The sequence below is a fragment of the Pholcus phalangioides genome, unplaced genomic scaffold, assembly GCF_987345545.1.
Source record: "Pholcus phalangioides strain wild (caught in Gottingen) unplaced genomic scaffold, Ppha-v1.0 ptg000008l_1, whole genome shotgun sequence".
Classification (NCBI taxonomy): Eukaryota; Metazoa; Arthropoda; class Arachnida; order Araneae; family Pholcidae; genus Pholcus; species Pholcus phalangioides.
Window position 1 is genome coordinate 10710001 of NW_028301601.1, and position 129726 is coordinate 10839726.

Genomic DNA, 129726 nt, shown 5'->3' on the forward strand with positions numbered 1-129726 from the left:
TTCTACAACATCTGTACACAGTACATCACAATGGAAGGGCTGTCAGGGCTATAGACGACGGATTATCTGCCCAGAGTTACAACTACTAAATACGCTTTCAGCTGTGACAAGCATGCATTTTGCCGCACCGCACCCCCCCAGTAGTTTTAAATAAGTAAGTCGTTAGAGTGAGAATTCAGCGCTTTTTCTTGTCCAGCGCCCCTGAGCAGTCCGGATTGTGTGGGCACGTGCCCAAAAATTTACAGGGCGTAGAATTTGGCTGCTTTTTTGCATTACATGCAAATCTCCCCCCCCCCCCCACGCATCTTCCTTAAAGAAAACTGTACAAGAGCCGCCCCAAAATAGTACTTGCCTAGGGCGCGAGCTTATGAGATGCAGGTCATGGGTTCGGGAGAGGGGTTGTCAAAATCCTAGATCTCGAGGGTTCCTTGTCTCGGACAGAATCTTAAGATATTGCTTTGATAAGAAGTCAAAATGTAACTCAATGCAATCAATGTATTTTCTCATTGTAAACAAAGTATTTGTAACTCGTTTTTCGGTCCCTAAAATTTCGCGGCCCGGTGCGACTGCACCCTTCGCACCTGCCTAAGTCCGGCCCTGATTGTAAGTTTAAGACGAGATAAACTTCACACAGTCTTTGAACTCAAGCATGGCTTTAAACAATAAGCTGAGGCTCTCTTTCACCATTTTTGCGGGTGGAGAAAATTAAACATATACATTCCCTTTGTTCCATTAATTTTTTTTCCAGTGTCAGTAGTAGGGTATGGGTCTGGGTCATATTCGCGACAGGTCAAAATCCCAACAGGGTCGCGGCTAGGGGCGTTGTGGGGCGCTAATCAAGATGATAAATTCCGATCAAATAAAATTTTGAAATTTTAATTTCTTTGTATAAGCTACACTTCGTGGTTTTCTGTCGGTAATTTTATAACGGTGTTCTTTTTCCTCACCGCCCTAAATTTTTCCACCCGGGACAGTTGCCCTACCTATCCAGTTCCGGCCCTACCCTGGGTAAAAGGGTTTTATGTTTTTTGTTTCGGGTTCCACTTGATCGGACACGCCTGCTAACCAATTTGCATTCTGAATGTCGAAATGTTTGACTGGATCTCGTTGTCATGAGGCCCATTCTGCACTTGGGGTCTTCGGGCCATGCCCTGGTGGGCACAGGCATTAAGACGGCTCTGGCCCTCGACTACATGCAGTGCTTACATCGGAAGGCTGATAGTGCAACAACCCTGGGGCCTCACGATGAGTCTATATTTATTTTTTAATTACAATGAATTTCCTAAAGGGAAATTTTGAGTTTTTAGCCTTCGAATAGCATTGAAATGATCAGAAATTGATTGTAGTAGTTATAAAGGTAGGTATTTCCTTGGGGGCTCGTGCTTCCCCCCCCCCCCCGCGTATGTGTCTGATCCCACTATGCGTTAAGAAGGGGGGGGCGAAGCTGACGAAATTTTGCTAACGGGACGGAGGTCTAAAATGTCCAAAAATCGTCTGACGTAATACTTGAATAGGTCCCTATGAAAAGTACACATGGAATTAAAAAAAATATGCATTTTTAAAAATGCTGAAGTTTCCCAAAAAATGGAAAACATGCATAAAAAAGAAAAGAAAAATATGCGTGAAACAGGAAAAAAGAAATAAATTCTATCAAAAGCACTGAACTGGGCCTAACGTAAGAAAAGGAAAACGTACAGTAAAACTAAAAAATGTGCGCAATATATGAAGAACGCATGCATTCACAAGTGCAAAAAATATGCATTTAAAAATGCCTGAAAATATGTATTAAAATGCGCCTAAATAAATGCAGTGCCTAAAAATATGCCCCAAAATGATTGATACTCAATGGTAAAGCATTTTCTTGGAAAAATTGAAGAAATTTGAAGAATGGAAAGTGATAAAAGTAATCTTGCAAACATGTTGTACAATGCAACAATAGAAAAGAAATACATTAATATGAACCAAAGAGCCAAAAAAACTGGTACAGGCAGGCGTATGCAAATAAAGATATATGGAACCAATCAGAGTACGGGGCTGCGGTCGGCAACGCCTATATAACACAACAAGTGTCTGTTGTTAGATCGGTTACTGCTGCTACAATGGCAGGTTATCGAGATTTAAGTGAGTTTGAACGTGGTGTTATAGTCGGCGCACGAGAGATGGGACATAGCATCTCCGAGGTAGCGATGAAATTTGGATTTTCACGTACGACCATTTCACGAGTGTACCGTGAATATCGGGAATCCGGTAAAAAATTAAATCTACGACATCGCTGCGGCCGGAAAAAGATCATGCAAGAACGGGACCAACGACGACTGACGAGAATCATTAAACGTGACAGACGTGCAACCCTTCCGCAAATTGCTGCAGATTTCAATGCTGGGCCATCAACAAGTGTCAGCGTGCGAACCATTCAACGAAACATAATCGATATGGGCTTTCGGAGCCGAAGGCCCACTCGTGTACCCTTGATGAGCACGACACAAAGCTTTCCGCCTCGTCTGGGCCCGACAACACCGACATTGGACTGTTGAGGACTGGAAACACGTTGCCTGGTCTGACGAGTCTCGGTTCCAATTGCTTCGAGCTGATGCACGTCTACGGGTATGGAGACAACCTCGTGAATCCATGGACCCTACATGTCAACAGGGAACTGTTCAAGCTGGTGGAGGCTCTGTGATGGTATGGGGCGTGTGCAGTTGGCGTGGTATGGGACCCCTGATACGTCTAGATACGACTCTGACAAGTGACAGGTACGTAAGCATCCTGTCTGATCACCTGCACCCATTCATTTCATGTTCATTGTGCATTCCGACGGACTTGGACAATTTCAGCAGGACAATGCGACACCCCACACGTCCAGAATTGCTACAAAGTGGCTCCAGGAACACTCGTCTTACTTTAGACACTTCCGCTGGCCACCTAAATCCCCAGACATGAACATTATTGAACATATCTGGGATGCCTTGCAACGTGCTGTTCAGAAGAGATCTCCACCCCCTCTTACTCCTACGGATTTATGGACAGCCCTGCAGGATTCATGGTGTCAATTACCTCTAGCACTACTTCAGAGATTAGTCGAGTCCATGCCACGTCGTGTTGCGGCACATCTGCGTGTTTGTGGGGGCCCTACACGATATTAGGTAAGTGTCACCAGTTTTTTTGGCTCTTCAGTGTAGTTGCACTGAATTCTAAAACTTCATGCTGAAAAATTCTAAAACTGATTTCATGCACTTATTAAGCATGCATCAACTATAAAAAGTGGTAAAATATGCTCTTATGCACTTGCATATAATCCGGGTTCTAGCAATAATATACGGTTCACATAGTAACAATGTCTCTTAATATGGAAATTCAGTAGGTGGACTCCATTCCCTTGAACTCAGACAGGACTTAGAACCAGGGGAATATCTCAAGCAGTGCACACCACTGCGAGAATTCCACATCTCCCTAGATGTGAGCGTCGATCTCCTCCGGAAAACAAGTCATCCACTGGAAAAATGTACTCACCTTCTAAGGCATCACCGCCCGAGGGGTACCGCGATTCCGGGCAACTTGTTCCCCGGTCTGGTCCATTGCTATAAAACCCTGTGTCTCCTCCGCTAGTGTAAAACAAATCGCGTGACAATTAGCTTATAGAACTTCTTGACACTTTACACTAACATCCTTGAGAGTTCTCGACCTGCAATGGCTGACACACGTGGCGTGGTGGCGGTTGTATGTGTTATAGGTGCGAGTGCGTGAATGTGTGAGCGCACGCTTTTCTGTGTGCATGTTTTTATGTGACTAGACCAAATACACGAATTCCACCAAGGTTAAATGAGAGTCTGATCCCAACACACTCGCTGCCTCGTCTTTTATGGGAAATTGCGCCCATTGTTGGTAAATTGGAAAGACAGCTTTCATTGTAAGCACTTAGACAGACGTTCTCCCATATTCTTAATAGTTCATTGTCACTTTTTCTCCTACTCTGTCGACGGGAAATTTATCTTTAGGGAATTTTGGAAATTTCTTGCATTCAATTCTGATGCGAGAAATTGCAAATTCCAGCTGGAACTACTGCATTATTTTCCAAAAAAGAACTAGTATATAAACCAACATCAAAATTATAGAAACGAATTTTTCAATAAAAAAACTCGTCGTGACGGTCTTAGGGCAGTGCGGCCTGTGCACAGGGCGCGAAATAATAGGAGGCGCAGAGAAACAAACCTTGAGAAGTTATATGTGTAGAAGTGAGGCGGTTATACATTAGAGGCAAAAACACTTCCTTCCCAATTCATAGATAATTAAATTCGCTGCCGAACCTTGACCATATGACCCGTATTTTACGGGACTTTGTTTTTCATCAATGCTTCCGAAAAATTTTCTTTTCTAATTTATAAAAATTCATTTAAAAAAAATTAAGAAAGAAATTCAATGGTATTATAAGTTGGTATCAAATACATTCAAAGAATTAAATTAATGACGTAATTTTCAGGGGGTGGGGGTCATGCGCCTGCGCGCTTCCTTCACGAGCCGACCCTGATTCTCATCATTTTTTTTTCACTCTATAAATTCACTATAGAATGTGCTTGCCCTTAAAGAAACTGGCCAGGGGCCCACCAAAGATCCCAGTCTAGGGCCCTGCTGCAGGATGTGGGGGGCCATGGCTACAGGGCAGTGACTCCCAATTAGCAGGGCCGTAAATAGGCTGGGCAACCAGGACACAATCCGAATGGGGGGGGGGGAACAAAAAATGTACACTTATTTTGTATAATTTTTCATTTTCAAATGACACCGAGAAAAAAATGTCTGCCCGGGGCCCCGAGAAGTTACACTACAGCCCTGACAATTAGGGGTGCCTGGATCCCAGGGATCCGTGGCTTTTTTATGGGGTTCCACGGCCTAATTGCACTATTGTAAAAAATTAATGCTTAGACGAAAAAAATAATATACATAATTTACTTAAAAATAAAAGTTTTAACTAAATTTTAGTGCAAAAGCACTGCTGCAACAGTGCACATAGAGCTATTTTTCCGATGTAGCTGGCCAAAAGTACGTTTTTCAAAACTCAGTTTAGGCGGGAAAAATATATTTTCCAAAGAAAAACTACTTCAAAAGTGTTATAATGTGATAAACGAATGTAATATACGATTTACTACACTTTTCCCCGCTAAAAATATTTTTGATCAGCTACATCCAACAAATACCCCTCCCTATGTGCGTTGGTAGTTTGCAGCGGCAACATTGTTATGATTTGACAATTGTACTGGTGGCGACAGCTCTCGAGGCTACGTTTCCGCCCTGGGCCGGTTCGCTCCTCCGTAGAGATCGACTTGGTGGCTACGGGCTTCCCCCGAAGCCACTATATCGACATCGGGCTTTGTTAACACCACCTATTGAACAAATCCTCTGCACGAATCTCGTGACGTCACGGAAGAAGGCCATTTCACCTATTGCCATTGGATATATATAGCAGGCCGACGCGCATACGATATCTTTACGGTATATCCATTTTTTTTTTTTTTTTTTTTTTTTTTTTGCAGTATATCCAATGGCAATAGGAAAAATGTCATTCTTCATTGACGTCACAAGCTTCGTGTGGAGGTCTTGTTCTATAAGTGGTATTGGCTTAGTGCGGACGCCCGATCTACGTAGCACTACTAGGGGGTTAGAAGCACACTACGGTCCTGGGAAGGGGCACGGCCGTCTTAAGAGCATCATGGGGCGCCCCCGGGCCAAGTGGTTTTTCTGAGGCCCTACCTAGTAAATTCTAAAAAATTTTAACTAGGTCTCATTTTCGTGAGGCCCCTCTACTCTTGAGGCTTCCGGGCCGCACCCGGTTGGGCCCATGCGTTAAGACGACATTGAGAAGGGGTTTTTTTTTTCTCTCTGCAGATTTTTTTTCAACCTCAGGGACTTCGGCTTTAATCTCAATGATAACGCACAATTCTTTGAAGTTTGGGCTGAACATCCCTGAGGTTAAAAAGAGAATATGTAAAGTGAAAAGAAGCAACCGCCACATTTGTGCATACAAGGTCTAAAAGGATTATGCATAATCGCCGGTAAAAGTGATAAATGTTGCAAAATTGATCAAACTTACCGAGATGATTGGTGTTTGTGAGATTTCTACAGAGCCGGCTGTTCTAAAAGGGAGAGTTCGATCTATGGTTCTATTATTTCGAATTCGCTCAGCTAATTGTAACTTCCAACTGAAGTTACTGTTAGTTACAACTGTTCTTTCTACATCTCCTTTTAATGGCGACGAAACACCACTCAATCTGTACGGTTCACACACATATACGGTGCACTCAGGGGCGGCTCGAGACAAACCCCCCCCCCCCCCAGACTCTACCTTAGCGGGACCTATTTCTGCCCCCCGAGCTCTCCAATTAAAAAAACTTTTGTTTCAATCGCTTCGTTTTGATGCGTTCAAAGGAACAGCGATATTTTATGTCATAACATGTCGAATTTTTGTTTTTTTTGCGTTTGGCGCTCCTCCTAGAGCGGGCAGAAATCATTTTCCCATTTTTACCTCGGACTTTGACGCCCCTCCAAATTTTTTTTTTTTTTTTTGCCCTTTCACTTCAGGTTTGACGCTCTTCTAGAGCACACCCAGTGCCACCGAGCTGCCCCTGGTTGAACTACTAATGAAGTCTGGCCAGTGATCGGGGGCTCCAAAGTGCATGGGTTTTCTCGTGTGAGCGCATTTTCTTCCCCTCGCGTGACAAGTAGGAACGAGGCCCAAGTACAGGATCCCTATTTAAAATGGTCAGCAAAAAAAAAATAGGTTCCAATTCATTCGTTTTTTTGTTTTTTTTTAAATATTCCTTCAATATTGTTTTTACGAAATACTGTACGGCATTGGTTATTCGATTCTGCGTTTTTAATAGTAAAAGTAATACAAGTCGGGAAGAGAGAGGCATGAATGGCCTCGGGCTCAATATCTTTCCCACATCAGAAGACACCTTCAATTCCTGTAATACTCGTCACAACACAGGCAAACACTTTTGGTCTCGGTGGTAGAGAAATTGTTAGACCGCGAGGGCGATTCCTCCATTATTTTTATTTTTTACTGCACCAAAAAAAAGAGGAAGAAATTGCGTCTCCCCCAAAATCTCCCACAGGAATGAACGAAAAGAGCTCGAGAGAGTATTTTCATCTGATCAAAATCGCTATGTACTGTACGTATATAGGTGCACTACCCGTCGATTCTTTTCTTTTCGAAAAATAACCGTAATATCATATACACTTAAACCTCCAATTTCTTTTCTCCTCTCAGTCATTTTTCATGTATATTTTACAGGTATTTTTTCAAACGCGTATCTTAAAGATATTTTTCTAGTAATGTATGTCTAACGCGTTTCGGCGCATCTTCTCCTTTGACGCCCGGTGCAACTGCACCGGTCGCATTGCCCTAAGACCGCCCCTGGGTGATCGTGTGAATGATCAAATGAGTGGCCATATGAGTCACCAAGTGATTGACCGTATGAGTGGCCAAGTTAGACACCGAGTGATTGACCATACCAATGACCAAGTGAGTGTACAAGTGAGTGATTGACTGTATGAGTGACTGAGTGACTAACCTTATGCTTGAACAAGTGAGTGACAGAGTGATTGTGCGTATGAGTGAACGAGTGATTGTGCGTATGAGTGAACGAGTGATTGTGCGTATGAGTGAACGAGTGATTGTGCGTATGAGTGAACGAGTGATTGTGCGTATGAGTGAATGAGTGATTGTGCGTATGAGTGAACGAGTGATTGACTGTATGAGCGACCAAATGAGTGACCTAGTGATTGCCTATATGTGTGACCAAGTGAGTGACTGAGTGATTGACCGTATAAGCGACCGAGTGACTGAGTGATCGACCGTCTGAATGACGAAGTGAGTCACCGTATGAGTGTCCAAGTGAGTGCTTCAGTGATTGCTCATATGAGTGACGAAGTGACTGACCGAGTGGTTGACCATATGTGTGACCATCATATTATCATTCACATGTTCACTCATACAGTCATTCATATGATTGGCTAAGTGACTAAGTGATTGATCATATGAGTGACTGATCAATAGACCACATGAGTGATTGAACATATGAATGATCTAGTGAGTTACTGAGTGATTGACCATAGGAGGCCGTTCAAGTATTACGTCATCATCGATGGGGGAAGGGGGTTTCCGATTTGCTGACTTTTGATGACAAGGGGGGGGAGGGGGGTTTGGATAATGCTTACGTCATCAACCACCCTTTATGAAAATATGAGTTAGGATTCAGAGCTGGTGACGAAATTTTGCTGACAAGGGGGGAGGGGGTCAAAAATGGCTAAAAATTTGCTTACGTAATACTTGAACGGCCCCATATGAATGACCAAGTGAGTTACTGAGTGATCGACCGTATGAATGACCAAGTGAGTTACTAAGTGATCGACCGTATGAATGACCAAGTGAGTTACTGAGTGATCGACCGTATGAATGACCAAGTGAGTTACTGAGTGATCAACCGTATGAATGACTAAGTGATTGACCGTATGAGTATCCAAGTATGTGATTGTCCGTATGAGTGACCAAGTGACTGACCAAGTGATTGATTACATTAGTGACCCTCATATTATCATAGATATGTTCACTCATACCGTCATTCATACGGTCATTCATATGGTCAGAGAACGAGAAATGTCTTAAGGTAAAGTGTCCAACAGCCTTGATCACTGATAGAGTGACTCAATAGGTCACTCAAGCGCTCATATGGTCTGGTAGGCGAATTGTCAGGGGCGAAATTTCAGTGGCGACATTGTCGGCTGCGAAATGTACCGTGGACGAAACGTGCCGGGGGCGAGATGTTGACGGAACGTCGTAAGTGAAATGTCGGGAGCAGAGTTTCCGTAAACCATCCCGTAAGTGCTAATGCGGTCTTTGTCTCATCAACTGTTCGTCTTAGAGGTATAGCTCCAATTTATTTATTTTTTTCCAAATATGATACCGGCTCTCATTCGCGCCTCAAAGTTCGGAAACTGCAGAAAACGAACTTCAGCCGACCACCACGGTACCTAGAACCTCGATCCTCTAGATGAGAGTCCAGACGATGCCCCCACGATCGCACAGAGGCCCAAAAACCATTGTTGCCCGACAGTTTTTTTGCCCGTTTGGGGCATTTGCCCTGCTCTGCCGAAAATTTAAAGTAGCCTATCGTTCAAGTCGGGTCCCATTTGGTATATATCAGGGGTGGGAAGTGACTAAGTCCATTTCGGAGCAGCTTTGGAGCAGTAAAATTCAGGATTTGGAGCAGTTTTGGAGCAGCAAATTCTGGATTTGGAGCAGCAAAATATGAGATTCGGAGCAGATATTTATAAATTGGAACAGTGAAATTAACAAGAATATTTTCGTTAACCCTCAACCCTTTCCAAAATAAACTGCACTGTATTTTGTTATCAAACATCTTTTCGTCAGCTTGATTTTTGTGTTTTAGGCTTTTGACACCTTGTTTGAAAGAGCGGCTATCATAAAATTTTTTGCACCCGTCTATTTAAGATGATTTTTACTTACTGTGGGCACTATTTGCTGCCTTGAACAGCAGCACTTCAAATGAGCTAAAAAAATTTTATAAGTTTTTAATTTTTTTATACTTGGAAAGAAATTGTTGCAAAATGGGAGAGAATTTCGTAACAATCAACTCGATGTTTGGCGATTCAGCACTCATTATCTGGCGAGATTGGCGATCTGACACTCGCTATTTGGCGAGATTGACGATTTAACGCTCGTTATTTGGCGAGATTGACGATTTAACGCTCGCTATTTGGCGAGATTGATGATTTAACGCTCGTTATTTGGCGACATTGACGATTTAACGCTCGTTATTCGGCAAAACTAGCGATTTAACGCTCGTTATTCGGCAAAATTAGCGATTTAACGCTAGTTATTCGGCAAAGTTTCTAAACTAACATCCGTAATTCGGCGGACATGCGCTTTTTACTCCCGGAATGAAAATTTTTTTCACGAAACATCGGGATTTAACACAATGACAATCGACTACAGTAATTTCTGCTGCTTCCAGTGACGACTTTTTTTTTTTAACGGATACACTCGAATTTGCACTTTAAAGCTGAAAGGCATTGCAAGCCACCTTCAGTTCCACGATCACGGACAATATCGGGGTTTCGCGATGGAAAGCCCAAATTTTTTTGGCGTCCTTTCCGAAATTTCGGGCATACTGAAGCAAAATTCGCTATTTGGCGCAGAAAAATGCGAAAATACGCTATTGGAGCAGGATGGCGCAAGATATTAGTTTTGGCGCAGTGCGGAGCAATTGGCGCAGAGTTCCCACCCCTGTATATATGCAAAATTTGGCGACGATCGATGTAAAATTGTAGATTTGTATAGAGAATACACACACAGACAGAAAAAATCAATTTTATATACAACCTCTGACAATAAAGTTTGGTGAATAGTCGTGTAACATTAACGTAGATGAAATGTTAACGAAAGTTCCCTTACTGTCCTTCGAAATAGTCACCTCCCATTACTATGCACAGCTGAGATCTCCTATGCATGTCCTGGAAACTTTGCAAGAAGTCTTCTTTTGGGATGGAGTTCAAAAGCCTCGTTGGATGTCAGGAATATCGTCAAATCTCTTTCCTTTCAAAGCGAGTTTGAGTCGTGGGAACAGGAAGAAGTCTGGAGGATTGAGATCTGGCGAGTATGGTGGATGTTCAATTTGCACCACCTTCCTTTTTTGTCAGGAACTGTTTGACGATATTGGCTGTGTGAGGGCGAGCATTGCCGTGAACAAGAAACCACGAACCTTGTTGTGCGTACTGAGGTCGTACCCTGCGTAGACGTTTCATGAAACGGGTCAAAATTTCAATGTACCTTGCAGCATTCATCGTCGTTCCCTCAGGTAGAAATTCCTTGTGGATTTTCCTGTTCTCAGTTAAGAACCAACGCACTAAACAAGCACTTTGTAAAACAAGTCTTTCACGGAACACAAACGACGCTCAACTGAACAACGGTGGCGGCAGATGGTCAACACCTGCCGCTACGCATGTGCAGCGTTTTGCTTCGCCACTGTCGCCAGATCGGCCGTTCTGACTTCATTCACCGAACTTTATTGTCAGAGGTTCTATATAGATATCCTTGTAAAAGTACTCATTATCGGAAATGATAAGAATTATTCTCAAGTTATTTATAATAGTCCTTCCACAGAATATTCTCAAGAATATTTGTAATAACATGCACATCATGATAAATAATCTATATAAATAACTTGAGAATAATTCTTATTATTTTACGATAAGAATATTCTTCTGGTAATTCATAATAGTGTGGTCGTTTGGGAGAATATATATATTCCGTCTCCCATCTCTCTTCCCGTCAAGAAGTCAGGGACCCATCCTTGCGTACGTCTGATTCCAATATGCGTTAGGAGGTAGGGGGCAGACCTAACGAAATTTTGCTGACAATGGGGGGGAGGGGGGTTCAGAGTTTTGCTGACGTTTGCTGACGGGGGGGGGTCAAAAATGGCTAAAAAAGCTGCGTACGTAATACTTGAACGGCCACAAAACTCTGCGTTGTCGCCAAACTCGCTGAGTTCATCGCCAACATGGCGCAATTTACAGGGAAATAAGTATTTCGGCTCTAAATAAATTATTTGCCTTGCATAAATATTGTATAAATGCTATTTACATCATTTACGCTCAGAAATTGATGTATTAATCATAAATAAACAGATATTTAACAGAAATATTGTAACAATGAATTATTTACCCCCCCCCCCTTTTTTCATTTATTTATTCATGATTATCATTTTCTGAATTTTCGATTCCCTTCTCCCGCAGAATATTCTCCCAATCTATATTCGGGCTGAGAAGGGGGGAGAGGGGGGACCTCGAAATTATCAAGACGCCTCTGGCCTCGCTATTACTTTCGCAACCGACCCCGAGTCTGGCAAGAGCGACCCTGGTGTGGCCTTAACGTTGTTTATGCCCACATTAATTTATTTGATTTATTTATAATGATCTCCAATCTCTCAGATTAGATGCTGTCGGACATCGCCGATCTAAGAAACTCCGACATCATTAACTTGTTTGAGCCACACTTGATACACGCACACAACACTTTTCGACATGGACCGATTCGTTGGAAATTCCTCAGAAGAACGTTTACGAGGTGCATGTAAGGTGCAGTAGTAGTAGATGTCTGAATGTTCTTGTTATGAAAGTATCGTGTTGAAGGTCTGCCTACTCTCTGCGGAGAGGCTTTTTCAAATGGGTGGACGTCCCGCATTCGCACTTGGAAGTTGGAAAACTACAGAAAACCAACTTCGCCCTAATCCACTGCCACTGACGAGCGTAGGTTCGGTCTTGGGATCGAAACACCATCTGATATGAGAGAAAAATTTTGAAAGATCATAAAAACACAGCAGAAGAAACCATCACCTACGAAGCGAAAAAGAGCAGTTGCAGCGGTGTTAGCCGTTGCAAAGGCAATTTTACCCTTAATAATTTGTCCACCGAATCAAGATATTTACCACAATGCCGTATTACAAAACTAGATCTGCACACAATGGCCGCCCGTAATAACCTCTCAAAATGACCACAGTGCTCACAAAATTGTAAGATTCGTTGAGCGTCTTTCATATTCCCCGATACCTCTCTTGATCGCCTCAGACTAAAATAGCCAAGATGTCGGAATTCGCCTCGTACGACGACTATCTCCGTTCCATCCTGCATGAGCAGGACATCGTCATGCTCGAGGACGAGCAGCAGGCGCTGAAATTAGCGGAACTGAGCCTGTCGAAGTCCAGAAAAATCGTCAGCCGGAACGAGTACGAGAAAGCCAGAAAAGCGGTCGAGGACAAGTTCGCCAACAGACGTCTCTTGTCCCTGAGGAAAAGACCGGTGAGGTGTTCGGTCGACCAGCCCCTCATGAGAGAACTGGCCAACCGAGAGACGGACAACATGGACAACGTGTCGTTTACCATCATCTACCTGCGTGACGTCAATCCCGATGGCCAGCAGGTCTCCGGGTACATCGACTTCGCACACAGGTTGCGTAGCGAACAGCGCAACTGGGACAGCTACTACGCCGGCGAGAAGAGATTCCGGCCGAGGAAGTCTTCCGACCTCAGCCACTACAACTTCTCCACGATGAGAGCCCGCCACAACGAGTCTGCGAACTTCTCGGTCGTCGCCGGTGACGGGTCGGGACTGAGGTTCGTCTGCAAGAGGGATCGGCAGACCATCTTCGTCGATCACGCAGACGTCGGCAAGAACACGTCGCAGACGTCCGTGACTTACGTCAACGATCCCAGTTACGACCGCGTCATCCTGTTCGACCACTTGGTGAAGCAATGAGTCTTCGCGTGAACGTGACTCGGGGCACCCGAGGCTATTACCGCTCAAGATACGCCCCCTATATTCCATATCGATTTGGCCTATAAATCGTTCAATAGGCAGCCAACTCCAGCAAATAAAGAAATAAATTACACACTAGTTCAATAACACTCTTGTATTTATCCACCTCGTATATACAATTTTTACTTGCAATTCGAATTGTTGCACGGCAGCATGACCCCCCCCCCCCCAGAAGGGTGAGGCTGACAGGGCTCCAACTCAGAGGGGCCAGGTTTAATTCTTATATATCTTCTTTTTTTCACATTATAAACTCATAAAGGCGAAGCCCGTGAAAAATCCGATCGAGGGCCCATCAAAGATCCTAGTCAAAGGACACGAGACGATTCCTCTATATACAGTATATTTTTTTTTCTATCTCAATCCATAAATTCTCTGTAGAGGGGACCCGTGAAAAATCCTGGCGTGGGGGCCTGGCTGCAGGATAATCGAAGGAGGGGGCTGCTACTTAAAAAATGAGGGAAATATTTGAAGTAAACCTGCCACTTAAAAACCAGGAATTTTCAAACTTGTCAAGTAGTAGCATGGTATTTACCAGCCCCCCCCCCCCCGATAGGACCATGTGTCAAGACGAATCTAGGACTACCGCTTCCATTCGGGAAAAAAAGTGAGTGAAACAACAGTCAATGCCCCTGATTCCCACTTTTTTAACACCTCTTAAAAAAACTGTTTAGGAGTCATTCAAGTATTACGTCAGTCGATGGGGGGGGAGGGGGGTTTCTTCCCCAGCGCCCGCCGATTTGCTGACTTTGATGACATAAGGAGGGGGGGGGGGTATTTGGATGATGCTTACATCATCAACCACCCGTTTTAAAAATATGAAATATTTTTAATCGCATCTTACTCGGTGCGCCAAGAACGAAAAAAACCTTTCGCTAATTTGTGAGCGCCTGAATTTACATTCTCCCTATTAATAGGTCCTCCTATAGAACCACTCTAGTGATCTCTAAATGTTTCGCGGATCCTTCATGCTCTGGAAATGTCTCCGGGCCGCTTAAGTCCTCGGACAGGCAGGGCCGTCTTAAGAACATCACGCCCCCCCCCGGCTAAGTGGTTTTTCTGAGACCCTACTTGGTAAATTCTAGTAAATTTTAATCAGATCTCAATTTTATGAGGGCCCCGGGCCATGCCCGGGTGGGCATGCGTTAAGACGGCACAGGCCACGGATAACGTGGAAAGATATAGAACCGCACTGGGGCCGCTTAAGTACTCTAAAACTGTGGCACGTGTCAGTCAAGATATCTCTCTAAATGTGCCACGTACCACTTGAGTGTTCTGGAACTGTGTCGCGGGTCACTCAAGTGATCTGTGAATGTGCCCCGGGCCTACGCCAGTGATCCAAAAATGTGCGATCCTGACATATTTTTCTCAACGATCCTGATTTATTTTTATGTTTTAAAAATATTTCTAATTTTTTTTTTAAATTTACAGTTTTTTTATTTTACTCGAGCGGCCGCGGAGCCCTAAGAGAGTGCACACGGAGCACCGGTTGAGAACCGCTGGCTTAGAGGATGGATCGCAATGAATTACTTAGAAATTCTGAGTTCTTAGCTTTCAAATAACATTGAAATTGACAGAAACTGATTATAATCGCATATACACTCGTGTCCATAAATTAAGGATACTTCAGAATCACACGGAAATCGAAATCTAAAGTAAAAATTTCACCTGTAGAATTATCACACACATCTGCAAGAATGATATGCAAATTTCAGGAAGCCACCAGATGATGCCGATAGTACGTCACAATGACGAGAGTGAAAGAGGGGGTATATAAGGAATGGTGGCAAAGAAGTGAAATTGTTCACAAGAGTTCTGTAAGGCGCTCAGTGCCATAAGCGAATAGTTATGACACAGAGGACGCATGTGGATGATTTTTTACGTGGTAGAATTATCGGCTGCCTGGAATGTGGGCGTACTCAGATGGAAGTATCCGAGGAACTTGGAATTGCCCAAAGTGTCATCTCTAGGCTTTGGCAACGATTCCAAGATAACGGAAATGTCAGTAGACGTAACAGTACAGGTCGCCCCCGATCGTCAGCTATCTGCAGCCACGGGTACCACAGTTTCAAGGCAAACCGTGTACAGACGTTTGGGAGATATTGGTCTATATGCTCGCAGGCCTGTCAGATGCAGGCCTGTTCCGCTCACGGCAACTCACTGTCGGCAGCGATTAGCCTGGAGTAGAGAACATGCAATGTGGACATCGTCACAGTGGGCTTGCGTGATGTTTTCCGACGGGTCCAGGTTTAGCTTGCAGTCTGATTCACGTCGGACTTTCATATGGAGAACGCCAGGTACCCGTTACCACCAAGACAACATCATTGGACGACACCGTTACGGTGGTGCAGCATTGCTCGTTTGGGGTGGAATTATACTGGGTTCCAGAACAGATCTGCATGTTCAAACCGGAACCATGAAAGCCCAAATTTATCGGGACATCATTCTGGAACAACATGTACGTTTGTTTAGGGGTGCCATGGGCGCAGAATTTGTGTTTATGGATGACAATGCCCATCCTCACCGAGCAAACATCGTAAACGAATGCCTTGAATCTGAGGATATAACCCGTACGGAATGGCCAGCATTCTCACCTGACTTGAATCCGATAGAGCATGTGTGGGACATGCTTGGCCGACGAGTTGCAGCCCGTCAACCACCTCCTACATGTGTACCGGAACTTCGGAGAGCATTGCTTGCTGAGTGGAGTGACCTTCCCCAAGATCAGATCGATAATTTGATACTCAGCATGCCTAGGCGTTGTACGGACTGTATTTCATCGCATGGGAGACATACAATGTATTAACCATCATACCAACCATGTAATAGTAAGTTTTTGTAAAGGAGATATTTTTTACAATTGCTCCAGGGAGCAAAAATCGTAGTTTTCATGAATGGTATCATACGTACACCATCGTTTTTGCTCTTTATCTTTTGTTTAATAAATGGGCTTTATTAGGCTGACCATATTTCCTCGAGAGAAATACGGGACATTGAGATTCCAATTACGGGAAAATACGGGACATCGCCAATTATCGCCAAAAATGACGCCAAAACCTAGCAAAGTTGCCAAATATTGTTAAAATTACGGTAAAATCACAATGGCGGGAAATGAAACGTTACTGCAAGTTGTGTGGATTAAAATGAATTTCACGAAAAAAACGTTCACCAAGACAAATGTGGGAGATAAATATTCTCATTTATAGTTGTAATTATCATAATATAGTTTATTAGTTGAAAAATAATTTCAATCTTTGACTTCAATAAAGAATAAAAATTCAAGTAAGCGTCGTGTAAAATACGGGAAAAACCGGGACACTTTTGCGAAAAAGTCGGGACGACCAAAAATACAGAAAATACCGGGACTGTCCCGGGAAATACGGGACGTATGGTCACCCTAGGCTTTATGAATAAGTAACGTTTGTTTTGTTTCTGAACCTTTATTTGCCGGAGCTGGCATTATCCTCAATTTATGGACATGAGTGTATATATAAAATGGTATTTTCTTTCTAAATTTTATTTTTTTTCAAGTAATATTTTTTGCATTATATTTTGATCGTCTGCCCCCCTCCCCGCTGCATACATCTCTGATCCCACCAATATGCGTTAGGAGGTGAGGGCGGAGCTAACACTCCCTGTAGATAAGACCCTTATCTATACGAAAAAATCACAATGGCGGGAAATGAGACATTACTGCAAATCGCAGTGGATTGAAATGAATTCCACGAAAAAAAACGTTCACCAAGGCAAATGTAGGAGATTAATATTCTCATTTATAGTTGTAATTATCATAACATAATTTATGAGTTGAAAAATAATTTCAATCTGGCTTCAATAAAGAATAAATATTCAATGGCAAATGGGAAAAACCGGGACATTCTTGCTTAAAAGTCGGGACCACCAAAAAAACAGAAAATACCGGGATTGTCCCGAGAAATACCCAATGGACGTATGGTCATTCTACTCATATGGTAAAGATACCCTGAAATCTGATTCTGCTGAATACGTTAAAAAAACGATTGTCCAAAAAAAATATTAGGAACTTTTTCGAAAATAAAAGACGTATTTTTCGCATACATATGATGCGTATTTCAAATGTTTTCCAACAGAAGCAATTCTGTTAGAAAAACTATACCCTAAGTAATGGTATGATACCTCTTTGGCGGGAAATGCTTGTTTATTTGTAAACAGACCGCGGAGGAATTGAAATCATGAATCATGATGATAATATTGGTTTTCACTGAATACGATTTTACATATTTATAGCTTGTAGTTAATTTTAATACTTTGCATATGAGGTGTGGGAATTTAAAGTATTTGTAGATAAATATGGTCAACGAACTCGAAAGACTTCTCCGCGATAAACGCAAAGCCGAATCAAACAGTAAATGGAAAGAAGCGGCGTCATTGAGCAACTACATCGGCTTAGAGTTATGTAGACTCGGCAAGTACGAGGAGGCTCTAGAGTCCCACAAGGAGGAGCTCGAGTTTTGCAACATGGTGCAGGACGAAATAGGCAAGGCCGTCGCCAATCGACGCATCGGCGAGTGTTACTGGGAGCTCGCGAATCTCAAAGACGCTCTCAAGCACCATAAAATATTCCTCAGCATCGCTATCGAACAGCGAAGCATGGTCGAGGAGCAAAGAGCTTGGGCAACCCTGGGCCGAACTTACTATCTGAAGTACACGAGCGAAGTTGGACAAGGTGCCAGCGGCGATGGTATCAAAAAGACACTCGACAGAGCAGAGCAGTCTTTCTTGAAAGCACTGGAGCTGGCGGAGTGTCTCAAGCAGGAAGTTTCACCGAAGGAGCACGCAGAGATGCGCTCGAGGTTACTTTTGAATATCGGCTTGTTGTACGATCATAGAGGGGATCTACAGAAATGTGCGCAGAGTATACTCCATGCAATCTATCTAACGAAGAAGTTTAATTTGTACGAGGACTTGTCTAGATGTCAATATGCCCTTGGCACTGTTTATGTGAAAGTGAAGAAGTATAATGAAGCCTTGCGGTCGTTCGATGAGTCTATAGCTGCTGCAAAAACTTTGCGAGATAAGCTTCAGATGTGTGAGGGTATGGTATCAAAGGCGGGTGTCTTAATCTGCCTGCAGGATTTTGAAGGCGCCAAAGTGTACTTGATGAAAGCCTATAAGCTCCATTCCCCCAACGCCGCTGATCACAAGAAAACGGAGAAGCACTTGAAGATAGTGATCAATGTCTCCAGTTGTGTTCGGAAGTTGATGGACACGGAGGATTTGGCAGCCCGTAAAGCTCTCCTTGAAAAAATTGGTGATGCATTGGCGTCTTTGGAATGCTATGAGTTAGCGCTTCAGAAATATTTCATGTGTTTGGAGTGCTTCGACAAGATGTCTGCTTCTGAGAAAGATAAAGCACCTATATACTACTCGATTGCCCAGACGTATGCGGACTATGGTAAAGTTGAAGATGCATTAAAATATTTCCGAACTGAATTAAATTGCAACAAAGACAAACTAGATGAGCAAGTTACGACTTTGTGGAAGATCGCTGAAATTCAAGAAGAACAAAGCAATGGTGTGGAAGCCGAGAAGATATATCTGCAGGCTTTGGATCTTTCGCACTCCTTTGGCCAGCGAAAACTTATAAAAAACAGTCTCTACAAATTAAAAAGTTATTACGACTCCACGTCCAAAGCCATTAAAGCCAATGAAATTGAAAATAAATTGTCAGAATACTGTGGTGACGACACAGACAGTAGCGATGTCGAATCTGAACTTGCAGAAAGTGATAAACTCGCAGATGAAATAGACCTTAATGAATTATCAGAATTTACAGATAGCGATGTTGAGAAGGAAATGACTGACCAGAAGCGTCCTAGGAGATTCTCAAAACGATCACCAATCAAGACGAATAACGTCGGCGAAACCCAGTTACACCGAGCTTGTATCTATGGCAGGTTGGAAGACGTCAAGAAATATGTGAGAGATGGTCATCCCATCAATGCACAAGATTACTGTGGTTGGACACCACTCCATGAAGCGTGCAATCACGGATTCTGTGAGATTGTAGAGTATCTTCTAGATAACGGAGCCTGTGTTAATGATCGCGGAGGTGAAAAATGTGAAGGTATCACTCCGCTTCATGATTCTGCATCCTGTGGACACTTTGATGTGATGGAGATACTTCTTTCGAGAGGTGCGTCCGTGACAGTCCTGGATAATCATAAAAAAACCCCTCTCGATGCCCTTAAGCTCTGGTATGAATCTAACAAAAAGTATTTGGACAAAGAAACGGTACATCAGTATAACGAGATGAGTAACAAACTCAAGACACTCATGAAGCAAGCTGGGTTGAGTGTCGATAACTTAGAAGATGATGATTATGAATTGATGTTACCAAATCTTGAAATGAATGACGAAAATATGCAAAACGACAATAAAAGATTGCATTCGCCGAGTTCATCAGACGATGATCGTGTCGAACGTAGGAATCCTCTTTTAAATCCAAATAACGACCATGATTCCGATGATGGCGAAACTGCCAAATCTCAATACAAAGCAGTCATGTTGTCTTTACGAAGGAGTGCTCTGAATGTAGATTCAGGCAAGAAATCCAAGGAATCTAATTCAAAAAAGATTCCGGCGCTATTAAATGAAGATGAAATCGTCAATGACTGGTTAATTAAAGATACCGGGAAAAGAACATTTAAACCAAAAAAGAAGCAGCGGAAGATTCAGCAGCGCAATGTCCGCCGAGACTTTTATCCAATCGATACGTTCATGACGGAAGAAAAAGACAGTGATGATGAAGTTTCATCTCCACCGGCTATGGTTATACCCGATGAAATCGACTTCGATAAAGTTGCTGCGTCTCCTGCTGCCATTGTGAATATGAACGATCGATTGGTACAAAATAATACGTCTAGTGTCAGCACTTCACATAACCAACCGTTTTGTCTCAGAGTTCAGATCTCTGAAAAAATTGTTTTGGTCCCTGTTCTGGACGGTTCGCCCTCAATCGGTTGGCTAGCAGAAGAAGCTGCAAAACGATTCTACAACCTTGTTGGCAATAGACCACATTTGACACTGATGAATGCAGATGGAGCGTTTCTTTCACCTGCCGACTCAGTCAAAGATGTCCTTCAGCGAAATGAATTGGTTATTGCAAACATAGAAAGTTGGGATAAGACATCACCATCAGAACGTTACAAACAGTATTGCAGTCGTAACAGTACGAGTCGCAGTCAGTTCATTTTCGACAAGTTCGTAACTTACGAAACTACCATGGAATTTGATTTGTCGGGCCTGTGTGTTCCGAGTAATCAGGTGACAGCGATTATATCATGCTTGTCGCATTATGACTCGCTCACGAATTTGAACTTCAGTCACGTCGACCTTGACGACAGCCATATGCGAGATCTCATCACTGCAATTCCCACATTCACGTCTCTTCTTTCTCTCGACCTGTCTTGTTGCGGTTTGACTTCAAGCTCTGTGAGGAAATTTTCAGATTCACTGATGAACCAACGATCTTCTCTGCAGAATCTTAAGTATATGAATTTGAGTTATAATGATTTTGGCCCCGAGAGTAGTTCCAGTTTTGGCGATATTCTCGATGTAATACCGTTAGAAATCTTGAATCTTTCTTTCTGCGGCATCGGAGATTCATTTTTTCTTAGCCGCAGGTTAAGAGAGAGCTTGCATTCATTATCAAATATTGTGGAGCTGAACATTACAGGGAACTTATTGCATGAGGTCGGAGTTTCAGAGTTCCTTTCGTGCCTGCCGTATCAGTCTCTCGTGAAATTAAACCTGAGCAACTGTTTTGCCGATAGAGTAGATTTCATACAGTACCTGTGTGATTTTATGTCACATGGTTTGCCAAATCTAACGGAATTGCTTCTGAACGGATGTCATCTGTGCGACGGCGATTTAGAACAGCTTTGTGGATCTGTGCAACATTGTCCGAAACTGAATCTCTGTAGCTTATCTGCGAATCCTGAACTTAGTATCTGTTACATTGTGAAATTTCTGGAAGAGGCAAATAACAGACACGTGCCGTTGAATTCTTTGCATGCGCTTGGGTGTTTCAACTGGGACGATGATTCTATCGACTGTGTCGTTCGATTGATTAATTCAAAAACCATGACTCATATACTGATAGATGAAATACCAGAGTCTTTTGAATACATGGTCCTCGACATGTGGAAAACAATTTGGGGAACGAATGCTGTCTGTGTAAACAGCCTAATCTGCGAGCTCTCTGTGAAATCCATATGTACGTAATGGAATTTTAGATTCCGTTCGGTAACTTATCCCGTCATTTTTTGGCGACAAAAAATTAACGTAGGAGCCAGGTTTTTGCCCACTAAAAACTCTTATGGCGATGGAAAGTTCAGTTAGTCTTTTTGCAGCGGAAAATGAATATAGAAGCTGCTAAATAAAATTAAGGCGAGAGCCATTCCGCAAGTGGGGGTTGTGCCATATTTGGCAATTATTTTGTCACCAATTTGATAACCTTGGTGCTTCAAAGATTTTTCATTAGCGATAATGTTCTATTTTTCTTAATGTCACACAGGCGTCGTTATTATCTCCACCGTCTTAGATTTCGTCATTTTTTTTATACACAAGCATTCTTTAGTCAGATGAAAACACTTCCGCTTTTGACAGAATTCAGCGTAATACCTGCCAAAGCAATTGTAGTTTCTTTCCCCAAATGTGGCGCTAGCATAGCTGCCAAGTCTCAGAAATTTCTACTCTATTTCCCGGACTTCCAAAAAATTCTTAACTTATATCATCCCGAATTTTGACCGTGATTGTTAAAAATCTGTACTGGGGGGAGGGGAGTATGTTTCCAAAGAATTTACTTGGGAAAAGACTGTTGCTTTTGTTTTTTTTTATCCCTTAAATGGCATCACAATTATGTAAATTGTAGCCGTTGCATCTCTAATCACAAAAAAAAATTTGTGGGGGGGGGGGAAGACAATTTGCCCTGTTGACATCCAAAATTGACTGCAATCATTAATCATAACAATCATTAAAAGATGACTTATATCTGTGTGTGTGCGCTTTGACCGTACATCCCGTTTCAAGCCTGATAGGTTTTTTGTTGGCAAGATTTGGTTTAAGAGTAGCAATGCAGGTAATCAATTAGAGACTTGTCGTTAATCAGTGATGGCTTGCATGATGTCACATTTTTGAATTGGGGAAAAAATCCATACAATTTTGGTTAATGAAATATCCATCTTTAAAAATCCCTTTATATTCTTTGTGTCAAATTTTGATCTACACGAAAATCTCCTTAATTCTCCCAAAGTCTAACATGGTTTCGAATGGCGATCACACCAAGAAATTTGGTTGCCGTAATTGAAACACAAAATCGTAATGTAATGGGTCAGTGTGTGTGTGAATCCTGCGGCCAATATTTTATTCCTTAGTTCCAGAATTTCTATCTTGCTAAAAATTTCTTTTTGATGTTGAAGTTTTTTTGAGCAAAAAACTCTAGATCGTTAAGGGGCAAAAATCTTGTTCCAATTGTAAATTGCCAAATTTAACACAACCCTTCTTACGGAATCTTAGCCCCAGCCCCAACAAATATAGTCAACGCTCGATATAATGACCCTCCCCTTCATCCCATCAAAAATAGACAGTATAATGGGAGGGTTTGTTATATCAAAAGTAAGACTATGTATGATTGATGTTCTATGAAAACATTTGGGACTTGTCTTGGGGATTCATTATAACGAACAGACTGTATTTGGCTATTTATTCTTCACTTGTGTGCAGCTCAGGGGGTGGATCTAGAGCTCGCTGTTGGGAGGGGTAATTTTACAAATCGCTAAAAATTTAGTCTGAGCATCGGGTGACCATATGCCCTACATTTTGTCCCATATTTTTCCCCTCCATACACACTTTTTGAAAAAAAGTCCAGTTTCTTTAGTCAAAGTTTCCTTGTTGCAATATTATCACATAGAAGTTCCGAAAATTTCATAAATTATTGCATTTCGCTCAATAGATCCACCCCTGGTGCAACTTAGATAGCATAAGAGTTAGATATCAGTACACTTGGCCGACTGAGAAATACGATAAGTAGAGAGCACACATATATAATTTATTGAAATTATTTAGCGAATTAACACTTGGTAGACACAGGAGCACAGTTGTACCAAGACCATAAAGCTGATTATGATCACGAATAGGTTTTTCTTTGCAAAAAAAAACTTTTATTCAAACGAATGCTCTCATTGAAACCTCATTCTAATGCTGATAATGACGAAACTTATGATTCGCAATATTCCGAAGAAACCAAAAAGAATATATACATCGGTCAATACATTGTCCTGTGGAAAAATAAAAAGTTGCAAATGATGATCAAATTATGTAACGAACAAGAAATCATGTTTGAATTTGAAGTTTTTAATTAATTGTATACATTGTATAAGTAAATTGCATGAAAATTCTTATTGAAACAGTGTTAATTTATAAAAGAGTACTTATGTTTTTCTCTTTCTATTGATTGCATGATTCAAACATTTGCGGCAACTATTTCAACACATTACATCGGTGCCAATTTAAAGACTTGAAAAATCTAGTTTATCCTGTGATGACGCATTCCGCATCAAAGAAAACATGTCAAATAAATAAAAGGGAAAAACTGAGGACTTTTTTTTATAAAATTTCAATGGATGACCATATATAAATCCAGTTTTTCCAGGACACATTTTTCCGTCCTGATTTTTTTAGCAATAATTACCCATTTTGCTTGCTTTAATCATCATATTTGGTGACAATTAGTTTTTTCTTACTTGAAATCCTGATTTCCTGATATTTTTCCTAAGAAAATGGGGTCAGTCTGATATTGCAAGGACTGGAACAGAGTTCTTTAGGGATTTTCCATTCAAACAAAGCTCAATTTGAGGACTTTTAGGAATTTTTCTATGAAGATACAAATCGGAAGAATTAGATTTCTGACCGGAAGATTTTAATAAGGCTAAAAAATCTGAAGCACTGGCACCTATGACATTATCACGGAATGGCAGTAATGGGACTGATGATTGGTGGACTTGCTGAGGCAAATCGAAACCGATATAGAGGTACTATTTTGTTTATCAAATCTAAAATTGCATAGCGACTACATGACTCGAGCAAATGTTTCAATTGGACTGATAGTTGAAGAAAACTGGTTTGAACCATGTTTAATGGCTGGAGATCATTCGAAAAACTACGAGGGGTTCTCCCACAATTTTGTGAGATAAAATAGATTAACCTCTTCCGTCCTCAAGGTCATTTTGAATGTTGCTTTTTTCAATGTTTATTTTTAACTGTGAAACTGCCTAAAATTAGTTCCTACTTATGCTTTGAAGTGGTTGTTTTATAAGTTAAAATATCTACTAAACTATTCTGGGGAATCGTTTGGAAGTGGATTAGATGAACCATGAATTTGGCAAGGCACGTACAGGTGATGAAAGTTTGAGAACCACTGGGTTAATGGAAAGCATAACCCCTGCTTCAGAGAGAGTTTGTTATGTCAATGGTAATCTGTGTTGTTGTTATATCACAGGGCTTGAATCCTAGGTCAACATGGTGACTAAAAAATCTGTGTTGGCACCTAACATTTTCCTTTATGTACTTGCTGAATTGAGATCCAAGTGTGATGCAAAATTTTCGGAGTGCACAATGTCTCTTCCAACATTGGAAGGGGAGGTCAATAAGCCCTGGAAGAGTCCGAAAAAATCTCATCGTTTAGGATTTTTTCTTGGGGGGTGGGGGGGGGGAATATACTTTGGTCCAAAAAAAAATGTCTGGTACCTAAGTCTTTTTTTTGTGATTTTTCAAACCCTGTTGTATCGTTATATTGAAATGTTTTTAACATACAGAAATGATGGAGAGAGATCAGCAGGGCTTCCACTCAAAAAATTAAAAAGAGTAGGACGAGGGGAGGGTACCTCCCTTAGACAACATAATCAGTATAGGGGTCATTCAAATATTGTCAGCATCGGGGGGGGGTTTCGGATTTGCTGACTTTTGATGATGGGGGGGGGGAGAGGGGTTTGAATGTTGCTTATGTCATCAACCACCTCTTTTTGAAGATATGAAATATTCTAAGCTACTGACGAAATTTTGCTGATGGGAGGGGGGGTCAAAAATGGCTGAAAATCTGCTTACGTAATACTTGAATGGCCCCATAATAAAAAAATCCCTGAACAAAAAGAAAAAACATTTGTTTTTTCATGGTACTATTTCAGTATCCTGAAAGACTGACACGAGCCAAAGCAAAATGACAGAAATGATTTGGTTACAAATTTTTGGTCAAATTATGGTATATTAGCAACCGTATGTTGAATGGCTTTGTGCAATGGATGGCAGAAGGAATCAACTGATAGTTTGTAAATGACATACCACCAGATGGCGACATACATATATGCAGAGAAATATGTCCTTTCCTTTTTTAATATGTTCTATGTTTCCATAGCTTAGAGGTAGAGCACTCATCTGGCATATGAGAAACTGTAATGTTTTGTCATAACTGGGATAAAAAAAATAAGCATCTTGAGCAAACACAAGAGTCCAGAACTTATCATAATTAACTTTTATTACTGAATTTAATATTATTTAAACTTATAGAAATCTTAGAAATTTTTAATTTCACCATAAGTCTCGTTTCCTCGATATGACAGTGTCGGTCTTCAATCCATGAAGAATCAGTCTTTCAAAGTGTTCATCAACCACCTTTGAACTACACCACAGACTTCCTTTACTTTGTGGACCTTAGAAGATGACTGAGCAGTCAAAGTTGAATTTAAGAACATCAATGACGGAGAACCAGACTCCCCAAGTGGAGTTGGAGTATAACAGATGAAGCTACATGATGAAGTGAAGTTAAGAAGAAATGCGAAGCAGTCATCTCACTATCACCTTATGTAGGGTTGGCGGCTGCTGTCGAAGCAAACAATCAGCACCTATCTCTCCCCATTTGCATGATATCGATTATTCTGGTGCAGTCATATGGCAGAAGCAGTGACGAGGCCATGTCATTTTACCACAAACAATGATGAGGCAGGCGTATCCGATAACTTGATCGACCCCAGACGATGTGACTCAGTGTGGCGCGCAGTGGTAAAATGCTCATCTTCCACTATGAAGGTTACCACCAAGGTCCATGGGTTGGAATCTGGGCATAGAACGTCAGAAGCTAGTTCTTTACCTACCAAGTCTGGGCTGACCACCGATGGATGGAGCCTTTATTTCCCACCCAACTCCACTCATTGGAAATTGCTGTATGGCAATATATGACCAGAGTTGGTGTGCGGGAAAGTAGGCGATGTGACTCGACTTTTCAGGTGAAACTATTACTTTTAAAAATAAAAAAATTAATTAGCACCTATTTAAATGGGTAGTCCCTCTCAACACACCGCAGGTTCGTACAGTTACAAGAATAGGGTTCCCTGTGGAGGCAAGAGATGAATTTTCTTTCCTGAATCACCATCTCCAGATATATAACCAGTCTTCTGAAAATCTTGTATGAAAAAATTGTATTAAAAAGGTAGAAGACATTATTCTATACATATATGTTGCCATCTGGTAGCTTTGATGACATTTATGAGCTATTAGTTAATTGCTGTCACTGTCAACTGCACGGAGCCTGTATATGCTCCAAGAGAAGAGGGAAGTATGTTTCCATAGCTTAGAGGTAGAGCACTCGTCCAGCATACAAGAGACCAGGGTTTGAGTTCCCATGGAGGCAGAGATAAATTTTTTTTCCTAAATCATTTCCAGATATATATAGTCATTCTTCCAAAAACATTTCGTATTGAAAAGGAGAAGAGGACATTTTTCTCTACAAAAATACAAAATATGTAATCAAAGAGTTTTGTTGGCAATTCATTAATACTGAAATAAAAATGATTCAAGATAGGATTCTTGTCATGAGAGCGCAATTTAAGAGGGACTTGCAAAACTATGGCTATTCTTTGAAAATGACCATCCTGCATTTGAAAGTCGTGTTGAAATTATGAATGCAACCCTATTTGTTTCTCCTCATTAAAACAAAAATACTTGGAAAAATTTACGTGGCAGAATATCTTACTTTAGAAAAATGCATCAATTGTAATATATCAGAACCATTCCTGATACAGAGCCTCGAATCCTCATAATCGCACCCTAGAAATGGGAGAAATTCACATTTTTTTTAAATTATTAAATTTAACACTGCTCACACACTCATTATCAAAATGGAAAAAATTTGAGGTCATTAATAATTTTTTGATGTGAATATGTCTTTCTAGTCGTCTGATAATACTGAGAGTATTCGCAAAAAGTTGCGTGACAAAATTCTTTAAACCAGGGTTGGGTTTTTTATGTCAAAAAATTTTTTTTGGCAACAAATTTCAACGACCTGTATTATGAGACAATGTTGTAACGTTGTTCAGGATGATCTGAATCTTGAAGTAGATAAATCTAAAAAAAAAAAACATTTTAACCCCTTCACAAACTACACTGCTCAAAACAATTAGGGGAGCAAGCAAACAAGTGAAGAAAACCGTGCGAGACAGCCACGTATTGGCATACAATGGATAGTACACGCGTATCAATGCGCAATACAGAAAAAAAGACACAAAAAAATTTGGAATTAAGCTTTAATTCTTTGAAAATATGGAAAAAACATTAAAAGATTATTTAGGGCAACAATTTGGTTGCATGTAAACGATAAAAAAAAGTACTGTTTAGACATGATGCATGAGTTTTAATAGGGCGTGTGGTCTCCTCGAACAGCTAAGACTGCTGCACACCTGTTTGCCATGGATGCGATGAGGTTATCGATCAGACTTTGGGGAATACTGTTCCACTCCTCAAGAAGTGCAATCTGCAAGTCTCGGACAGTAACAGGCGGCCTTGGTCGCGCAGACATGCTCGATTGGATTCAGGTCAGGAGAGCACGCTGGCCATTCCATATGCTGTATTGTTTCAGCTTCAAGCATGTTCTCCACCAGACGAGCTCTATGCGGTCGGGCATTATCATCCTGGAAAACAGAGGAATCTCCAATGGCTCCAGCGTAAGGGATGACATGAGGTCACAGTATCTCGTCTGCATACCTTCGGGCCGTCAAAGTGCCATTCCGAATGATATGCAGGTCCGTACGTCCGCCTATGCTGATTCCACCCCATACCATCCAACCAGCTCGTCTGTATTATGACCTTTCACGAACGAATGCGGGGCTATTTCGAGTGCCCCTGTCCCTCCATACCAGAACACGTAGGGTGTCACACTCCAGACTGAATCGGAACTCGTCTGTAAACAGCACTTGGCTCCAATCATGTTGCTCCCAATCTCAATGTTCAGCAGCCCATCTTCTTCGGGCCGCACGGTGGCGTGGGGTCAACGGAATGCAGACCATTGGCCTACGTGCATAGAGCCCTCCCTCATGAAGCCGATTACGTACTGTTTGGCTGGACACCCTTCGTCCTGTTGCCAAGAGCAACCGTCTTTGCAGTTGCGTATCATTTTCTGTTCTGTTTCGACGGGCTGTTAACCGTATATACCGGTCATCAGTTGCTGGAGTGGCGCGTGGCCGACCTTGCCCTGGTCGACGTCTAACATTTCCTGTTTCTTGGAATCGATTCCACAGCCTTGCAACAACACTTCTGGCGACTCCAACAGCGTCCGCGACACTACGTTGTGTTTGCCCGGATTCCAGTCTGCCTATAACACACCATGCCATGGATTCCGGTAAATCACGTTGTTGAGACATCCTCAAGTCACCTTGTCTCAAAAAAAATACTGCACAATCGAATTTCACAGTTACGGCGGTAAAACAGACATTTCTGCAACAAACCGATTTCTGCCCTTATCTCCTTTTTCTGGTTTTTGACGTCATGAACTTTGATTTGCATATGAAGTTTTCTTCTTCCGTTTCCTGCTAGGCTTTAAATTATGGATGATTCATTTTATATTACTTATCGGTATACATCTTCGCGTAATTTTGTTAAAACCATGTGCTCTCCTAATTGTTTTGAGCAGTGTACTACTAAACCACACATGTACCTTGTCCATATTCCTCTGCGGAACTTGTAACGAATTGGTAACTTCACAAATGGGCTTTTGGCAAAAAATGTGAATGATCTATATTATGAGACAATATTGTAATGTCACCCAGGATGATCTGAATCTTGAAGTATCGGCATAAATGTCAAAGCCATTTTGAGCCCTTCACAAACTGACATGACAAGCATCAAAAACTGGCTTAGACTAAGTCGAAAACCTAAATTAATGCATTTCGATAACGTTTTGAACATAATAGGTACATAACTTGATGAAGAACTTATCTTTCTGCATATTGCAATGTTTTATTTTTAAACATTAATTTATTACAGTAATTAAAACAAAATAATTATAATTTGCAATTTTTCAACATAAGAGTCTAGAACATATAAAATATAATTTTATGGTTTATTTATCTAAACTACTCATTATCTGTGTTCAATTTGCTAAGCGGGATAGAGCTGCTTATTCAAAATATGTATGACAAGTCATCAGAGTTAGGTTTTTGACTTCAGAAACTAAATGAGTATTAAAACAGTCAAAAACTTATTGTCAACATTGTAAAATATTTTTTTAAACGAATAGATATGTTAAATAACAAAATACTTACTTTTATGTAGATTAAAGTGTTTTATATTCTGAATTATAATCACAGAAAAAATATCTATTTTGATATTTTAAATTTTCTGATCTGCCCAAAATTTCATTCCATATAAAAATTCTCACACAGCATCTGTTAATACACTAATTAAACACATTTATTCTCACCTAAAAGTTTCTTAGCTTAGAGTGTATAAATTCACAGAGTTTTAAAAAGTATTTTCAACCAAAGCAGAGCTGACGGGACTTGATACCCAAACCATTTGTTTTACACGTTTAAATACAGCTTCAATTGGAAAACCATTGCATTATAAATGCTAGTAAATATACCATATCATGATGCAAAAGTAAGAATAACTAAGTTTTGAGTTACAAGAGTTTCTTAAGCATCATATACAAGCTAGCGTTGCCAAATTAAATGACATTTTAGTCCTACAATTTAGTATTTTGATCACTAGATATATTTCAATGCTATGCACAATAAAAGTATTGTTTTAAGAATCAGTGATTATCTAGATAATTTAATAATAACAGAAACCAACAATTACATATATGATGTAATAAACTTTTTTTAAACGCTTATCTGTTGTAAAAAGAATACAGCAGATAGTTTATATCAATGCACATAAGCAGTTGAAGAAATTTTGGAAGGTCAAGAATCATCTTGAATCAGAGAATGTCAAATCATACCATAGTTTTCCTTTCAGTGTTTATGCTATGCTTTATTGAAATTGTATGTTTTATAAGAAAAAAAAGCATTTCGTGCAAAATAATTCTGAAGAGAGTAGAAAATTATTTTACAATCATATTAAATATTTATTCTTTGCATAACATAATCACTTCAAACGTTACATGCAATTAATGTGTGTTTCCAATGAGAATTTTTATATTGAAAAGCAGTATTTGAGGTGACAGTTTAAACAGTCAAAAACCTGCCAACCCTGCTTTAAATGCTCATATCTATCCAATACAGGTCAAAAGTAATGGTATCGTTAGATGCACATTTCAAAGGTGCAGTCAATGGGAGAGAGATACACTGTATAACTCTGGTTTCAATATTCCTTCCCGTATAAGCACCAGGCCTGCTCCCCGATTCATAACAAATTGTTTTCCGCTACTATATCATGAGTAGTTCACAATGAAAATAGATGACATTGGTATTGTTTGTTAGCTATTCCAAAGAAAAAGCTTATGATAGCCTACCACATGATTCAAGGCACCAAAACACATATTCACATCAAGATGTATGGCCGTGTTCATGACCCAGCTACCCCAATTTTTTTTTCATACTAATGTCATCACTTTCCTATAATTTGCTGCCCCCTTTGCCCTTCTGTAGTAAAAACCTGCAATGGTTTCCAACCCTTGTGTAAGGGAAATGTTTTTCATTGAGGCTGAGGGTGCAGATTTCAAAACTTTGTGTGGGAAAACTGCTACTTTATTAACTGTAACATAGTTTGTAACAAAATCTGTTTGTTGTTTCCATGCAAGGATGCCACCATCGGCACCAGGTTGGTGACCAATCCCAGAAGGGATAGAACCCGGTCCTAGTCTGACAGGCTGGTGACCCGGTTATTTATTTACTATTTTTTTGTCATGCTTGTACCCTTCAATTCAACCACACCACATAAAACATTTAAAAAAAATCGTGAATCCTTCAAAGACACTATATTTTATGGTTACTAAGATTTCTCATCAGAGATATTATAAAAATAAGATTTTGGTGAACAATTCACTCACGGATTTCATGTATCTCGGACCATTGATTGACCATCAATATTTCATAACTGTACCAAAACCAAGAGAGATATCTCACATAGCTGAAGAAACGATTCATTGCTCTGAAAACCATTAAAGAACAAAACAAATTTGATATCAATGCATTTTTACTACTAAACTTAGTGATGTTCAGATTTTATGAATCTGATAAATGTGGATATGCTGATAGGATAGAGTATTCTAGAGATAGAAGTGGTCTATTTATAGAAGATATTATAGAAGTGGTTGTTTATATAGAAATGGATGTTGAGATGTATATTATGCAGGATATCTCTGTAGTTAAATTTTTCCTACTCTAAGCTGTCTAAATTTATCAGTAAGCACTGGGAATGTGTAAATGAAAGGATGGGGGGGGGGGGGAGTTGTGGGAAGATTTTTTTTCTAAAACTCACCACTAGAGGGCATTTCCTTATGTTAATTGCAGTGCACATGCTAATTTTTGCAAACATGTTTGGTCACAACCATTAGCTGTAGCAGGGTATCAAAAAATTTTCGGCCGAATTATTTTCATCCATTCATGAGTATGATAATGAGTCGAGCCGCTGTGGTGGTCGAGTGGTTATAGTGACGGACTCGCGATGCGAGGATCCGGGTTCGAACCCCACAGTGGTGGTCGGCTGAAGTTGGTTTTCTGTGGTTCCCAACTTCAAGGCGCAAATGCGAGCCGATCTGCCCGTTAAAAAGTCTCGCCACAGAGAGCAACAACGATAAATCATTCAATCATAACACTTCACTCATAGTTAGAAAAACTGGTGGCAGATGGCAGCACTACACATAACAAGCTTTACAGAGAAACAAAAAAAACTTCACTTCAGGTTTCACTACACGTACACGCACATTCCCGCATGTACCGATTCGTTGGGGGTTCCGCAGGGGTATGGGGGGGGGTTGTGGTGTAGCAGTAGTAGGTAGGGCCTCCAAAAAAAAAATGGCTTGGGGATCCACGATGTTCTTAAGTCAGCCACCTCATTGGGCAATTTGCCTGTTGTGGCGTTGTATTTGTATTTGTATAATGGATTGTGCTTTACTAGTGTCTTTTACGAACACTATGCTTCTGTGCAAAAAGCATTGCAGAGATTATGGATTGAAATTGCTTTATAACTTCTCCCCATTTCTTCATTAAGATATTTGCAAACCTTCATAGCTTTCTGATGAACATTTAAGGTTCTAGACAGCTAAGAACTTTAAGCGCCCAAAGTTTTAGAAGTAGATGAGGATGAACTTTAAAAAAAAATGAATGTATTTTTGGAATATTAGGAGAGAAAATGTGTGTGTGTGTGCGCACGAAACTCCTGTGGTAAGACAGTTTTGTTACTGTAGTTTCCTGTGCATAAAACACCGCAGCTTATAATCTCTAGATGCCAACTTTGCTATTTTGAGCAAAAATATCATAGTATAGTCAGTCTGCAGTGATGTATAATCCACATGTGAAAATTTCAATCATCAAATAAATCCTAAAAAATGGAAGCTCTTGTTTGTCACATTTTTGTGGAAAAAAATATATTACTTGCTGCCATTTATAAATTTCTCAACAAAATTATTTCTATTCCAACCTCTCAGTAAAAAACAATCTGCAGATAAGAGACAGCTGTGTGTAATCCACACCAGGAGATTTAGATTTGTTTTAACTTATGAAGCCATAATCCACAGATTATAAGCAGGGAAATATCACACTGCATTTATCACCCCTGATCATAGATGAAAGTTTCTAGTTTATATGCCAAATCCTTTACACCTGATCTTAAGACATGTGCTTATAAAAAACTTAAAATCACGTGAATAGATTTATACCTAACTCGAGTGAAAAAACCGCCTAACATCATCAACGGGAAAGAAATCAAGGCTGCGATAGCTACTGCAGTGCTCATGGTACCACAAAGACAAGCGATCATATGTCCTATGTGAAAACAAGACATCAAATACTCAAATATCTCACTCGAGGTAGTTAACTGAACTGATGCAACAAGCCATGAAAATGAGTAAAACTAAAACCTACCAAAAGAATAAGAAATATTCGTGACCAGGCACATGACTCCTAAAGATATGCAAAAAGCTCCAGCATTTGGCCGCAGGCCTGGAAAAACAAACTTCTGTAAAATGCTAATTTCTAAAACACATGCTTTATTTTTTATGATTTCTCAATCACATAGCTTTGCAAGAGCATAACTTCACTTATTCCCTAACACAGTGTTTCTCAAAGTGTGCATCACAGCTCCTGGGGGCATTGTGGGAAACTGGCAACATTAATTTGTGTCTTTTTGGTTTATAAAGAACCCTTTTTAGACTATTCTGGAGAGTTGCAGATACATATTAGCTAGAACAAGGGAGCTGCGAGGGAAACAGAAGATTGAAAACCACTGCCCTGATTCATTTTCATGGTTCCTGATAGGAGCAGCCCTGCTGTGTCATAGCATATCTCTAGAAAGCATAGTAAGTCTCTTGAAATTAATTCTTTGTTGAATCAATGTTAAAACAGCTGAATTGTGTTTACCTTTTGTACCTCCAGTCATCGGCGATTAGTGGCAATGATCATGTGTACGCACTGGGGCCAATCTGTCCCATGTTGCCAGATTCTTGAGATTTTTCATCTTAAAATGTTATGTAAATTTGTTATTCCTTGAGTATTAAAATTGGATATGTAAATTTCTCATCACTGTGATGATTGGTGCTGGTGATTTAGCTGGGGCAGGTTTGTCTTTATACAGTCTATGCTTGTTATAAGGACCCCACGTTATAGCGACTGTTTCATTACAACCACCAGTAGGATAAGTCACAAATTTTTTTACATAATGAATAACCTATATGTTTTTCCATAATATAAATGCCTTCTAGTGTAACATTCATTTTCAATGGGGCGATGGCTATACTGTTTTATGCTGTAATCAAACTGCTTTTCAAGAAAACTTTTTTTTTTTTTTTGATTTTATGCCAAGGTGAATTCAGAAAGCAGAGGTCTGGTCTCCGCTGGGACTCAAACCCAGGCCTTCTTGCATTCCGGGCAAACTACAGTGCATGAAATAAGGACGGCAGGGTCGTGTCTAGTGGGGGTGTGGATGGTAGCATGCTTAAAATTAGGAAATCATTATTTTTTACTAAATAAACTTGATGGTTGCAACTGATCATTTGATCATTTTTGTCACACCACAGTCATTTTCTGCACATGAAGATTAATTAAACGGGGATTTGTCATTTATTGCAGCATCCGAAAATGGCAGCATTTAACTTTTTTTTTTCATTAACAGACTCTTTCTAATCCTCCACATATCAGACCAAACCAAAGTGTGCACAATTACAGAAATTGCTGGATTACTGGAAGTTAGTTGATAACGTCCATTTAAATAACAAACTTTTTCACATAGACATGATATGACAAGTTTACTTCTATATTCAGAGAAACCCTGCAAAAAATGCCAGATTACTGGACAGGCCAGATTAGCACATGGCTGGATTATCGAGAGTCTATTATATCTGGTTGAAAGGTTGGTGTGCTCACCCCTCAATGGGGGGAATTCTTGCAACAGCAATGTGTTTTGTGGTCATATTATCACTATTTTTGTTGTAGCTCTGTAACAGAAAAGATTTAGACAAGGATAAATCAAGTATCGAACCCGCAACACCTCTGAACATCCTTTTGGTACAGAAGTTGAGTATTTTATCGACCTGGGCTACCATGCCCCTTTGTTTCATCACATTCAAAATAAAATTTATTATAATGTGGGGGAAGATACAAAAGCCTCACCTGAAGTCCAGTACACTATCACTGTAAAAAGAATTGGAACAATCAGGAGTACCTGAAACTGTAAAAAAAATTATTATTAAGGTTAAATGACAAATGCATACATTAAAATCTAGGATTCTTAACCAAGGGTACACTGACTCCCCTTGGCTGTTGGCTTATATATAGGTTAGTTTTTGATGAAAAGAAATTTAACCTCCAGTGTATTAACAACGCCTCCTACAGCAGGAGTGCACAACTTCTCTGGCCCATGCCCCACCAGTCTAGAACGTGGACTTATCCGGCTCACAAAAGCAGGACCATCTTAGCCGCCCGTGATGCTGCTAAGATGGTCATGGCTGCATCATCATGCTAGACAAATTTCTTATACAGATCACAGGGATCTCTTGAGAAATCAAAAATTATTTTATTATTGAAAAAAGAAAATCATGAAAATTTAATTTCCCTACCAAGTGATATGAGCAAATAGCAACATCGTAGTACCAGATATGCTCCCACATCCTAGCGCAAGGCCCCTAGGTTGGAATTTCCTTCGCTCCCTCCCCCCCCCCTCCCAAATGAAAATTTTCACAGGGCCTATAGTGAATTTATAGCATGGAAAAACAAAAAATTACAGTAATTATTCCGGGTCCAAGGCTGGAGCCCTGTCAGCCCCACCCTTTTGGGGGGGAGGGGGCATGGTATCAGCACATACCTGTACAAAAATGTAACCAATAATTATAGCAAAGAGTGAAGCACAATAAAAAAAAACATAAAATTTAATGTAATGTGAACTTATATCAGAATAATTTGGCAACGCCCTTACCAGTATGAATATTCTGGATAAGAGAAAATTGCCTAGACGGTAAAGCTTGTCATCATGTTCCCTCCACATTACTGGTAGAAAGGAACTAAAGACCTACAAATACAAATATGATTCAGGAACAATGAAGTGATACCTGGCAAATAACCTAATTCATATTTTTGATTCAAATGAAAAAAGGGAAATGCGATCAACAGATATAGTCCTCCAACCACGATATGAGACTTGGCTACATCACTTCAGACGATTTATTTATTTTACAAATGCAAACACAGAAGCCACAATAGACAAATTGCCCAACAAGTTGGCTGAAAAAAAAAAGATGCCCATATAAAAAATATAGATGTCAAATATACCCAAATCTGTGACCCTCATTGCCCGAGATAATAACACCATTCGACTCATAAGTAAAAAGTGGATTGTTCGAACCAGAATGAGCAGCAATGCACTTATCCACACTGAAGGTCATGCTCCATTCATTATTAGCCTGTGCTGCAATCATATCCAAGTTTGTCTGAAGCATCTCCATATCGCCTGGATTCTCAAATGCCCCCCATTAGCTTCATGCCATCTGTGAATTTGCTAACAATCACATCCTGATCACATACCCTGATCGAGTTTATCAATAAAAAGTAAAAAAAAAGAATGGGCCTAAAGACACTTAATTGAGGGACTCCACTTTTCACACTTGAAAGAAACCCGCGAAAACCCTCATCAAGTAAACACTTTTATATACAATGCTTACTATCACAGCAGGCAAAATATTTTGATAAGTCATGTTGACCAGCATGAGAAATATGATGCTGTTGATATTGGTCACTTGATCCTGACTGAGTAAATTATCAGCACGGATGACATATCCTGAGAATACTATCGCCAGCATGAGAGCAGAAAACTGGAAGAAAACAACAAAAAATTACTATTGTCAAATGATAATTACAAAAAATTTACTTTTTTCCACTGTTTTAACAGTCCAAAGTATAGATATGGCCGCCACAAGCGCGGAACTGGCGGTGCCTGGGACAATACTCATTGTTTTGCTTTTTCACATTTTTTTTTTACTTTCTTCACACTATAAATTAACTATAGAAGGGCTCAGGAAATGTCTGACCGAGGGAAAAGATCGCAGCTTAGGGGCCCTGCTCCAGGATGTGGGGCTATGAGAGATACTAATCATTTCAAAAAGATTTTGAACGTGAGGAAAAGAAAGAGTATCATTTAATTCATTTTTTATTTTAAAATCTGTCCTACATGCTGAAAATAATATTTTCACAAATAACAATGAGAAAAAAGTATATATTATTTTCATAAGAGAAAATTTCGAAGATATAAGTGAACCTATTGTTTCAAGATGTAGTGCGAGTACACACAAAATTTTGCTTAACTGATTTTTTAAAAATCAGTGCTCATTCTTACTAACCCATACAGACGTGAAAAACTAGTTATTAAAATTAGAAGTTCGTAAATGGGAGAGACATTTGAAGGAATAATACAATAATATCTTTGCTAAAGAAGATCGTTTTCCAGAATCACGTTTGTTAGTCAAAACGAGATTTCCCATAGGTTTTTATGGCCAAACGTTCAATTTGTTCCACGTACTGCCCAAAAAATTTAAAGTTTCTTAAAACACCAAGGGGTGACATGCAAAGACAAAAACTGACTGAATTCAGCTTCAAAATTAGATACATGAAAATTTATAGGAAGATACTGAAGATCTTTTTATTTCACATTGTGTAAACTAACACCAGCTTTAATCTACTAGCGAGTTCATAGGTGTCCACATCCCATTTTTCATTTATGGTTTGGTTAGCTCATTTCGTGTGCATTTCTCATGCATCCATATCAACTAAAATCTTTGTTAGCCAGGACAGAAAACCATGAAAAAGAATCTTTGTTAGCCAAAAAACTTGTAAGCGGAGGCATTCGTTAGCCAAGGTATGACTGTATACTTATTTATTTACAATAAACCCCAGAAGGCATGAAAGGCACTTACACTTGGAAAGTAATAATAATATAAAATAATAATGAATATATAATAAAAAAATTCAAAAGTAATAGTCAGAAGGGAAAGTACTTGGCATATGGAGCCAGGTTGAAATTCTCAATAGCGGAAAAGCAAATCTTGCATAGGAGACGCATACAAGTTCTGATGGCATAGTCTCGCCACATGGCATCTGTATCCATGGAAAAAAGCAGTCTCTTCTGGCCATTGGTATTCTTATTTGGAAGCGATGTCTCCCTCGTTTCACTCTTCTGTCTATGATCTCAAAGAAAGGTTCTCCCGATCGTAGATAAACCATTTGGTGGACTAGTTTGTAGCACATCTTCAGATCTGTAGCAATTCTACGCCATTCTAGTGAGTGCAAACCCAGAAGACGAAGCCTCTCGCAATAAAACCAGCCGCTAATGCCAGCTATTCGTTTGGTAAAGGACCTCTGTGAGTTTTCAAGGAGCTTTAGGTCCTTAAACTGCTTCACTTACACGATTTTGTTGAGAAATTTGGATGATATCTATTTGACAAATGGGCAAAAAATATGGTAACCTCATCTTAACCTAACTGCATGTTAGAGAAAGGTAAAAAGGTTGAAGGATGGGGGGAAGGAAAGGAAAACAGTATAATACATAAGTGAAGATAAGAGAATGTAGTTATATGAAGTAGATTTCTCTTTTCACCTCCTCACCCAACCAGTTCTCTTGCTCGTATACAAGTAACCACTTTGCTTACAAGGTATTGGTAGATGATCTCTATTTGACGAATGGGCGATAAATATGGTAAGCTTGTCCTAACATAACTGCATGTTAGAAAAAGGGGAAGTGAAGGGAAAAAAGGAAAGGAAGTAAAAAAATGTATGGGAAACAGTATAATAGATAAGAACAGATAATATAGAGACAAAAGAGTGGATATACAAAGTAGATTTCTCTTTTTGCCCGCACCCTAGCTGCTTCGCTCTTATACGTATATAGTAGAAGGATACATCATATGTGGGGGGAAAACCACTATAGAAATAAAAGGAAGGTAAAAAGAACAACTTCTTAGGGTTACAACAAAGCTTGACGGTGGTAAGAGGGGAAAGAAAACCAAGAGAGTTTATTTGACTTTATTCCAAAGGCGTTTGGACGCAATACTATGTCCTTGATTATAAAGTGGTTAATTTGTTGTCATAAACTGTCATATTATGTCATTTGTTATCCGAGTAGGAATAGTGACTGTTTAAAAAAACACAAGAGCAAGCAACTAACAAGCTTTATCAGCGTATTAGCAATTCTCTGTAATTCTAGGAACCTGAAAATTTAGGCAAATCAGCAAAATCCTAGAAATGTAACCAAGCATGTCTGAAAATCCTGTTACAATCCATACTTGTGGATATAACTCTAGAGTTGGGCGAACGTATGCACATCACACTTATGGCATACCGTGCACAAAATGTATGGAATTCTGTTAGCTTTGCAGACTATGCCATGATAATGATCAGTAATATTGTTTGTTACCAGAAGATTCGTTTACAAAGAACATGCAGTTTATAAATTGGAGGTTTGTAAAATTGTGAGTGTTGACTACATAATATTTTGTAATATAAAATAGCAGCATCTGACAGAATAATATTAAAATTTAAACACACACCAGTCCTTGTGCCAAATTGATACTTGTCAGCAGTGGCTCACGCACCATAGTCCTATAGGACATAGATAAAAGAATCCATATCTCGTCCTTACATGGAAGGTATTTCCTAAAACATATAAAAAATTTAGAGAGTAATTAACTTCAGATCATTGTCCAAATTCCGATAAGGAGTGAAAATACTCCTTCAGATTTTTAGGAGTTATTTGTCAATGATTAAAAAATAACCCATTCAAAAATACCCCTTAAAATTTTAGAAAGGAGCGAAATCTATCTTCAAAATCTTTTTTTTTCTTTTTGGATAACACTGATTCAGATATTATGGTGAAAATCTTACATAATGATCAGGGCCGGTCTTAGGAATTTTGCGGCCCTCCAAAAAAACATTTTGCATTCGCTCCTAACTTCTAAATTTTTAGACTTACGAACAACGGGAGAAATCACTGTTTTAATTAATCTTGAAAGGGGGAAAAATTTTTCAAGAAGAACTCATTTTATTACACTTATTTTTTCATTCCATTATTTCAGGAACGCGTTGATGGTTGAGATCATAATCAAACACGATATATTGAGAGGAAATTGCGTTTTAATTAATTTAACGAAATTTATAAATGACTAATAAGAACGTGGTCCACCTGCTTACACTTCATCGTGGATCGAATCATATTGAACAGACATACATTTCTGACATACTTTTAAAGTGTTTTATCATCTTTATCAAAGATATGTTACAATTCGATAACTTTGGTCATTTTTCGAATCGTTTATTGTTGTGTGTTTGCTCAACTAATGTAAATAATAGTAGTAAAGGAATAAAATACTGTTATTCAGAAAAATAAAGTGTATTCCGTTTAACGTTCCCACTTGGTAACTGAGTAAGTCTTATTTTCGTAATTCTAACTTTTACTAATACTTTAAATTTCCCGTTTAGTGGTTTTCCACTTACAATGTTTTTTTTATGACGAGTTTTTGAAAAACGCTTTAAATGGGATTCATTATATATATATATGAGCACTCCGATGTTATTACTTTTTTAAAACCAAGAGTTTCTTGCCACAAATAATATCCAAGATTGTAATCTCAATATTTGATTATTCAAACTTGAAATTCAGAAAGACGCCCTCGTATAGGTTGTCGAATATTGCAACTAGCATTGCTTATTAGCAATGCTAGCTGCAATCAATCTACACCATGTAGCCTAGATCCTAAATTTTCAGAACTTTGTGCTCTTAAATGTTTTTATGCATGAGCTCTCTGTTCATGAAACAAAATATCTCTAATGTCGGTACTGTACTAAATGAGTTATTAGATTGAGAAAAAAAATTAGAACCTTAGAAACCTTTTTTTCCAAAGTTCTGTTCTAAACATTGTAAAAATTTAGAATTCATACATTGTATATCCGTCTTCCGAAATATGAGAGAATGAGTCTCAAATGGTTGTGTTAGGAAAATTCGAAAAAGTTTTCTAGCCTCCCTAGCAGGGCCGTAACCAGACTGGGGCAACCGAGGTACTGTCAGGGTCGTCTTAAGAGCATCATAGGCCCCACCTCAGAAATTCTCGAAAAATTTAACAACTACTCATCTTTCTGAGGCACCCAGGGGGGTCCATGTGTTGAGACGGTACTCTGCACTGCCGAATAGTGGGGGAGACTCCAAAAAATTTACATGTTTTTTGCTTAATAGAGAACCTTTTCAAGAAGGGCTCCAAGGAGAGGTCTGCCCCGGAAAGGCACACTACGGTCATGCTCCCTAGGACATCATGACACTTCCCAGGAAGGTTTGCAATTAACACTACGCAAGACAGTCGTAGTTGCCCACTCCGGGGCAATCGTCATCTAGAAATGTCTATGCCACAAACTACTATGGCTAATGGAAGCACTACCGGATGAAACTTCACAATGTGCGCACTATTGGTACCTTCCAACCAGATGGTAACTCCATATGACTGATGGCCCGTGTTTAGGGCCAGGCATCATCTTAAAATTCTGGTCTAGTAACTCCAACGAGAGGGGAGGTTGTCATGGGAAAAAAATCACTAGATTTCTTTTGTGGTGTTCCTTTTGTTTGATGCCCTAAGCATGTTTTTTTTTTTCTTGGTTGATGTAGCCCTATTATATCTTTAATGGCAGAAAGAAAGGCCACTTTTTTCAGGGGTAAAGAATGTGACCCCCTGCATACTCTTTTCCTGTTTGAAATAAGCTAATGCCATACCTAATAGCACTAAAAATGATATTATAGGAGCTTCTAACTGAAAGCCTCCTTTCACAATCAACAATAGTTTAATGGGGGAAAAATTAAATTTTAATAAAAAATTTAAAACATCTGCTGAGAGAGAAAAGGGTTTCTTTTGGAAAAAATTACGGCCCCTGAAATTTTGCGGCCCAGTGCGACCGCACCCCCCTAAGTCCGGCCCTGATAATGATACTCAAGGGACCAGAGCAATACATCATTTTCAAGGAGTTATCGCTATAAATGGAATAAATTAATACCTTGAAAATTGCATCTAGACCAGAGAGTATTATTATAATGTAGGTGATTAGAGTTATAGAAAGTACCGTTATATAGCATTTTCACTTTAATATGGAATTAGCTATATGAAGAGTGTAGGCATGTAAGCAGCTAGTGCTATTGTTGTCATAAACTGTCATATTATGTCATTTGCTATCTGAGTATGAATGCAGACTGTTTAATAAAAACACAAGAGTAAGCAACTAACAAACTTTATCAGCATATTGACAATTCTCTAATTCCAGGAACGTGAAAATTTAGTCAAATCAGCATCATAGAAAATGTAACCAAGTATTTCGTAAAATCCTATCACAATCCTCTCCATTCATTTGGTGTTTGGGGGAAGTAGAGGCACCAACATGAAGAAAACATTGAGGGGACTGATAGTTGCTAGTCTTCCTGTATATATAGGATTAAAGCCTCTACACAGGAGAGGGAGGGGTGCATTGCATTGTATATTTGTTACTGCCAAAGCCTAAAGTTGGCCAGTTCGCCAAATCATCTGCCCAGTTGATCTGGCCAATGTCAGAATTTTGGGCTTAGGCCAGCCCCTATATATGGATCACTAAGATATCTGTATTCAGGTTCTTCTGATCGTTAGGTTTGTCTTAGCTAACCATAGTGATTATGGTTAGCTATGGCTAATTATAAATGGTCATAATTATCACAAAAAATTTGTCAGTGTAGCAATGACCCTGAATCATCGGGATCTATGTATGGGCTCAGCAAGAGCCAGAATTTTGGACATTGGCCAGATCAACTTTGGGTTTTGGCAGTAACATATTCATTAACTATTTGGGAGCTCTCAGCCCAGGGCCATAACAAAACAGGTGCACCCGGGCCTACTTGAAAGGGGGAAGGGCCTAAATTCAAATTCTTCACAGGGTAAAGGAATGGCTAGCTCTGGCTCAGTCTCCTCAAAAAATTCAGGGGGTGGACTGACATATCTTAACCCCATCCCCTACAAGTTCTGATGCCTCTGGGAATAAAGATACAAACACAGTGCATGGTTTCTGATTCTGCGAGTTGGCGCCATTGCAGATTGGTTAAAAAACCTAAAATTCAAGTTTTTAACCAATCGGCAACACTGCTGACTAGCAGAATCTGAAACCAGTGTGCACTATGTTCATACCCTTAGAGGCCATAAATACAGGCCTGGCTCCTACCTGAAATTCTTATAAACCCTTAAATACATACTTTATATGTATCAAATTATATTTAGCAAAAGGTCATTTAGACATTCAAAATTACTGCAGCCAATTTGCAGATAAATCAGCAAATTCAGCAAAACTCTGAGCATGGATTATAATTCCTTTTTCATGAATGTGAGAAACGTATAAAAACTGAAGTATAAAACTTACTGTAAAAAAAAGTACTGTAGTTTTGAAACTGAATACAAACTATAAACTTACTTCCCAATGAAATCTGCCTCTATTATATTCTTTATACTTGGGAAGTTTTGAAGAACTTGTTGCTTCACGTTATTCAATAAATACTGTTGAGCATATTTTGATCTGTCATATTTTTCACGTATAATCTACATGGAAAAGACAAAATTATTGCATTGATTAATGTGATTCACTCACTGATCAAGCAATACACTTTGTCGCCTTGCGTTAATGCTTGTGCAGAAACTGAGACAGAGTGGGAGAATGTCAATATCAAATACAACACCACAACAGGCAAAATGCCCAGCGATATTATAAAGAATTGTAATAGTTTCGAAAATAGAAACATGGACTATTAACTTATTTATTGATTTTTGTTGAATTATTACTTTTACTGATTTACTGCTGTTTTTTATTGGTTTATTACTGATTTTATGCATGTGATTGGGTTTTATTTGACACAGTTTACATTGATTATAGTGGATCCCACTTATAGTTTTTTCAAAAAACTATCATGAAAAAATGTTGTAAGCTGGAGAACGCTTTGAATGAAAAATCTTCATGAGACTTAGTTGGAGTTGGGACCATGAAAATATTCTAAGATCGGCTGTATTAGCTGGTACTCACTGGGGAGGTGCACGATTGCATCTACCCATGTATGAAAACTTGTACTTGCGACCTGTGATGGCCAGGGATGCCATTTTCATATTTCAATAAATCTCTACTTCACCAAACACCAACTCTGGCCATATCGCTATATTGCAATTTACTGCCATTAGTGAGATGGGTTGGAAGTGAAGGCACTGTCTATCGGTGGTCGCCTCGAGTTTGTCAGGGAAAATATCTTATCTATATCCTCCCTTGGGTTCGAACCCGGGACCCTGACAACAACCTTCACGATGGTAGACAAGCATCTTACCACCATGCCATTAGGACACTCAATAAATCGCTGGAGGCACCAAAATTCCCATAGAACATCCACAATGTGCTGAAATGACCTTGTGTGATATAGCCTGAGTGGCTCTCGGTCAAGTAATACAGTTCCACCAATTGAATATTTATATCACTGATTCACAATTTTGATACATGATGGATGATAATTATAAATTAACATAATAAGCTCAGATCACTTTAAATGCATATGCTAGATCACAGTTTCTTAACTGCCAGGCCATAACATCATTCAAATCAGGCTGTAAATGATTCAACGTTTAATTTTTCCCTCTTTATTTCCCATTAGTAGTGTGTATGACCACTACTTCACCACATACCAACCATGGCAGCATCGCTGTGTGCAATTTACTGCCATTCACAAGTTGGGTTGGAAATGAAGGTGTCATCTATCGGTGATTGCCTCAAGCTTGTTAGGAAAATATTTTATCTATATTCTTCCCCTGGTTCAAACCTGGGACTGGACACCATCCTTCAAGGTGGTAGACAAGCATCTAATCACCATGCCACTCGAGCACTTGGTGTGTATGACCGGACCTTCCACTTACAAAAAGAAATTAACCAGATCTCTGGCTTCCAAAGGTTAAGAATCACACAATGTGCTAGAAATCAAATAGATAACTTTGAAGAAATTATGTCTCTTTTCAAAATTCTTTTTTTTTTTTTAATTTTTCAGACGTTGATATCCCAAATCAGAATGTTTTTCATTTTTCTGCAATAAGGTCTTGGCTAACTGAAAATGTTCTGTAGTTAAAATTCCTATAACAGCGTTTCTGATATAGAAAGAGTTCTTTTTTCCCTCTTTTCTTAAAATTTGTCACAAAACTGTTCTGCAATGTACGTCCTAATTTTTTTGTATATTCCGTTTTGAGAGTGTTTATGGATCTCTATGGCTAGTAAAATAAAGATTAATTTTAAAAAATTGTATCACTATATCTGCCTTGAGGACACTACTACGCCTCATAAACATTCCTCTGATAAATTTCTAATGAATTAGTGCTTACAAGAAAGCGTTTTGTGTGTATTATGTGTGGGTCTAATGTATTTATGATATCAGAGTTATGCATATTTCGTGTTTGATAAGTGCTGTTTTTATAAGTATAGTGTGAAGATCTGCTTCTTCTAAGTGGAGATGCTTTTTTAAATGGGAGACAGAGAAATGGTTGAAGGAATCATATTTGATCTGTGACCAGTATAACAATTATACTGGTACTTGATAGTTATCAATGATGATGTGAGGTGCAGTTGCAAACCAAATACCTGGTTGAATTTTTTAACTCCTGCTTAATAACCCAGAGAGAGAACAGTGTGTTCACAATATATATTGTATGCCCATATTGAGTTGGCCTCTGACCTTGAAGCACGAACGGAGGGTTGATTTTCCAAGGAGGGGAAATGGGAGTGGGGACTCATTAAAATAAAGATGCCAACGGAAAATACCAACCTGCTCCTTTTTCCTGCGACTTTTTTACCAAAAGATAAATGGAATTGCCCATCATGACGTTTCGTGACATAGCCAGAGGCCAACTCAGTGTGGGTATACAATATATATGCATTTATCTGATTTGGTTGAAATTTCTTAACTTTCAATACACAATCCATTTTTCAATCATAAAAAAAATATAAGTGATAGCTCACTCACAAATAATGAAATAAACTTACATTCAACTCCTGATTGCCTGGGCGCCTTTTCTTACTGACAACTTTTAAATAATGATTTGCAGGGTTATGATAGTCCGGACAAGGATATCCTATGCTAAAGAAAAATAATTAGGTTATCATTTCCAAAAAAGAAAATCGAATTAAAATCATGATTCCTATACAATGATTTTGATGTATCATTTGAAATGATCAAAAACTCATCTATACCTTGACTAGACAGAATAATATTTCTGTGAATAACGTTTTAATATAAATAATTTTAAATTTTATTCATTTGAACCATACACATAGCCATGTACAGTCAGACCCTGATTCAAGGAACCAGTTAAATCTGAAATTTTAACTAAAAATTTCAGAGGCAATCATCATATTAAAGGCAAATTAAAGGCAATCATCATATCAGGGCCGAGATTAACACAAATATAAGCACAGAAACTTCTAAAAAAAATTAATTTGTTAATGTCAATGTCCAACTGTATTTAGAGCGTCTCTGGATATTTTTTCTAACAAGTAATATGGCTAAATGCGTGAGATTATTTATAATCTGAATCAGAACGTCTTTCTAATAAATTAATGCACATCCCATTATAATATATTTTCACCAATATTATATTGAAATAATATTTTGTTTAAGACACACTTTCATATGATAACTACAATCACAAACACACCTGCTGAAGAAGTTGAGAGCATCAGTAGTATTACCCATAAATAGGGTGCACCCTGAAGCTAGCACCATAACATTATCAAACAACGCAAATGCAGCAGACGAAGAATACTCTATTGTGCAGATAACAGCCCATCTTTTTTTCGAAGCAAGTTTTTTCAGGACATTGATTGCATTTTCCGCTTCTGGTGGACTCAGATATACAGTTGGATTTTCACATAGTATAACTCTTTTGGGAAGAAGCAACTAAAAATTAAAGAAAAGTGCAATTATAAGCATTTTATTTTTAAAATATGTGAAATATGCACCAATAAAGTATCTCCAATTTGTATCAGTGGTTTACATTCAGGAAGTTATGGTAACTAAATATTATTAATAGCGGTTGTTGTCAAGAGCAACCTGTGTAGCGATTGCAAGCTTCTTTCGATCAGAAAGCGCTATTCCCTTTAATCTACCTCGAATACCAATAACTGCATTCTTGCAATCAGTCAAGTCTGCCTGAAAGGATAACAAAGTTTTTAACTAGTAAAACTCACAATCATGTTTTTACTTATCAAGAAATTAAGGATGTCAATATACTATTTTTTTTTCCATTTTTACTGTTGTTAAGGAATGCAACATACAATATAATAAATATTTTGCTGATATAGTCAAAATGTATATACCTCGGAATTGTCGCGGGTTCTGTTTTCGTGGCCATGATTACTTTTAGGAATACTCAAATTAAATGTAAATGATAATTGAATGATGATGTGTCATATGATTTTCAAATGAAATGTTACTGCCAGACATGATACACAGATTCCTTAAGAAACTTTGAGTTTATTCATGATATTTAAACTATCATGTTACATCAATCATACTAATTTGATTAACACACTACTAATAAATGAGCATTTACTATCAAATCAAAAGATACTGGTACTCTCAAAACAACATGATTTAAAGTCACTTATCCATCTTGCTCCATTGAAGCTTGGCCCTTTCCCATTCCGGAAGAGAGTTCAAAATGTGACTACCCCATGGAAAAGCTTCAGTCTCTGTCTACAGAAGAGCCTTGTGTGTTTTTGCACCAAGTCGGTGAAGACTCCTGCTATTGGTTGCAGGCAATCGCCTGATCTCTATTAAGGTTTTCATTGGCTCAGAGGCACGTCTGTCTCAGGTAACAAGAGAAACTTGTGACTGTGTTGCGTAACAAGTATTTATTCAATACACGAGTGCGTCTTGGAATTCCCTGGCGAGAGAAAGGTGAACACACATGTTGCTTCATGTATTTATGTGTGATTCATGGTTTCCCTGTGGGGGAGGGAGAGAGAAGTGTTGGTTGCACTCACGACAAAATGCTCCCAGAAATCGAATGAAGTCTTATTTAGAAGACCAGAAGTATACAGTTCTTTAATGCAGATTTATGTTTTTTGCAAGTTGTTGAAAATTTGAGTCATATAGGACTTTGATTAAAACTACTTTGAGATATTAAAAACTTGAATTACACGAGTTTGATTGTAACTAAGGCGAGAGATTACAGGAAATTAGGGGCATTCTTGTCACTTGTGGTCATTTTAGGCACACAAGGATTAACTTTAACAGGACAGACAGGTCATAGAAGATTCAGAATGACGCATATACAATGCTGCTCTCATCTATTAATGAACACTTAGAATTATTCTATAGTAAGTGCCAAAAAAAAAAAAATCCAAACACCATTTTTCACATTAAAGCAGTGTTTCTCAAAGTGTGCATCATCGACATTATTCAGGGGCGTCATTGTGTGTGAGCTGCAGATATTCCTTGCTGTATCTATTAATGTTTAGAAATGACTGAACTAGTCTGGAGAGCCCCGAAGAAACCATGAATTGGGCAAGGAAGCCATGGGTGGCAAAAGTTTAAAACCACTGCGTTAAAGTGTGAAATGAGCAATGCTAAGGGCTGCAAAAACAGTTTTTGCAACTTCCCAAGCATTTTTGCTCTTAGCACTTACAACATTTACCCTTCAATTGTTTACTTACCTCAGCAATAATGGAGTCGACATATTGCCTTTTATCAGCTTTTTTGATAGAATGGTCCATAGCAAATAATGCCTTGAAATAAAATAAAAAATACTATTATTTATGGTATTTATCTCAAGAATATTCATGACATATCTACGATAATCCATCAACATGAAGAAAACAACTTATAGTTTAATTTACACACATCTGGTTATAACACTGTCAGGCAATTGCTGCTACCATTTGGATGGTCTTTGTTTTCCTTCTGTGGTGAAAGAGATAATAATAGTTTGAAAGTTATGAAAGTTGCTGTCACAGAGTTTTAGTTCTTGATGGAGCATGGTTGTCTTTGGACCCTATTATATTAGTGGATGTGTTCGTTTTTACTTCATGTGATGGTGGACAACACATTTTGACTGTTACTTGGTCATATAGAATGTACCAAACAATCTTGAGATCAAAAACCCGATTCTAAAAAAAAAGATGGTAATGACATATCAGAGCCAAGTATTAGTTGCTCACCAAGGGCGTAGCGAGCGGGGGGGGGGGGGAGACTTGGGGTCTGCCCCCCCCTGAAATGTGAGAAAATTACCAAAAAAAGGAAAAAAGATGGCCAAATCTATTATTCTATCACTTTGGTCCCCCCCCCCCTCCGAACTAAATTCCTGGCTATGCCCCCACTGCTCACCATCATCACATTTTCACTGTTTTTGACTTTTGGAAATGTTTTATTATAGACACAAAATACAAATCCTCTATCTGCGAATAATAATCTGTGAGATGAAGAGCATACTCCTTCTTTTTTTTTTACGGAATTACACAAGGCTTTCACAGCAGTCTATTCAGTTTTACGATTTCAGTTATCACAGTAGGCACTATCCCTTTCACACGCTGGTGTCACAAATGTGTTTTTTTACAACCCTGGCTTGGACACAGTATTATGTCCTTGATTATAAAGTGGTTAAATACGTTAGTTGGAACAAGTGACTTAGAATACTTGAATTACCTCTTCCCAAGTAATTTATGTGTATTCAATGTAATGCATTTCACCCTCCTTTGGGACATACAACCTTCAATCTTGTATGGACCTAGTACCGAACAGCAGACAACAACCATATCTCTGTTCTAACGTTTTACTTATTTTGGCACCTCTGAGTAACAGTGTGATATTTTCATAAAGCATTAAAAGTTTACAATTTTACAATACTGTGGGAATTACAATGTAATTCCCACTAAATTAGGGTTTTAAAAATCCTTGTTTCCATTACTGGATTCTGTGTTTTGTCCCGATTTTCCATAATGAATTCCGGGATATCTCTCGGTTTCTCAGGTACCTCATCTGGCCACCCTATGCCAAAGTCTTCTCAAAAGTTCCACACATTAATTTTTTTTAAACATGATAATCTAGTTGTTTTTGCTGATTTACTTGTATCACCGCAAGCATCAAAAACATGGGAAAAGTTGTAACATTCAGAAGAAGTAAAAAGTATAGCAAACCTGATACATCAAATGTTCTTTTACAGTTAATGTCCCATAAAAATCATCTCTAGATGGTAAATAAGAGAAGCAATTTCCCATCAAGTCGCTTATCGGTTCACCATTAATTAGCCGATTTCCTGTGACACACACTTTTTTATCGAATTTCTCTCCATGAAGACACTGCAGAAGAATGGAGACTGATTGATGATCTCCTAATATACCCAATAACTGCCCACTAGTTGCAGATCCAGACACTGTAATGATAATAAAAGTGGTATAAATAAAACATTAAACTCTGTAGTATTCCAAAACATTATGAAACATTACTCATTTAGAGAACGAAACATTAGTGCCAAAGTTCAAATTTAAAAAATTCCATAAGGCAGAGATTTAAACTATAAAAGTTCGATAAAAGTCCTTTTATAACACTTGAAATATTCTACCAATAACATCATCGCTTTTGCATTTTCTAGAATGTAACCAATAATCTCATTGATGGCATTTTTCAAGTTTTATAAAAGTACTTTTATGAAACTTTCATAGTGTAATCCCAGACTAATAGAGTTCTTACTCTGTTTTATGAACTTGAATAATTAAATGGGAATAAACGTCAATAGAAGTGGTATAATAGTTTAGGACCATGGGACTAGTTCATAAAATCTAGTGGCGACTATACATGATATTCAAGCTTGACTGCCAAAATGATTGCCACTATGTGATCATACCTGCATCACAAGGATTCAAGTTTGAATCTCACTGATGACATGGTAGAAGTTCGCTGAAGTTGATTTCCTGCAATTTCCCAACTTTAAGGCATGGCATGAATGTGAGTCAGGTAGGAAGCCTCCGAAAAATCATTTGGCCCCCCGCACCCATGCATGGGGCAGAGATATGGAGATACGGGCCATAGGTGGAGATAGACTTGAAAATCTAGTGGGAGGGGCATGATGATGATGTCAATTCATATTAGATCAGTCGATTTTCCTTTAGACACTGGGGGCATTGTCTCCCCATGCCCCCATATCTCCACCCATGGGGAGGGGGATCATGCGGGGAATGCCTTCCCCAATGACAGAGCCAGCTGTTCTAATGCATATATATATGAACTGGTATCATCAACATGCCCCCCAGCCCTTCGTGTCCATCTCCACCTATGGACCCATGATGCTCTTAAGACAGCCTTGCTTTAGAGGAATATTCCTCAAGTGTATGTAGGTTTTGAAGTAGCTCAGTGAAACATTCATAACAGACACTCCCCAAGATAAATACATCCGTTAATAAATACTTTTGGGGATTATAGAACAGGGCTTCAATGCATTTTGCTATAAGCGGACAAAAAATTTGTTCCCTTCATATCCATTAACAGGTTCGACTGTAATAGTCAAAATGAATGAGATTTAAAAAAATCTGAATGTGAAATCATGAAAAAATTGGCTGTGACTTGTGTTGCAGAAATATTCTATATAAATTAATTTTCTTCTCAATGTTTCCCTAACACTAGTACTTGAGAAAGCATGAAGACAAAATGGTACTGCCGACATCCCTTCCATTCTAAAATTGATGCTGGCCTCGAAAATCTCATCAATTACAATATAATTATAAGTGTTAATGATGTAACAATGGAAAGATTGTGGGGTGGGTAGTAGGTATGTCTGGCAGCACAGAAACTGGACAAGAAGGATGACCAATCCGCTCTTTGCTTTCTTTTAATAGATGAGAACAGCACTTACGGCCCTTCACACAGGGCTGTCTTACAGGCATCATGGGCCAAGTGATTTTTCTGAGGCCCTACTTGGAAAATTCTCAAAAAATTAAACTACTTCTCGTTTTTCTGAGGCCCCTCTTTTCTTAACACCTGGGTGGGCCCATGCATTAAGACGCATGGCAATGCCCTGCCTTCGCATTCACTATTTACTTACCATCTACGAGATAATTTTCCACAACAGCTGGAGTCTGTGCACCAGTAGAATTACGCCGTGGCTTATCTTTTTCAATGAGGCAGCATATATTGTGCCAGGAAAATATGATTTCTTTCACATTATATATATCTTCAAAAAGATTCAATTCATTTGGTTTGTTTGCATCATCACTTGAGGTAACCACCATTTTTTCACGTTCCTCGTCTTTGTTATCAGCTGGCATATTGATCTCGCAATCACATCTTTAGCACTGAACCGATTCAAAAGGGTTACAGTGATTTTCTCTAAAGGCATGGGAAAAAAAATTATGACCATCATTAAATGATAGCATAAACATATATATCAAACACAGTAGAACCTTGTTAAGACAAAGTGATTCAAAGGAACGCAGATTTTGTATTGCTGAGAAAACAGCAATTTGATTATATTCAATGACAAAGATATTTAATTTGTGTGAAGCGAGTTTGTCTTAGCAAGATTCAACTGAATATTCATTTTTATAATTCTATCTAACGATAGACCAATAAAGTGTTTTCTCCTGTTTACAAAAATATCGCCTCCAACATTTCATACCCGGTATATTTCGCCTGCCCTGACCGTGTGAGTGACAAAAAGGGTGAGCAAGCATCCATATGAGTGGCCATATTAGTGGTCACAAGTAGGCAAATTACCAATTGAAGGGGTGAGTGACCATATGAGAGACCAAGTGAGTGTGGTCACAAATACGATCACTCACACAAATACAATCATTCATATTGGAATTCACTTAACCAGAAAGTCACTCAGACTCACTCATATAGTGATTTGCCCAATCACTTGGTCACTCAAACAATCAGTCACTTACTTGGTTACTTCCACAATCAGGGTAGGCAAAATATCAGGAGAAACATTTCCTGGGCTAAAATGTACCAATGGGCAAAATTTCCTGATCCTGTTTTCTCCACAGCCATTTCTCTCAGCTATTCTGTGAGTACTTCAACATTAAATTGATCATAGTAAGCATACATCATGAACATGAAAAAAATCCAACTTATATATTCTTCCCATATGCATATGGTCACAACACGAGGAAATAGCCATTAGGAATAATAAGCAATTTAAAATATTGTATTTTCAAAGCAGAAGCTTTTATTTCAAACAATTCTACACATCATTAATTATTAACGCAATGTAACTAACATATGATAAACGTTTATCTCCTCGAGAACAATCAAAATGTTTTTTATTACAAATTAATAAAATTATAACAACACATAGATCTAAATTTCAAAGTAACAATGATCCCAAGAAGGAAATGAGACGGAAAATTGAAATCACAGGCATTGTGGAGATCCTTCGATAAGAATTTCCCATGTTTACTCTTCCGTTTAAATACAATTCAAACTGTTTTTAAATAATCCCGCCTCTAAAATTTCTAAGGATAGGAATAAGGATGCCTGTGTAACGGCTAGCACCGCAACACCGGTGCCTCTTCTTATCGTAGTTAACTTCTTTTGCTGTGCCACTTCATTAGCAGTGCTTTGGCGTCATTCAGAATTTTTTCCTTGTCAGATGGTCTTCTTATGTTTAGACCGAGTCTAAAAGCAACACGTCATCTACATCTGGAGACTCGTTTGAGCCGGGTTTTCCTAGGAATAAGTTTGGTGCGCAGCGTGAACCGAATCAGACTGTTTCGCGCCGACAGAAACGTGTTACATAATCACGCTACGCGTTTCTGTTTTCCCAGCGAGGCGCATCAGATCGGGGCGGCTATATAAAGTATATGGCTTTGGCATCAGCTACTCTATCGTCTGCATGCTCTGGTTTGAAGGGAAGGAAAAGAAAACACACAAGAGTGAAGAGAATATCGGCAAAACCACGGCGCACGACGCATTTGACTCCTCCAGAAGCAGTCGGCCAATCACGCCCGACGTAAAGCGCTGTCGTCAGGCGTATTGCGCTCTGTAGGAAAACAGTTATGCTGATTTCCTTATTGGTGAGTGGACGGCGTGTCGCGCTGGGCGAATCACGTTGCGCGCGGAACAGGAAACCTGCTCCTAAGAAAACCCGGCTTTAGGTACATTTGGCAGCGTGCCAATTCCGGACAGTGTAATAGGATGTGTTCTATGGTTTCCTCGTTCATCCTGCAGAGAGGGTATGTAGCGTCAACTTAGTTCACATTTGACATGTTCACAGTCAACTTAGCAAGACGGTGGTTTGTCTCCAGTGAGCGAGTTCGAGCTTTGAAGAAGAGTGTTGATGGAAGAGATCCATCATACGCGCGCTCCCAGGCTAACTTCCTGCAATAGTAGTTCAATAATGATTTCTTTAGTACTTCTTGCCTCCACAATTCCTGGGCCTTCTTGTGAATGATGTATTCTATATAATCACTCGACATTGCCATTTTTGTAATACTAACTTTTATTATCAACATACACCTGAGAAATATTTTTTGAGCGACAAAAGAATTTTAATAAATTTAATAGTGAAAAAAACAGTTAAATAATCGAGAAAGTTTGTTTTATAATACATATTTTGATTTTTAAATGAAATAATATATTTATATTTATTTAGAAGTTGAGTGGTGGCATCATTTTCTGAACCGATTTTTTTATTAATTGTGCTTGTGGCTTTCTTTTTACTTCATTCTTGCTCCCGCCGTTGCTCGAGATGGATCCAGCTCCAGGGTGAAAGTCGATGTCAGGTATAAACCGATTTTAGTGTTTTGATCACAATATTATTTCCTCGTGTTATAAAAGTTTTAATATTCAATCCATAAAGTTAACAAACTATTCTAGATTAAATTAGACATCGTGAACAAACGATTCTTCCAATTACTTTTCCGATGTATTGAGATTGGTCTTGCTTGTTTGAAACCACGAGGCTTGATACCATAGTAAATATGCATCGCGGGTTATTAATATTTAAGTATAAATCGGTGCAAGCGCTATTGGAAGTGTTGAAGAATATATATTTAATTATATTGTATATTTCAAAGGTACTAGATCGGTTGAATCGTCAAGATTAATAGCCTACAGTCAAGTGTTTGATCGTTAGTAGGTTCTGTGCATGTGATGAAAGCTTCAGTTTTTGATTTTCAATGAGAAAAGTAACTCTCTCTTACTGATGCACAGATTGATCCTTTACAGGCTTGTTGGTGCCATATTAATCTCAACAAGAAAATTCTTTTAATGATTCTTAAAATTCTTTTATCAATGAATGGTTTTCTTAAAAGCAATGATTAAAAGTCACACACTGAATTCAATTTTTGTAGTTTTTCACAATAATCGCTTGCATACTATTCATTTGAGATGACTTTTTTGTTCTTTTATTGAATGTAATTCTCACAATCAAAAACGCTAACTCATTCTTGGTCCAGATTGGGGGGGGGGTTATTTGTAAAGAGTGAGGAAGAAAATGAAAGGCCTCCAAAAAGGGTAGAAACCTACAAAACGAATGTAAGTTGCATAGAAGGCTGAGGATAAAAAATAGAATAATCAAAACAGATGCTGTATATTCCAGATATTGGGGACTTTTTCACTGCCAAACACGGCCGGACTAGTCACTGAAGTCGAACGCTATGGTTGCTGGAAAAAAAAATTATCAGCATAGAAAATAAAAGCAAACTTTTTTTTATATTAAACTCCTAAGTACAAAAAAAAAAATTAAACCCGGATTAAGGAAGGAAGGAAGGCAGGCATGATGAAAATTAAGGTCTGCATCCAGGGGTGGGAACTGTGCCAATTATGCTGCACTGCACGAAAATTAACATTGCGCCATCCTGTTCCAATAGTTTATTTTTCTGAAGCAAATTGTTTCAGTATGCCAGGGATTTTGGAAAGGACCACGAAAATTTTTGTTCCTGCTTTCTGCGAAACAATTCTTTCCGAGAAGAGAGTTTTAGGAGCAGGTGCAAATATAATCCAGATTGCCAAAGCCACTGTAAGTCTAAGTGCTCTCGGCTGTTCTGCCGTTCCAGAATGTTTCTTGGTAGCTCTTTTCTGTTTCTTTCTAGAAGTTTCCATTACCCATGCATTATAGATGGCGCGTAAAACGTAGTCGGATAACAGCGTTTTTGTTTGTGCAATTGCATCATTTCGGTTCCACTTTCCAAAGCAGCATTGTCTCGGAGTATTATAAAAGGTATTTTTCCGATAATTTCTTTTTATAATTTTTTTGTAATTACATTTTTGTGATTTCTCACCTATTTTATCATGCCTTCTGTCTTCAGCATTGTCAAAAAGTACCACGATTTTATTTCAAACAACCTGGATTTTAAATTTTCTAATGGTAGGTCAACCTTGGGTAATGAGGGAGTAGGTAACTGTTTTCTGCCGAAATAGCCCCTTTTTTCTGCAATTTTTTAGATGTTGGACTCCTGAAGTCTCAAATGCTTTGCCCAACATGAGGCAGGGCGTAAGAAAAATCTTTTCCTTGTGGTTTGGTTCTAAAGGTGCCGAGCCCAGAAATCGATTTGGCATGGATCGTGGTTTGGTGTGCAGCAAGTTAAATCTGAGATTCTGCTGCTGACATACTTGATGGTGCTAGAAGAAAGCACTACTAGGATAGTGCAGGAATTTTTTTCCAAACACCTTAGCCAACTAGCGACAATTAATGAACGAAATTATATTATGTGAGGTCGTCGATCGACGAATCTAAATTTGGTAAGAAAAAATGTCATAAGAGTGGAAGGTCAATGGGTTTTAGGTAGAGAGGATTTGGGGAACAGCTTCGGTATAAGGGACAGGTTAATTTTTGGCGACTCCTTCTTTCCTGCGCCAAACATGTCCGATGACCCGATCGAAGGCCGTCAGACACATTACGGGTGATGAAAAAAATCGCCAGGAGGAAAAAAAATGAAAACCAACAAGCACATAATTACTAAATATAATTAAAACATAAGGCATCCGACAAATAAACAGCCCTTCTTGTTTTTAAAAAAAATAAAACTCGTTAAAAATAAATCAAGGTTTGAATAAAGCCCTGGCATTGTTTAAATGGAATTCCGTTGTAATAATAAATCATAAATTGGTCGGTTTAAATAAAATATGGGCACTGTTTAAAGGGTGAAAAGAACAATACAACCTGACCAGATGACGAAAATGTAATCCAAACACAAATGACAAAATGGCTGTACGGCTGTTTGAGATGTGCTACAACAACTAACTCCACCTAGCAGAATTTTTCAGAACAGGTTTTGAATAGCATAGAACATTCTGGAATGACAACCCAGCAGAACAATTAACCAGAGTGCGCCGCCGATTTATGGTAGAAAAATCTATTAACGGCTTTCCAAATTCAAAACACGGCTATGTGATGTCATTTGGAAATAAAGATGAGCGAATGCAGCGGCAAACCCTTTTGGAAACATTAGTGGCACTTGTATGACTGATAATGAAAAAGAATGTGGACAACCCAGCGCCATTATGTTGGCAACTTATCGTTGGGAAAAAGTTGCTAGCTTGTGTCCTTTATACCCCTTGAACTTATTATTACATAAAAGGAGATGCCATTTGAATAGCTCGTGTTACTAGGTGTACCTGGAAAGATCTAGAAAAATTACAGCAACCTGGTACTATTTATTCCCACCTTGGCGATCTGGATTATATTGAATCTGTGTTCTAATGATGTTTGGTATCAGTGTAACAACCTTTTAAGTCTCTTTTCTGTGATATGAAAGGATCGTTATAACAAGCATCACTGGTTATTTCCTCTAGTTCTTTGTATTGTAATATAGTTGAATCCCATTGTAATGAATTTCACAAGACCATAAATATCACTTTATAATGTCAAAATTTTGTTGTGAAATAATTCCAGATTTTAATTCTTTTTTATAAACTTATCTGATCGATTCGAAAAATTGAAAGTGATTTTTGCTTTAACAGTACTTGTTAAATGGGAATTTACTGTATATGCATTTCATTGTATTGGATGCACAAAAAGGTTTGAAATCGTACTAGTCATCCAGTTACAGAACTGGTAAGTGACGAGATTTTTTACAGAAAGTGAAAAAAAACCTTTTTAAAGAATGTTTTTTGAGCTGACACTTATAATGTTAGTTATGTTTTTAAAATTTCAGTCTGTTTGAAACACTACTAACATTTTTGACGTCAAAAAAATCGGGTTGGCGTTTAAGTTTTACAACTGGATGACCCAATCAAAAAAATGTGTTTTTTTTTTTTTTTGCGATCCTCAGAAAACCCTGAAATCCCAGTTCATTCCCTCATCAGATCTTTCTATATCATCCCTCTTGGATTTCGGTGGGTGACATTGTTCATTTTGCTTGTAACAATTGAAACACAGCTGCAGGGGTGGGAACTCTGCGCCGCACTGCGCCAAAACTAATATCTTGCGCCATCCTGCTCCAATAGCGTATTTTCTTATTTTTCTGCGCCAAATAGCGAATTTTGCTTCAGTATGCCCGGAATTTCGGAAAGGACGAAAAAATTTTTTTGCTCCTGCTTGCTACGAAACGATTCTTTCTGAGAAGAGATTGTTTTATTCCACTATGCCTAAACTATTGCCTTAAATTATCGGGCTTTCCTACGTGAAACCCCGATATTGTCCGTGATCGTCGAACTGAAGATAATTTGCAATGTCTTTCAGCGTCAAAGTGCAAATGCGAGTGTTTCCGTTTAAAAAAAAAATCGCCACTGGAAGCAGCAGAAATTACTGTAGTCGATCGTCATTGTGTTAAATCCCGATGTTTCGTGAAAAAAAATTTCATTCCGGGAGTAAAAAGCGCATGTCCGCCGAATTACGAATGTTAGTTTAGAAACTTTGGCGAATAACGAGCGTTAAATCGTCAATATCGCCAAATAACGAGTGTCGGATAGCCAATCTCGTCAGATAATGAGTGCTGAATCGCCAAACATCGTGTTGATTCTTCCGAAATTCAATTCCATTTTGCAACAAAATCTTTCTTAGTATAAAAAAATTGAAAACTTATAAAAATGTTTTAGCTCATTTGAATTGCTGCTGTTCAAGGCAGCAAATAGTGCCCTCAGTAAGCAAAAATCATCTTAAATAGACAGGTGCAAAAAATTTTATGACAGCCGCTCTTTCAAACAAGGTTTCAAAAGCCTAAAACACCAAAAACAAAAATCAAGCTGACGAAAAAATGTTTGATATCAAAAGACAGTGCAGTTTTATTTTGAAAAGGGTTGAGGGTTAACGAAAATATTCTTGTTAATTTCACTGTTCTAATTTATTAATATCTGCTCCGAATCCCATATTTTGCTGCTCCAAAGTGGACTTAGTCACTTCCCACCCCTGCTGCTGGTAACAATATAAATAATACAATGGCTTCAAATTAACAATATAAATAATACAATGGCTTCAAATTGGCAGTATCGAAAAAAATATTACAATGATTTTTTTTTTAAATCCATTCCTAATAAATTTTATTTTTGCGTTCATAGTAATATTGATTTGTATGATGACTATCTCATCTGAATTAGTGATTTATCTTTAACCTTTGAGATTGCATTTAGGAATAAATATTTCATATTTGTAAATTTTGGCAATTGCATAAACTTTGAATGAATTAATGAATTGTGGAATTTGGCTGTTATTTGTAAATAAGCATGTGATGAAAATGAATGTTAAGATGAAAAAATGATTTTATCTTGAACTCTCTCACTGATGCTTTTCTCCCAAGTTTTTAATCTGGGAGAATCAAACTTTTTCAATCTGGTATTCATGTGGATGGAGATTTGATGTGCACACAATTATATTTGTCAGTTATAAGGTTTTGTTCTATATCTCATTTAATGGTTCTTTCATTAACAGGTTATTTATAAGTGATGTAGAACTATAATTATTGAGGCATGGCACACAGAAATTCTGTACATGATGGGAGAAATGCTTAAAGGGCAAGGTAAATAACATCTTTTTAACATTGGATTTCTTTTGTGTATAAAATTTTAACACGGTAAAGCATTAATTATCCAAATACTAATCGGCCAAAACATTGGTTAAATGGCAAATTAAAAATTTGGGCTCCATATAGAAGTTCCGTTAGTGTTTTTAGTGAAGCGGAATTTTGTAATTATGTGAATAAACGTCAAAAGAAATGGTATAATAGTTTAGGACCACAGGACCAGTTTATAAAATCTAGTGGCGACTGTACATGATAGTCAAGCTTGACTGTCGAAATGATTAGCCTAGTTAGGGAAATTTAAATAAATTGTTAATGAGTTCTGTCATTTAAAACATGGCGATACAAAATATATGAAGTTTTGTGTTTTAATATTACTGTTTCGCATTCTTATGACACTGAAAAATCAGTTATTTAAATATTCGGCCACCCCAATTGTTTCAGATAATTAATGCTTTATTGTAAATGAAGATTAACTGTATATGTATTAAACTTGATTTTATTGTACAATCGTTGACAATGGCTATTAACCGAAATTTAAAATTTTACATTTGTTATTTTTCACTCGAGGCAAGAGTCATCCATCTGCAGATTTAGCTTTTGGATGCTAGTGCACTCGTATATGAATCCAAGGAGAACAGTACTGGCATGAGTTTATTGATTGCTGGCCATCTATCCTTGTACAAATTTTTGATCACTTTGTACATTTTTATTTTATATAAAACTATAGCTATAACACCTGGTGCTGTTTTCTTTGTATACTGGCAGTATAAAAGGCATACAGACCTGCCGACTTTCCAGATTTTGCATTCTTCCTCCTGCTTTCCAAATGTGTTTAAAATTTCTTTTTGGCAGAAAATTGGATTTTACGTGAACTTTTACGTTGTCATGGCGTCAATCACTGCCATCATTGTTACGGAAATCACTTATATAGGACAGCTGTGGTCATTTCTATTGAGCAGTTGTAAAGTGTTGGTGACTGCATTAAGTAACTGGCCAAGACGTGACTTTGTTTACGTAGCGTTTATAGATAAGTTCATATGCCCAAGATTATCAATCACTGATAGCATCTACGAAAGGAACTTTTATGAACAGTATATAGATGAGATTCCTCTATTCTGCATAGACTGACAGAATTATATTCTGCTCGGGGGCAATACAGAACCTGTCTGGGGAGGTGAGAATAGAATTTTTTTTCGAAAATTTTCTTTGAGTCTGGGTGCTAAAGGGTACCTCCTCAGAGAATCTGAGTTGCAAAAGTTGGCACGTCTGCATACATGTCATTTCACACTGAGCAGATGTGGGTCTCGAAAATGTTTTAACTATTGGTGCATGGGCAGAGCTTTTTAGACAGTGTAGAATGTGCTACAACTTGGAAGTGTTTCTGGTTCTTAAAACAATTATGATGAAAAGGAGTTTTTTTGCGTGGTAGTCATTCCCTGGTGGGTGTGACTCTCCTGCAGGGGTGGGAACTCTGTGCCAAAACTAATATCTTGCGCTATCCTGCTCCAATAACATATTTTCACATTTTTCTGCACCAAATAACGAATTTCGCTTTAGTATGCCCGGAATATCGGAAAGGACTGTAAAAAATTTTTGTTCTTGCTAGCCACGAAATGTTTCTTTATGAGAAGAGTGTTTTATTCCACTATACTTAAACTATCTGCCCCTGATCGGGCTTTCCATCGCGAAACCCTGATATTGTCCGTGATAGTGGAACTGAAGATGGTTTGCAATGCCTTTCAGCTTTAAAGTGCAAATTTTAGGGTTTCCGTTTAAAAAAAAAGTCGCTGGAAGCAGCAGAAATTACCGTAGTCGATTGCAGGGGTGGGAACTCTGCGCCGCACTGCGCCAAAACTAATATATTGCGCCATCCTGCTCCAATAGCGTATTTTCGCATTTTTCTGTGCCAAATAGCGAATTTTGCTTCAGTATGTCTGGAATTTCGGAAAGGACGCCAAAAAAATTTTGTTCCTGCTAGCCACGAAACGTCTCTTTACGAGAGAGAAAAGTGTTTTATTCCACTATACTTAAACTATCGCCCCCTGATCGGGCTTTCCATCGCGAAACCCCGATATTGTCCGTGATCGTGGAACTCAAGATGGCTTGCAATGCCTTTTCAGCTTTAAAGTGCAAATTCGAGTGTTTCCGTTTAAAAAAAAAAGTCGTCACTGGAAGCAGCAGAAATTACTGTAGTCGATTGTCATTGTGTTAAATCCCGATGTTTCGTGAAAAAAATTTTCATTCCGGGAGTAAAAAGCGCATGTCCGCTGAATTACGGATGTTAGTTTAGAAACTTTGCCGAATAACGACCGTTAAATCGCTAATTTTGCCGAATAACGACCGTTAAATCGCTAATGTTGCCGGGTAACGAGCGTTAAATCGTCAATCTCGCCAAATAGCGAGTGACAGATCGCCAATCTCGCCAGATAATGAGTGCTGAATCGCCAAACATCGAGTTGATTGTTCCGAAATTCTCTCCCATTTTGCAACAATTTCTTTCCAAGTATAAAAAAATTGAAAACTTAAAAGAATTTTATAGCTCATTTAAAGTGCTGCTGTTCAAGGCAGCAAATAGTGCCCACAGTAAGCAAAAATCATCTTAAATAGACAGGTGCAAAATATTTTATGATAGCCGCTCTTTCAAACAAGGTGTCAAAAGCCTAAAACACAAAAATCAAGCTGACGAAAAGATGTTTGATAACAAAATACAGTGCAGTTTATTTTGAAAAGGGTTGAGGGTTAACGAAAATATTCTTGTTAATTTCACTGTTCCAATTTATAAATATCTGCTCCGAATCTCGTATTTTGCTGCTCCAAAACTGCTCCAAATCCTGAATTTTGCTGCTCCGAAATGGACTTAGTCACTTCCCACCCCTGCGATTGTCATTGTGTTAAATCCCGATGTTTTGTGAAAAAATTTTCATTCCGGAAGTGAAAAGCGTATGCCCGCCGAATTACAATGTCAGTTTAGAAGCTTTGTTGAATAACGAGCGTTAAATCGTCAATGTTGCCAAATAACGAGCGTTAAATCGTCAATGTTGCCAAATAACGAGCGTTAAATCGCCAATGTTGCCAAATAACGAGCGTTAAATCGCCAATGTTGCCAAATAACGAGTATTGACTCACCGATGTTGTCGAATAAGGAGTGTTAAGTCGTCAATGTCTCCAAATAATGAGTGTCAGATCGCCAATCTCGCCAGATAATGAGTGCTGAATCGCCAAACATAAAGTTGATTCTTCCGAAATTCTCTCCCATTTTACAACAATTTCTTTCCAAGTATAAAAAAATTAAAAACATAAAAATTTTTTAGCTAATTTGAAGTGCTGCTGTTCAAGGCAGCAAATACTGCCCTCAGTAAGCAAAAATAATCTTAAATATCTCAATATATACCTCTGCAAAAAATTTTATGACAGTCGCTCTTTCAAACAAGGTGTCAAAAGCCTAAAACACCAAAAACGAAAATCATGCTGATGAAAAGATGTTTGGTAACAAAAGACAGTGTAGCTTTATTTTGAAAAGAGTTGAGGGTTAACGAGAATATTCTTGTTAATTTCACTGTTCCAATTTATAAATATCTGCTCCGAATCCCATATTTTGCTGCTCCGAAATAGACTTAGTCACTTCCCACCCCTGCTCCTGTCACACCTATTTTTATTGAATTCTGGTTAATTTGGAACTTTTTGGAAAAACTATTTCTGTTCAAAATTAGGTCATTTTTGAATTTTACATGAAGTAATTTCTGAAAGTTTAAATTTTTAAGTAAAAGGCTTTTTAGAAAATTTCAATTTCCTTAAACATTTATAAAAATAAAGACTTAAAACCTCAGCTTTTTTGAAAACGTGCTATAAATGTAACATTCATTTCTTCGAATCCATTACAAACTTGTCTTTCCAATTGGTCAATGTTTCTTTATTTTCATTATGATTCAGCACATCGGATATTAAATTTTGTCAGCTAGGTCCGGTCATTAAATGCCATCTTTCTTCGTGGTCCTTAGATGCGCCTTACCAGTATGATCAAAATGATGAGCTTATGTTTGTTCACACTAAAAGTCTTGTGTGATAAGAGAAGGTTACCTGAATCCCACATTTTTTTGTTTATACATATTTCTATTAAAATGGGTATTTTTTTAAATAGGTGTTTCTTATCTCGTAAATAACTTCTACATACAAATTTTAAATAACCTAGTTTCCACGAAACACATATCCTTTGCACCAGGAGAGGTTTATATGTACTTGAAAATTTTCATGTACATCTCCTATGACCAAATAAGTTCTAGACAAGCTGACAGCAGATGATGTAATAAATACTGTTGGGTAGTTACCTACAGTTCCTGAATTGGCATGAAAAATTTTGAAACTGATTGATCCATATGGTCCTAGGAAACACACTTATGTCTTAGAACCTGAATGTGTGGCGCGTAGTCGTAATCTCGGCACAAAATTGCTCCAGTTTACGGTATGTAACACCAAACCCTGCTGTTGCCACAGTGGTGGTTGGCTGAAGTTGGTTTTCTGTGGTTTCCAACGTCGAGGTACAAATGCAAGCTGATCTCTCGCCATTATAAAATGCCGCAGAGAACAACAGGTCTACAATAGTAAAATCTTCAAACATTACACTTCCATAGGTGCCGATGCTTCAGATTTTTCAAAAGCCTTATTAAAATCTAGTTTTAAGTCATTCTTCTGATTTTTTTGTATCTTCATAGAAAAATCCTTAAGTCCTCATTGTGTTTTGTTTGAATGGAAAATCCCTAAGGGAAATACTTTTCCAGTTCTTTCAATTTCGGGCTGACCCAGTTTCTCAGGAAAAATATGGGACTCGCTGACCACTTTTATTATTCCCGGGTCCCTATCGACATAGAGGATTAGCATTGGTGGCTAAAATTATTTGAGAGGCTTGTATTATATATTATTTATATTAAGCTTTGTTCTTATCATGAAATTGACAAGTGGCATATTCAAATAATTTTTCAATTTTATCTTGGTAATAAATGGGTGCGGGATCATATTGAATAGTCATTTACAGTTGATTACTTGCATTGGAAGTGATCTTGAGTATTTTAATTAAAATTAAGTCGTGTAAACATGTCTTTGGATTCTAATTTGTCATGTGTATAGGATGACAGTAGATAGGGACAAATGATCCTTGTGTGATTATACATATTTTTGTCTGATACACTGGCATTAGAATTTCTTTATTCGTGTAAAACTATTTTGAAAACTTGGTTTTTATATTTCGTAATAATTCAAGCTTATAGGAAAAATTTATTTCTAAACTAGTTGTCTTGATAATGTGGTTTTAAATGGATTGCATTGGCTGCTATTCTGTATTTGTTCCTGCTGAATGCTTGGGCATTTAGCCGAATATCTGTTAATCTAAGTACGACAAACAAAAAAACAATTATAATTTTTCACATAAATTTAGAAATATACCGACTAGGATATGTCTGAATTCCTGGGATGAAACTGAAAATTGAATCCTACTGTAATAAGGTGGAAGAGACATGAATTGCATGAGTTTGCTGGAGAGCGTACTAACAAGTTGAGCCACCGAAACGGAGCAAAAGAACATAAAATGCAATATTAATATTTTTCGGTATGTTGGCAATAAAATCTTAGTGTTAGTTTTTTAATATTAAAATGATAGATTGTATAATAAAAATTCAATATCAAATGTTTGATTCAATTAAACGTTGCATTTTAAGAATTTATGTTTGGCTAAATAACTTTTGTCCCATCCCTAGTTCTAAGTGTGAGGATTTTTATTTTTCGTCAGTTTTTGCCAATGATGATTGATAAAGTTGGGAATCTCGCTGAAATGAAGTGATGAGCCTATAAAATTTTCTGATGGCATTTTTGAATTTTAGCTTTGTGAATTGCCAATGACTGAAATAAAATGGGCTATAGGTATTTGTAGATCAGTCTGTGAAAGGATTATCAATTTGAATAGTTTAGAAATTATAATATAATAATATTTTAGAATATTTTGATGCATATTAAATATCTTTTGATTCTTATATTCACGGAATTAGTCAGAGATCAGAAAAGTGTATAACTAATGCTCATGTTTCATTAAAAATAAGAATTTGGCTGAATATAAATGTTCACTTTCCCAACTGTTGCCAAATATTTTAACATTTAACAATTATAAGTTATCAAATATTCTGACAAAGAAAAAGTCGTCATTATCTTAACGTGTATGATCAAGAATTACTGTTCATAAACAGCATATTGGTCATGAATCACGTGGCAGTATGTTATCAGGATGAAAAACTTCATGTTCTTACTTGTTTGTGCAGTTAATTGTAATTTTTGATATTGATCCTGGATACTGTTCGAAGTATTGGTTTTTAAATTAATGTGCTGTTACGTATCTATTTTAAAAAATTTTTGGGTCATTTGATTTTTAAACATGACTTGCGAGGCAAGAGTCATTTGTTTATCTTTGAAATGATATTTAGATGCTTAATGTCTCGAACAGAAATTGTTAGTTCATATGCATTGGTATGTTCAATATTGCATACTGATCACCAGTACTTGCACATGTCTTGTTTTATTGAATAGTTATCTTGGGCCAGGATTACACTAGAAAAGTTTTCTAAAAGATCTTTCTTAAAACGTGATAAATTCAAGCAAAACATGGATCGGTTACATTCGAGCAAATGCAACTGGTGGATCTTATTGGTTGAATTTTTCACGTTTTATCAAAGAATTTTATAAAACTTTTCATAGTGTAATCTTGGTTTTAGGCTGAGTTTTCTATAAAAATGTACCTGTAGGATTATTAATTGGTTTTTGTGAGCTACTTTGTAAAAGATCTTTTATCAAATACTTTCCTGCATTATGTTGTCAAAAATATTTCACTTTTGGTGTATAAATAAAATAAGCATTCACAATTTTATAGATAAGGCTTGTTCAAAGTTTTAACAATGGTCTTTTTTATAATTTGACATCTTTTTAAAAAATATATTGGATTTTTTTATATTTTCAACATTTGCATGATTTTTAAATATTCAGCCATTATGGAAAGCACTGTAAATGATGACAAAGGTAGGGACAAATGAATACAATGATTTATTACATGGTCTGATGACAGATTGCTTTCTATGAATAAACTGGGTTTTTCTTTTTACAACTACAGTATTTATATTTTCAGAGATGGATGCCGATATCAAGATTTAAGCATGTGATGAAATCTTAAATAAAATGATTTGTGATTTTTAATTTCTTGAACTCTCTTTCTGATGCTTATTAGATCTTGGTATTGGTTATCCCTTATACTGATATGTAATTTGTAAAATTCTGATTCTTCAGTTCTGATTATGTGTATATAAACTGGGGTGGTTGGTCTGACAGCTATTTGAATTAAAATTCTGATCTTGGTGTTTGACCAAAAAAAACTTGGCTTATTTGTTAGGTTATTGGCTATTTGGTATTGAAGTTAACCAACATGTTTTGTCTTAATTGCAGATGGCACAACAGAAAGTTCTTCCTCAAAGCAAGGAGGCTCTGCTGAAGTCTTACAACAAGAGATTGAAGGATGACATCCGGTCTATGATGGATAATTTTACTGAGATTGTGAAATTAGCAAGGCCTTCTTACGATGAGGATTCGGCTAGTCAGTATCGTCCGCTGATGACCATTCAGGACCATTGTGAGATGCACGTTCGTGCTGCTAATATTGTAAGTTAAAGATTTTGTTTTATGACCTTAGAAAGGTTAAACTTATTTAAGCAAGTAACCAACATTTTTGTTTTTTAAAGTATATTATGTTTATATTATAGAAATAAACATGCTGTAGTTTGTTGTATAGGTAGGTCGCTTGTTATTTGTTTTCTATAAAATTTCTACATAATGTTTTAAATTGTGAATAAGATTGACTGCTTTGTGACGTTAGTCTCCTTATGTCTTAATTGTGCATTTTCTTTAGCTTGTTAATCTGTGGTCTTATTTCATAATTTTTGTTAGGACTAGTTATTAAATAACATGAATACTTCAAATATTTTGCTGACATTGATTCCAATGATGACTATCTTATCTATATGATTGGTGATTATTCATTTCTAATAACCCAGGCGATTGCACTGAGGAATCAATTTACATTTGTTCATAACTTAAATTGGGTAAGGCTGACATTTTCATGGGTTTTTAATTTATCAAATGGTAAAGTTTGCTCCATGAAAGTAAAGCATACAATAAAAATGTGTTGTAAATGAAATTTAATGTCGCCTGCAAAATTGAAAACATTCCATTCCTTGTATTCCTTAAGATTTTATTAAAGAAATTTACATGAAGGCACTATAATAACAATTTGTATGTAGCAAATTAGTGGCGATTTATTAGAGATAGTTATTGGAGGTTCAAGGTGTTGACAAAACACTACTTCAAAAGTACTTGGTCTCCAATATGAAAAAGGTTTGAAAAGGTTCTGGCTATTTTTCCTTGCACCCTGTACGCACAGCAGGACATCGATGCCTTTTTGTGAGGTTGATTGATTTGTACTGCCCAGATCGGGACAGATGTATGCAATCTTCTCTGAACGACATACGCTTATTGTATTTATGTGCCGATCCCATCTTTTTTCCCCTCCCTTTCTTTTAGGTATTTTTCATTCTTCTTTGGTAAATATTGTATCTCTGCTCAGGAGAGCTGTATTCATCAATTGAAATTGATGTTTAGAATGGTCACGGCATAAACTTAATAATAATTGAATTTATAATGCAATTAGTAATATTTTATTTCAAGCATTTTTCATAAAATTAAAGCAATGAAGCACTACTAACAAAGATACTTTTTTTTCAATACTTTTATAACGATTTGTTTAGGTTTACTGGCAATAAAATCAATAAAAATAAACATTATGATCAAGCACATTGTCTCAAAAAATGCTTGGACGCAGATTCACAATTTTGCCGCTCTTTATTCATTCTAGTCTAATTTTTTTACCATTGATTTGTCGCCCTTGGCTACAGCTCACTTTTCCACCCTCTCCCCATGCATCTCTCTCTCTCTCTCTCCAAAGTAGTTTTGGTAGCACAGGAGGTAGGCAACGAGTAGACATCCAACCATCGATCATTGCATTGGGGGTCTGTATCGGGGGGGGGGGGGGGGTTGAAGGTTACTTACATCATCAACCACCCTTTTTAGAAAATATGAAATATTCTAAGCTGCTAATTAAATTTTGCTGACAAGGCGGGAGGGGTCAAAAATGGCTAAAAATATGCTGACGTAATACTTGCTACAATGCTAAGGGGCCCATTCATTTTGCTAAAGCTTTTCCTCCCATTTTCACTTTTTGCGAAAGGAATTTTTTATCCAGCTTAAACCCTGGCCTGTTCTGGTCACCAGACCCGTCTGCTAGTTGTGGCCCTGCTGACGTACACTCGCAAGTATATACTCTGGGTCACTCTTGTTGCTCATTGACCTGGTCCCTGTTTTAGACTTACATGCTCTAGGTCTTTCTTTCGATCGCTTACTTGGTCCTTGCTCTGAGATGCACGTTCGTGCTGCTAATATTGTAAGTTGAAGATTTTGTTCTATGACCTTTTTATAGAAAGGTTAAACTTATTTAAACAAGCAACCAACATTTTTGTTTTTCAAAAGTATTATGCTTATATTATAGAAATAAACAGGCAAGAAATAAACATGCTGTAGTTTGTTGTATAGGTTGCTTGTTATGTTTATTATTTTCTATAAAATTTTTACGTAATGTTTTAAATTGACTGCTTTGTGACATTACACCTTATTATGTCTTAATTGTGCATTTTCTTTAGCTTGTTAATCTGTTGGTTTCATAATTTTTGGTAGGACTAGTAATTTAATGACATGAATACTTCAAATATTTTTCTGACATTGATTCCAATGATTATCTTATCTATATGATTGGTGATTATTCATTTCTAATAACCCACGCGATTGTACTGAGGAATCTATTTACATTTGTTCATAACTTAAATTGGGTAAGGCTGACATTTTCATGGGTTTTTAATTTATCAAATGGTAAAGTTTGCTCCATGAAAGTAAAGCATACAATAAAAATATGTTGTAAATGAAATTTAATGTCGCCTGCAAAATTGAAAGCATTCCATTCCTTGTATTCCTTAAGATCTTATTGAGGAAATTTACATGAAGGCGCTATAGTAGCAAATTACAGTGGTGATATATTGCAGAGATAATATCATTACCTTTTGTAGAATTGACATCAGATGTTACATTGAATTGATTCTAATGATGGCTGTTTTTTCCATATGATATATGATTACATCCAATAAGCCCGTAATTTTTCTGAAGAATCGATTCATATTTTTTAGTTTTAAAGGGAACTGGCTAATAATTTGATTCAACGATTGAGAATAAATAATCTGATGCCTGAACACAAGACAAATTAAAGCATTAAAAAACATTGATATTTAGATGCCTAGATAATTCATTTTGAACAGTGGTGGCAATCAGGAAAAACTTGAAATTCGTGAATTACAAATTCTTTTTTAAATTTATGCATTTGAAACTTGACGCCAATTGAATCTTTGGCTCTCAAAACATTCGGCCGGGAACAAACTTGTTTTAAAGAAAAGTTAGTCAATGGAATTTTTTTCAGTTATAAACCTTTCCAGAAGTATGTGAAATAGGATATAGTTCCTAGTGAGCTGGAAAGTTATGTAAATATTAGAGGGATTATTTTAAAACTTTTAATACTGACAGTGGAGAGGTGTAACTTTTATATTGTCTCAAATTTACACTGTTTTTCAACAATTATGTATTTATTGAAAATGTTAATTGTAATGAATATCAAATTGATTCTAATGATGGCTGTTTTTTCCACATGATTAGTGATTATAAAAAGCCCATACTAATTCTGAAGAATCAATTGTGTAGAGCAAATCTTGCAGATAAATTAATTTATTGAACATTGGGAAATATTAAATTTGTGCATGTGAGTGTGGTCGTCATATTTTTTTCCATTTGCTATAAAGTTTAGACGTGTATGTGGTTATATTTGAATTAATGATCAGATACCTCTGATCAAATGCTGAGAGTTACTGGGCCTCCGCCAATACCTTGTAGAGCAGAAGGCCTGACCCCGAGGTTCGTGACGGCATCTAATTCCGTCCTAGAATAGTCTTCCCTGTAAGATCGTTTCCCAGCAGCACCACACACTGTAACGGCGGCGTGTGTTACAAACTTTTCACGTAATGTGTACTTTATTGAAAGGAGGAAAAAAGAACGAATGAACAAATGTTTTGCTCCTTCCAGAAAATTTCAATGGAAACTATGGATTAGATATAGATTGAGAATCATGCATTCATATATTAATTCATAACATTCAAGTAGTAAAAATCCATTTCGAAAAGTTTTTTCTTCAATATATGTCACCAGTTTCTTTGCATAAAATTGTTTTATTTATAACTTCTCTTAAAAATTCATTTTTATTCGGAGATTCTTTAGAAATAAGTCAGAAAAAAAATATACCAAGAATACGTAGATTAATTTTGAGGTTTGTTATGAAGCAAAGTGTGATCTATGTTCAAGATTATAAATATCATCAGGTTCATATTTTATTTATTCTATTCTTTATTTATAAAATTCTATCCAATGTTTTTCACTACACACGTGGAATTACACGAGAAATAAAACTTGCTAGAATTGAAAAACAATCTTTAATTGAACATTTGCATTAAACATGAATTCAACATCATTTTTCAGTCAATGTCATTATATAGAACATAACTAACTACAGGAGTTGTCACGACAAACCCCTTTAACCACATTTCGTATGATTATGAAACTTTCATCTTCACACATAACCATCACACATAAACACATTTCTTTTTCAGTACTTAGATACTCTTTCCACTCTGAGCATTCAAGTTTTTTCATGAAAGCATGTGAGCAATACATATATATTCAGAACTTGATGCCAATTTTCTGTGAAGGACTAAAATCATACCACTGTCATTTATGTATAATTTTTTTTAAAAAGAAAAGGGTGTAAAATGTACCAGTAATGAGACACTTATTTTAAAGATTAAAAATAAAAAATGAATTTAAGGTGAATTTGAAATTTTGAGCCGATAATGATGGATAAATGTTTGACTGATATTGAAAAGTAATTGAGTAAATATTATTTCAAGTTTGGGAGCTAGTTAATTTAATGTTAAGTGGCCCATTACTTATACATTTACCGAACTTGATCAAAACACACAAGTTTCCTCTTTGCACATTTTTCATTCTTAATTTCCCACTTTTTTTTGTCACAATCATTTTTATTCATACAGATTTTTGAGTAAACTATTAGATGAAATCCATAAAATTTTTTGAGCAATATCAGCTTTCCTGTGACCACTACAACATTCATATACATTTCCTAAACTTTCAAACTCTTCCAAGGTGGTAAAAGCTGTGTTTACAAGAACTTCTATGCTTACTCTGATTATTATATATCATTTATTACTATATATGGTATGATTATTACTGTGATTACTTTGATAAATTCAGCGGTATCAGTAAAATGAGGGATATTTCTGTCTGGACCCAATATATTTAAAGCCTCGCAAACAAACTAATTGAAGACTTGGTACAAGTTTGATGTTTTGTCTCTCTAAATTAAAAGGTCAGATTTTCATGTTAGCCCTCTTGCATATGAGACAACATTTGCAGAGTCTGTCACAGTTGTTTCAATGATGCAAAAGATGATGTACAAAAATTGTCAACTGAAACAAAGTTCAGGTAAAAATAGCACTTGCCATCATTTTTTTGATTCAACCAGTTATTTCTGATATTTTTAACAAATACACACTATAACAAAAAAATAATGGTCTCGATGGACACTGAGGCTGGGGATACATAAATTCTTATGTGGCTTTGTGAACAAGCTCATTGCTTTTCTATTGATAGCATTGTTATCAGTGACAACACCAATAACTGTGAAACCAATATTTTCTAAACCTAAAATAACTTAGGATAACATTACGTAACAATACATGATTTATCTTGAACACTGGTAAAATATGCGCAACTTCTTTAAAAGGGGATATTAGGCTGGAAACTATATAAACACAAAAACACTCTTCCCAGCTTCTGTGTTGAAGGCCATGCCAACAACAGAACCTCCCTTATAATCAAAATAAGGTTTTATGTAAATTTTGCCAACAAGAAAAATAATTTTATCTGCATCAGAAATATAATTTTCTCTGGCTTTTATGTACATCAAGAAATTTTGACTTGCCTCCTCGGTTGGTGAAATTGGTAGTCGCTGACTAATTTTCCTCAAAGTTGATGGATGAGGCGGTATCATTTTATTGCTAGATCTTATAAATTTGTACACTTGTGGCGAAATTGAATGTAACAGAGTAGCAAATATATGATGTCATTAGAGTATTTCAAGTTGTTTTTTGCACAACGATCAATCTTAATTTGTTAGTCCATAAAAATTTATCAGCAATTCATTTTCACCAGTCTTCAAAGAAGATAGAGCATCATTGAAATCTATTTTAGAGGAATTTTTTCCTCACACATAAGATTCATACTTTTAAGTGTGTCTAATATATCAATTAAGTGATTGAAATTTGTGAACTTATATGGGAGAGTAAATTTTGAAATTTTTTTCAATGCAATACTTTTTAGATAAACAGAAATATTAAGATTACTTACAACCACTGAATGCTGTGGGTATGGTTGTATATCCAAATGATAAACAAAATTTGTCACTGATTCGACACTTCATAAAAATTGTCAAGACCAAATGTTTCAACACATCACTGCAGATCTTCCATACTGCTGATTTGTCTCTGTTGAGAAAGTGTTGCTGCATCAGTCACTTTCCTCAAGGGCTGTTTTTAAGCGTTCATTCTTTCGGTGTTTTTTGTAGTTTGGAGATAACCTTCGTTCAATAGGAAGTGTCGTAGAAGTTGAGGGATATCCTTCAAAGAGGCATGGCGCAGCGTTCTTTCTTCTCTTAATTTTCAACGGAGCTGTTAAAGTATTCCCACTATTTCTGTCAAAGGCCGAAGATTCTGTTAACAAATCCGTGGCCAGAAAATGCAGTTCACATACCTAGACATAAAATAAGCATAATCAGATTGATGGCTATTGGTAATAACATGAAATTAATTTAGTCTATGACCATTACTTGTTCTCCATAAGAGATGGGACAAATCTGTTGCTAAATTATATAATATACTATTATAACTAGTTGAATACTAGTTCATAAATTATATGGTGCATTACTAGTTAGGAGTAAATAATTTACATTTTCTTGATTGGATATGAAATTGTAATTAATTAAAAACAAAAATCATTCGGTAATATTAATGTACTATGATGTATCAAATTTTGTCAGTATCATGGCAATATCTCCCAATTACCAATAATTTCATTTTTTAATTAAAAACACTAATTTCATTTACAATTGTGATGAATTTTAAGGAAATTAATATTCAGCCACGAAATATTTGATATCTGGCCAAAACATCTCTTCTTGATATCGGAGTTGGTTTTTTTGCATTCCGTTGTTTTTTTTCTTTAATTTTTCTTAAAGAATAAAACAATATAATGTTACGAAATGAGCATTTACACTACTGCGATCATTTGGTACGAAGTCCTTTCTTTGGATGGAATTCAACCACTTCTTCACATTTCGGAAAATAAAATAGATACTTTTGGGTCAGACATATTTCTATATAAAAATATCTAATCGACGACCGCGTGCCTTCGTTAATGGCGATTTCTTGGGAGAAGCAAAGCGTGGATCGGGGGAGAATGCCGAGAAGAAATTCTTTCGCGTTTAAGCTGAAGTGTGTTGACGTCACAGCATCGAAAATATTGTGGGCGAAGGCCTTCTGCTCTAGAAGGTATTGCCTCAGCACCCCCAACATAAGCTATTTAACACCAAGAATTAGAAAAATCTGCCGAGATGCAACTGAGCGGAATATCCTGCAACACTGCATTAGCGCATAAAATGTATTGTCCAATCGCTAACGTAAGTGCATGCGAATATGCAAATGTGATGTAAGAGGGAATATAGTAAAATTCCTACAGCTATAACCATAGAAGTGATTTTGCTTTTGTCATGACTCAAATCAACTTCAAATATTAATTTTTTAAAATGAATACCGTAATACAGAGAAAATATATATGAATACTAATATATATTTTCGAGTACATGTGTGATATATACTCTGAATACTTTATCAGTGATTACACCTGTAGGGCGAATGCATTTGGTATGGGCCTGCAGCCCATAAATGGCTTCATCTCTTCCCAAACCTCTTTCGGGCTCGGTTGCCTTGCTCTTCCGGCCATTACCCGGACTGAAAATACCCATCAGACTGTTTTCACCACAACTGAAAACATGGCAATATTATTTCACCAAGCAGGATTAAAGCCATAGCAGACAAGGCACTAATCCAGTTGAGGCAGGCAAGCACAGCGAAAATAAACTTTCTGAGGTGTCACAGTTGGCGACTTCCTGAAGGGGTCTCAACTGTATTCCACTCAACTGCTTTTAGTGTTTTTTTCAAGGGCCCAGATTATTGCCAGGTCCTGGGCCCATGCAAATTATAGTGCAGCGGCATCTCTGAAATGTTGTGAAGGTTATGTCTGTATATCATTCATGTTACTATGTCTGAGGATCTTCAGTTAATTTTTGTTTATTGTGGAATTACAATGATGATCAAACTTCTTTCCCCAACTGAAAGTTATGAAGTCACTGTAGTACTCTGAGTAATTCCTCTATAAACATCAGGCCATGGAATATTTTTCAAATAAACTAATCCCTGAATAGGGAATGCAGACCTGCCAACTCTCCCGATTTAGGTGGGAGACTCAGGATTTTTCATCCTTCCTCCCGCTCTCCGGAGTTAAAATTTCTCCGGATTTTGGTAGAAAGTTAGATTTTACGCGAGCTTTCACGTTGTCATTGATTGCATCAATAATTACTGTCGTCATTAGGGGAAACACCCAGCGGACAGCTGTAAAAAAAGTCTGACCATATTTAAGCAACTGGCAAAGATGCAACTTTGTTTTCGTAGCATTAATTGGCAATCATTTATCAGGGGCATGACCTTCGTTGCTGAAATTCCTGTATAATCGTTATTGTATTCCGTTAACAGCCGCACGGTAAACACGTTTTTTCGCCTGCAGCTTTGTAATTGGAATTTTTTAAATCGTTTCTTCGGATTTAAACATCTTCAGAAAGAAAATATAAAACTTTAAGCTATATACAGCTAAATATAAAGCTTTTTAAGAATTCATATTCATTCCAAGATTATCAATCACTGATAGCATCCACGGAAAGAAACATATATTGTAGATTTATAAACAGTATGTAGATGTGATTTCTCTATTCTGCATGGAAAGACTGGCATGGGATTATATTATTTTCAGGGGCAATGCAGAACCTGGGGGGGTGTAACTTTTCTTAATTTATTAAAAAAAAATTTTAATGAACTTTTTGACAGTCTGAGTGTCGGTGGGGGTACCCCTCTCGGGAGAATCTCTGGATTTCAAAAGTTGGCATGTCTGGGAATGCTTGATTTATAAAATGAAGGTATTTGAATGTGTTCAAGACAGTTACAAAGTAATTTACTATCATTTGCAATTTATTATTGATTGGTCTTGCCAGAAGTGTGCCTAATGGTCTGGGTGTGTTTTATGCAAGAATTTTGTTACTGCAATCTATGCAAATATCTGTAGTTCAGTGGCAAAACTTGTGTGATCGTAGTCGGATCATTTTTAATAATCGAAGCAAATGATGGTTTCAATTGATAATGCGGTTTTCTTTTTTAAAACTATTGAACTTTAACACTTTTAAACTGTTGAAAGCAAAATCATGTGTATGGGTCTTTTTGGTTTGATGCTTATTGCAGCAAGTTCAAATATATTCCATTATTAATATCTAGTGGCAAAGGTTTTATTCTTATCTGAATTTTGTTTCTGTATCCCTAGGTCCGTGCCGGTGAATCACTGATGAAGTTGATATCTGATATCAAGCAGTATCTTATATTGAACGATTTCCCGTCTGTGAATGAAGCAATTTCACAGAAGACCAAGCTGTGCCAGGCTATCCAGGATAGCATCGATAAGAAACTGGCTGCTCTGAGAGACGATATAGCCACAGAGCTGTATGATCTCGAAGAAGAGTATTATTCTTCCATATATAAACTGAAGCCTATGTTTGACGATGATAATGTGATGGAAGAATAGTTTTGTACAAATTTCATGTAAATAGTTTGTAAATACACACATTTCTCGCATTTGTGTAGCTTCGTCAATATTTTTAACTCTTGAGTGCTAATGTTTCTAGTCTGTGGAAGCCTTTTTTTTTTTTTAAGTACTATTAAAATCTTCCAGTGTGAAACCAGTCTGAAGGGTTTTTTGTATGCCAAAGGTAAGCAAAATTGCCAAAAAATTGGCAGAAAATGAAGCAGCATTGAGATTTAAATGGATTCTGTGGGGGGGAAGGAGAGAAACGTTAACATGACAGTATTTAGTCATAATTATTAATTCATAGGATTTGGAAAATATTTAATTCAGGGCACCCACTCGTCCTACTCTTTGGTTTTTATTTTTTTACCAAATCCTATCTACAAAATTTGTAATAGGTTTTAATTGAGCAGGGAATCGGATATACTACCAAATGGTATGAATGTTATAGATTGCAATTAATGATCCTGCCACAAAGCAGAAATTGTAGTTTCAAGGTTATTTTGGGGCGTATATGGACCATTTGGTTTATTAATTTTCCATTTGCTTAGTTTGAGGATACAATAAGTAGAGTAGTGATTTAAAAAAAACTTGGGTCTGGAGATGGAAAAAATAATTTTGTAATTACTTTTTCGTGGTCTCTCTTGGATAGTAACTAGCAATCATCATTCAAAATTATTGTGCACATTTTGTGTACAAGTCAAACGCTTTGTAATGCAAACAGTTTGCATTGCAAAGCAGTTGGATACATAGACCTATTGCAGTTATTGGTGATGCTACCAATAGCATTCCATTGTCTTCTGTATTCTTAGGGCATGCACAGAGGCATAAACAATGTATACAATACTCAGCAAAGAAATAGGAATGAGAAAGTGCTTCATTTTTGAAAAACAATTGCACTGGTATTTGAATTGTAAACAGATCCCTTTAATAAAAAGGATGGTAATGCATTCGTTTACGACAGATGGTGCCATTATCATAGCTGCCAAGTCTCCCGAATTTTTCGGGAATCTCCCGAATTTTTACGAAAATCACAAAAATCCCTAATCGTCCATAAACATTCCCTAATTCATTAAAAAAAATCCCCGCTTATGAAAACAATCCCTAAGAAATTTCTTGTGGGGCATCAAGCCTCTTTTTTTTCCCTTTCGAAATGACGTCACACGTCGTAAATGGGGAAATTCCCTTTTTAAGGAAGTTTTACAAACCCTCTGATGGTAACAAGGAAGTTGCTTGTCTTATCCTGCAGGGAAATGGCTTAGCAGCCAATAGTCCTGGATAATAATTGAAGATTATAGTGACGCGTATATGGTCAAAATTTCTTTTGTTGAAGCTACGTACGTACGATATAACAAAGCATGAATACTGATGAACAAAAACATATTTAATCAATTTTAAAGATACTTATTCCGATGAATTTTCTTTCATCAAACGTTCCAGAAGAGGGCCGACTTTTCCTTTTTGTACAAGTTGTGTTACGGACATAAACATCGGTCATGGAAAGACTGCCATCATCACTCGTGAAATGAAAAAAAAAACCATCAAGCAAGCGTTACAAAAAGTCAGTGTTCTTCAAAAATTGACGGTGTTTTCCTTCATCTTCCGATGATTTTGGGGTCATTCGCGCAGAATGTTTGTTCACAGCGTTTCTGATTGAACACAATATTTATTTTTATATTATTGAAGTTTTGGCCTCCAATTTCACTTGTTTTTTGCGTAGGAATTTTATTCCCAAGGGTTTAACTTCCATGTCTGTAAAATCCCTATTTTAATTTGACTTCAGTTTTTGAGTAGGGATTTTATTCCCTACGCTAACTTTTATGTTTGGAAAATCCCTATTTTATTTGGAAAAATCCCTATTGTATTTATTAGGGAGTGGTTTTAGCATAAAATACGGGTTTACGCGAAAATCTCCCGAATTTTCATTTTCAAAAGTTGGCAGCTATGCATTATACCAACAAAGCGCAGCAATTGTTTTCCAACCAAGGCAACAGCTTTCAACATTTATATATTTTTACAATGGGGTGCTTTTCAAAGGAGGATATTTACCATCGTTTCGCCCATGTTTTGTTTCTGAATTGAAAGATACCGTGCATGCACCTCGTACGCATTCCTCTACGGAATGTGTGGCCCTAAAGTATTTATGTTGCGCTTGTTTCGTGTTCATGCTGCCATCTGTCTTACATTTACTGAAGTGAAGATCGAAATCCTTAATGAACTAGTTCAGAATGAAGACAATCTTAACGCATGGGTGGGAGGTGTGGTTAGTTCCTTCTCCGGTGCGTAAGGGGCACGGTAATATGATCAGGTGCTATGACATTGGTTTTGTAGTTCGAGACGCGAATGCGAGTTGATCTTCCGTTAGTTTCACCTCGGAACAATAGGCCTACAACGGTACAATTATTCAATCTGGCGTGATGTCGCTCTCAACTTGTTAATGCAAGATATACATAAAACTGGATGTTGTCAAGATATTTTTTATTTTTTCCCCTTCGATTAAAGAGTCGAACATCTCTACCGGGAGTCCAACCCGAGCCCGTCCTTTTTCGGACCAGTGCTCTCACCACTAAGCTTAGAGGAGATAGATTTGCCTTCATTGGAGCGTATATATGCGGAACGGAACCGTGATGAACTATTAGCTGATCGTGTCACGGTCCCGTTCGGCATATATACGCTCCAATGAAGGAAAATTAGCATAGGCCCCTTTTTTTCACACATGGAGTGGACGTGGGTCCGCATACCCTTTTACACGAGCACCAACGCCCGCATCTAGTTTAAAATTCGTGCATAAAAACTATTTTTTTGTATTTTTTCTCCGTCCCTAATTCAGTGCCCATAGAATATGAGTGTAAAAGATGGCTTCAGTTTTTGAGCCTCACAAGTAGTCGATGGGGGAAAATATCTTAGATTTTTTTTTTCCAAAATATTTTGTCGGAAAAATATGAAACAAAAATTCCAAAAACACATCCAATGAGGTTCCAAAAAGAAAAAATTCAAAAGATATCAGACTCCGCAAGTAGAAAAAAAAAAGGGATGGTTGAAAATTTCACAAAATGTTCTGCTTAGAAATATATTCACATGGCAATTGTCTTAGGCCGGTATTACACTGTAAAAGATTGATAAAACCCCTTTTATAAAACTTGAAAAATGCAGCCAATAAGGTCACCGGTTGCATTTTCTAGAATGCAACCAATAACCTTATTGGTTAGATTTTTCAAGTTTTATAAAAGGGATTTCATCAAACTTTTATAGTGTAATGCCGGGATTACACTATAAAAGTTTTGTAAAAGTTCTTTGATAAAATTTGAAAAATTCCACCAATAAGATCACCGGTTGCATTTGCTCGAATATAACCTATGAGTTTTATTGGTTGGATTTTTCCAGTTTTATAAAAGTGTATTTATCAAACTTGAAAATGCAACCAATATAGGCGGATCAGTTAAGTTCGCTCGAATGTAACGTGTATATTGGTTGCATTTTTCAAGTTTTATAAAAGAATTTTTATCAAAGTTTTATAGTGTAATCCCAGCCTTAGGCCGGGTTTAAAGTATTTAGTCAAATATTCGTAATGAATAGAACGGCTTATAATTTTGGTCCCGTCAGTGGGTTAAGTTTTATTGTATAAAATTGTGAAATATGGACGAAAGGCAGTTGAAGTTGCTATATCTCCTTTATCTCAGAAGGAAACGGAGGGATAGACGTATGTGGGTACATCATATTTGATGAACACGGACCTTCATATGGTGTTTTTAAGGGTATTTATGGAAAATAATCGTCTTTAAAAAGTAGCCAAAGATGCGGAAGAATTCGCTCCGCATCGTGTGAATAGCGCCGAATAACCAAATTGTCAAATCTTGTACGTGCGGAACCCGCGCTCAGGTTTTGACATATACTGACGACGTCCGGACCCGCATGAACATTTCAAAGATGTGAGATAATTTCGGCTCATCTGAAAGGCTACTAAACTAAACCACACACATATACCTCGTCCATATTCCTCTGAGGAAACCTCTAACGAATTGGTACATGTGGGAATGTACGTGTAGTGAAACCTGACGTGAAGTTTGTTTCTGTGTAATGCTTGTAATGTGTAGTGCTGCCACCAGTTTTTCTAACTATGATTGAATAATCAATCGTGTAGGCCTGTTGCTGTCTGTGGCGAGATTTTCTAATGGGGAGATCGGCTCGAAGTTGGGAACCACAGGAAACCAACTTTAGCCGACCACCACTATGGCGACGGTGGGGTACGAACCCGGATGCGAGTCCGTTATTATGACCACTCGACCACCACAGCGGCCGTCTGAAAGGCTCAGTATATTTCAATTGTTAAAACTTCTTCCGGATCCGCTCCGTGTGAAGGGGGCCTTAGTGGTAAGAGCATTAATCCGACGGACTCGGGTTCGACTTCCGGCAGAGATGAGGTTCTTCCCTTCCTTTCGAAAAATTGACGTCTCAAAAATACAATATCTTTACACCATCTAGTTTTCTGTATATCTTGAGTTATTCAATCATTACACTTCACTCATAGTTAGAAAAATTGGCGGCATATAACACAACATGCATTGCAACGAAATAAATTTCACCTTAGGTTCCCAACACATACACGCACAGCTTCCCCACCTGAGGCCAAAATCTCTTCATTGAGCGGTGGGCCATGATCTAGTTTGTTGGAGTTGGGTGCCGCGCTTGGGCAAATGCTTCATTTTTTCCAACCGTAAAGTCAAGCAATGTCCTGTGAAGGCTGCATAATTTCAGACCCCCCCCCCCTCCGATGAGTGCTTTAGGGCCGTATTCACTGACATGGTTTAAACTGTAGTCACAATTTTTGGATAAGAGGTCAACATAGATTGGTTTTAAAACCTGAATTTAACCAATCCATGTCGATCTTCTATCAAAATAAATGTGACTCTAGTTTAAACCATGTCAGTGAATACCACCCTTAATGAGGCGCTAATTGGATCTATGATTTTGCCACCTGTGGGATGTACAAATTTTGCCGACACTTTCCAGTCCAATTTTTTTGACTAATTCTGAATTTGAAGCAAAAAAAAAAAGCTCTCATGGATCACCAGTTGGAAAACCATAGTCTAGAGCTGGGCTTGACAAATCTCTACTAGCAGACCACTGACATAATTTCAGAGGATTTTGTACTGTTCTAAGACTCGAATTCAGATATAAGACGTAAAAAAAATTGGGTGGCGGTGTCAGTTTGATTTTGTCGTCATGGTGACACCTGACGCCTCGTATTTATCCGGATCTGGTCTAGTGTCTGTTGTGAACATGGCCCTCACATCCTGGAGCGGGGCCCCAAGGCTGGGATCTTTTGTGGAGGCCCCCGGTCAGACTTTCCACGGGCCCCTTATGTAGTTAATTTGTAGCGTGGAAAAACAAAAAATGATGAGAACTGTTCCGGGCCCCAGGGCTAGAGCCCTGTCAGCCCCTCCTTTGTGGGGGGCCATGGTTGTGAATGCTCGAAATGCCCTATTTGTATATTTTCAAAACAGCGAATACAATATTTCAATATATTTTCTCTCTATTCCGAGTCAATATTTGCGTTTCATTTTCCTAGGTAACCAAAAGAAACCTTTTCCCGAACAATCTGGAGACGCACACTTCGAAGAATATTTCCGAAAGTCGCTTCAAATTGCGCCAATTGTCCGGACGCATTCGTCCGATAATAAATTCAATAGTATGTTGAAGGGTGCATATATTTTTACCCCCGTCCCCCTCCCCCTTCATACTATAATTTAGAGAGAAGGGGAGGCTCGTCTATTATCGGTTCCCGTCAAGTACAGAAATCCTGTTTTAAATTGGATTTTGACGTTTTTCCTAACGACGTTCCCATTTGAGATGCGTGAAGATTCCCCCCCCCCCTTCCCTATGCTATTTGTGCAGGTGTGAGAGTTTTTTCCTTCCTACGTTTACCGCCCGAGGGCGTCGCGTTGAAGGTTTGGTTTTCTTGTTTGTTGGGGGAGAGTTCGAGGTGCATAAAGGATGACGAATTTTATAAATGAGCCCTTTTTTTTTCAAAGTTTTGCTTTGAATACTTCTGAATCGTCGTGATTTCTTAAGAAATCTTGAATGGAATTATTTGGTTGATAGAATGATGATAAGGGTGAGAAAAACATGGTGGAAAGCAAAGTGTATCTCGGGCCATTTCATAAGAAATTTAAACTGGTGGGCATGGTGGAGTGACCTGGTGAGTAAGTGAGTGACCGAGAGACTGAGTGACCTAGTGAGTGAATGATATAATGGACAACCTAATGAGAGAGTGATATAATGAGCTACCTAATGAGTGAGTGGTATAATGAGCTACCTAATGAGTGAGTGATATAATGAGCTACCTAGTGATTGACATTGTGACAACCCATGGCCCCCACATCCTGGAGCAGGGCCCCTAGGCTGGAATATTTTGCGGGCACCCCCCCCCCCGACCAGACTTTCACGGGGCCCCTTTATGATGGATTTATAGCGTGAAAAAAACAAAAAAATAATGAAAATCGTCCGGGCCCCAGGGCTGGAGCCTTGGTGGGCCATGCTGGTGGGCAGTCGAAGCCAGAGTAAGCTCCAGTGTGAAAGGCTAGTGGGGCAAAAATTTCGTCCCCACAAGGGGTGGGCTGACAAAGCTTCAGCCCTGGGGCCAGGGACGATTTTCACAATTTTTTTGCTTTTTCACGCTATAAATTCCTCATAAAGAGGCCCGTGAAAGTCTGATCGGGGGCCCGCAAAAGATCCCAGCCTTGGGCCCTGCTCCAGGATGTGGGGGGAACATGGGCAAAATCCCCACTAGTTAACACGTAAAAGATATACTGGAGGAAGGAAGGAGCCGCCGCGACGGAAGTAACATCAAATACAAGGATATCACGTGACGTGTTTAATGCACAGTTTGTGCCAGGCTATTGCCCAATTGAAAGTACTTTCAATCTTTTCAAGATTGCAGTTAATTTTCTCCCAAAGATTAACCTTCAGCGTGCTCCATCATCTCAGGATGATCTAGATTTTTTTTTTTCCCCAGAGAAATTTTAGCATGAAGTTCTTCAAATGACGTATAGATGGCGTACGTTCGTCGCGCTCAACTTGTCGCGCGACAATTCGTCGCAATCAATTTGTCGCAGCGTCAATTCGTCGTGCTACAAACTCGTCGCGGTACAAATTTGTCGCAGAGTCAGTTCGTCGCGGTACAAATTTGTCGCAGAGTCAGTTCGTCGCGGTACGAATTTGTCGCAGAATCAGTTCGTCGCGGTACAAATTTGTCGCAGAGTCAGTACGCCGATCAAATAAATTTTCAAAATTCAGTTTTCATGGTATTCATGCCACACTTCCCGCTTTCTGGTGGGATCTCCATTTCTCGCAGCGAGGGGCGTTGGGCGAACTCACCAAGATGATAAGTTATGATAAAATAAATTTTCAAAATTAAATTTTCATCGTATAAGCCGTACTTCCGCTTTCTGGCGGGATCTCCATTTCTCGCAGCGAGGGGCGTTGGGCGAACACACCAAGATGATAAATTACGATAAAATAAATTTTCAAAATTAAATTTTCACCGTATAAGCCGCACTACCGCTTTCTGGCGGGATCTCCATTTCTCGCAGCGAGGGGTGTTGCGGGAACACACCAAGATGATAAATTAGGATCAATGCCCATCCCAAAGCACAATTTGCCTAAGGGGTCATTCAAATATTACGTCAGGATCGGGGAGGGAGTTTCGGATTTGTTGACTTTTGATGGCGGGGGAAGGGGGAGTTTGAAGGTCGCTTACGTCATCAACCATCCCTTTTGGAAGATATGAAATATTCTAAGCTGCTGGTGAAATTTTCTATTCTAAGCTGCTGGAGGGGATGGGTGTCAGTGTTTTGCTGATTTTTGCTGACAAGGGGGGGGGGGTCAAAAATGGCTGAAAATCTGCTTACGTAATACTTGAATGGCCCTAATTCACTATTGAATATGTATCTGCCATGTAGAGAATACATCTTTGAGGAATTTTTTACCGACAATATATCTAAGGCCAGCATTACACTATGAAAGTGTTCTAAAAGTCCTTTTATAAAACTTGAAAAATTCAACCAATAAGATTATCGGTTGCATTTGCTCGAGTGTAACCTATGAACTTTATTGGTTGGATTTTTTGAGTTTTTAACTTGAGCAACTTATCCGGTGCAAATTAAATTTTGAAAATGTATGTGATCGCAATTTATCATCTCGGTGTGCGCCCCAACTCCCCTCGCTACGAGTAATGGAAATCTTGAGAGAAAGCGACAAGTGTGGCTTATCCGGTGAAAATTAAATATTAATTAAATTAAATTATTAATTATTTCAGGTTCTTGTGGAGATACTGTAGTGGTTAATGTTGGTGGGAGTCTCGATTCCACATGGGACAGATACAAGTTTACACTTAAAGAGAGCCTCCGCTGTACTGTAGTTTGGGGAATATCATAAACACCGACATTTTTTTACAGAATTTTAAAATTTTATCATAGAAAAAATGATTTTTTTAACATTTACAATAATTGAATAATAAAACATTAATATCAATTGCAATTTTAATTTCGATGATTTTTTTCGAAATGACAAAAAAAAAAAATTAGTAAACTGTGTGCATTTCTTGATGGAAAAAAACTTTTCTTCATGTTTATTTTTTCACGTATGAGACAAAAAACCTACATACAGATCGCGTGACGAGTTGACTCTGCGATAAATTGACGTCCCGACGAATTGGTTACACGACAAATTGTCACTGCGACGAATTTGTACCGCGACGAATTGGCTCTGCGACGAATTTGTACCGCGACGAATTGGCTCTGCGACGAATTTGTATCGCGACGAATTGGCTCTGCGACGAATTGGCACAGCGACAAATTGATGCGCGACGAGTTGAGCGCGACAAGTTGAGTGCGACAAATTGACCGGTTACGCGTATATATTCTAGTTTGTTACTTCTCTATTTTCTAATAGGTTTGCTCGCAACAGTGATGGGAACTCGTGGGAAAAATTGGCCAAAATTGGTTCTCGGAAATTTCTTGGCGTTTCTGGGAAATTTCGGGAAGTTCATCAAACAAAAGACTTTTTTTTTGGAAAAGATATATAATCCACCGATAGATGGCAGCACAAATTTCGGAATGTTTGGGAAAAATTTAGTCAAAAGGGAAATTTTTCTTGACGAGGTTACCATCACAGGCTCGTACTATGCGGGGTGATTGTACATTGCTGAGTGGTGGAAGGGTGCTTGACCAGAACCTCCTAGAGATAGATCTATCTCTAGGAGGTGATGGTCTGACCCCTTGGAGCATTTATTACAACCTCCCCGGTCACTCTTTTGTTGGTGATTGCGGGTAATAACCTAGATTCTCTGTATCACACCTTTTGTTTGTACTATACAGGGTGTTTCAAAAAGAATCACCCGATTGGAAATGCGTATATTACGATAAATATTGAACATAGACACTTGAGATTAATACAGAGAGAAACGATGTCACTCTTAAGCCGGGTTTTCCTAGGAATAGGTTTGTTGCGCAGCTTGAACCGAATTAGACTATTTCGCGCCGACAGAAACGTGTTGCATAATCACGCTACGCGTTTGTGTTTTCCTATAGCATGGCGCATCAGATCAGGACAGCTGTATTATAGTATATGGCTTTGGCATCAGCTACTCTATCGTCTGCATGCTCCGGTTTGAAGGGAAGGAAAAGAAAACACACAAGATTGAAGAGAATATCGGCAAAACCGCAACGCACGACGCATTTGACTCCTCCAGAAGCAGTCGGCCAAACACGCCCGACGTAAAGCGCTGTCGTCAGGCGTATTGCGGTCTTTAGGAAAACAGTCGTGCTGCTTTTCTTACTGGTGAGTGGACGGCGTGTCGCGCTGGATGAATCACGTTGCGCGCGGCACAGGAAACCTGCTTCTAGGAAAACCCGGCTTAAGCTGTTCATACGAAGTACGAAAGCGTGGGATAACCAAGCGGAGATCGAGATGTAGCTCGGAAAAAAAAATTCACATACCTCCCGTTCAGCACTCATACATATGCTCTAAGGAATGAAAATGTCTGTCCTCTGTAGTTTAGTGGTTAGAACACTCGCCCGGACAGTGAGAGATTGGTGGTTCGATTCCCTACAGAGGAATGTGAATTTTCTTTCCGAACCACATCTCGATATTCGCTTGGTTATCCAGGCTTTGGTACTTAAGATTAATTTCATATTACATGACTAATCAGAAACTTTTTTCACAAACCAAATTAAAGGTGCTCAATATGTCTACCTTGGGATGCACAGCGTATGTCTATACGGTAGTCAAATTCGTCCCAAACTTGTGCGAGCACGTTTGCATCCACTTCGAGTGGATTTCTGTGACTACACGTGCGAAACTGTCGGATGCGCGGGGATTTACCTTTACACAGACAATCCGCGTCTCGGAATTGTTTATACCATCGCCTAATGCTCCGAGCGGTTGGAAGTTCAATACCAGGGTATTGTCGACGAAAAGCACGATGGACAGTTGTTACGGACTTTCACACTTCGCGAAGCTTACAACACAAAACGATTTATGTTGAGCAGTCGCCATCTTGATAAACACTGCAGTGGCTGCCGAAGGAAGAGCGTTAGCGCTACCTGTCGGCAACTGCGTGAAACTCGAGATTTCCCTCTTTCTACCTATGCATTATTCGATTAAAAGCTGAATAGTTTTTTGAATCGGATGAATCTTTTTGAAACACCCTATGCAATGAAACCTTTACGACATAAGTTCCCAAAGTGTGGGTCACGACTCCCTGGAGCGGAAGAGGGGGGTCACGAGTTACCATGTATCATGCAATCTAATGTTATCGAATTCTACTTGTACAATAACCATTATATCAAGTTGAACAGGGTGACTCAGAGGGAATCACTCCATTTCAAAATTGTATGTTTCTTAAAAGTTAAAAACACAGAATGCAGACCTGCCAACCTTGAAAAAGCAAAAGTCCTGTAATTTCCGCACAAAAATCCCTTCAATTTCTTGCGAAAAAATCCCAAAATTCCCTGCGAAAATCCTGCAAGCATACGATAACATAGCTTCCATTCCTTGGGGAATTAGAATTCGGGAGGTTTTTACGCAGATCCAAATTCTGTGTATGAAAATCAATACAATTCTAAAATTTTTTAGAAAACAATGTAGGGAATTCTCCCCTTTTGCAAAAAACGTGACATCGTGCAAAGACATCGCACCAAGTCGCCAATCATTGCCAACCAGTAAGTTAAATTACCTGTCATTACTGCTTTCCAATCAAATCACGCCAACGAAACAATTGCCATCGGCTCTAAACGGGCCATACCAATACCTTCTAAAGCAGAAGGTATTGCTCTAGAAGGTGTTGGCCATACAGACGCAACTGGAAATATGGTCAAAGCAAATACGAGTCATCTCGCCAATTTCGGATGTTACAAGGCCCAATTGACGCTGGCTGTTTAGCGAACTTTCTCTTTTCCCCCTGAAATAATACAGTCGAATCCCGTTTTAACGAATACCGTTATAGCTAAAATCTCGTTTTAACGAACACTTTTCTATAATCCCCCAAATAATTTTACATAGGGACAATACTAGGTAACCTAGAATTCCTTTATAACGTTAAATTTCGTTTTAACGAAGTGATTCCTCCGGTCTCTTGGCGTTCGTTATAACGGGATACGACTGTACTTTTTTTTGTTATTTTACGCAGTGGTGACAATTTAGCCCGGGGCCTGATATGGTTTTTATCATTTTTTTGTTTTTCACACTATATTAATATAGTTTAGGGGGGGGGGGGTCTGTGAAAAATGTAGCCGGGGGCCTGCGAGAAACCCCATCCTAGGGAACCTGCTGAAAAATGTAGGCGGTGAGGCCCGGGTGGGTCCATTCCCTAAGACGGCCTTGTAATGTATAGTCGCTACATTACAGACGATTATGTAATGTATAGTCACTCTAATATAAACTGAAGAGCCAAAAAAACTGGTACAGGCATGCGTATGCAAATAAAGAGATTTGGAACCTATCAGAGTACGGCGCTGCGGTCGGCAACGCCTATATAACACAACAAGTGTCTGGCATAGTTGTTAGATCGGTTACTGCTGCTACAATGGCAGGTTAGCGAGATTTAAGTGAATTTGAACGTGGTGTTATAGTCGGCGCACGAGAGATGGGACATAGCATCTCCGAGGTAGCGATGAAATTTGGATTTTCACGTACGACCATTTCACGAGCGTACCGTGAATATCGGGAATCCGGTAAAAAATTAAATCTACAACATCGTTGCGGCCGGAAAAAGATCATGCAAGAACGGGACTGACGAGAATCATTAAACGTGACAGACGTGCAACCCTTCTGCAAATTGCTGCAGATTTCAATGCTGGGCCATCAACAAGTGTCAGCGTGCGAACCATTCAACGAAACATCATCGATATGGGCTTTCGGAGCCGAAGGCCCACTCGCGTACCCTTGATGACTGCACGACACAAAGCCTCACCTGGGCCCGACAACACCGACATTAGACTGTTGAGGACTGGAAACACGTTGCCTGGTCTGACGAGTCTCGGTTCCAATTGCTTCGAGCTGATGGACGTGTACGGGTATGGAGACAACCTCATGAATCCATGGACCCTACATGTCAACAGGGGACTGTTCAAGCTGGTGGAGGCTCTGTGATGGTATGGGGCGTGTACAGTTGGAGTGATATGGGACCCCTGGTACGTCTAGATACGACTCTGACAGGTGACAGGTACGTAAGCATCCTTTCTGATCACCTGCACCACTTCATGTCCATTGTGCATTCCGACGGACTTGGACAATTTCAGCAGGACAATGCGACACCCCACACGTCTAGAATTGCTACAAAGTGGCTCCAGGAACACTCTTCTGACTTTAGACACTTCCGCTGGCCACCAAAATCCCTAGACATGAACATTATTGAACATATGGGATGCCTTGCAACGTGCTGTTCAGAAGAGATCTCTACCCCCTCTTACTCCTACGGATTTATGGACAGCCCTACAGGATTCATGATGTCAATTACCTCCAGCACTACTTCAGACATTAGTCGAGTCCATGCCACGTCGTGTTGCGGCACTTCTGCGGGCTCGCGGAGGCCGTACACGATATTAGGCAGGTGAAGCAGTTTTTTTTTTACTCTTCAGTGTATATATTTCTTCACACATTAATTTTCTTTCTCAGCCCTCTGCAGCCCTCCAAACCACCTGTTATGGCCCCTTTCTCCATTTTCTTCCGGGGCCCTCTTAAAGTATCTATTTGGATGTTCGAATTCACGGTTCCCCTATTTTTTCGGTACATAAGGAGGTGCCCAAAACAAATAGCTCTAGTAGAAGCATACGATAGGGGAAAAGTTCCCCTTTTTTATTTTTATTACTGCTGCTGCCATCTTATTTTCAAAATAGTAACTATTTATCAGGTGAAGCTTAATTTTTAAGAAAAGTAGAATACTCAGGCTGACCATATTTCTTTTAGAGAAATACGGGAAATTAGAATTCCAAGTACGAGACATCGCCAATTATTGCCAAGAACAACGCAACAATATTTGGCAACAAGTTGCCAAATATTGCTGAAATTGCGGAAAAATCGCAATAGCAAGAAACTAAGTGCTACTGCGAATTTCAGTGGATTCAAATGAATTCCGCGAAATAAACCGTTCAACAAAACAAATGTGGGAGATTAGTATTCTTATTTATAACTGTAATTATCATAATATAATTTTATGAGTTGAAAAATAATTTCAATCTTTGACTTCAATAAAGAATAAAAATCCAAGTAGGCGTAATGTAAAAAACGGGGAAAACCGGGACAGTTTTGTAAAAAAGTTGGAATGGCCAGAAAAACCAAGAAAACCGGGACTGGCCGGGAAATACGGTACGTATGGTCACCCTAAGAATACTTCATTCAGTGAAGTTCCTTAGGATAGAAGCCTGAGAACTGAACTGGATATTCTAATACACGGTTCAGTTATTTTTCTGGTGCATATGGAGGCGTACAAAACAAATAGCGTTGGTGGAAGCAGACGACACGTGAAAAGTATGTTTTCCTCTTTTCTATTCTACTACTGCTGCTGCCATCTTACACAACAAATAGTAACAATTTATAAGGTGAAACTCATTTAAGAAAAAAGCGGACGACCTCATTCAGTCGGATTCCTTATAGATTAAGCCAAAGAACTGAACTGAATGTTACAATTCACAGTTCAGTTACTTTTTAGGTATATAAGGAGATGCAAACAAACGACCTTGGTAAAAGCAGACGACCATCGAGATTATATTATAATTAAACTGACCATATTTTCTCAAGAGAAATACGGAAATTGGTACTTCAAATACGGGACATCGCCAATTATTGCTAAAAATGATGCTAAAACCGAACAAAGTTGCCAAATACTGCTGAAATTAAGGAAAAATCACAATGATGGGAAATGAAACATTACTGCAAATTGTAGTGGATTAAAATGAATTCCACGATAAAAAAACGTTCACCAAGACAAATGTGGGAGATTAATATTCTTATTTATAGTTGTAATTATCATACTATAATTCATGAGTTGAAAAATAATTTCAGTCTTTGACTTTAATTAATAAAAATTCAAGTAGGCTTCTTGTAAAATACGGGAAAAACCGGGACGGCCAGAAAAACAGAAAATACCGGTACTGTCCCGGGAAATACGGGACGTATAGTCACCCTAATTATAATGAAAGCGATAGTTGTAATTCCAGAATTAATGAGATATAATTTCAGAATCAATGAAATAAATAATTCCAGCATTAATAAAAGAAATAATTTCAGCATTAATGAAAGAAATAATTTTAGCAAGCATTAATGAAAGAAATAATTTCAGCATTAATGAAAGAAATAATTTCAGCAAAATGAAACGAATCCAATGCTGAATCCGCAATGCTGAGAATGGTGTCCCCCAACATCATTCATCGGAAGATCGCGTGATTCGGTTAAAACACACACAATCCCGTTATTTTCTTATGGCATAAATAGGAGTTCAAAACAATAAACGAAAAAAATAATTTCAGCATCGGTGAGATAATTCCAAAATTAATGAGAGAGATAATTTCAGTATTAATGAAAGCAAATATTCCAGAATTAATGAAAAAAAATATTCTAGAATAAATGTGAGATAATTTCAGCATTGATGAAAGATATAATAATAAAATTAATGAAAGATATAATAATAAAATTAATGAAAGATATAATAATGAAATTAATGAAAGATATAATAATGAAATTAATGAAAGATATAATAATGAAATTAATGAAAGATATAATAATGAAATTAATGAAAGATATAATAATGAAATTAATGAAAGATATAATAATGAAATTAATGAAAGATGTAATAATGAAATTAATGAAAGATAATTCCAGAATTACAGAAAGAGATAATTTCAGCATTGATGAAAGATATAAAATAATAAAGATAATTCCAGAATTAAAGAATGAGATAATTTCAGTATTAATGGAAGATAATTCCAGAATTAAAGAATGAGATAATTTCAGCATTAATGGAAGATAATTCCAGAATGAAGGAAACCGATAATTTCAGCTTTAATGAAAGTTAATTCTAAAATTAATGAAAAATCGAGAATTCCAAAATTAATGAAAGAGATAATTTCAAATTAATGAAAGAGGTAATTTCAAATTAATGAAAGAGATAATTTCAAATTAATGAAAGCGATAATTTCAAATTAATGAAAGCGATAATTTCAAATTAATGAAAGAGATAATTTCAAATTGATGAAAGAGATAATTTCAAATTAATGAAAGAGAAAATTCTAGAAAATTAATGGAAGAGATAATTCCAAAATCAATGAAAAATAATTTCATTTTTTTTCATCAAACCCGGCAATATGTAATTAAAATCCGGAAACCCTGTAAACGTTTAAAAAAATCCGGCATTGCCGGACCAAATCCGGAGAGTTTTTAGGTCTGAGAATGTAATAAGTAGAGCCCAGAATTTCAGGCAAACTGTCATAAATGTTTTTTTTTTTTTGCCTATTTTCAAACGTTTTTTCTTTTTTTTTGGGAAAAAATGCCTTTTCCGAATGTTTCCTGTCGTAAATTCCTATTTCGATATTATTATATGTTTATTCGTGAAATTTGCATGCCATATTCTGTAGAACTTTTAGATTGAGAACAACAAAGAATGTTTTCTTTAATTCTCAACCCTTAACATTAAGGGACGATTACTCTCCAGATGGAAGGGTTCCGATTTTAAACGTGTTCCCGCAACAAGTCGGTTGCCCGCAGTCCGATTTTCTTTTCTTCATTTCAGATGATGGAATGGGGAGGGAGATTTTGGAAACTTCCCAAACATGTTATTCAAGAAGTAACCAGTAATCATGCATAAAAGTTATGTGCCATCAAAGGCATATTTACCGTTTTGCCGCCTGTGGGCCACCCGAATTTGTGCCGCCCTTTTCTCACTGTAGTTTAATTATCTCGACCACTCATTCTTCGAATTCACCACCCCGTGCTATAACCCGCCTGTAAATATGCCCGCTCTCTTTCTTTCGGTGACTCACGTGCTTAGGTACTCTTTTGGTCCCTTTCGTGCTTATACAGCTAGGGTGGAACGAAAAAGGGTGTTTTTTTCACTTTTTTTGGAAATTGATGTTGCCTTAGTATTCAAAAGATGCCTTTCAAGGTTTTAAGACGTTGTACCAAAATCTAGGAAAATATTTTAATATCTTGAGGTTTCTCACGGACCCTAAAGGTCGAGCAAAAAGACTTTTCTAAGTACACATTGTAAAAAATCTTTTTGAACATAAACGAAGTTGTGATGATTTTTAAAAAGCATTCGCTAAAAAAAGAAAAAAACACTTAATTTAAAAGTTATTCAGTACATTAGTCAAAACTGAATATATATATAAAAACATAGAGAAATACTCACAAGTTAAGAGTTCGATACGTAAGTAATAACTGACAAGCAAATATGCAGCTGTCATGGCATTGGAAAGGAGAATTTTTCAAGCACTCCGAATATAGTAGTGATCGATAGAGGGAGATGAAAATGAACCGTTTTTTTTGGGGGGGGGGGGGACAAAACTATAACCATGTTCCAAATTTAAAAAAAAAAGAAAAACTTAGTTTGACGATATAGATGTCAGGAGAATGTCTCTATTTGCTTCCTCTGTTATCACACTGTTATTACATTTCACTTTTTTTTCAAAATCGTGCACTTTTGTTTCAAACGATGGAAGACTACTCCTTGATTTTATTCTGGCTTGAATGGAACATGGAATGTACGGATTTCTGCTTCTGATAATTCTTCATTTCTAATTTTCAGAATTATCTTGATTCCCAGTTTTTTGTAAATGAGATTCTCATCTGAAAATAATGAGAGCAATGAATTCTCTGGGTGGGCGTAGAAGTTTTTTTTCTCCCATCGCCCCTCAACACAATCTAATCCATAGGATCTCATGTTATACCCGTAGCTTCTACCGCCCCCCCCGGAACATTCCATCGCCCCCCAGGGGCGTTAACGCCCACGTTGGGGATCACTGATCTAGATGCTTCACAAGATGCCTTAGAGGTAACTCATTAAAGTGAAAAAGTCAAATAAGCTATTGCTAGGGATAGCCTATTTATTTTTCTATTAATCTGATAACACCATTTTTATAACCAGTATTGGTAACAGTCCCGTCAGTAGTATACGCGTCGTTTGAGGTACTTTAATGCCAATTTCCACCGCTAGATGGCGCCACCGGTAATGTTTTCCATTTTCGCGCGCTTTTGACCGACTTCATTTTCTTAGCCGGATTTCGCACCTTTCGAACCAGACTGCCTGTCGCCTTATAAATGTCGGATTTATTTTCAAAATGGCGGTGGGTCTTATTTATTTGGAAAAAAATATTTTAATGACTTATCAGGATTCGAACTCATGACAACTGATAAAGTCTTTCGTTCTCCAGGCTAGTGTGCTAACCACTGAACCAAATAGACTTGCTAGACTGCTGCCTTATGAAATAAATATATAAAAATAATAGTACGTATATTAAGTAATTTTGATGTGCCTATGATCGACGATCGTCCACGGAGTTATTGGTGAAAAAGGCGAATATTGTGAACCATATCTACTGTTTTTCAATTATTTTCACACTAATTTTCCACAAACCTTTTTTTTTAAAATAAATTTTAAAAAATTTTCTCAAGATGGTCGATTGCGTGACCCACGTTGATGACGATACCAGATGGCAGCACTACCGATATTTAACTTCTGTGAAAATTATTCACTATGTCGTTATATAAAAATATTTAATCAAATGTCGTCCCGATTTTCTCTTTGGACATGAAGTTGAATTAGAAATGAATTTAAAAGAGAAAAAATTAAGTCGCGAAAATGTCAATTTTGGCACCAAAGTAACCAAGATTTTTCTCTAGCTGTTTTCAATCCTCAAGTTTGAAAAGATATAGTTCGTTTGTGGTTGATGATGATGCTAATTAACCACTAGTGTTCAAATTATGCTGCTTCGAGAAGAGCCTTGATATAGAAAAAATATCCAAATTAATCAAACATGATCCAAAAAAAACGCTCACTTTCCAAGCGTTATTATTTTTACCCATCGTCTTTGGATCTTTAAGAGATTAGATACCAAAAATATGCACAAAAAAAACACACACAAGTTTTCATTATCACAATTTTTATATTTCCTTCCATAACGAAACGAGATTTGTAACAGCACCCTTAAAAAAGCTTATTCTTTAGACATCACTTCTTATACCACATAAATAAGAAACATATTGTGTCTTCCCGCACTTTATTATTTTATTTATATATTCCATTCAACCACTTAAAAATTATTTATTTCACTTTATTTTATTTTATCCAACTTATTCTATATTTTACTTTATTCAAACTTTTATTCAAAAATTTTAATATTTTTTTTATTTTATCTATTGAATTTTTATTGTCTTAGTGTCATCATATTATTTTCATTGATATTATTTTTTAAGTTTAAACCTACTTTTAGTTATTCATTATATCACTTTATTCATGCTTTTATTTTAACAATTTTATTTTTTTATTCACTTCAAACACTTAAAAATTTATTTTACTTTATCCAACTTATTCTTTATTTTACTTTATTAATTATTCAAACTTATATTCGAAAATTTAATGTTTTCTTTATTTTATCTATTTGATTTTATTATCTTAGTGTAATCATTTTATTTTCAATGTTAGCTTATTTTTTCATTTAGTTTATTTTTATATTCCATTCAACCACTTAAAAATTATTTTTTTCACTTTATTTCATTTTCATTGATATTATTTTTTAAATTTAAGCCTTTCTTTTCTAACTTATTCTTTGTTTTACTTTATTCAAACTTTTATTCAAAAATTTTATTATTTCCTTTATTTCATCTATTTAGTTTTTATTATCTTAGTGGCAACCTTTTATTTTAATTTTTTTATTTTTTATCGTTATTATTTCATTTATATCGTTTTTTCACTATCTTTGTTATTTTCATTGATATTATTTTTTAAATGTAAACCTACTTTTAGTTTTTCATTATATCAATTTATTCATGCTTTTATTTTAACAATTTTATTTTTACTCATTTCAAACACTTAAAAATTTATTTATTTCACTTTATTTTACTTTATCCAATTTATTCTCTATTTAATTATTCAAACTTATATTCGAAAATTTAATTTTTTCTTTCTTTTATCTATTTGATTTTATTATCTTAGTGTCATAATTTTATTTTCAGTGTTAGCTTATTTTTTCATTTTTAGTTTATTTTTATATTCCATTCAACCACTCAAAAATTATTTATTTCACTTGCTTTAGTTCACTTTATTTCCATTGATATTATTTTTTAGATTCAAGCCTTTCCAACTTATTCCATATTTTACTTTTATTAATTATTCAAACTTTTATTCAAAAATTTTAATTTTTCTTTATTTTATCTATTTGATTTTTATTATCTTTGTGTCAACATTTTATTTTCTTTATTTTTTTATCGTTACTATTCATCTATATCGTTATCTTTGTTATTTTATTTGTATTATATTTGTAATCATTCGATTTTTATTTGTTATATTATTCTATTTTTATTCACTTAAAATTGTTTATTTTGTCGTTTGAATGTTTTACATTTCTTAAATAATATATATATATATTAATTAAAATGTTATGTGAATAAACTTCACGCGTAGTTGAAAAAATTAGACAGACTACAAGTTTATTCAGTTCAAATATTTATTCATATCAAGATATCGATCGCATGCTCGGTAAGTTTATACATTTGTTTGGAATTTGAATTGATCCCTTTTATCGTCGGTGTGTTATTGACAAAAACACGAATGTCATAAATTGTATTACATTTCGTAAAAAAACACCATCACCAAAAGGTTGGGAACGAGAACAGTTTCCTCTAAATTTGAAGTTGGGGTCGTCGTACACATTCAATGCAAGGCTAGATAAAGTGATAATTATAATCACGGACACAGCGATGATCCCGATCAAGGCTTTCCCGGTCTCTTCACGGCTAAAATATTTTATCTGGGCCGTCACAGCGCTATCCTTTGACACGTCTTGCATAACTCTGTACGTATCACGATCTCCACTGGAAGTGACAAATGCTAGCGGGATTTCAGCAATTAATATGCTTCATTATGAAAAATCGACGCGGTCTTTCTAGTGTTAAACTGTATTTACGTTGAATTGGGTATGAAAACCGTGTCTCTGACATGTCTCAATGAATAAAATTTTCATAACTTAAGAAAATATTCATTTCCTGCCTTTTTATGGAATATCAATGTTTCTTACATTTCTGCTGAAAAGATTTCTAATGTTTATCAATCCGGGAAGTTACTCCGACTTACGTACTATAAAATATTTTATCTGTATGCTTATTCGAGTTTTTTTTTTCATGAATTTTACGTTCCTTAGCAGACATTGTTACCACGAGAGGCATGTTTTTTCCAATAGTGATGAGAATAAGAAAAGGCTAAAAATAAACTACTGTATCTGATATGACTGGTGTCAACTAAAGAGTGGACATGACATTTTAACTTTGATTCTTTCTCGCACCAATTTTCTCAGAAGCATGTGTGTATTCAATAAAATAACAATACTTTTATAACAAAAGGGATAAATAACATGAAAAAATGATAAAAAACTTAAAAATGATGAAAGTGTTAAAACTCATAAAAATGATTTAAAAAAAAAATCCACAAGGAATTTTTAGCCAGCAAGACTTTCAAAATGAAAGTCATTTTTTACTGTTTCTAAATCGCATGTTATATCGTGACTTAGAACGTGACCTACGTGAGTGACACTTATTACTTTCAAAGGTCACGCTTAGAATGACCAACTGAGCACATTATGCCTCCCTAACTATTCAGTGTGAATCCATTGTTTCTTTCATAAAAGCTTTCACAGTGAATGCTTTCCAAGATCAGTTTTTGGTTACCAATCTTTAATTCCGACATATTCAATTTCTCGAGATGAACGAATTCTCAGCTATTTTCTCTCATTCAATTTACTACCTCTTTTACTAATTTTAACATATTCTATTTCAAATGAAATGACATTTATTATTTTTATATATACAGAAAAAAATTGAATTATGAGAAACATATATACCATCTACAGAAAAATGCCTGTACCGACGATTAAAAAAATTACATTGTTATTAAGGGATAAATAAAATATTTACAAAATTAACAAAAAAATATAAAAAAACACAAGACAAAATTACTGATGTCAAATAAAAAATAAACACAGAAAAAACACAAACAAACACAATATATAAGGGAAAATTCTTAATTTATGATGAAAAATGCAAGAGAAACAAGACAAATTTTACGTTCACATAAAATTCCAAGATTTAACGAAATGAAAATGATTTTTTCAGCTGTTGTCGTAACGTACTCCGGATATCACGCTATAAAACGAAATGGGTTTTTTATATATATAAGTTATAGAGATGTTTAGTTTATGGTGTATGGATGAGATGAATGATGTTTTTTCAAAACTAAATTGTTCAAATGGATAAAGTATTCACGTAATTTTCGAATGATGTTCAATATGATGAGACTTAATAAACCTCTTTTATTATTTCAATGCATTAATTCCTTTTGACATATTTTCTTTGATTTCGTGATTTTTCCCCTTTTCAAATTACCGATTTTTGATAAAAAAGACACAGGTGTATCATTTTCATCAACTTTTTTAACAGAAAATACTTTAATTACCGTGAGCTAATAAAATACGAATTCGATTATTTTACTGTTCGTATGCTCATTCAAACTTTTCCTTGGACTCATCATCCGCGACGTTTCAAAGAATTATTTTCCGATAAAACTTGCATTTCCGATGAAAAGATTTTTCGTCGAGGTTTCTTCCTGCTATATTTCTATTGTTTATTAACCCATTGCCGTGAAGTCACTCCAGCTTTAATACTATAAAATATTATCTTTGTATATTTCTTCGTGTTTTTTCATGAATTTTACGAGTCTCAGCAAAATTACATCGGTACTTGATAACTCTCATATCGAATTGTTGAACATCAAACCCCCCATACCATTAAATACTCAATATTTCTCACCCATATGGGCGTTAATGCTGAGAATAATACTTTGATATAGACAAAATTTATCACTTTAAATTCACTTTGAACGTATACGCCTGATAAAAAAAATTTATTACCCATACTAGACTGTTGAAAAAAACGATTAGGGCAACAAAATTTGGGCGTTCACTCTTAACTTCGAGAACTCTGATGTCCTATATTACGACACAATCTTGACCAATCGATGGGTTTGTAATCCAAGAATGTCGTTCAGAACGGGTACAAATTTAGGTGAAAAGACGGCATACATCATCAATAGTGGAAGAGAAATTATATCAAGCACAAATATTATAGAAAGGCGTTTATTCAGTAAAATAATTATACTTTAAAATAAAAGAAATCATTGAAAATGATAAACATGATTTAAAAAAAACATTGAAAATGATTAAAAAAAAAACAAAAAAAAAAAAAACCAAACCCATAACATTTCCGGTGGCGCCATCTAGCGGCGGAAATTGGCATTAATGTACCTCAAGCGACGCGTATACTACTCCCGTCACATCCGATCGCCATCAATTCGTTCGTATCAAAATCTTGCTTCAAAAAGTCTAGGATTGATGACTTTATATCCCTTACTCTACTACTCTCTTGGAGTTGTGTGACCGAGATGAATTGACTTTAAGTAATTAATTGACATAAAGTTATGTGTTCTTCAGATATTGTTCTTCTATGGAAAGAATCACCTTCTTTGACATTAGCTAACATTTTGTCTTTTCGACCATCAAAATATATTCCTCGCACATTTTGTTCTAGGAATTTTATCTTGCAAAAGAACTCTCTGTGATGCTCTTTCGCGCCTTATTTTCATCCGGTCTATTGTCATATTTGGCTTCTCTTTCGTCAATAATCCAACATCTTTCAGCACAGCATTCACAGCAACTGCAGCTGATCGATCAGACACACCAGTTCTATCACAAGCAAGAGGAACATTTGGTAATTCAGTTCTCATCGGAGAGGATGATGGTAGAACTTCAAAAGCAAATGAAGTACTTGCTTCGGCACCGATTGATGGACCAGCTTCAGTACTGGCAGATGGAAATGCTAACTTCAACGGTAAACTGTGTTTTGGCTCATATAGATCACTTTCCTCAGAATCGTTGGATATAGATGTGCTTTCAGTGGTTGATGAACTAGTTTCCGCCGTTTCTTCTTGAGATGACTCCAAACGGGATACCATTTTCATTTTCCTTTGTTCATTGTTTTTCGATTTCTTCGTTGTTAGGACATCTGCTCGACCAATGGCCATCTTGCGTGTGCTTCTTTGATCTTGCAAGAAATCTCGCTCTAAATTTGTGACCTTTCTCAACTTGTTACACTTAAAGTTCTTAAAATCACATTTGCATGCTGTAATGTCGAACGATTTCCGTGCTTCGCACTGAAAAGACTTCAAGTACAACTTGAAAGTTTAAGAATCTTTCCTTTTTTTCATATTTTTCTGAAGGTTCTTGTATTTACAGTAAATGTCTTTGAAAATTTTGCATATCCGTTGGTGAGAAACCGTAAGAATTGAAGCAGTTTTCCAAATATTTTATATCTTTGGCACGATAATTTCAAGAATGTCTGCAATAGCTCGATCTTTTCTTGATTGCTGTGCCTTCATATTACGTTGAGTCAGCAAATAACAAAGCTTAACATCACCATAGGTGCGTGAGACCCGAGAATCCCACTCTTTAGGGGATTTCCTAAAATGTCACAACAATAAAAGCTTCTGGTCATCATTTTGACTGCTGCTATACACCCTCGCAGTTAAGGGGTAAGATTGAAGATGAATACTGAAAACAAGGGAAAAACATCCAGTTCACTAAATGAATCACGTGTTCAGGGGAATAGGAAAGCCTCCTCCGCGGTGCCATGTTACAGAATTCTACACATGCGTAAAACTTCAGGGGCGATGAGGAACCTCAAGAAGTTTGAATTTTGGGGAAAAAAATTGAGAATGATATTTCTTCACATAAAGGAATATTTTAAGTTCTATTACAATGGCAATTTCGAAATTTTTTTTTCGTTCCACCCTATTATACACCCTCTAAGTCACTCTTAAGGTTACACATTCTCTAAATCACTGTCATGTTCGCACACTTTCTTGCTCACTGTTTTGGTCATTCACATGCTTGAGCACTGTTTTGGTTGCTCACATGCTTGCCTACTGTTTCAGTGACCCACCTGAAACATTACTTGCACGCTCTCTAGGTCACTCTTGTCATTTACATGCTCTTGTGCACAATCTGGGTCACTCTTTTGCCATTTACATGCTTACGCACAATCCGGATCACTCTTTCGCTCACTCACTGCTTGCCCACTCTTTTGGGGTTGGCCCATGCGTGAAGACGGCACTGTACACTTCCACCTTGCAAAAAGGAACACCAAGTACATCACAAAACAAAATAAATATTTATATAATATTTAAAAGAAACTAAATATATCGTTAAAAGTCATTATATAGCGCCTAATTAAAACCGAAACAAGCGTTCCGAAAAGTGTTTTCGGGTCAGCACATTTACAGGCAAAAAATCGGAATGTCCCAAAAAACCGGGACTATGGGGGAATAAACCGGGACAAATATGGTGAGCCTATGTAGGAGTGTCACACCGATAAATTTTTTTTGCCCAAAAGTTGGGAATGGGTCACGCTTCAAAAAGTTTGGGGACCACTGGCGTAAAGAATGACCGTGTCAGGTATTCAAAGTCGGATAGACAGCGCCTTCACTTTCAACCCATCTCACTAATGACAGAAAATTGCAGTATAGCGATATGGCCAGAGTTGGTGTTTGGTGAAGTAGTAGGTATTCAAAGTCAAAAACCCATCCCTTTTTCGGATCTCCTTGAAAAGAATCGCCGGTGATATATCAAAGGAAATATCGATTTTATGCACCAGAAGAATGAATTCTAATCATTGTGAGTTATATATTTTGGCATTAGCTTCTTAATCTTTTTGTTCTGGATGCTCCGGACGACGATGATGATGATGAATCCGCTTTTGTTGAATTTTCCGATATCGATCTATTTTTTTGCGCTCAAATAAATCTTCTAACATCGAAGAAAAAGCTTCACGTGTCTTCTCTCAAAAACTTTTTTTTTTTAGTAAGATCAGTGTGGAAATCACCTCTGTATATCTGTATTTTCCTCTGCACCCATTAAACAGTTAGTAGACCATGAGGCTATTCGAATAGACGTCAAAATCAGCATCACTCGTGAGGGACAAACACTAAATGATCCCCATAGAGATCAATGTTAAAATAGTCGATTTTAGCTTAGAAATGCGGAAATTTAGTGGGGTTTTGCGCCACATCCGTAATTTTAAAAATTGAATTGAATTTTTGATTTTCGAAATATTGAGTTTGCTTAGAGATACGAAGCCTGGAAAATTAAATATAAAATAATTAGCCAGACCCACTTTTGAGGTTGATATCCATGCAATAACATTAATTTCAGCTTTAATTTCAGCTCAAGCACGAAAATAAGAATTAATGTCTCCGTATTGTCTTATACAGGGTGATTATAAAAAAACTATCCCGACATATGGGTCCCTAACTATCATACCATTCACAGAAACTGAATGAAATTTTGGCATAAGGTATTTTGATGTATGCGCTCAAGAATGATATGGAAAACAACAGTGTCACTCTAACAGTTACGGTTACAGTGAGAAAATTTCGAAAATATCAAATGGCAACACCAAGTTTTTTGTATTGGAATGTGATCTCCATTGTGAAAAACCCTAAATAGCGTTCGAACGGCAACTGTAGCGTGAAAATCACCGGCGGTAGATAGGCTAAAAGTGAGGACAACCAATAAGGACAGAGAAGCAGCAGAAAATAAAGCATTTTATTGTGTTTTCCACATGACCTTGTGGAGGACTAATCAGGCCTTGTGGGATCTCAGCCGAAGAAACGGTGTGACGAATGAAACGAACATTAATGATCTGGTGCACGGCAAAGTCCTTTTTACTTTTTCCTTGCCTAGCTCCGGGGATTTTCGTGCTACAGGTGCCATTCCAACGCTATTTAGTGGTTTTCAGTATGGAGATCGCATTCCAATACAAAAAGCTTGGTGTTGCCATTTGATATTTTCGAAATTTTCTCACTGTAACCGTAACGGTTAGAGTGACACTGTTGTTTTCCATATCATTCTTGAGCGCATACCTCAAAATACCTCATGCCAAAATTTCATTCAGTTTCTGTGAATGGTATATAATAGTTAGGGGATCCTATGTCGGGATAGTTTTTTTATAATCACCCTGTATTATCCAATTGCATCTCAATCCATATAGTTTAGGATGTTTTGAAATTAATTATGGGGCCCATATAAATTACATTGAAGAAATTCCGCAGCTTTAATCAAGAATTTTTTGAAGCAAAAACAGGCAAATCGATAACTTGAAGTTAAAAAGAAAAATTTCGAAATATCTAGCTCCCATTAAAAAGGGAAAAACTATTCATTTCTATGTTTCTTTAATTCAGATTTGTTTCTTTCATGAGTCGCACAGGAAGTCGCCATATTGGTTACCTTGCATGTCCCTCAAGAAAGAGGGAAATATCACGTGATCCAAAAAGCCTCATTGTTAAAAGGGTATAACGAATGTGGATTATTAGAAAAATGTATTGTTCCAGAACCATGGCAAACATTGCTCCAGCTGAGAAAGCCAGACTAGATTGACCATATTCCCTCGGGGAAAATACTGGAAATCGAGGTCTTAACACTACGACACGTCGCCAATTATCACCAAAAAACTTACCAAACATGGACAAAGTTGCCAATTAAGGTTGACATCGCTAATGGTGGAAGTTAAGAGCTACTGAAAATCGCAAGGGGTTTAACTATAAACGACTTCCCCAGGCGGAAAAGTTTAGGGTGCGAAAATTTTAGGTGGTAGCAAAGAACACCGTTATAAAATAATCGAGTTTTAAAGTTTGTGGGGGGGGGGGGGTGTCACGGTGGTGGCAAAATTTTGTTAAAATAGTTTGGCGTTTTGTTAAAATCACAATATGACCATATTTTATAGAGGGAAAATAGGGAAATTCGGGACCCTGAATACGTAAAATCACCAACACTTATGTCATAGTAATCTAAACTAGAAATTATGACTTAAATAAACTTAAAAATTTCTAAATGGCGGGAAATGAAGCGCTGCTACGAATTGCTGTGCATTAGAAAGAAATTCGTGAAAATAGCGTTACACCGTGACCTTCGAAAGCAATACGTGTCACTCACGCAGGTCACGGTTAAACACACGACAAATATGTGAACTTAATATCCATGTCTTTGGTCACAATTATACCACGGGCGTATACAGGATCGACCTTTTTTTTTGGGGGGGGGGGGAAAGCACAAAGAATTTCTTCTAGAGTAATTTTCACAGTTGAGATATTCGAATTCAAAATCGGAAAAAGGTTGGGAAAAGGACAGAATAAGATTGAAATAACTGTTGTTATTAACTGTTGTAATAACTGATGAAATTAAAAATCCCGCTAACGTAGATTGTTACGGTGACGCCATTCAAACAATAAATCATCTCTATAGCAGAGGTCTTCAACCTTTATTTTTTTCTAGTCGCGAGCACTGCTTGTACTCATCATCAAAAGAAGAGCGAGCACCCTTACGGCAAACTTGGCACGAGAATGCAAGAAATCAGGATGATTTCAATCCTTGAATGTAATTTGTTCAAGGTGTTTAATCGGGGCCGTCTTAAGAGCATCATGGGCCTCCGGGCTGAGTGATCTTCACTGAGACCCTACCTGTTAAATTATCGAAAAATTCAACTACTTCTCATTTTTCTGAGGCCCCTCTTCTCTTGAGGTGCTCGGGTGGGCCCCCTTTCGTTAAGACGGCACTGTGTTTAATTGGAACGTTGATCAAGTGCTCGCGAGCACAAAATCGGACACTGGCATCGAGTACTCTGTCTGCTAAAGGGAGCGCCACGGTGCTCGCGAGCAACGGGTTGAAGATATATATATGCCTGATCTATACAGCGTCTAAAGACATGGGCGTCCTCATCCAGTGATAATGGTGACGTCACAGTGCTCCGTGATGGCGGGTATGATGGCTACGCATTTACTGTATCTTGCACGCGTAAGCTATTCAAAACCATTATTTCTTAAAGTTTAACGATTTATTATTTTCTGTTTTCAATAGTAATGCATGGACGCCTACTAGATATTCTCAACGTCTGTGAAAGAATCCATGGACACACATTATGTATAATATCAACATTTACTACACATAATATTATAAAGTAAAGCGGGATTATAAGATAGAGATACAAACGTGCGTACGGTACGACGGCCGAATACAAAGCTGCATTAAGAGAGAACTTTCAAGCGGCTTTGGCCGAATAGCAACTGTCAAATAGTTCACATTACCGCATGAGGGCGCTGTGCTAAATACGGAAATTACATTCCATAACATCAACAGATATATTCTTGTCTTTGTGAAGTAAGTGAAATTTTAACGATTTTTTTTTTTTCAGGATTTCTTCGAGGCATCGTCGGCCATTACCGGGCTCACAAAGGTTACCACTCATAGTGATGAAGGCCTCCGCATGGGTTGCAAAGTTCACCTGTAACGTCACGAGAGTGGTCCGATAAGACTACCTAACAAGTTTGCCACATTTTGAAGCACAGCGTCCTATTTCGTTTTTTCTTATTTTGGCGTAGAATCTTCCGGGTTGGCTCACAAATACCGCACTGTGATTGGATGTTGGGCATAGGAATCACCAACTCTGCTCCCGATCGTTTCTTTTCCGCATAACGATGATGTACTAGCTCGTACAGCGGAATTATTTTCTCTGAATATTCGTAAGTGAAGATGATCACACAACTTGCGTGACGTCACGAGCGGCGTGCGGAGGCCTTCTTCCGAGAAGCCCGCTGGTATTTCTAGGCTTCCTAACATGACCAGGTACAGACCAGACAAAGATAGAGAACAAAAAATAGAAACAAAACTAGTTTTAGAACAGAGAAGCTGGAGGACAAAACAAAATGAAAAGCAGTTTTTTTTTTTATACTTATCGCCAAGCAGCGCGAGAGGCGACGAGTAGCCAACTGTAGTCATTTTTAATTATTTTTTGTGACTTTATAATTATTGCATTCCGCTGTAAATTCTTCTGGATGAGAGTTGACTATACTCAAATTTTTCCATAATTTTTTGAGGACGACACCTTGATACCCTTTCCTTGTAAGGCAATGTTCAGGTGGAAAAAATGTTGAACTTGACAAATGTATGACATGAATATCAATCGATATATCTATAGCCATAATCATCGCTACGCAAGCAATAAAAATTAGCTTCATATATAGGAAAAAAAAGGGACATTTCCAGGACTCACTCACTGTAAATACTACCAATGTCCGCCAAGGATTGCATTTTCCACTCCAAAATCGTTTTCGTGACAGGAATTTCTTGGATTGTTTGTGGAGTTCATAAGATATAGGGTGGAATGACCAAATAATGATCATGAAGGAGACTCCATTTTCTTCTGAAATTCAAACATACTTGTATGAGAGAGAGATTACGAACAAGAAAGAAAGCATCAGTCGACTTTTCAATGTGTACTTTTTGTGAACGAGGACATTTATTGCAAAGCGTATTTTGAACTTGCCACGGAAGAAAAAGCAAAGTTAATGGATTTCTCTATTTCTCTTGAAATTTTTTTTTGATCACGCTCAAAGAAATGAAGAACTTTGCGCCAACGCCTTTCCCATACCTGGAACGGATCCACTGGGAATATCAGTTCCAAGGGACAACGCCCAATCTGTACGAGAAGTACACTGACACGGATATAATATGTAGTGCACACACACACATTTCGGTGGTACAATGACACGATGCCAAAACTTTGATCGGGACATCACGCCCCCGCGGATTTCAATTATATACTCGATAATCCACCCCCGAATGACTTTTATGGTCCATCTAAGAAAGTTTTTCTCATATAAGCATACAAGCCACATATTACGCCAAAAATCCCGTAATTTTTCTTTAATTAAGCCCCTTCCCTCACGATATATATTATGACAATCAAGGTCAGCCCCAGAGGTTCTTAACCTTTCTGTGTCCCACACAGAGGCGTATTTACTGTTTTGCCGCCCTTGTCCCATTCTATTCTAATAATCTTTGACTACTTATTCCTCGAATTCACCTCCTTGAGTAGTACCCAACTTGGCCTCCCGTTCCTGAGAATACGCCAGTGTCTGTGAGTCGCTCTTTGGGTCACTCACATGCTCATGCTCTCTCTACGTCACCCCTTTGGTCATTCACGTGCTTGTACAATCTTCTGGCCACTTACATACTTGCGCACGCTCTAGGTCATGATTTTGACTGCCCACTGGCCTGGTTCCTGGCCCTCTAGGTATTTTTGGTCATTCACATGCTTGCGACCACTCTAGGTCACGCATTTGATCACTCACCGACATGGTTCCTGGTTCTCTAGGCATTTTTGGTCATTCACATGTTTACAACCACTCTAGGTCACGCATTTGATCACTCACCGACATGGTTCCTGGTTCTCTAGGCATTTTTGGTCATTCACATGTTTACAACCACTCTAGGTCACGCATTTGATCGCTCACTGATTAGGTGCCTTGCTATATAGGTCACTCTTTTGGTAATTCACATGTTTGCATACGCTCTAGGTCAGGGGGACCAATCCCAGGTGCCAGGTCACCACAGTGACTAGAAAATTAGCATTGGTGCCTAAAATTTTAGATGTTCGATTACTTTTTAACTGGAGTGTTAGGGCAACACAAAATTTTTGGAAATTATATATCAGTGTGTCTACCAACACAGAAAAGGGTTGCTGAGTCCTTGGCTTCTAATCAATTTTGTTGACGCCTAAATTATGTTTTGGTTTGTCAAGCCCTGCTCTAGGTCACTCACTGACCTGGTCCCTCACTCTCTAGGCCGAGGTTGATTTATGATTTTGTGCTCTTCTCCCATTATACTAATTTTCTCGGCCACTCATTCTTCAAATCTGCTGTCCCTCCGAACTTATCACCCTGGGCTATAGCCCGCCAAACTCCCCTGTAAATGCGTCACTGGTACCACAGATCCTTTGTGTCAATAAGACGACAGCCAGAGGGACCCAGCCGTCTATAAGGCCACAGAAACCTTCATAGAACTATATTCTGCATATAATAGTGCAAACACAGTAAGACAATTGTCTTGTCCAAGCGCTCACGGACCCCCTGAAAGCTCTCCAAAGACTTCAATATTTCCCGGTGGTTCTTAAACAAGGCTAAAGAGCAAGGCATCAGGTCAGTGAACGATTGAAATAGTGACTTAGAGAGCGCGAGAAAAACCTGGAGATGAAAGAATCACGTAATTGAGTGACCAAACCGAAATAGTGGCCTAGAGAAAGAGTAAAAATGGGCGTGACCTAGAGAATGTCTAAGCATGGGAGTAACCTAAATAGTGTAGGCCTAGAAGTATGCGCGTGACCTAGAGAATGTCTAAGCATGGGAGTAACCTAAATAGTGTAGGCCTAGAAGTATGCGCGTGACCTAAAGAGAGAGAGACCAGATCGGTGAGCGACCAAAAAGTGATCTAAGCACGTGCAAGCATAGGAGTGATCAAAACAAATAAGCAAGTGAATGACCAAAGAATAACCTAGAGAGCGAGAAACCAGGTCGATTGGCGACCAAAAGAATGACCTATAGTGTGTACAAGCATGTGAGTGACGAAAACAGTGTGCAAAGGTACAAATGGCCGAACAGATGACCTAGGCAGCGAGCTACCAGGTCAGTGATTGACCAAACAGCGATTTAAAGAGTTTGCAAGCATGTGACTGACGAAAAAAATGACCTAGAGCATATGCAAGCATATGAATGACAAAAACAGTGCTCAAAATGTGAATGACCAAAAGAATGACTTAGAAAGTGAGGTTCCAGGCCAGTGAACGACTAAAAGAGTGGCCTAGATCATATACAAGCATATGAGCGACCAAAACAGTGAGCAAGCATGGGAGTGACCAAAAAAATATTTACAGGGTCTGGGACCAAGGACAGTTAATATTGATCAGGTAAAGTATCCCCCTCGTAAAGTACTGCCCAGGGCAGTAAATTTGAGGAATCGGACTAGAATGGAAGAATTGCAGAAAAATCGTTACAGCCCACAAGTAGGCAAAACCATAATTCCGCCAAATTTGGCCACTCGCAAAATCTTATTATGCACTTGATATTGACTTGACTTGACTTATTATGCTCTTGGTGCCCATGTGTTAAGACGGTCCTCGTTAGGGCCCTAAGTAAGTTTGTCTGTCCGGGACAAATAGAATTGGTAAAATGGATCTGCTTTCAGGTACCGAATAAAATTTCCAACAATAACTAATGTTTAGGGTTTTCCTGGCCTTTCATCCGTTAAAACATGGGACCATTAGTCATCAAAACGATGGCTTTTCTGGTCATCGATTCAGCCGTAAAATGGTTCTCCGATAACAAAGGCACCATTTTTTTTTTTTTGGTCACGTGACACCAAAAATAAAAACGACGAATGCCCTCGAAAGAGACGATCCAACAACACAATACCGAAATTCTATGTAGTTAATCGATTGTGAAGATGACGCCGAACACATTCAGAGCATTAAATCATGTTCACATAATACATGACAGATGATTCATATCGTATGTAACGCCATCATGTATCAATGTCAGCACGAATTTTCCTGTCCGAATCGAATTCCGGAGCACCTCTTTATCCGAAGGTCTGCTGGGAAACTCATTCCGGGAACGAGGCATAGAGATCGAATTAATTTTTCTTTCATAAACACCTTCTAGAATGATTCTCGATATGATGAATGGCCACAATGCTATTATCAATATCTGTCGATTCTCTTTTGATGGGCGTCCTGAAGAATGGCCCCCACCAGATCACGGCCCAGGAGTCGCAGGTGGTACCATGATAATGAGATTGTCATGATCGCATTCCCCCCTTTAACATAATTTAAAAACCACACTTTTTTCACACCAGGGGAAACAACACCTCTAGTTTCTTTCTTCTCCTGACAGGACTTCTTAAGACGCACGACTTTCTTTTATATTTAGAAGGTGCGTACACAGCCTTTCTACGGCGTAGCTGTCTGTCAACACATTCCACGAACAAAAGAATACCACCCCCACTCTTACACGTGCCCGTTTGAACCAATAGAAACGTTGTTGGTTGTCTCTCAGGCGATCGTACTTAATTGGGCTGGCCATATTTCCTAGAGAGAAATACGGGAAATTGTGATTCCAAATACGGAACATCGCCAATTATCGCCAAAAATGACGCCAAAACCAAAAAAAGTTGCCAAATATTGCCGAAGTTACGAAAAGAATCACAAAGGCGGGAAATGAAACGTTACTGCAAATTGCAGTGGATTGAAATGAATTCCACAAAAAAAAAAAAGAAACGTTCACCAAGACAAATGTGGGAGATTAATATTGTCATTTATAGTTGTAATTATCATTTATGGAGTTGAAAAATAATTTCTATCTTTGACTTCAATAAAGAATAAATATTCAATGGCTTCGTGTGTGTAAAATACGGGAAAAACCGGGACATTTTTGCTTAAAAATCGGGACCGCAAAAAATAACCAGAAAATACCGGGACTGTCCCGTGAAATACGGGACGTATGGTCACCCCATACTTAATCAATGTTAATCAATGAGAGGAGTTTTCAACCGATTGAGAGTTAGTACCAAAGCCGCTTGAAAGTTAAAGCAGTCTTAATGCAACTTTGGTCACACTTTCTCTCACGGCAAGACTCTGAGCCGGTAAGACGGTAACCAGTTGATCGACCTGCAAATCATATATTTATATGATTTGTATATATATATATATATATATATATATATATATATATATATATATATATATATATATATATATATATATATATATATATATATATATATATATATATATATATATATATATATATATATATATATATATATATATATATATATACAGGGCCTTTGTAATTTAAGGGTATGTTGAATATTGGAAACTAGCTTGATTCCCGTATTTGTACAGAAGTAGCATGATTGGTCATTCCAGTTCGTCAGGATAAGAGTGAGATATTTTAACTACTGTAATACACAGCACGTTTTCAAACCACTTTGAAATAAAAGGGAAACTACTGGACAAAAAGGTAATCAAACTTGGCAATAGTTTGCAGGAAGTCATGGGATTCAATTTTCCTCAAAAAACTAAATAATAATAAATAAATAATTCGAAAACTCACCACCAGTGGGGAATGGCGCTGTATGCAATATTGTTAAACGAAATAAGACATGAAGACATCCACCTGAGGACGGGGCTTCACTTCACATTGGTAGCCTACATGCGTCAAACAGTTACTTCAGCACCATTTCACGGATGACCGGAATATAAGCCGACACTTCCTCATTTCTTGGCCACCCCGGTGACTTCCGGCCTATAGGGTTACCTCAAAGCCACTGTTTATGGTGGTAACATAAACAATTTGGCGGAATTAAAAAAATGCGATACACCGATACATGTCCGTAACATTCCTCCTGATACGCTAAGAGCTACTGCTGAGAACGCAGTAATGCTATTTCACATGCGTTCAGAAAAATGGTGGACGCCACATTGAACATGCTTTGTAACACGTTTTATAAACGGTTAAAAACATTTTAAACCGATGTTTTCATGTCTTATTTCGTTTAACAATTTTACATACAGCGCCATTCCCCGATGTTGTTGAGTTTTTGAACTACAGTCGGCCCCCGTCCCCCCCATATTCGCGGGGGGTTACGTTCCGAGGGTGACCGCGAATACGGAAATCCGCGAATAACTAACTGAAACCATAGGTTTTTCTTTGTATATCTCGTTTACTGAATATCCTGAGAAAGAGCAGGGTGACGCAGAGGTAGAAGGGAATGTAAAAGAGGGTGCAGCGATTGTTGGCGATGTTTTCTGGAAGAACAAATTGTGATTAAACCACTTTTTTTCCTCTTGCTTGACTTCTTTGCGGCATTTGCTTCCAAAATAGTGCAGTTTCGTTAGCGTTAAACACCTGCTAAGGTGCCCTTCTCTTCAATAATCTTCTGCAAAGTCTTTGGAAATTTTCTAGCCGCCTCCTGGTCGGCAGAGGCTTGATCGCCAGTGATTTTTACATTGCGTAATCCGAATCGTTTCTTAAACCTATGAAACCATCCCTTTACTTGCATAAAATTATGATGAAATAGACGTTTCGCCAGCCCTTTCCTTATAGAAGAGTAAAATTTTTCGCCTTTTCTGTTTTAATATCACAATCAATTGGAATATCTTTTTGCATCAGTCTTGTACCCACAAAAAACAGCATTTTCTTTACGAGAAACACGTGGATCCCGTAGGCGCTGCATAGTTTCGACTGCCACGGATGCAGCTACAGCTGCGGCTGAACGAATTTCAGATTCCTTTTTCTTGATATATCTCACCGTAGATTCGTTGATTCCGTAATGGCGGACCACAGCAGGTATTGACTTATTTTTGCCAATTATATCTAGTTTTGTCAGTATATCAAATTTTTCTTTTGTCAAGTCTTCACTTTCGTTTACCTTTTCCAAGCATTATCAGTAGCACTAGAAGAATGAGCCCTCCTAAACAAACACAACTCAAATTTTGTAAACAAAACACGTGAATGACGATTGCTGAGTGTTGTCAAAAAAAAATTTTCAATAAAGGAGAAAATACCGCGAATACGGAAACCGCGAATATGGATACCACGAATACGGGGGGCTGACTGTATTTGTTTTTTGTTTTTTTGCGGAAAATTGAATATCCCATGACCTCCTGTAAACTATTTTACCAAGTTTGATAACATTCTGTCCAGTAGTTTTCCTTTCATGGCCATTTCAAAGTGGAACTTTAATTATAAAGACCCTGTATGTCGATCTGGGATTGAATGCAGTACTGGAGTTGCGTAGGGTGAGTGGCAGAATATGTACTCCCGTACGGGCCTCGCAACAAGATCATGGAAAATGATGCATTTACGTACAAAGTAAAAGTTTACTTAAAGTTGTTACGTATAGAGTAAATAATGAAAACTCGGATGAATAATGAACCAAAATTTGTCCATATACTGTTTAAAAGATGGGTTGTTTAACCCACTGCGGCCCCTGTCCGGAAAATTCACCGTCCGCAATCCACCGCCAGGAAATATCACTGACAACAATGCACCGCTATAAAAATTCACTGACAACAATGCACCGCTAAAAAAATTCACTGACAACAATGAACCGCCATCCCATTCAGAACTAGGAAAATTCACCGTCATGCAATTCACCGCTAGGAGAATTCACTGACAACAATTCACCGCCAGGAAAATTCACTGGCGGAAATTCACCCGCATGCAGCGCCAGAAAAATTCACCGTCAGGAAAGTTCACTGATAACAATTCACCACCATGCAATTCACAGCTAGGAAAATTCATTGACAGCAATTAACTGCTAGGGGAATTCACTGACAACTATTTACAGCTAGGAAAATTCATTGACAACTATTCACTGCTAGGAGAATTCACTGACAACTATTCACTGCTAGGAGAATTCACTGACAACTATTTACAGCTAGGAAAATTCATTGACAACTATTCACTGCTAGGAGAATTCACTGACAACTATTCACTGCTAGGAGAATTCACTGACAACTATTTACAGCTAGGAAAATTCACTGACAACTATTTACAGCTAGGAAAATTCACTGACAACAGTTCACCGAATGAAAATCATTGCTGGGAAAATTACTGCCAAACAATTCACCAACATCCAGTTCAACATGAGTGAATGAGCGAAACCGGTCTGTCACTAGAGTTTTAGCTCTCACTCACCCACAAGGTCACAATGTCAATCACTAGGTAGCTCATTATATCACTCACTTATTAGGTAGCTCATTATATCACTCACTCATCAGGTAGCTCATTATGTCATTCACTCACTAGGTAGCTCATTATATCCTCACTCACTAGGTAGCTCATTATATCACTCACTCATTAGGTAGCTCATTATATCACTCGCTCATTAGGTAGCTCATTATATCACTCGCTCATTAGGTAGCTCCTTATATCATTCACTCACTAGGTCACTCAGTCTCTCGGTCACTCACCTAGTCTCTCAGTCACTCATTTACTCACCAGGTCACTCACTCTATGGCATTCGATCACTCTCTCAGTAAACTGGTCGCTCATTTGATCTCTTGGTTGCTCATTTACTCACAAGATCACCCACTTACTTGCTAGGTCACTCACTTTGTCATGCCCTCGCTAGGTCACTCTGTCATGCACTCACTAGGTCACTCATTCTATCATAAACTCTGTTACACACTAAATCACCTGGTCGCTCACTCTGTCACTCTCTCGCTCATTCTGTTATTCCCTGACTAGGTCGTTCATTCTGTCACACACTCAATCACCAGGTAACGCTCTTACTCACTAGGTCACTCACTCACCAACTCTAACCGCTCTTTCACTCACTAACCACTGTATCATTTACCGACTCACTCGGTCATTCCTCGCTTACTTACTCTTGTCGACCTGTTGTCGGTGAATTGTTATTCGGTAAATTTCCCGTCGATGAATTGTTGGAGGGCAAATTTTTTCTTAGCTTGAATTTTCCTAGCGGTGAATTTTTATCAGTGAATTTTGCTGGAGGTGAATTGTTTTCAGCGAATTTCATTGGTGGTGAATTTTCCTAGCGGTGGATTGTTATCAGTGATATTTTCTGAGGTGAATTGTCCTGGCGGTGAACTGTTGGCGGTGAACTGTTGGCGGTGAATTGTTATCAGTGGTATTTCCCGAAGTGAATTTTCCTGGCGGTGAACTGTTGGCGGTGAATTGTTATCAGTGGTATTTCCCGAAGTGAATTTTCCTGGCGGTGAACTGTTGGCGGTGGTATTTCCCGAAGTGAATTTTCCTGGCGGTGAACTGTTGTCGGGGTAAATTTTTATGGCGGTGAATTGTTGTGAGTGATATTTCCTGAGGTGAATTGTGGTCAGTGAATTGTCCTGGCGGTGAATTGTTATCAGTGGTATTTCCCGAAGAGAATTGTGGTCAGTGAATTTTCCTAACGGTAAATTGCTTACAGAGAATTTCCCTCACACACACACACACACATACACACACACACACACCCGAGTTTTCAGTATTTACTTTACACGTGACACAACTCTAAGTAAACTTTTACTTATTACGTACTTCACATTGTACGTGAATACACAGTATTTTTCTTCCCCGAAATCACACAAAAGGAATTTCTATCTCTCACTCTATTTCCTCGATCCCCGGATTCTTAGCTCATTTATACGTCGATGAAATCGATCCCATTTGTATCCCCGCAAATGGTGTGTAATAAATCCGAAAATGTCCCTTTTTTATGGTTATAGTGTTAAGGTCTCAATTTTTTCCCCCTCCCTTGGCACCCCATAACGTGGTAATTGAGATAGTCGTGGGGCTATAACATAGCCTTTAAAGGTGTGTGGGAGAGGGGGATAATAGAGCTAGCTCTGTATGAAATGACCGTCGCATAAAATTTTCAGATATGGGATGTTTTAGCGAAAATTTTTTGATGTGTCTGGCATCAAAAAGTATTTTTTTGCCGGACAGGGATGCTAGTACGGCTGCCGGTCGCCGTGGCGCCAAATGAACGCGTGATCGCCCATTTGGCGTGCAAACTGGGAGATGGAATTCGCCGAGTAACGCGTGTTCAACTGTTCATTCGTGAATGTCGATGATCAAAGTGCCAATTTGACTGTATAGATTTTTGTTTCGTCCGTGGCATTGCGGTTCCGGTTATGTGCCGCGTTACCTTAACTTCTGATATTATTAATTCATATTATCAAAAATTCAGAATTATTGAAAGAAATAATTGCAGAACAAATCAGGATTCATAATTGATGAAGGAAATAATTGCAGAACAAATCAGGATTCATAATTGATGAAGGAAATAATTGCAGAATTATTTAATTGTGTGTGTTCAGAATTGATGGAGGTAATTGCAGAATTGATGAAACAGATGATTTCAGAATTAATGAAAAAATAATAACTTTAGTCACAGTTTCAGAGCACTTAAGCGGTTTCCAGTGCTGTTACCCGCGGCACATTCCCAGATTAAGTGACCCGCAAAACATTTCTAGAGCACTAAAATGGCTCCGTAGAAGACATCAATTGGGAGAATGTTAGTTCAGATGGCCACAAACTAGCGAAAGGGTTTCTCATTTTTGGCACACCGAGTAAGATGCTATTAAGAGTAATTCAAAGGGGGTTTGATGACGTAAGTATAATTCAACCCCCCCACTTCCCTTACCATCAAAGTCAGCAAACAAGGGAACCCCCCCCCCCCCATCGATGCTGAGGCAACACTTGAATGACCCCCTGAACGAGCGTTTCCTTTGAAAATTAGAACCTTACATCCACGAGACAGGCATCTTCAAACCGTTTCTCGCGAGCACCACGGCGCTCCCCTGAAGCACTCAGAGTGTTCGATGCTCGTGTCGCGTTTCGTGCTCGCGAGCACTTGACCAACGTTCCAATTAAATGCCTTATACAAATTGCGTTCCGGGATTGTAATCATCCTGATTTCATGCATTCGTGCGTCGAACTTGCCGAAAAGGGGGTGCTCTTCATTTAGGCAGTGCCTAGCGACCAGAAAAAAGTTTGAAAACCTATGCTCTACGACGAACGGTCCATGAGATAAAAGGCTGAATTATGACTTACAGGAGAACCCTGTATACGAGTGAGTGCATATACACGATTACTTTCCAAATCAGGGGGGGAAAAAAGGCGCATTTATTTTCCAAATGGGGAAATTCGGGTTCATGAAGGGGGGAAAACTTTTCCCCTCCACAAACAAAAGATTTTCATTACGATATTGAAAAGACTCGCTTTCTCCTAGGAATGTCTCTCACTATAAATTGGAATTTTTCAATTTCTTTCTGAGATTTCCAGATTGAATCTGGAACCAGGATTTATACATGATGGAGGGTTGGATGGGACACATGTGTGTGCGCGGGTTGGAGTTTGTTTCCCAACAAGTTGTTTCCTTTTTGTTTTGTTTGTCTCTTTAGTAATCACTTGAAGAGGTTTCGTGAGTGGAATTTTTTTCCAATGGAAGGATTTCCTGTTCCAGGAGATTTGGGCCCGGAACTTCCAGCCAGATACACGAATGAACAGAGGAAGAACAATAATAATAACGGAAAATATAAAGAAAATGAGTTTGTCGATGGCAATAATGCATTTTTCTTTTTGAGATTGTTTTCTAACAATGTATAGAATATGCGTTTCGTTGTCTCTGGGAATGATTATTCGGCATGTTAAGACTTTTGGACTTTCCTCTCTTATTTGTTATCAAATTCTTTAACCGCTTCACGATCACGGACGTAATATTGCGTCCAGACGCCAGTGGAATAAATTCAAAAAAAAAATTTCTCTCTGTTTTCTTTCCTCTCTGCTCGTCGCCGCGAAGCTTTGTCGCAACCCTACGAAAAAAAAGTAGTTATTTTTACCTCCGTGACGTATCCTTCTACCATATACACCTAAGAGCGAGAAAAAAATAGGTAGGTGAGAGTCAAAAGAGAAATATACTTCGTACCTACTCTATTATCTGTAAGTATTACAGATGTATTGCTCTGTTTTTCCTTCTTGCTTTTTACTTTTCTACTTTTTCTTTCCTTAATTTTTCTAACATGCGGGTAGGTTAGGACAAGGATGATCATATTTATCCCTGATTCGTCAAACAGAGATTATCAGAGTTTCTAGCCAATCGCTTGTAAGCGAAGCGGTTAAACTAATTTTTAGGTGAGATTTGTGTTTTCAATTGATGATTTTTTTTTCTAACCCTTTGCGGTCCAGAGGTTTTTTTCGGTAAAGTAGAATCTCGACTATCTGGCTTAGTCTCTTGGCGCTATGATGTCGCCAAATCATCGGAGTTGTCACCAAACTGCGCTAAGTCGGTTGCCAGTTTGGCGATATTTACTGAGGAATGCGTTAATTTTCATTGTTACATAAGACAATGACTATTTAAAAGCGAAAAATGGCGTAATAAGTGATAGGAATTATATTTACATATAATTTTCGTAACAATACTTATATATTCTTAAACTTTCTGTACTAAATTTTTCAAATGTGAAGCACAGTACATAACAAACATTTACATTATGTATATGTTACCGCCCAAACCAAAAGTTGGCCACTTCGCGAACTGACCGGCTCAGTCGATTCGGCCAATGTCTGTAATTTCGTGCTTTCGCTGGGTTTTGTCCGGTCCCTATATGTCGATCAATATGTATCCCCCTATACATGGGTCACTAAGCTGTCGCTATTCAGATTACTTTGATCGTTAGTGTTGTCATAGCTAACCATAATTATTGTCGCTAGCTATGGCTGATTATAAATAGTCATAATTATCACGAAAAAAAAATGCGCTAACGTGGCCATAACCCCCGAATCATAGAGATCGATTTTTAGGGATATATTATAGGATATATAGGAACCGGTCAAAGCACGCAAGGTGAAAGCTGGACTTCCGGATATTGGCCGGGTCAACTAACTGGGCCGGCCAGTTCGCGATGGGGCCCAACTTCGGTCTTTGGCACACAGTAACGTATACATTTATACATAAAGACATTAAATTTATGCATGAATTACTGACCTGTACCGGGAAGTCACAAAATATGAATAGGAACGGATTTCAGTGTTTTTGATATATAGTGGGGGTAGAAAGTGAGTATTTATAAATCTTCGGCCTATCCGGATTTTCTGTTATCCGGCTCACCCGGTTAGTTTTATGTTTTCAATTGATGCTTTTCTTTTCAGTCCTTTGCGGTTCAGAGGCTTTTTTTTTTGGCACTTCGTTGATACAGTTCGTAATTTATAGCGCTTCCCCACAATGAAGAATGTCCCTAGATCAATCCGTTCTCAACCGGTGCTCCGCGGAGCCCTTGGGGCTCCTTGTGCACTCTCCAGGGGCTCCACGGCCGCTCGAGGAAAATAAAAAAAAGTAAAATTTAACAAAAATATAATTATAAATAGTTTTAAATAGTAAAAACGAATCAGTAACTTTGATGAATAATTAAAGATTTGGTCTACGGGTTCCGCCATAGAATATTTTTTACTCAAAAGGGTTCCGCGAGTCAAAAAAGTTGAGAACTGTTGCCCTAGATGTTTGTTCCTATGCGGCCATTCAAGTATTACGTAATCAGATTTTTAGCCAGTTTTGACCCCCTCCCGCCTTGTCAGCATAAGTCAGCAAAACACTGACCCCCCTCCCCTCCCGTCAGCAAAATTTCGTCAGCAGTTTAGAATATTTAATATCTTCAAAAAAGGGGTGGTTGATGACGTAAGCAACCTTCACCCCTCCCCCCGTCATCAAAAGTCATCAAATCCGAACCCCCTCCCCTCCGATTCTGACGTAATACTCGAATGATCCCTGTGCGGCTTTTGTGTAGTTTATGAGCTTTTCTGAGGAGCCGAATTCCCATTGGCTTTCCTATTATCGTGAGGAGTCGTTGTAGAAATGAAGTACCGTTGTTTTCCGATGTGGTCTTACGTCGAGTCCACCTCCACATAGGACCGCATAGGTGGCTCAAAAGTGGAGCGGCCTTTCCCCAGACTTTCAAGTCTATCTCTGCTTATGATGGCACGATTCCATAAATCCTGCCACGGAAAAACGGGACGTCTCACTCCCTCCATTCCTCTCTCTCTCTCTCTCACACACACACACAAGTCAAAATTACTTTTCGCAACTAGACACAGTTCAGAGAAGTGACACGTACAAAAAGACCCGGATCAAAAAACAAGTTATGAACTGTGTCTGATACTGCAAATCGTTTTTCCTTCTTCGAACAAGTAGTGTATGTTGGCGAAATAATTCTTTCGACAATTGCTTCAGGGGGGGAATGAATGATGAGACCGCATTTTGAAATATGACTGGCATTTATTTGTGTGTCTTTTAACAAATACCGTCTTTATAAATACCGTGTTTTCCGGAAAATCGAGATAGATATATAAGACATTATCACACAGGGGGCGGGGGGGGGGGAATTCTCTCGGGCCACAAATTTCAATCAGAAAGTGAAATCGAACGTTCGTTCCGATCGTAAAAACAAAACAAAATGACTCCAAATCGAGATTTCTTCCCTCTACTGGATAAAATCGAAATTAAAACGTCTCCTAAATAATAACCCCATTCCATAACAAGTAAAAACAAAAACACAAGCAATCAGCATCCTCCGGCCATTATTCTTCGTTTCCACTTCAAGTATCGATATTGTTCTCAGGACAAAAATAGAAACTTTTCTCAGAAAAGTCATTTATATCCGTCATATTGAAGATCTTTTATTGCGTTTGTTATTTGTTTTCATTTTTTGGTTTCGATAAAATCAAGGTTATTGTTATTGTCATTATACGCGAGAGTATCTGTTACCCCCGCGGCTTCGCTCCTTGGATTTGGTGATATGAGAGTTAATCAGCTGTGATTCCTCCCCCCCCCTCCTCATGTACCATTTGAATCTCCCCCATGACAGTCCTTGGGGGGGGGGAGGGGGATTGAATTTTGAGAAATCCCTTCTCAAATGAGTATCTACGTTGCAAAATGAAAATACCGAGCAAATTTCATATTTATAGCTTCAGCGGTTTCGGCTCGTCGTGATTTCTTTGTGTAATATTTGCACCGCCCCTTGAATATTTGTCACCCAAAGCGATCAATATCGCCCCCTGGGGACGACGGAGGAGTCCAGGGGGTGGTGGAAGCTATGGGTTCAGTACAGGATCCTATGGGGTGGCTTGAAATGGGGGCGACGAGAAGAAAAATCTTTTAAGAAAGGGGGGGCGATGGATCGAAAATTTTGAGGAAGCTGCCTTGAATTGATTTTTTATTAATTATTTGCCGGCCCTCACGTTAATTACAAATACAAATACAAATACAAATACAAATACAAATACAACGCCACAACAGGCAAATTGCCCAACGAGGTGGCTGCATCATGGATCCCCGAGCCCCTACCTACTACTGCTACACCACACCCCCCCCCCCTGCGGAACCCCCCAACGAATCGTTACATGCGGGAATGTGCGTGTACGTGTAGTGCAACCTGACGTAAAGTTTTTTGTTTTCTGTGTAATGTTTGTTATGTGTAGTGCTGTCATCTGCCCCCAGTTTTACTAACTATGAGTGAAGTGTTATGGTTGAATTATTTACCGTTGTAGGACTGTTGCTCTCTGTGGCGAGACTCTGTGGCGATTCTAATATTGATTTTTTTTTTTTTTTTGTGTCCGGCTTATTTGTCTTTCCTTATTTATTTAGTTTTACTTGGTCCGTAAATTATTCCGCCTATTTAGGTATTTTTCGCACAGGCCCGCAAATTATTTTTCTCCCGTTCATTTTCCACCCTTAATCATTTTTTTTTTCTGGTCCGCAAAAATTGTTTCTTTCATTTATTTTTTTTACGTATTTATTTATTTTTTCACCCGTTCGCAAGTTATCTCTCCTAGGCATGCACTTTTTTTGCCATTCCGCAAAGAATTTCCCCCCATTCATTTGGCTCCTATTTATTTATTTTTTGCTGGTCTGCAAATTATTTCTCTCGTTTATTGTTAGGTAGGCCTATATATTTATTAATTTTTTCACCCGTCCGCAAGTTATTTCTCCTAGGCATGCACTTTTTTTTAAATTCCGCAAAGAAATTCCAGTTTTTGCTGGTCCGCAAATGGTTTCTCCCATTTATTTCCTGCCAATTTTTTTTTCTTTTTTTGCTGGGTGGGGGGGGGGGGGACGTTCAAGTATTACGTCATCATCGATGGGGTGGGAAGGGGTTTCCGATTTGTTGACTTTTGATGACAAGGGGGGAAGAGGGGGGGGGGGGTTGGATAATGCTTACGTCATCAACCACCCTTTATGAAAATATGAGTTAGGATTCAGAGGGGCAGAGCTGATGACGAAATTTTGCTAACGGGGGGGGGGGTTGTCAGCGTTCTGCGACTTTTGCTGACAAGGGGGGGAGGGGCTCAAAAATGGCTAAAAAAAATTTGCTTACGTAATACTTGAACGGCCCCTGGTCCGCGAAATTGTTCGACTAGTTTTACTGATGCGCAATTGCAAAAAGGTTGAAGACCACACTGTTGTAGGAGGTAGGACGTAAATTTTGGAAAAGTATGAAGGCAAATTCAGTCTCGACTCCAATTTCCAATAAGAAACGGATGACATATATATATATATATACTCATTGCCATAAAAATTTGCGCACCCAGAAGAAGTCGTCAAAATGAAACGAAATTTTACACATGTAAGTACTACGTTGATATAAGTAAGTGATTAGAAAATCCAAGAAAAAGGATCATTTATTGCAGAAAAAAGTACAGATGAACAGAAGTTTTAGTACTCTGTTGGACGAACTCTAGCGCGAATGCACGATGCGATACGAGCGGGCATTGAGGCATACAAGTTCCGTATGATGTCCCGAGACATCTCGTTCCACAGTTGCTGTAAATGCGCCTCTAGTTCGACCAACCTCGTAGGGTGTCCAACTTGCCGTCCCAAATGATCCCAGATATGATCGATTGGTGACAAATCTGGGGATAGAGCAGGCCAGGGAAGGGTGGTAATGTGGCGGAGGCAGTCTTGTGACATCCTTGCTGTGTGTGGCCTAGCATTGTCTTGTTGAAAAATGGCTCCTGGGAGCCCTGCCATGAGTGGCAACACATGTGGTTGAAGGATGTTATGGACGTACCGCTGGGCTGTCATTGTGCCATGGATCAATATTAGGGGGGACCGTGTATCGTAAGCAATGGCACCCCATACCATGACAGCAGCTGTGGGAGCGGTGTGTCGCTGTAAAGCGAAGGCAGGATTGAAACGTTCACCACGGGGCCTCCACACACGAACACGATTGTCATCACTGCTCAAGTTGAATCTCGATTCGTCGCTGAAGACGACCTGGTTCCATTCCGTTGCAGTCCAATCCCGTCGTGCTCGACACCACTCCAAACGGAGGCGTTGGTGGGTGGGTGTCATTGGCAGCACACGTAATGGGCGCCGCGATACCAGATGTCCTTCAGCCAGGCGCCTTGCGATGGTTCGGGAAGACACAGGGGCCCGTAGTGAAGCTGCTGCCTGTGTCTGGATAGCGGCCAATGAGGCAATTGGCTTTACGCGTGCGTTTCGGATGATGTGACGGTCTTCTCGACGACTGGTCTGTCGAGGGCGTCCTGAACCTGGTCGCCGTGTAAATGACGTCTCTTCTGTCCACTGGTCCCAACACCTCCTCACAGTAAAATCAGAACGGCCTAGTTGACGAGCTACTCGCCGAGCTGACCACCCAGCTTCCATCATCCCGATGATTCTTCCCCTATCGAACTCTGACAACTGCTCATATGGTCTTCGACGGCGGCGTAACGGCATGTCTACCTCAGCATTTCCTTTGCAAACGATTAAATACACTCCAGCAAGCTCTGCTTACCTGTTTTATACTCCAAGGAGAACGAAGTTCAACGCCCTCTAGTGGCATTACGCAATGCGCAATCACGCTGCATTTCTAATCATTTGCATATCTGCCCGACATGTACCTTCAGGCCAACTTTCGTTTCGATCCCACAATTATTTCTTGGTGCGCAAATTTTTATGGCAATGAGTGTATATATAAATGAATTTTCTATATATAGTAAGGAAATAAAATTTCTTCTAAGAAAGTTGGCAACTCTTTTTTTCTTATTACTTCCGTTACTTTTCTTTAGGAATGCCTTATAAAGAAAGGCTTTCGAATGTATTTTTCTACATGGTTCCGCGTCCCTCCCAGGCACAAGAAAACTTCAGGACGCGAAACCAATTTAGATGTGTAGACATTTTTCCGTCACTCGTGCTAATAATACATTCCTGATCCTTCGTCCCCTGAGGTTACTATAACGTAACGTGACCTGTGCTGAGCACGAAACGTCTCGCCAGTATTTTAACATGGCTGTCAAATAATACTGCTTCGCTATTTTCTGTTCCGCGAGGCACTAATTATAATATGATTCGAAAAGTTTCATTCGGAAAGGAAGAACTAGACGCGTGTGTGGAATATTTTATAAGGTGTGTAAATGTCATTACTGGAATATGCACTAAAAATTGAAATATGCACTAAAAATTAAAATATGCACTTTAAAAAACCCAGAAATATGCACTAAAAAATTGAAATATGCACTAAAAAATTGAAATATGCACTAAAAATTGAAATATGCACTTTAAAAAACCCAGAAATATGCACTACGAAACAAAGAAATATGCACTATGAAACAAAGAAATAAGCACTAAAAAATTGAAATATGCACTAAAAATTGAAATATGCATTAAAATTAACTGAAATGTGCAGTAAAATAAGATGAATTTAAATTTAAAAATAAGATGAATTTAAATTTAAAAATAAGATGAATTTAAATTTAAAAGTAAGATGAATTTAAATTTAAAAATAAGATGAATTTAAATTTAAAAATAAGATGAATTTAAATTTAAAAATAAGATGAATCTGCATTTTTAAATGTCGAGATATGACATGGAATCAAAAATATGTGCAAAGAATGAAAACAAATAAAAACAAGTAAAAAACAAGCCATACTAATTAGTATGGGACTAAAAATGAAAAATATGCATTTCAAAAAAAAAAGAAATGGAAAAGAAAATTTCTCAAAATATACATCTAAAAACATTGAAAAATGCATTTAAGAAGCTGACTTTTCTCTAAAAAAAGAAAATATGACCAAAAAATTAAAAAAAGAGAAAGTGCATTTAAAAATGCAGAAATATGATCTAAAAATGAAAAATATTTACAAAAAAAGAAAAATATGCACGAAGATGGAAAAAAGAAGTATGCAAAAAAATGAAAAAAAATTGCACAAAAATGAAAAAAAATTGCACGAAAAATGAAAAAAGGCACAAAAATAAAAAAAAAATTGTACAAAAATTTGTTGGCATCTCTTCTCAATCAAGGAAAAAATGATTGAATGAGAATAAATTCGCAGCAAAGAAATTCTAATTGATTATTAAAAATCAACCCTGTAAAGTAGTTTACCGTACAATACTCTTATGTACTACACCTAAAGTAGCAATAATACTTCACCAAACATAAACTCGGGCCATATCGCAATTTACTGCAATGAATGAGATAGGTTGGAAATGAAGGCGCTATCTATCGGTGGTCGCCTGAAGTTATCTATATCCTCCCTCGGGTTTGAACCTGAGACCGTGACGGCAACCTTAGCGGTAGTAGACGGGTATCTCACCACCACGCCCCCTAGGACGATAAACTAGCTTTACCGAACACCGCAGCACCTGTCACTTATCGTCAAACGGCAGTTTTTAACCAGTGAGTTGTGTGGGAAATGAAGGCGCCGTCTGTCGGCGGTCGCCCTAGGCTCATCTTACCACTGCGCCACTCGGGCTAAAGCAGCAATACTGACAACTTCATTAACACTTTTGGTGAACAGATAATGCAAAATATCGATGTGACGTTCTTGGGAAAAAAAACAAAAAACTGATGAGGAATTTAAATATATTGAAGGTTATTATTATGGAGCGAAATATAAAAATATATATATATATCGTTATAGCGGCTTTGAAATATCCTCAAAGAATATCGTTATATAGAGGATTATACCGTAGTAGACGATATCGTTATATCAAGCGGAAGTTAACATTAGACTATATATAGGCAATTCCAAACAAGATTTTTAAAAAAAAATCGTTGTAGTTTGTCGTTACATCGAGTATCGTTGTAGTGAGGTTTCACTGTACTTCATCAAAAAAGCACATATTTTCCGAAATCACTGGATTTAACGCTTGCGACACAATTCGTCCCAGTTGGGGGGGTTATTCAAGTATCACGTCAGCATCGAGGGCGGAGGAGGTTTCGGATTTGCTGACTTTTGATGACAAGGGGGGGGGAGGAGGAGGGTTTGAAGGTTGCTTACGTCATCAACCACCCCTTTTTTGAAGATATGAAATATTCTAAGCTGCTGACGAAATTTTGCTGACGGGGGGGGGGGGAGGGGGTAAAAAATGGCTGAAAATCTGCTTAACGTAATACTTGAATGGCCCCTTAGTGGTCATCCGAATCGAAAAGAGACCCCCAAATAAATGTAGACTTTTGTTCATTTCTAACGGTTTATTCGTATTTTTATGTCTTGAATATTTCATTCAAAAATTTATGAGAATTCCCTAGAGATGCTTTGAAAACGACGTAGAAACGGATCCAAATGTGAAGCCATAATTCCCGAGAATTTTTAGGGAGAACGCTACAAAAACGACACTAAATGTAGAGCTATAAGAGTGGATTCACATCTACAGACACCCACCGTGTCGTGTCAGACACAGCAACCATTCTTTAATATAAAGATGTCTGTCTGCGCCTGCGCAGTCACAATGCGGTAGATATGAATACGTTCATTGGTTTTATGCTAAAGAATGTTTGCCGTGTCTGACGCGACGACATGGTGAGTGTCTGTAGATGTGAATCCACCCTAATTCTTGGTATTCCTTGGGAAAACGACATAGAGAAACCGGAACCGAATACTGTATTATAATTCTAGAAAGTTCTTTGGAAAACGTTCTATATGAATTTCTTTTGGGGAAGAAATAGAAACGGAACAAAACGTGCAGTTGTTATAAAGGAATTTCCTGAAAACCCCCATAGAAACGACGCCATATTTAGAGCTATAGTTCTCGGAATTTCTTTGGAAAACAACATGGAAACGGAACCAAATTGAAGCTATAATTCTAGGAAATTCTTTGAAAAGCGTTCTATGAATTTCTTTGGAAAACGAAATAGAAACGACATCAAATGTGGAGCTGTAAATCTCTAAGAATTTCTTAGATTTACAGCGCCATAGAAACAGATCCAAACGTGGAGCTATAATTCTATAAATTTTGGGGATAACATTTTTATGAATTTCTTAGGAAAAAACACAGTGGAAACAGAACCAAAAATTTTTATCTATAATTCTAGAAATTTTTTGGATGAACGTCATAGAAAGGGAACCAAATGTGCAATTATAATTTCGAGAATTCTCGGGAAAACGCCGCAGTAACGGAACAAAATAGGGAGCTATAAATTTAGAAATTTTTTGCAGAAACGTCGTACAATATATAGAAATAAAATTGAATGCAGAGCTATAATTCTAAGAGTTTCTTTAGGAAATATTCTAGGAATTTCTAGGGAGAATACCACAGAAATGGAAAAAAATATGAGCTATAATTCCAGGAGTTTCTTGGGAAAGCGTCATAGAGACGGAACCAAATGTGTAGCTATAATTCCAAGAATTCTTGGGAAAACGCCGTAGGAACAGGACATAATGGGGGAGCTATATTTTTAGGAATTTCTTGGGAAAACGTCATAGAAACGACACCAAATGTGGAGCTGTAAATCTCAGAATTTCTTGGTGAAACGACATAGAAACGTTCCAAACGTGGAGCTATAATTCTTGGAATTTTTTTTGAAAAGCCATAGAAACGAACCAAGTATGTAGCTATAATTCAAAGAATTTCTTGGGTAAACGCCATAGAAAACAAAGCCAAATAGGGAGCTATAAATTTAGGAATTTCTTGGAGAAACGTCATACATAGAATGCGGAGCTATAATTCTAAGATTTTCTTGAGAAAACACTTTAGTAATTTATTGTGGGAGAAAACCATAAATACGGAACCGAATGTGCTATAATTCTAAGAATTTCTTTTGGAAACGTTCTGGGAATTTCTTCGGAGAAAATCAATGGAAAACGGAAATAAATGTAGAGCTAATAATTCAAAGAATTTCTTATGAAAACACTCTAGAAATTTCTTTGGAAAACGTGCAGCAAAAATTGTGCAGCTATAATTCTGGGAATTTCTGTGTCAAACGCGATAAAAGCGGAACCAAAAAATATGCCATGGCAGCCCCCCAGATGTCGTATAACCGAACCCTTTTATTGAATTTCATTCTAAAAAAATCTCAAATTTCCTCCATAATATTGTTTGCTGAAATGAGTTGACAAATGTCAAAGTACGAGAGTAGCAATTAAACCACACTCACATTTGCCGCGAGGGAAACTTTCATTGCAATTAAGATTCGAAATTAGAATCTAGGACTTTTGTGCTGCCTCATTTATCTCAAAACACACACACCAAAACGAAGAAGAAGAAAAAATCTTAACCTTAAGAGAAAGATATTAAAGCTATGATTATAATCGTATATACATGTTTGCGCAAGCGAGTTAATATTTTAAAAGAGGGTATCTTAAGAAGATGCGGCTAATTAGGATTCCGGGCATCTCCTTAGCGCATGCGAGTGATTAGACATTTGAACATTCATCCCGCGGAGCTAATTATCGCGAAGATTTTTACAGGGATTTTTATGGGCTCTGTATGTCGTATGTAAATTTGTTTTCCTTCGAATTACTCTGAAACAAAATTCTCAAAGTGGTTATTATGTTTCGTCCTGTTGGAATCATCATAAACGATATCCAATTATGGTGGGAAACCTTTTCCTCATTTGCAATAAATTCAAAATGAGTAAAAACATTTGAGAATGTATTTGTTTGCTTTTTTCTCATCAATTGAATGTTTGTAATTGTTATTAATCTTATTAACTGATG

The 129726-nt window shown here is 37.9% G+C and overlaps 4 protein-coding genes across 9 annotated transcripts; 3 read left to right on the forward strand and 1 right to left on the reverse strand.

Moving 5' to 3' along the window:
• The first annotated feature begins 12654 nt into the window (after positions 1–12654).
• LOC149083664 (cilia- and flagella-associated protein 299-like) lies at positions 12655–13326 on the forward strand. The gene has a single exon (XM_089235216.1). The coding sequence runs from the start codon at positions 12655–12657 to the stop codon at positions 13324–13326; it is 672 nt and encodes a 223-aa protein (XP_089091342.1).
• Positions 13327–17582: 4256 nt separating this feature from the next.
• On the forward strand, positions 17583–21742 carry LOC149083665 (tonsoku-like protein). Its single transcript, XM_089234151.1, has one exon. The coding sequence runs from the start codon at positions 17713–17715 to the stop codon at positions 21646–21648; it is 3936 nt and encodes a 1311-aa protein (XP_089090277.1). The 5' UTR covers positions 17583–17712; the 3' UTR covers positions 21649–21742.
• Positions 21743–23450: 1708 nt separating this feature from the next.
• Positions 23451–53943, reverse strand: LOC149083666 (protein white-like). Of its 6 annotated transcripts, none has more exons than XM_089234153.1 (17): positions 53816–53943; positions 52499–52782; positions 50598–50833; positions 49119–49190; positions 47512–47610; positions 47117–47358; positions 46446–46539; positions 43857–43981; positions 39941–40046; positions 37064–37213; positions 36322–36414; positions 35520–35577; positions 33777–33854; positions 33572–33677; positions 31742–31842; positions 27449–27522; positions 23454–23702 (listed from the first exon to the last, which is right to left on the reverse strand). In XM_089234153.1, the coding sequence occupies exons 2-17, from the start codon at positions 52719–52721 to the stop codon at positions 23604–23606; spliced, it is 1956 nt and encodes a 651-aa protein (XP_089090279.1). In that variant the 5' UTR covers positions 52722–52782; positions 53816–53943; the 3' UTR covers positions 23454–23603. The 6 variants fall into 6 exon arrangements, 4 of the variants coding, with proteins under 4 accessions (XP_089090279.1, XP_089090280.1, XP_089090281.1 ...); XM_089234154.1 differs by lacking the exon at positions 53816–53943 and adding an exon at positions 53678–53735 and having other exon boundaries at positions 23486–23702; XR_016192924.1 differs by lacking the exon at positions 33572–33677 and having other exon boundaries at positions 53816–53914.
• A 1146-nt stretch (positions 53944–55089) lies between these two features.
• On the forward strand, positions 55090–77614 carry MED22 (Mediator complex subunit 22). Its single transcript, XM_089234157.1, has 4 exons — positions 55090–55181; positions 60269–60356; positions 67833–68045; positions 77307–77614. Exons 3-4 carry the CDS (start codon positions 67833–67835, stop codon positions 77562–77564), a joined length of 471 nt encoding a protein of 156 aa, XP_089090283.1. The 5' UTR covers positions 55090–55181; positions 60269–60356; the 3' UTR covers positions 77565–77614.
• The last annotated feature ends 52112 nt before the right edge of the window (positions 77615–129726 follow it).

What these genes read in the sequence shown, in the direction of transcription:
- LOC149083666 (XM_089234153.1), bottom strand. Translation starts at nt 52,721, where the DNA reads ATGCCAGCTGATAACAAAGACGAGGAACGTGAAAAAATGGTGGTTACC. An exon ending in GAGGCAGATTTCATTGGGAA is followed by an intron (nt 40,047 to 43,856) that starts GTAAGTTTATAG and finishes TATATGTTTTAG; the next exon opens with GAAATACCTTCCATGTAAGG. An exon ending in ATATTTTGCCTGCTGTGATA is followed by an intron (nt 36,415 to 37,063) that starts GTAAGCATTGTA and finishes TTGTATTTGTAG; the next exon opens with GTCTTTAGTTCCTTTCTACC.
- LOC149083665 (XM_089234151.1), top strand. Translation starts at nt 17,713, where the DNA reads ATGGTCAACGAACTCGAAAGACTTCTCCGCGATAAACGCAAAGCCGAA.
- LOC149083664 (XM_089235216.1), top strand. Translation starts at nt 12,655, where the DNA reads ATGTCGGAATTCGCCTCGTACGACGACTATCTCCGTTCCATCCTGCAT.
- MED22 (XM_089234157.1), top strand. Translation starts at nt 67,833, where the DNA reads ATGGCACAACAGAAAGTTCTTCCTCAAAGCAAGGAGGCTCTGCTGAAG. An exon ending in ACGTTCGTGCTGCTAATATT is followed by an intron (nt 68,046 to 77,306) that starts GTAAGTTAAAGA and finishes CTGTATCCCTAG; the next exon opens with GTCCGTGCCGGTGAATCACT.